The sequence below is a fragment of the Salvia miltiorrhiza genome, chromosome 2, assembly GCF_028751815.1.
Source record: "Salvia miltiorrhiza cultivar Shanhuang (shh) chromosome 2, IMPLAD_Smil_shh, whole genome shotgun sequence".
NCBI lineage: Eukaryota > Viridiplantae > Streptophyta > Magnoliopsida > Lamiales > Lamiaceae > Salvia > Salvia miltiorrhiza.
Window position 1 is genome coordinate 3,634,246 of NC_080388.1, and position 124,739 is coordinate 3,758,984.

The window sequence follows — 124,739 nt, forward strand, 5'->3', positions numbered from 1 at the left end:
CAACATGACACATATACGCACTATCCAAGACTCGATACAGTAAGTTCGAAATCAAAGGAAAAACAAAGCCTCAAGACTCGACTTTTATTCTTCTTCAAACACATTGATGCTTTCAATATAAATATGCACAGGTTATATCATATATGTATATTCGTAATAAAGTTCATTTTCAGAGACTCATTGAATTGGTGTATGCTTGTGATTCCTGTTTGGTGAAGTTTGTAGAGAAGGCGAAATATGTGCTTAAATCATAGTGTAAAATGAAATACTCAAGAGTGTTCAAAGCTGAAACCTTAAATGAAATGGGGTGTTTGTTTATTGGTCTGTCGTCTGCGAAAATGGTGATGAAGAGATTTGTTGAATGTGATGAAGAAAGTGAATGAGGAATGATATTTTATAGGAGAATTGAAGCATGCGTGAAGGATTGAAAAGAGGGAGGTGAGCATTGAAAAATTTACCCAAAATCCCTGAGATTAGGGGATTTTGTATGACTTGTAGGAGTGGCGCATGGGGTGAGCTGCGTAGCTGTTGTTGTTGCTGTTGTACTTGGGTTGGGAGTATTGGCATAAAGAGAAATGGGGTTGGGCTTGGCTATGGATTAAATGCTAAATAAATATATCAACTAACCTTAGCTAAAAGGCCCAAATAAAAAAAAAAATAACTATCAAGCCCAACACAATTAAATAGTTAAAATCCAACATAAACTTAAATTAAATCATGTACACATAAATACTTAATCATGGAGATAAATCACATATGATCACTTTAAATAATATGAAATGCATAAATATTTGAATACATGAATTTTTCAAAAGATTTTGTAAATCATTTTGTTGGCATTAAAAATAAATTCATTTTATTTCCCGGCATAAATTAGTTAATCTAAGCTTAAAATAAATTCTAAACTTAATATAAATGGGCGGGGCGTTACATCCCTCCCTCCTTATAAAAATTTCGTCCTCGAAATTGCATATCTGGGTCATCTAGTTTAGATACTAGACTTTCATTCCACTCAACTCTTATGCGGCACTAAATCATATACGGCCTTAGCTTTCTAATAGTGCGACATTGTTTAGCATACTAGAAAATTTTCCTCAAAATCTGGTACGTCGTTATATCGTGGAAGGTTGTCTCGTCCTTTCCTGAAGATTGAAGAGGGATCATTCTCTTGTTAAAAAGTATCGTGGCGCTGACTTGAGTAAGTCAACCAATTCGAGGATTGCATCAAATTCTATCATAGGAATAACATGTAAGTATGTCTAAATGTTTCAGCGCCTATATCGAGCTCTGAGTTCGCGGTGACGTCCTTAGTAGCAGTCTTTCATCGTCAGTTGTACTAATTTCTAACGTTGTTATGGACGATTGTGGCGTCAATTCTAATATCTTACAAGCAGCATATGAAATGAAAGAATATGATACTCCAGTATTGAATAGAGCTATAATTGACATGTCGACAACATTAATCGTACCTGCCACGTTTCCGTGATCTCCTGCTGCTTGGTGTTGGTTAATGGCATAGGCCCTAGCGTATTGTGGTTGCCCCTGATTTCCTCTAGGACCTTGGTTTTGTCGCTGTTGGTTCCCGGGATTTTGTTGTTGGGGTGCTCCACCTCCCTTCTTTGGGCAATTCGAGACATAATGCCCGGCCTCTCCGCAGTTATAGCAGACGTTCATTCCTTTCAGACATTCTCCCGGATGGAGTTTTTGACATTTTGGGCAAGGAGTTTGAACCATTGCTTGAGGTTGTGGATTCTGATGTTGGTTCCGATTTTGATTCGCCACCCATGGTTTCTTCCCATTTCCAATGTTTCCACCAGTTCCTTCATTCCATTTTCGCTTTCCCTTACTACCATCTTGAGATGGTACAAATCCAGACTGTTCGGGGGATTTTCCTTTTTCCCTTGGCAACAATGACTCAATAGTGAGGGCTCTGCTCAATGTCTGCGCGTATGTGAGACCCCCTTGACTTGCTAGGGAAATCGCTATCTCGTGACGCAGTCCGTTTCTGAACTTCTCTGCGCGTTTCTCATCACTGTCCACCAACGTCGGAGCATATCTTGATAGCTGATTGAAGGCCCTGTCGTACTCAGTCACAGTTCCCGTTTTCTGTCTCAGATTCCAAAACTCATTCTGTTTCTTCTGTCGGTAACATCCTGGTATATATTTCTCATACAATTCAGCCTTGAATTCTTCCCATGTGAAATTCTCCCACTGTTCGTCAGTCATAGTCCGCCTTACTGACTCCCACCAAAAGTCAGCTTCGTCCACCAACTGATAAGTTGCACATGCCACTTTCTCCTCATCATCACAACGGATGTAGTTGAAGATCCGTTCTATTGCCCTAACCCATTTCTCGGCATCCGCAGGTTCGCCCAATCCATCAAACGTTGGAGGTTTTTCCTTGCGAAACTTTTCCTCGGCTGTGCGATTTGGTGCTACTTGTGGAATAGGCTCTTCGGGTACAAATCCCCTACCGCGCCCACGGCCACGTCTGCGCCCTCTACCACGCCCTCTTGGTGCACCTTCCATTCTGATTGACGGACGAGAATCAACAGAAGAAAAGACCCATTCGGCATACATACATACATATATAGATATACATGAGATATATCACTTCTATGGTGTAACCATGTGAAAGACTAGTTCTATGTGGAAACTAATCTAAACTTAAATGGAATAACTTAAGTGAAACCTTAATCTCATGACATTTCTTCTACGTTATAACATATCTATGTTAAACGTTGCTATCTTATCATTTCTTACTTAAATCGATCAAGCGGAGCTTTCACGACTAACATTTCTAAAGTATCCTTGGGTAGTACTCAAACGGTTTGTAAGAGACTCATCATTCATATCGTAACATAAAACTTTTCATTCATTTAATCATTTGTTTCTTTTGGAACTTTTAAACATATGGACAATAAATGCCCCTTTCATAAAATTTTTCTTAAGCCGGAAAGATTAATGGAATCTGACTCGACCATAAATTCATTGATTCGTTAAGGGCTCGGGTAGTCCCAAACACGACATACATACATACATTGGTTATATGAGTTAAAGGCTCAAAATAACAATATGAAAGGGATAAGCAATTCATATAACATCATCCATTGAAAGCGCGCACTTCTTAAAAACTTTGAAAGGATTTAAAATCATTGAAATTTTTAAGTCGTACCTTTTGTTGCGACAGTGTGACGGCGAGCTGAGGGTCAACAAAATTTTCTTAGAAGCCTAGAGGTACTATTCTAGACTCGACATTAGGAGCTTACGGTTATCAGAGACATGAAAGAAAACTTATGCTCTGATACCATTCTGTCACACCCCAATTCTTGAAGGAATAAACTATAATCGGGTTGCGACTAAAATCATAGAAATGAACAAGGGAAGGACCTTGTGAAATTCAAATAATAGGATAAGAAGTCGGGCAACGCCCTTTGAGTGAAGAAAGACATAAATCAACTGATAGTAATCAATTAATAACATTCTAAATCTTAGGATCACAAGTTTGGTTTCATGCTTCTGATAACCAATATTAAATAACATAGTGCTAGAGTTGAGAGTCTACGCTCGATAAGAAACATAATTCATAATTTAACATAAAGGTTTTAAGATAGAGAAACATAAGACAAATAAGAGCTAATGCAACAGCGGAAGACAAAATACGGAGTTGAACCCTAGCCTCAGCTCTGCCCCGTCAGCACCGACCAATCAACCTGAAAACATTTGAAAGTAATTTTGGGCTAAGTACTAATGTACTTAGTGGGCTAGCATTTTTATAAACATTTCATAATCATAAGAGCAGTTTATCCAATTATACATGACATGACTTAGAAGGTTTTTAAATTGAAATAACTTCTAAGCATGCTAAAAACATTTTATTATATTGCGCGCAATTGTCACACTCCCTTTCCGTTACTCGCTGTGATCCCGGACCTTTTAGCCACCGACGGATCCATTACTCCTGCTTTACTTGAACTGAGGGCGTAACCCAGTCAAGTTCCCATTTGGGACCCAATGCTCCGGAACACATCCCGTCGAGCACCCTTATAACGCCTCATACATGATTAGTGCCCGATGGAGATCAACCCACCAGGTCAGCTAATAGGTGTACACAATTCTCAAATAACGTGTTAGGTCAAGAGAGAACCTCGATCGATTCATTGTTGCGAGCCTTAAACAGAGCAGAGTGCACAAAATATTTTATCGGATAAACAGTTTTCATTTCATTGAAACATTTAAGCTCAATAGCTAAACCATACATTTGGAAAATAAGCCCACCTGATTAGGCAATGCCTGTCGTTTAATCTTAACTCTGAATCGGTATAGCAGTGCTAATCCTCACGATCCACAAAGCCTACAAGAAATCTATAATCTTAATAGGTCTCATGAATCAAATCTTAAAGTCTTAGTGGGTGCACTTAACTACTATGATTCATCACGCCGGGTTTTCAAAATTTAATAGATAATAATTGAAAACTAAATTGCTGAGCTAAGGACACCAACAATATCCTTACTCAATTTTCTTGGGTAATTGGATTTAATGAAAATCAATTTAAATCATGAGTACTTTTATTTGCAAAAATGCATATGCAAATTTATTTCAGGCTTAATCATATAATAAGTAATCACACTTAACATATGCACATAATAATAATGTAATATTATTATGCAAATTATTCTTTAAAATAATTAATCAAGCTAATTAAATCTAATTAATTAATATAAGTGTAGTCTATTTAATTAATAGAAGGCAGCCTAAAATTTTAAATAAATAAAGGCCCAACTATTAATTAAAACTGAGTCCATGTTGAATAAATAAAATTAGCCCAATTTCAAATTAAAAATCGGCCCATAACTAATTAAATAAACTGAGCCCAATACTGACTTGGCCCAAGCAAATAAAAGAAATCGGCCCAATAGCAGCACTAGCCCAATTTCAAGCCCACCCAACTCAAACCTAGCCCAAAACTCCCTCCCCCCTTCTTCTCCCCATCAGCCGCGCCCCCATTCCCTCTCACTCTCTTTCTCTCTTCACGCCAAACCCCCTTCTCTCTCTCTCGCGAATTTCCTCCGGCGGAAATCCGCCACCGCGATTCTACCTCCGGCGATAGCAGCCCCAGCCGCCACCGCTCCTCCCTCTCTCTCGTCTCTCACACACCCATCTCTCGACTCCGGCAGTCGACGGCAGCAGCAGCGAAGAGCCGGCCACCACCGCCTCCAACCCTAGATCGAGCTTCAATTTCCGGCATCGACGACGCCACACACGACTCCGCCTCCGCCCCATCTCTCTCTCTGACCTTGCCGCCCCACTCCCTCTGTTTCAGCCGGAAAGCAGCAGCAGTAGCTATCCGCCACCGCCGCGCTGAACTCTCCACTCCCTCTCCGGCGAGAAGCCGCCGCCATCCATCGGCGTCGCGGCCACCACGCCACCGCCGACAGCAGCGGGCAGAGCCGCCTTCCTCCCTCACATGACTCTGTCTCACTCCCTCCTCCACTCACTCCGGCCGCCGAGTCAGACGACATCAACGACCACCGTCTCACCTCTCTTCCATCGCCCTCGACCGAGTAGCAGCGGCAGGGCTGCCACTGCCACGGCCCCTCCACCGACTCGACTCCCACATCTCAACATGACACATATACGCACTATCCAAGACTCGATACAGTAAGTTCGAAATCAAAGGAAAAACAAAGCCTCAAGACTCGACTTTTATTCTTCTTCAAACACATTGATGCTTTCAATATAAATATGCACAGGTTATATCATATATGTATATTCGTAATAAAGTTCATTTTCAGAGACTCATTGAATTGGTGTATGCTTGTGATTCCTGTTTGGTGAAGTTTGCAGAGAAGGCGAAATATGTGCTTAAATCATAGTGTAAAATGAAATACTCAAGAGTGTTCAAAGCTGAAACCTTAAATGAAATGGGGTGTTTGTTTATTGGTCTGTCGTCTGCGAAAATGGTGATGAAGAGATTTGTTGAATGTGATGAAGAAAGTGAATGAGGAATGATATTTTATAGGAGAATTGAAGCATGCGTGAAGGATTGAAAAGAGGGAGGTGAGCATTGAAAAATTTACCCAAAATCCCTGAGATTAGGGGATTTTGTATGACTTGTAGGAGTGGCGCATGGGGTGAGCTGCGTAGCTGTTGTTGTTGCTGTTGTACTTGGGTTGGGAGTATTGGCATAAAGAGAAATGGGGTTGGGCTTGGCTATGGATTAAATGCTAAATAAATATATCAACTAACCTTAGCTAAAAGGCCCAAATAAAAAAAAAATAACTATCAAGCCCAACACAATTAAATAGTTAAAATCCAACATAAACTTAAATTAAATCATGTACACATAAATACTTAATCATGGAGATAAATCACATATGATCACTTTAAATAATATGAAATGCATAAAGATTTGAATACATGAATTTTTCAAAAGATTTTGTAAATCATTTTGTTGGCATTAAAAATAAATTCATTTTATTTCCCGGCATAAATTAGTTAATCTAAGCTTAAAATAAATTCTAAACTTAATATAAATGGGCGGGGCGTTACAATCATAAACTTATATGCATCAAATTCAATAAACAAAAATCTCACTTTAAGAGAAAGGAAAACAATAAAATCTACTAAATGCCACATAAAGCCCATGTACACAGGCCCAAGCCTAATATTGAGAACACTAATAATCCTTACATAGTTATTTTATAAAATAAAATATAAGATTAGTAGATTATGAAAATAGTTTTTATTTTAAGATTACTATGATATAACTTCCAAAAAAATTACTTTCTCCATCATATCCCTCAAATATTTATCTCTTTGAAAATGACATGATCCCAAAATTAAGGAGAAAGAAATTTGTATTAGTTTTAATATGAATTTGTAAATAGTAAAAAAATAGAATTTAAAATATTATGTAAATTTATTTAATTTTTAGTAAAATGAGATTGACTTAAATTATTTATTTTACAATTATTATTATACTATATATTCTCAAAATGAGATTGATTTAAATTATTTATTTTATAATAATTATTATAATATATATTTAATTATTATTATACAATACTCCTTAAATTGATAATATTGTTATATTTAAATTAATATAATTTTTTTTTATTACCAATCAATCTAACTCATAAATGAACATTTTTGCATTGCATGGAAAGATGTACTAATAGTAAATGATATGGTGGCGACTACAATTTTTAAACTTTATAATAGTTTTCCACTTTTCCTCTTGAGTTGAGAAAAAGGAACTTGGGATTTAACTCGATCACTCAAAATACAAAAGTGGAGAATACTACTATAATTACAATAATATACACCTCTTCTAAATTACATTTCTTCTTTTCCTTCTCTCAAATAATTTCCTATTATGTTGTACAAACGGTATCGCACACGAGATTCTCCATCGCCAAACATGTTTCAATCTCGTATTTTATTTCACGCTCAAAATGCACGCGCACGTCAGAATGAAACACGAGACGAAAACACGATAGAAAATAGAGGATTCGAACGTCGACAGCCACCCCACCCCACCCCTTAACTGCTCTGTCCATCACATACTTGGCTCGGATGCCTCTTACTAGAATCCCCACTATTCTTCCTAAACAACTCCTTGATCTCAGTCTCTTTCTTGTCAACGAAATCTATGAGGTTCTTGAAGCTCGTCGTGGGGAGGATGCGCCTGCTCGGACGCGCGGGCTCAGCCACCTCGATGTTCTGCTGCACCACCTGGGTGCTGTATCGGCTAAACTGCCAGCAAACCCTGCAGAAGAAGATGAGCAACGCGAGGAAGCAAGCGATGCCGCAGATGAGGAAGAGGCCCCAGAAGCTCTTGAGCGAGAGGCGGCTGTCGTCGATGGGGTTCGTTTGGACGGAGCATGAGTCCTTCGACAGCCATTTGTCGTGGATCCTTTGCAGCTCCCCGTTCTCGGAGAGCTGCAGGATAGCAGTCGAGAGGTCGATCGCGAGTGGCGAGTCCCGTTGGAACGCCTGTGCAAGCATCGGTGGTGTTAGGTCAGGTAAATTTTAGGGGTGAGCATTCGGATTTCTGTTAAAACCGACCGAACCGAAAAAACCTCAACCGATTTGTTAATTTTGTTTTAAAATAATTAACTTATTTAAATTAAATTAATACTATATATAATTCGAATTCCGGATATTTTGTCACTCTTAATGAGGTTAGAAACCGAACCGAACCAAATCAAATCGAACGAAACGAGAACAACCGCGATAAGAAAGTACTTACAAATCCCCATCCGCTCTTGGTGAACTCCCTCCCGACAATGCTGAATTGGCACTTTGTGCTGGCGAGGAAGAGCTCGACGTAAGGAAGCTCGTCGACAATGGCAGCGACGCCGCCCTGGTTCGGGCCCTTCTGAAGGTAATGAATGTAGTCATCTTGGCTCTTCATCACCCGGATCCTTGATTCGGCTATGTTTAGCTCGTTGACGAGGTAGTTATACGCAAACGACCCGTCTTGGATACCGATAGGGTCGGAGCTCGAGATCAACGAGTCGATTCCTTGAACTCTCGAAGAGAGCTGTTGCACGGTGAGGATGGATGTCAAGCTAGCTGTGTAGCTTGAGTTGATGATCAACACCACAAAGAGCCACAAGATCAAGACGAGACGCCCCAGCGTGCTCACCGTGTTCTCTCCTACATAAAGTCGACTCCGGTCAAATTTAACCATCGTAGAAAAGACACGGTGAAAGCGTAGATTGGCGAGAAACACTTACTATGTGCGAAAAACATCGTTGAGAAGCTAAACCTGAAACAGTAAGATGTGAAATGAGTGACATTGCTCATAAAATCAAGAACATAAAATCAAACGAAAGCAACTACCAAGGTGAGTTTGGGATAATCTTAGGGTTTAGGGTTTAAGGTTTAGGGTCGGATACGTGTAAACTTGCTCCCTCGTCTCAATTCATCGCTTTCCGATAGTCATATTGGATGCATTCATCGAAGTGAAACAGAGTGGGGGGAATACTAACCAGAAAACTGTCATGATTTGTTGCCTTGGAGGGCCGCGGAACTCAGTATTTATCCGATGCTCGAGAATCCAAACGACAGTTCCGACAAAGAGGAAGAAGATGCCGGTGACACCCCACATTTGCCAAGTGAACGGCATGAGGAACGACCACGGCTTGGATTTGACCTGCTTGACAGGGGCGAGCACGACAAGGCCGGATTCCATGAAAGGCTGCGTGAAGTCCACCATCCTCGTCCTGTTTGTCGTGATAGTCACGTCCCCGACTGCTGCATCGTATTTCTGCACATACAAAGTAAATCAGTCACACGGAGAGACAGAGGAGCTCATAAGATCATCTCTATATATATGGAATGCCTCAGTTTCGTATTGGGAATAGAATTGAACGACGAACACTCACATTCTGTGCTACGTCGTTCACAAGATTGCCAAACGAAGGGTTCCGTTTACCATCTCCGTACATGATATATTGGTGAGGGACGGCATAAGGAAGCAAGTCGACAGCAGCTTCAAACACGTCGATGCAGTAGCCTCTGGCCCCCAACGGCCCTTTATCTTTCGTCACAACATCCGGATACGTGATCCTGTAAGGCACAGCAATCTGCAAGGGCTTCCCGTTGTTCGGAAACACCCATCCTCGAGGCTTCACCGTAGTTTCTCCCGGCCATAGGACACTATAGAGACGCTGGTCGCTCTTGTTTGCTCGGTCTGCATACAGTTTCTCCGGAGGAACGACGGACAGACCTGAGTGGTTCGACCAGTAACCAATCCTCCGGATTCCAGTCCCACCGATGTTGAGAATATCGTATGCAGGGCGGACCAAGTTCTTGCCCGAGTCGAACTGAACCTGTCCGCTCACACCGGTGAAGTTAGACGAAGTGAGGAGCTGCAGCAGCTTCGGGCCTTGGTCGAAGATCTGGAGGGACGTCAAATGGAGGGCGCTTCCTTTGGCGTCGCGCAGCTTCGGATCCTCCGAGAAGCTGATATTCTCACCGGCACGAAAGAAAGCATCAAGCGCCCGGGCTACCATCCACACGGAATCGTAAGCATACAGAGCATACGAATTGAACTTCGGGTACTCTTTGTTCTTGATCTTCCCCCATCGAGAGCTGAACCTCGTCTTGAGATCAGAATCCGGCGTGTGGTGGCGAAGCATGAGAACGCCCTGCAGAAGATCCGCGGTTTGAGGATCCATCATTTCCGTGGAATCCAGAACACAAGGAAGCCAATCAGTAGCAATCCAAACATAGCTCTTGCTCATCATCCCGAGCCTGTTTGCAACTGAGAATATATCGAGGCCGGAGTCAGGATTCACGTGCACGACATAAACACGCGACTCCATCAGGTTCACCTCGACCAGCAAGTTGTCAATGTCGCTCCTGGGAGCACCCGGGGTGAAGGCGGCCTTGTAAGAGATCCTGGCACGCTTCTTTGACAGGGCGTCGCCCAGTACAGAAATGCCGTTCCTGCCATTGTCATCGTCCACGAAGATGGCAATCACTTCTCGCCACTCGAAGTACTCCACCAGATCAGCAATCGCGTACATCTGGTAGTGATCATTAGTCACGCCCCGAAGGAAGTAGGGATACTGCAGGGCCGAGAGGGTGGGGTCCGTGGCAAATGAGATGAGCGGGATGTGAAGCTCGTTCGTAACGTGGGAGATCACATGCGCTATCCCTGACGACTGCGGACCGAGCGCTGCAACAACTTGCTTCGACATAATCTGCATGGCTACATGAGTAAGGATACCCTGTCAAAGATTTTCCTCATTTATGTCTGAGCTTAGGCAATGAGGAGAATTTCTCAAGAATTTCTTGATTATATTAGAAAATTAGCTTACTAGATTGAAAATGTTCCTCCATATTAATATATATGTAAGGATTGAAAATGTTCCTAAATATATTTTAAAATGAATTTTTATTTTAATCAATCCATATATATATTCTCTGTGTTTTCCCCCCCTCTAAGCTTTAACATTACAACAAATCCAACATATATTCTCCCAATTAACATCATTTGATATCACAAAACATTAAACTATCACTAACAAAACAAATCCACCATATATTAAATTTAGAAAAAACAAATCCACCATATATTCTCCCAATAAATCCCTCCCTGTTTTTCCCCCTCTGAGCTTTTTTCAATCACTAAATTGACATAAAGCAGGTTAAACACAATTTTCAAGAATTCTCCAAAACATAACCAATCAAAGCACAACAAAAATCAGAAATATTTCCCAAAAACTGACTAAGCATACTAATAATTCTCCATTAAAACCAAAGCTATCCAAGAACAAGAAGAAGGAAAATACCTTCAATTGTGCCAACAAATCCACTGCAATTAGTATCCTGAAAAATAGGATTGATTTTCTTGTCCTTCAAAATGGTGGTGTCAGAATTCACATCTTCAACTGCAGCAGAAATTGCTGGCCCCAAAGACCTCCCAATATAAGAATTGAAAGTGAACAAAGCCCCAACATTCACCACACTAGAATTCCCATTCTGGGCAGCCACTCCCACACCAGCAAACACACACAGAATCAAGAGCAACGAAGCCCGCCTCGCCGCTGCACGGCCCTCCATTTCTCCCAGCAGAATTCAAGAACTCACAAGCTCAAATCTTCAAGTGAAAAACCATTGAGTCAATATATCAAACACCTGCTGCGCACAGTGATGACACAGACGATTCATTTCAAAATTTGGCAGAAATTGACACCACTGAATCCCAAATTGGGGACTGCAGCCACTAAACAAAGGATTTCAGCTCAAGAAGAGGTCAAAAAGTTGTGGGGTTTGAGAATTTGACAGAGGAAACTTCCTCACTAACAGAGCAAAAGGACACAATAATTTCCAAATAAATTAAATTGGGGAAGAAGCCCAACTTGCAATTTTGGGGAATTTTGATTCTCACATGGGAAAAGGGCCCTATTTACACAAAATCATTAAAGAAAAAAAAAAGTACTAGTTAAATCATGTGTATGAATAAGAATCAATCTCAAACTTGAAAGTAAGGCACAGAACCACATAAGCATCTATACATACAAAATGAAAATGATTAATTAATCATCAAAAGCTCCATTTTTTGAGCTGAAGAAGAAATCTGCAATCTTTTTCTTTTGCTGCTGGCTCACATGGATAAACTAAATAAATGAATAGAAAGAGACAAATATAATATATTATAATAATGAAAGGAAACTCTTACAGTTAACGGCTGATATGTGGGTAGTTAGCAAAAATTCACAACTATAATATCTAAGTTCGATTTCTTCTGCTTGATTTTTAACTGTCCATGTCAATAATATATAACAAAAATTCGATTCCTAGATTTTTTGAGGGAGTTAATCGTCTAGTAATACACAAATTTGTACTCATTTTATAATAAATTGATTGTCTATAAATATAGGAAGTAAACTCAAATTTTAATTTCCTAACTTTTGAATTATCACATAATTAATTACTCCCTCTGTCCCATGAAGCATGACACATTTCTTTTTTGCACGAGAATTAATAAAATGATATTTTGTGTGTTAAGTATGGTAGGTGAAAAAGTGAAAATGTGAATAAAGGGTAAATTTTTGTGTTAATGGGCAAAAATGCCCTATCCCTTATGTGTTTTTTGAAAAATGCACTCTCTTATCATATAAAGCATTTTATGCCCTAAATATGTGAAGTGCCTAATTTACCCTTTGATGTTGATGGGTTTGCTTGGTTTTTTGTGAAAGTCTTACACATTTGACCGATTTGACAGCCATCGGTCATAAAAGTCAACGATTTGACAGCTATCGGTCAAGAGTATATGTGTCCGACCGGTGGCTAGATCATGTGTCCGGCCGGCCGGACACATGTTTTCACCGGCCGGACACTTGATTTTATCGGTCGGACACATGTCTGACCGATAAAATAATGTGTCCGACCGGCTAGATCATGTGTCCGGCCGGTGAAAACATGTGTCCGATCGGGCGGACACATGATCTAGCCGGTCGGACACATTATTTTATCGGTCAGACATGTGTCCGATCGATAAAATCAAGTGTCCGGCCGGTGAAAACATGTGTCCGGCCGGCCGGACACATGATCTAGCCACCGGCCGGACACATATACTCTTGACCGATAGCTGTCAAATCGTTGACTTTTATGACCGATGGCTGTCAAATCGGTCAAATGTGTAAGACTTTCACAAAAAATCAAGCAAACCTATCAAATCAAAGGGTACTTAAAGAATAGGGCATAGAATGTTTTGTATAATAAGAGAGAGCATTTTTATAAAAAAAGATAAGGAAGTGGGCACTTTAAATTTTTGCTCTAAATTTTTTGTCATTTTTAGAAACGTGTCATGTTTCGTGGGACAGACAAAAAAGGAAACAGTGTCATGCTTCGTGAGACGAATGGAGTATTAGCTTTTGTATATGAGTAAGTGGGGTCGGAATTCTAACTTGGAGTAAATTACAAAAGTTAAAAAGTAATGTATTCCCTCCGTCCCTAAATAATTTATTATAGTATTTCCTTTTTGAGACGTTCCCAAATAATATTCCATTTCTTTTGGGATATTACTCTATCACTAATAATATTTTATTTTCTTTCTACTTTTCAACCTTTCATCATTCTCAATACTAATTATAACACATTTTCACATATTTCAATATTAATTATAACATTTTTTCTTCACTACACTTAACAATTTTTTTCTTAAAACTCGTGTCGTTCCCTACTAGGAAGCTATTTTGGGAAAAGAATATTTTTTTAATCCAATAAAACAATGGTAGGATATGGATTTAAGTATACTTTGTATATTTATGTATAATAAACTATTTTGGTAATAAGTACATAATTGTTGAAATATTATACTCTGTCCGTTCACGAAAAATGTAATTTTATTAATTTTGTTACTCTCTCCATCCACGAAAAATTATGTCACATTGTTTTTAACAAGAATTTTAATACAATGTGGATGGATCCGTTGATAGTGGAATAAGAGTCCCACTTTTAAGTGTGATGTTGACTCTATTACTAAAAATGAATGTGGTATATTTTTTTTGGACGGAAGGAGTATTATTTTCGTCCATCAACAAAAATTGTAATATTTTCTTTTTTGGAAACTACTACTTATATTTTGAACACTTAATATCCCCCCCCTCCAAAAAAAAAAAAAAAAAAACACGCACACAATCGTATAACATATCAACTTTGATGAGTTCTTTCTTCCACCCAACTTCGTTGAATTGATTTTTCCACTTTATACATATTTTTGAATTATTTATTTAAACTTGGGCCCTCAAAATTACACTACAATTTTATTAATTTCAATTTTTTTTGTAAACAATTACCATAGAATTGATGTGACATGCCTACTCTCTCCTATTATCAGGACAAATTTGGGGTCTTATTTCTGCATCAAATTGAAAAATAATGACATATTTTAAAGATCGTGTAAAATTGTAAAATGGATCAAAATATGTGTATTATATAATCAACCTTTTTCTCATATGATTTCGTTGATGTGTCATTGATTCATTATTACTTTAATCTACACATAGTCACACTTACATAAATATAGTATCTGCAAGAAAATTAATTTCTAGCTTCTGCAAAATGAAACAGGGATACAATGTTGTGTAAAAAGATATGATCGAAAAGTAAATTAATTTAAGGGGACAAAATCAATTTAAAGTATCAAAATTTTCATTGACAAATGAAGAGAAAGAGAAAGCAAAGAGAAGCCTAGTGGCCATCTTCTTGCAAGATAGGAAAAGAATTTGATTCTTGAATTAGTTGAAAGGAATTTGAGGTTTATGCACTAAAAAGTGTGATTTGCTTGTTAAATACTCTCTTTATTTATCACGTGAGGTTCCGTATTCTGGCGTGCTTCAATTCTCTATTTTATTCTACCCAATAATAATAATAATAATAATAATAATAATAATAATAATAATAATAATAATAATAATAATAAAGAAGAAGTAAATTAAATAGAGTCAATATAATAAGTTTTAATAAAATTAATTAAAAAATATGTTTTTGTAGATTATAAAGTAAGGTATAAAGGTTCCAATTAATTAAAAAAAATGAGCTGGTCAAGTTTTGTTAATTTGATGTTTATGTATTTATTTGCTAAAAGTGAGCTCAAACAAGTTTTTAGTGAACGATCACAACTCGAGTATCGAGTTGTTTGAAGAGATTTTCTGTGTGAAATAATTAAAAATAATAATGCCGAACTTTGTTTTTTAATGAAAAATGAGGTGGTGAGAAAGATAATAATTCTTCAATCATTTTTTCACAAATGGGGTGTGTCATGTGTGGATGTGTGATACATGGGAATCACGAGCACCTACTAAAAAATGAAAGAATAATTAGCAATGGTTTTTATAGTAATTAAAAGTGGTTAACTATGTAGTTGAATTAATTGCACATTTGCACATTTATCCCTTTTATCTACATCTCATGTCACATTTGACGTCGCAAGACTAAAAATGAATTTTTCAAATTCATTTTTGTTCAAATTCTTTTCGAAAAAACCTTAATATGATTGAATATAGGATTTTTACTCATTTAATTTAAGTGATTGGATAGGTTGATAAAATATAAAACAACCGGTCTCCCATGCGCTCCATGGCCTCCAACGCTGTATTTTTTAATTTATCGATTTTTATTAAAAAAATTAGGTATTTTTTTTATCATATTCAAAAGTATCATTTACTTACATATATTAAAAGTATTATTTACATGCATTAAAAATGTCATTTATAATATATCATTTATTTTTATACAAAGTATCATTTAATTTTATAAAAAATTATCAATTTTGAAGGATCATTTATAATAATTAAATCTCTCAAAAAAAATTTATAATAATTAAAAATATCATTTTATGTTATTAAAATTGTCATTTGTAATGCATAGTTAAATAGTGTTATTTAAATATTTTAAAAGTATTATTTACATATATAAAAAAGTGGCATCATTTATGAAGTCAAATAATGTCATGATAATATTAGTATTTTTTTTGGTTTGACATAAAAATAGTGTCATTTACATATATTGAAAGTATCATTTACATATATAAAAAGTAGTACTCCTCCATCCCACTCTAATAGGCTCGTTTTCTTTTTTGGGTCGTCCCACTAAAATAGTCTCGTTTTCCATTTTGAGTAGAAAAAATGTATTTAATTGGTATGGACCACACCACTTTCCTCCTAAAAAGTAAATTTCTTAATCTCCGTGCCCAAAAGATTTTAGCTTATTAGAGTGGGACGAATGAAGTATTATTAAGGGCAAATAACGTCAAAATCAATGTAGTTTCGCCCGTTTCGTATTTTTCCCATGACCTAAAAATTTCTCGTTAAAATTCATGATCGTTGCTCCGATTCTTGTTTTTCTCTTAGTGATATTTTTCGGCCATTAATTAGATGACGTGTCACCAACATGGCACATTTATGCTGAGTAGATTAATTAGAAGCTAAACGACGTCGTTTTGCCTCTAACCTAATAGCGTCAAAATTCCAGAAGTTTGGCGCGATTTTGGTTTTTCCCTTGATCTTAAAATCTTGCGTGAAGGAACTACGGAACAACACCAACATATTCTCCAACGCCCGAACGTCCGTTGGGTTGGAAACGAGAACGGATCCGCCGAAAACTCTGCAACAATTTAGAGCAGCGATCAATACTATCTTATATGTCTTCCATACTGTATAAAAACCCTAGTATATGGAGAGAGAGAGAGAGAGAGAGAGAGAGAGAGAGAGAGAGAGAGAGAGAAGGACTAGTGATGGTTCCATTGTCCTCATCACGAATTGAAAACCACAATTCCATGGCCATGGCCACATACTACTCGAGCGTCGGGGTGACAGTTTCCAGGTGTGGATCCAAAATTTGCCGATAGAGGGGCTCACCTTGAAGGTATTAAATGGGGGTTCTGGGGCGGTAGCCCCCGAGCCAAAAATTTTGGACAGTCCGTACAGTTCATTTTTATGTTTAAGTAGAATTTTAATAGACTTAGTATTAAAATTCGATCACCTACTATAATAAATAATTATTCTCTTTCTATTGATTCAATAACATATACAATGACGCATATAAAAAATTATCGCTATATGTTTTTTAAAAAGTTAATCTAACTTCTACAAGAATAAATTTATTTTTATTAGTATATTGAAATGTATTTTTATCTTTTTCTGAAAGCTAGACTAGGCTAAGACTGAACTATATAGATATTAGACTAAATATATTTAATATATATATAAGATAAAATTTTGGGCTTGCACTGGGCTGGAGCCTAGTGCAGCTCCCATGTAGATCTGCCCATGATGATGATGAGGAAGACATGACAATTTTTCGTCTTCAATGGCTGACAATGGTTTGGAGATTTTTTTTGGTGAAAAACCCCTAATATTAATTTGATTTCATTTAATCCCCAAAGAAAATATAAAACGACGATGTTTTATATTATGAATTAAACATTGTCGTCTATTTCATCGGAAAATTAAGCCTACGTGGATTTTCAATTTCCATGTCAGCATTTTATGGGAAAATCAATAATCGGAATTAAGTTCATGGATTTTAACGAGAAATTTTTAGGTCATGGGAAAAATGCGAAACGGACAAAACTACATGGATTTTAACGCTATTTGCCCTATTATTAAATAGTATCATTTACATAAAAAAATAATATCATTTAATTAAATTAAGAAATAAGCAATATTATATTGAATACTACTGACTGTAAATAAAAGTGTCATTTATAATACATAAAAAAAAATATTTATTGTGGTAAAGCATAAATGAACGGTGATCGTTTATTTGGTGAATTATCGGTGAATCGTGGATTTTACCTAGAGATTGATCGAAAAGATGAAAGAAGATTGCTAGATTGCTGAGAGCACGAGGAAATATTGTTGCAGTAGTAAAAGTGTTGAAAGCGTCAAATTACAAGGTGCGTACGAGCGACTATTTATAGATTACATGCTAGGGGTAAAATAGTAGTTTCGCCTTCGAAGCATGCTTCCCGCGTGGTCAAGGGCATAGTGGTAAATTTTCCCCCCAGGCGGGCGGTTCCTCTGCTCTTCAGCGACTTCTCTGGCATACGTGACTTCTCTGGCGTAAGTGACTTCTCTGGCAAGAGCCATTTCTCTGATCAGGAATGATTTCCCTGACATATCCGCTCCTTTGGTGAGGTCCATTCCTCTGATAAGACGTTTCCTTTGTTCTGCATATATTACTCCTCATCATATTGTTAATTAATGTAACAACCCGGCTTCAGACTTGACGGCTGTCCCCATAGACCAACACAAATTAATCTTTTCTAGCGTGTTTTATCCTCACTCGCACGCTCCCCAGGGATCACCCATCCTGAAATTGCTCCAATCCAAGCACGCTTAACCTCGGAGTTTCTTCCATGTGGGCATCAGAAAAAAGATGCATCTTGTTGATATGAGTAGTACCTATCAAATCATTTAAGCTCTCCTCGAATATGCAGTCTCATACCTGTATATTCTCATAATCCCTCTCGTTCGGGTGTGTTTCGGTTCATCCCTGCGCCCTTCCGCTTAGAAGTCTTAATGGGAGCCGCTCCTTGTCCATGCCTCTTTGCACCGGCGATCACTCCGTACTTCGTCCCCGTGCGTCACAATTAAATTAAAAAATAAATCAATATTATGTTGAGTATTATTTACCGTAAATAAAAATATCATTTAATGTGAGTAAAAATATCATTTACATATAAGACTAATATCTTTTTACTAAGAAAATGACATCTAATTAAATGACACTTTTTTAATGTAAAAAATAAAAAATAATAATAAATTATAAAAATCTACCTCAAGATAGCCTGAAAAATAGCTTTTGTGGGAGCCTGAAAAGCAGATGGGATCCTCTGTCCCACAATATTATGTGTACCACGTGTACCACTCTTCATTTCTTTGTTTTATAAATTATTTTTTATAAAAATAAAAATTATTATTATATTATAAACTCTAATTAGTATTTATCATTGAAAAATTAAAATTTAAAAAATTATATACCCTAACTTTGAATTAATGAACCCAAATAATCTATTATTAATTCAAATAAATATAAAAAAATAATTATAAACCCTAAATGGATGAGTGAACCCTTGTTAATTATCTTTATATTATATAAAAGCATAATAAATTAAAATTGAATAAAAATAATTTATAAATATAAAGAAATGAAGAGTGGTACACGTGGTACACACTATATTTTGGGACAGAGGATCCCATTTGCCTGAAAAGAAGGGAGCGCATGATGCGCTCATTTTATGTGGAGGGCACCAAAGTTTTTGCCAATATATAATTGAGTATTTGAAAGGATAAGATGATCAAATAAGTTTAAAATTAATCAATTCATCAAAGTAAATAATAGATTAATTAACTTAGATTATTTAATTTTTATCTATCAGTCCTATCACTCAAAGTACGTACATATTTTATTTTATCAGGGAAAAATAGATAAAAATTTAAGTTTTAGATGATCAGAAAAAATTATAAAATATGCATGAATAAACAAAATAAAAGCTTCACTTTCACGAGAGTGAGTGTTCCAACTCAAATAAATAAATATAGAAAACAAAATTGACATATTGCATAAAGAAAACATGATCTTTTAATTTATGTATTGGAGTGCCTACGAGCATATGAGATCAATCAAGTAAAGATATTTCAACAAATTTACGTAAGAAATTTCTTTCTTCTAATAAACTAGTATTTAATTTACTATTTAGCACGAGTTAGGCCCTCGAGGAAAATAATAAATAAATAAATAAATAAATAAATGGTATAAGATGCTTGTCAAAGGAGGGTTATATCAAGCTTACGCACGTCCTAATAAATAAATAAAATCAAACACTTTGGATGTTAACATCATAATTAAATTCTGATTTGGAATCTACTATATGGGGACTAAATCATTGGATGGTGATGTTAGTGAGACATTATTATTTTCCTACGATTATAAAGAAAAAGGTTAATTACGCCAAAATTCATGAACTATACTCTAATTTTCAAATTTTTTATAAACTTTTTTTTTTAATCAAAAATTCCCTGAATTTAAAGTGGTGAACAATTTTTCCATGATTTTCAAAAATTCCCAAATTGAGTGCTGACATGGCATTTTTAAGTAGCCTAAAATATGGCGTGGCACCGCCGGACGGAAATCAAAACGACGTCGTTTAGTAGGGGGTAAAACGACGTCGTTTTAAGCCCAAACCTCTCTCTCAGGGAGGTGGCGGATCTGAGGAGCCTTCCTCCGACGGCACTGAGACGACAAACGACGATTCCAGCCAAGGAAGACGTCGAACCAGGGCGGCAAATTTTCCAGAGTCAAGAGGACTGGGGGTTCGCCCTTTTTGCTTCGATTAGAGAGAGGGGCGGTAGATCTGGTGATGGTGGCAGATCTGGTGGGGGAAGGCGGTGGGCGGTGGAGAGAGAGGGGGCGGCAGATCTGGTGATGGTGGTGGGGGAAGGCGGTGGACGGTGGAGAGAGAGGCGGGGGTGGAGTTAGAGGCGGCGGCGCTATTCTGATGGGCAGAAAACGCGAGAGGGAGAGAGAGGGGAAGGTGGATCTGCGGGGTGGTGGGGGAAGGCGGTGGGCGGTGGAGCGAGAGGGGGTGGCGGATTCGGTGATGGTGGTGGGGGAAGGCGGTGGACGGTGGAGAGAGAGGCGGCGGTGGAGTTTGCCGGAGGAGGGGGAAGAGAATGGTTTTTATTTTCTTTTTTTGCTTTTTTTTTTCAAGTGTCAATTTTTCTGTCCAAATAAGCGCCATGTTAGCTCGATATTATCATGTAGGCGACAAGTTAGCCCGGAGCTTCACCGAAGAAAAAAGCGTGGAAAAATTGTTCACCAATTTAAGTTCAGAGAATTTTTGATAAAAAAAAAAAGTTCATGGAAAATTTGAAAATTGAGGTATAATTCATGATTTTTGGCGTAATTAACCCTAAAGAAAAATACGTGGGGATTTTCCCACTTGTTTATTCACAATGACATTTGCCTACATTACTTTAACATATATTTCCCTAAATTTAGAAAATATACACTTCGCAGTCGAAGATGACACATATATGTCAATATCGATAATTATACGACGTCGTTTTACATTTAAAATAATTCGATAAATCGACTTTGTGAGAATTTAGTTTAATAAAATATTAATATATTTTAATTTCCAAGTGAACGTCATTCCATTCCAATTTGCATCGGCGTGTTATATTCAATTATACTGTTCGATACTAGAAGTGACTTCCACAATAAAAATAACACAAATAGAATATAAATGATCGTATTAAATTATGAATACATTTAATTTGACCGTAAATAGCTAAATAACATAGTCGATGTATTTAATTATTAGATAATAGGGTTTAACTCAAAATCAAAACCAAACATTACTATTAATTTCTAACATGGTTTGTCTTAAAATTATTAATGAAATAAATGTAAAAAGAAAAAGAGGACATGTTAAGCTAGGAGACAAAAATTGACCAGACATAATGGAGTGATGGCTACGCAAATTCAATGTCTATTTAATTGCAATAATGTATGGGCTTCCATAAATATAAAATAAAGATTCTCATATCTTATTTTTCCTCCAACGAAAATTCAACGGTTGGTGGCCACATTTATCATATTTTGTTTATTCTTTAATGCTAACGTGACACCAGTGTTATGCATTTATTTCTTTTTATATGATCCGAATATTCAAACTAAGATATTTCTGCAGCTTGTTAGCTTAGTAAATTCAGACTATTTTTTTGGATGAGATCATCTATCCAAACTCTAAATCCTATTATTCTTGTCCCACTATTAATTTAATTATTTTTGTAATTATTATTATAAAATAAAAATTTACTATTATATTATGAATTATAATTAACATTTATTACAAAAAATTAGAATTCAAAAAATTAATATATCTTAATTTTTGAATAATCAACTTAAATAATTATAAGCCCTTAAAATCAAACTAAATTACAACATACTGAAATTGATTACAAAAAATAAAAATAATTGAAAAATTATCGTAACATTTGAATCGTTTTTCCAATAATGTTAAACTTTTTAAATTTTTATCAAGAACTCGTCATATTTAACCATACCCACAATCATTTACATTATACTCTCTTCGTCTCATTTAACTTGATATGTATTTCTTTTTTGGTTGTTCCACTTCACTTGGCCTATTTCTTTTTTAGGTAATTATTTTATGCTATAGTATATTAGGCACACATATCTTTACACTACAATCTTAATCTTTGAAATAATCGTATCGAAAAAAACTAAGTTAAGTGAAATGGAATTAAGGGAATATTTTATATTCGTTCCAGAAATACACGTAACATGCATCGATAACAACGAAAAATAATCCTACTCATGGTTTGGTCACACACCAAACAAATCTAGACTTCTTGCACCACAAAAACCAACCACATGTGTCATGACTCCTAAACTCAAATCATCACACAACAAATGTCTCAAATTCAGCCAAATAACTAACTTAACTAACTACTTTTCACAAAAACAAAAACAAAAACAAAATTGAGTTATGTCCTAACATGCTACAAAATGTACAACAACATTCATCTACTACTCACTTCTGTTGGATCAGCTGCATTTTCCTGAGCAAAAAATCTCTTGATCGCCTCTTCTTTCTCATCAACAAACTGCAAGAAGTTGTGGATGGCCCTCGAAAACACGAAATCCGAGGAGCTCGAGATTGCAAGGGAAGAAGGGTCCCTCTGCACTTGCCTCCTCTTGTAGTCTATGTACTGCCTCACAGCTCTAACCAGGAAGACAGAGAAAGCTGCGGCTGCAGCTATTCCGGTGAGAGCGTAGAGCACCAAGAAGCTGTTGAGGTGAAGCTCGTTGGGCTCCGGCTTCTTGCCCTGCTCCCCCGGGCAGCCCGATTTGCAGAACCACTTTTTGTTGATCTTCTCGAGCTGGCCACTCTCCGTGAGCTTCAAGATTGCTGTGGAGACGTCGACTGCAAGGGGAGAGTTCTTCTGGAAAGCCTGAGATATGTGTATATGTGTGAAAGAAGTGTCACATTTGTATGATTCTTGATCAAACTCAATGATGCATTTTCAAGTTTTTGATACTAGTGTTGCATTTTGGTGTACGAACAATCACTCGTTGTGTTGCTCGAGCCTAAGCAATAGACGCGTATCAAAATCTTGTGAAAACAAGAAACAAATTGAATCTGCTGCAGAGAGAGTTTCAGAGGAATTTGATGATACTCCTAAGGTTAAGTAGACCAAATTTTCAAGTTTTTGACAGTGTTGCATTTGATGCATAAATAATCACTTATTGCATTTATCAAGAGCTCGAGCCTAGGATGAAACGCGCACTTTAAAAAGCATAGTCGCGTGCGCAATTTTGACAATAAATGACATTGCATAACACTAATGGAATTTGATGAAAGTGATAGGTTAAGTATGCTGAATTTTTCAAGTTTTTGAGAGTGTTGCATTTGGTGTATAAACAATCACTCATTGCATTCCTCATGAACTAGAATAAACGCGCACTTTGAAGTCATAGTCGCGTGCAAAATCTTGTGAAAAAAATGGCATTGCAAACAAAAAACAAATTGAATCTTCACACACACAGTTTCTGAGGAATTTGATGCTAATTCTAAGATTAAGTAGGCTAAGTTTCAAGTTTTTGATAATGTTGCATTTTTTATGTATAAACAGTCACTCATCGCGTTGCTATAGCATAGGATGGAACGCGCCCTTTGAAAGCATAGACGCGTGCAAAATCTTGTGAAAAAAAAGGCATTGCAAACAAGAAACAATCTCAATCTGCACACACACAGTTTCTGAGGAATTTGATGATATTTCTAAGATTAAGTATCCTAAATTTTTCAAGTTTTTGATTAGTGTTTTCATTTTGTGTATAAACAATCACTTATAGCGTCGTCTAGCCTAGAACGAAACGCGCAGTTTGAAACCATAAACGCGTGCAAAATCTTGTGATGCATAGAGAGTTCCTAAGGAATTTGGTGATACTACAAAGATATAAGTAAGTAGCCTAAATTTTTTCAAGTTTTTGATTAATGTTTCATTTGGGGCTTGTTTGGTATGTGGTACGGCATAAAATGTGATATGTTTGACTGGAATATCGTGTACCATACGTCATATTAATATCATGTTTGATAAAATCTATTAAAATATCTGTAAAATATAATATGTTGTTTGGTACGATGTATTAAAATTATATAAAGTTAATAATAGTTATAACTAAAATTTGTATCAAGTATACCACCTCCGTAGGTGGGATACAACATCCCTCAAATCAGTATAATATTTTTGGACTTTTAATTTATAAAGGGCTGTGTGTTTCGTATTACTTATTATCAAACAAGATATTATGATGTCATAGATATATTATACACCCTGATCACTCGTGCAAACGAGCCCCAAGGCTCATTTGGCCTAGACGCGCAGTTTGAAACCATAAACGCGTGCAAAAAGCATAAAGAGAAGAGAACTTACAAAGCCCCAGCCGCTCTTGGTGAATGGCTGCCCGGCCATCCCATAGTCGGGCTGCTTCGACAGGAAGAGGTCCACGTACGGCGTTTCATCCACAATGGCGGCCACGCCTCCGTTGCCGGGCCCTCGTCTCAACGCAGCCGCGTATTCCTCCGGGGAGCCCAAGGAGACAAGCCTAGATGGATGGATGTTGAGACTGTTGGTCATGTAGCTGTAGGCAAATGATCCCACTTGGTACCCTATTGGCAGCCCGCTCGAGACCAGAGAGTCGAGCCCCGTGATGCACGTCGAGAGCTGCTGCACCGTCAGGATCGACGACAGGCTCGCCGTGTAGCTCGATGTGATCACTAGTAACAAGAAGAGCCACACCACCATCACTAGCTTTGCTGCAGTGCTCACCGTGGTTTCGTCTGCAGTTGAGAGGTGGAGTTGTGAGCATTTTGTCTGTGTTTGGTTCTAAAAGAAGGGTTATTCGCGTGTAAATACACAAACTCTCAACGTTTTCTAGTTTTTCCACGAACTTTATAAATTGTGCTCGTCTATGATGCTGAGGTGTCCGCCAGAGCTGCTAATGTGGAATGAATGGCCGACGGTGTTTATTGTTTTTTGAGTCATTTGCGTGTAAATATACACGAACTTTTAGCATTTTATAGTTTTTTCCCCAAGCTCATGTTTTTCTGACTTTTCACATGAAATTTATTTTTTCACTCAATGATAGAATTTATGGATCCAAAGACCATATTAAAGTTTTTAAATTTCTCGACACAATAAAAAATGTTAATTAATATTTTAACCATAACTAATTAAGCATAAAATCATTGGAAATATGGTATGATAGAATTTTTGAATCCAAATATCATATTAAAGCTTTCCAGTTTCTTGACACAATAAAAAAAAATACGTTTTAGCCATAACTAATATTGCAACACAAATTAATTAAGAAATAAATTTTGGGGGGAAAATGAATTTCGTGGGAAAAATTAGAAGAGTATTAAGTTCGTGGGAAAAAATTAGAAATTGCTGAAAGTTCGTGTATTTACACGTAAATAACTTAAATTAATAATTGCCACATGTACGCCATATGCCACGTGGAAGCCAAGTCAGTTACGATTCAGTCAGAATTGCTCGCCGTTAAATATTAGACGAGCACAAAATTCGTGTACTTAGATTCAAAAAAAAAGTTCATAAGAAAAACCAGAAAATGCTGAAAGTTCGCGAAACTTACAATTTGCTTTGAATAGAGTGGAGAAGCTGAAACTGCAACACAAATTCACAATTTGGAAAATGAGCACTTGAAAATGTGAGAGGTGAGAGGTGAAAATTTGAAGATGTGGTGATGCTTACAGAAACATTGTTCTGAGCTGTCTCTGAGGGGGGCCTCGGAATTCGTCGTTGACACGGTGCTCGAGCATCCAGATGACGACGGCTATGACGACGAACGAGACCGCAGCCGCGCACCACAGCTCGAGGCTGAAGGGCTTGATGAACACCCAACCATTTGATGTTGAGTTGCCTAATGGAGCCACAATGGCAAGCCCTGTGGCAGCAAAAGGCAGTGTGAAATCAACTATCTTTATTCTGTCTGTCACAATTGCTATATCCCCCACTGCTGCATCCAAAACCTATGTAGATCAAATGAGAACAACAACTGAGAAAGTTTGACACAAAAATGGACAAAAAATCCTGCAGAAGAAATGGTGTTCTTACATCATCTGCAACCAGTCTCACGAGCTGATCGTAGCTCGGGTTCCTGAGGCCGTTCCCAAACGAGACGAACCTGTGGGGAACGTCGTAGGGGACGAGCCTCAGCACCTCGAGAAACAGGTCAATGCAGTAGCCCTGTGCAGCAGCACCGTGGCTGCTGCTGTCATTGTGCTCGGAGACGAAGTCACTGAAGCTGATCCGGTTAGGGAACCCGACTCTCAGTGGCCTCTCCGCAGTCGCCACCACAAATCCACGAGGCCGTTGCACCACCCCGCCGGGCCAGATGACCCGGCCGAGGCTCTGCTCAAAGCCCCGAGTCCTGACAGACTCAGGGCTTTGAGCAGATAAACCAGTGTGATTAGCCCAAAAACCAACCTTCACACATCCATCCTCGACGACGTTTAGGACCTCGTACTCGGTCCCAGCAACGCTCCGCGAGTCATCAAACCGGATCCGACCCTGCAACCCGGAGAAGTTGGAGGCGGGCGACAGCAGCAGCTGCAGCAGAGCCTCCCCACCATCAAAAACCTTGAAATTTTCAACAGTTTGCATCTGCGGTATCATCACACTTGATGAGAAGGTGATCCCTCCTCCCTCTCTCAGAAACCTGTCGACTGCAAGAGCAACGAGCCACACCGTGTCGTATGCATACACCCCGTACACAGTTAGCCCCTTCCCCTGCATCTCGCCCGTGGTGGCCACACGAGGGCGTAGTGTGACAACACCTTGGATGAGATCAAAGGCAGCTTGACCACTGGGAAAGGAATCAAGAGTTGAAGTGAGCCAGTCAGTTGCAAGCCACACATACTCTGCAGAGATCATCCCAAGATCCCTTGCAATCTTGAAGAATCTGAGCGATGGATCAGGGCTGATGTGGACGACGTAGACACGAGGGCCTAGTGACTTTGACATGAGCAGAGCATCAGTGACCTCAGTGGAGTTGTGGAGAGGGGAGAGGGGGAGTTTGTGGGCTATTCTTGACATCTTCGTGGCGAGAGCATCGCCTAGTGCAGCCACCGCGTTCCTGCCATAGTCCGTGTCCTCAAACACCGCGATCACCTCCTTCCAGCCGTGCAGGTCCACCAGATCAGCCATGGCAAGCATCTGTGTGGAGTCGGGAGGCGCTGTCCTGACAAAGAAGGGGAACTGGAGGGAGGAGAGGGACGGATCCGTGGCTGCATACGAGACCACGGGGATTTGGAGGCCGGTGGCTATGTGTGAGATGATGCGCGCTATGGCAGACGACTGAGGGCCTATTATGGCCACTACTTCATTCTCTATCACCTTGAAAGCTGGCCAAGAGAAACAATCACAATGTAGCTAGATTCTATTGAGAGAATGGTGTAGTTGGCCTAATCTAGAATGCACAGATAGTGTGAGGATTTGCTTCAATTTAGGGGATGTTGTTGAACACTTTCTTCCTGTTTTGTCATCATTTTTTAAGAAGAGAAAAAAGAGCATGGATTTATATAGGGAAATTGTGAGGAAAATTTAAGATTTTTGATCATTTTAAGAATTTTTGTTTGTGATGAACTTACATGGTATTTACATCATGAAACATAAGTTTTTGCTTCAATTTGGGAACTTTTCTTGAACAATTTCTTCCCATTTTGTCATCATTTTCCAAGAAGAGAAAAAAGAGCATGGATTTATGTAGGGAAATTGTGAAGAAAATATAAGATTTTGATCATTTTAAGAATTTTTGTTTGTGTTGAACTTACATAGTATTTACATCATGAAACATAAGTTTTTCTAGCTGTCACATAACATAGATGACTTGCTTCAATTTGGGGACTTTTTCTTGAACAATTTCTTCCCATTTTGTCATCATTTTCCCAGAAGAGACAAAAGAGCCTGGATTTGTGTAGGAAAATTGTGAGGAAAATATAAGATTTTGATCATTTCAAGATTTTCTTTTTGATGAAACTGTGATGAACTTAACTTACATGGTATTTACATCATGAAACACAAGTTTTTTCTGTATGATTTGCTTCAATTTGGGGACTTTTTCTTCAACACTTTTTCTTCCCATTTTGTCATCATTTTACCAGAGGAGAAAAAGAGCATAAATTTATTTATAGAGGTAAATTGTGATGAAAATATTTTCCAAGAAAAGTTTTCTAGGAGACAGGAAATATAGTCCAAGAAAATGTGATCAAAAGCCATTTTACCTACACCAAAATCACATTTTTTAGCCAAGAACTCAGCTCCAAACTCTCTCTCTCTCTCTCTCTCTCTCTCTCTCTCTCTCACACACACACACACACACACACACAAAGTAGATGGTTAAAAACATTTCAAGAAACACATGATCAGACTACACCTTAAATCACAGATTTTAGCCAAGAACTCAGCAGCAATCTCTCTCTCTCTCTCTCTCTCTCTCTCTCTCTCACACACACACACACACACACACAGTAGACAGTAAAACATGTCAAGAAAACATGATCAGACTCATTTACCTACATCAGAAATCACAGTTTTTAGCCAAGAACTCAGCAGCAGCCTCTCTCTCTCTCTCACACACACACACACAGAGGAAAAAAGGGAAGGAGAGAGAACCTTTGATTGAGCCCATGAAGACACTGCAACCGAGGTCCTCCATAAGCAACTCCATATGAGTCCCATTGAGAATAGTGGGGTCTGAATTCACATCTTCAACTGCCATTTCCATGGCTGTTTTAGCACCTCTACCAATCACAGACTCAAAGGTGAAGACAGCACCAACTTTCACCACAGCAGGCTTCTCACAACTCACACTACTTTGAAGAAACACAAGTTCTAAAACACTCACAGCAACTGCCATAACAGATAAATACTCCATTCTTGTAGGATTTAGAAAAAAAAAATATCAAACAAAAAATTTCAAGAAATTGATATGGCCCATTCTTGAAAGCTAAAAGCTACAATAGTGCATTTTGCTTGAGCAAAATGAACAAATATTGTAGCTGATTATTACTAATTAATTAGTATGGGCTACAATACCTGAGAAATAATTGTGATGGCTGTTTTTCATGTGAACAACATTTTTTCTTTTACATGTCCCACAGCATTTTAGATTTTAGGGACTCTAATTCTCATTGGACAATATTTTTAGTTTTTAAAAAATAGAGAAAGGTGAAATAAAAGCAGAATTTATGGGGGAAACAGAAACCAAGCAGAAAAAGGGATTTGATATAGTAACATGAAAATAATGGCAAGCCTTTTTGAGTTTGACTGCTTGTTTACTCTGGAAAATACCCATTATCTAAAAGCAAAAACAAAATTATGCTTCATTTTCTTAAAGTTAAATTAAAATAAAAAAATATAAAAAATTGAAAGTGGAACAAGGAAGAAAACACTAAAAATGGGAGAATAAGATCCATGTGTTAGTTTAAGCGGATGAGATTTAATATCCCACGGTTTTTTGTGTCACCGTGTTTCACTATTATTTTTATTATTTTAATAAAAATTATTTATAAAAATAAAATTTATTATAATACCATGAATTATATTAATTCTTATTTAAAAAAATTAGAATAAAAAATCATATATCCTAATTTTTTATTTATCAATCCAAATAATGAATTATTAACTAATAAAATTAAATGGTAAAAAATATTATATGACTTAATTGGATGGAATAAATCTTAGTTAATAATCACAAAATTAAATTAGACCATATAAAATTGAAATTTAGAAAATAAGGAGATGGAAGAAAATAAAAAATTTAAAAACAAAAAATGAGGCACCGCATATGACACATTGAATGTCAAGTGCAATTTAGGGGGGTGTATTCGTTGTGGATTTCCACAGACTTTAAAAAGTCCATGGAATTCACATAGATTCCAGACGACTTTTAAAAAATTCGTGGTTGGATTTCACCCCGATTTTCACTGATTTTCGAAGAATTTAGGGGATAATTATGGAATTGAAATCCATGATGCCAACGCCCGCTGAGTCCCAGCACCGCTGGAAACCCAGCGACCGCTGGAAACCAAAAAGGCATCATGGAAACCCAGTGTTGAGCAATGCATTGGGCACCAAAACGGCACAACAGCGGAGAGGTGAGGGGTGCGCCGGGGCGGTCCCGGAGGAGTCGGGGAGAGGAGAGATGGTGCGGCGCTCACACTGCGCTGGGGGACTGTGGGCCTGCGGCGGCGGCAGCGGCAACGGCGTGGCGAGAGACACGGAGCGCGTAGAGAGAGAGAGGCAGAGAATTCAGACTCGCTCGAATCCAGCATATGCTGGAATCCCAGCATATGCTGGAATCCAGCATATGCTGGACTCTCTCAACGGTGGCTGGAACTCAGCGCTCGCTTAAACTTTCATGGATTTCAATTCTCGTGGTTCTTGGCCGGATTTCGTCGTGTGTATTTTTTGGATGAAATCCATGAAAGTCATTCCAGATTTTAAGTCAATGGAATAATGAATACACCTAGATTTGTATGGATTTTAAAAAGTCTGAAACGAATACACCCAGATTTATATGGACTTTTAAAAGTCTTAAACGAATACACCCAGATTTTTGCAGACTTTTAAAAGTCTGGAACGAATACACCCAGACTTTTAAAATCCATAGAAATCTATTAAAATCCACAACGAATACACCCCCCTTAATTTAAGGCTGCGATATTTTAAAATTTTAATCTTTTTTGTTTTTGGACTCCCTAATTTTTCATCAACTTTCATTATTAAGAATGGAATTATGATTTTTAATTGATTAATGCCCTTTTCAGCTCTACATGTATGGCTCCAGATTCTACAATGTTTGTCACGTTATATTTATACTTAATTTGTATTTTATGCCGCCGCCAGAATATATTACATGACGACGTTAGTATTGAACATCTAGTGCATACTGACGAGGCATAATAATATATTAGTAAAACAGAAAAAAAAAAGAAAAAGAAAAAAAAAGGTCAATGATTTCATATGGAATAATAAGGTGGTCCATAATCCATTTATTTCCCTTATGTAGTGATTAGTTCCGACTAAGAGCATCTCCAACGCGGGTGGCGAAGGCCGCGTCAATCCGAGTCGCTGGAGACCCGACATGATTCGAAGCCGTTGCGAAGCTAAGACCCGGGGTGAAGGCTGTGGTTGAGAGATCCGTGCAGAGAGAGGAAGAAAATGGAGGAAGAAAACGGTTTATATATATATATATATATATAGGAATGGGATCATATAGATCCCAATGCTTATAATAGATCCCTAGATCCAAATCTTGACCACACATTTATGACATGTGGCGCATCAAGATGGTGACACGTGGCAAGGATTCCAAGGCAAAATCTGGAGGGGTAAAATTGGAATGTAATTTTCGGATTTAATAATTAAAAAAATATATATTTTTTTTAGATTTTCTCAAAATAGATATATTTTAGATGCATATAGTTTCACACAAAGATGCATAAAGTTTTCACATGAAATGCATAACTTTGAACAGAAAAATGCATTTAATTTTTTCAATTTTGGTATTTTCACCACCCCACCTCATACCACCCCCCAATCCAGCCCACACCACCCCCCAACCCTCCCCATTACCACCCCCCAAAAATAGGCATGTTTCACATGCATATAAAATCAAACAAAAATGCATAAAGTTTTCACATAAAAATGCATTAAATTATAGTACAAAAAATGCATTTCATTTTAATAAATCTGGTAGTTTCGCCACCCCACCCCTGCCCCTGCCCCCCCCCCCCACCCCACCCACCCCCCCCCCAATTTTTTTTTTTTCAAAAACTGATTTTCTGATTGCTGGCCCACCCCCACCCCCCAACCCCCCACCCCACCCCCCAAATTTTTTCTTTTGAAAATCAGTTTTGAAAAAAATAAAAAAATAAATTTTGGGGGGGGGTGGGGGGGGGTCAGTGGTCAGAAAATCAGTTTTTGAGAAAAATAAAAAAAAATTGTGGGGGGGTGGGTGGGTGGGGGTAGGGGTGGGTCAGTGGTCAGAAAATCAGTTTTTAAAAAAATAATTTTTTTTTTTTGGGGTGGGGGGGGGGTAGGGGGTAGGGGGTGGGGTTCTGGGGTGGGGTGGGGTTCAGGGGTGTGGGGGGTGGGGTTGGGGTGGGGTGAAATCTTATGCATTTTTATATGAAACTTTATGCATTTTTATATGAAAGTTCATGCATTCTCGTATGAAACTTTATGCATCTAAAATATACCTATTTTGAGAAAATCTATTTTTTTTTTTTTTTCAAAAATTACATTCCAATTTTACCCCTCTCCAGATTTTGCCTTGAAATGCCTTGCCACGTGTCACCATCTTGATGCGCCACATGTCATAAATATGTGGTCTAGATTTGGATCTACGGATCTATTATAAGCATAGGGATCCACCGGAACCCAACCCTATATATATATATATATATATATATATATAATGAAACAAATATAGCATTTTTAATTTGGGGAAGGCAATGGAGGAAGAAAAGCTTTGGTTGAGAGAGAGGACAAAATTTGGGCTGGAAATCAGTTGCAGAGAGAGGGAAAATTTTGGGGAAGACTATGGGGAAAAAATGGGTAGGTGGGTAGGTGTTTGACTTTAAAAAAAATTGTTTTATTTATTGTTTTTTATTTTTTTGAATTTTAAAATTTAGCATTTTTTTTATTATTTTTCGTAATTTTTAGGATTTTTAAGTTTTAGTAATTTTTTTAGTTTTAATTTTAATGTAATTAAAAATTTAAAAATAAAAATGTAGAAATATTTATTTTGTGGAAATGAGGATATAAGACACCCTCTAAGCACCAATGCATTGGAGATGAGTGTGTCTTAGGTGGGGACCACCATCTAAAACACCCCCTAAGACACCATGCATTGGAGATGCTCTAACTCAATAATAATAATAACTCTAGATACTATTGTAATATCCCCTTGAGCAAGCAATTCCAAAGTAAAGAATGGAAGATTCAGAGAGATAAGTGAAGGAGAGAAGAAGAGAGAAAAACAGATTCTGTATTCTCATAACCGTATCTGCAAGTTCCATCATACATATATATATATATATATATATATATATATATATATATATGAATAAGTAATGTACAATAAATAATATTATTTACAATACTCCCCCTTGTACATTACTTGATTATGTTCATGCCTCTTTCGCTGAAAAACCCTGTGGGAAAAAACAGTCAAAGAAAAGAGTACATGTGATATGTATGACTTTGTGGTGCATTCATAGCAGGAATATGAGATTTTGTCACTCCTTTATGATCAGTAAATGCATCTGGCAAATTACTTGCTAAGTATTGCAAGTTAATTATCCTTTGAACTTCCAGTTCAGATTCATTAGTACGTGGATCTAAATAGTGAAGATTCTTTTCATTCCATGAAATTTCTCGACATTGTGTTGAAGTTGGGCTTTTGTCTCCCCCTAATGTCGGGAAATGATCTTCATCAAAAATACAGTCAGCGTACCGGGCAGTAAATTGATCCCCAGTCATGGGTTCAAGAAATTTAATTATAGATGGAGATTCATAACCCACGTATATACCTAGCTTACGCTGAGGGCCCATTGTGGTACGTTTTGGTGGCGCTATTGGAGTATAAACTCCACAACCAAAAATTCGCAGATGGGAAATGTTTGGTTCTTTACCACGTACTAATTGTATTGGGGAATATTCATGATATGCAGTTGGTCGGATTTGGAGCAAATTTGCAGCATGCAAAATCGCATGACCCCAACAAGTAATAGGTAAGTTTGATTTTTGTAGCAATGGTCTAGCTACTAGTTTTAAACGTTTGATCAAGGATTCAGCTAGACCATTTTGTGTGTGGACATATGGAACAGGATGCTCCACTTTGATACCCAATGACATACAATATTCATCAAAAGATTTTGATGTGAATTCACCAGCGTTATCCATTCGAATGGACTTTATTGGGTAATCAGGGAATTGAGCTCTTAATTCAATTATTTTGGCAATAAGCTTTGCAAATGCTTTATTGCGAGTAGATAATAAGCATACATAAGTCCATCGAGTAGAAGCATCAATCAGGACCATAAAATATTGGAATGGTCCGGACGCCGGGTGGATTGGTCCACATATATCTCCTTGAATTCGTTCAAGAAAAGAAGGAGATTCTAATTTAACTTTGGTACGAGAAGGTCGTACTATAAGCTTACCTTTTGCACATGCTTCACAAACAAATTCATTTGAATATGATAGATCTTTTGTTTGTATATTGTGCCCAATAGCATTATTAATAATCCGACATATCATATTTTGCCCAGGATGACCCAAACGTTCATGCCATAATATAAAAGATTTTGGGTCTTTAAATTTTACGCTTAACGCAACATGATTGTTAGGTTTAATGTGAGTATAATACAACCCAGTGGAGAAAGAAGGGAACTTCTCAAGAATTTGTTTTCTACATCCAACATTCTGAGTGATGATCAGAAATTCATTATTGTTATCAGTTTCAGTTTCAATGTGAAAACCGTTTAGTCGGATGTCTTTAAAACTAAGAAGGGTACGTTTTGATTGTGGATACAAAAGTGCATCATTGATAATTAATTCTGTACCCATAGGGAGTATTAGAGAAGCTCTTCCAGAGCCGACAATAAGGATATTGTCATTTGCAATTGTAGTGACACTCCCCCTTTTTTCAGTAAGAGTTTGAAAATATTTTCTATCAGTAAGTATAGTATGTGTTGTGGCACTATCCACTAGACACAATGTACTTTCATTCTCCATGAGTTGCAAGTTTGAGTTTGACATTCTAAAAGCAAAGAAGTAGAATATAAATCAAGAAAATAGCAAATAAAGATAGCAAATAGGTCACAATAATAATAGAATTTTAAGTATTGCAAACACACAAAAACAAACTAAATTACTAACAGTTTGCAAATAAAACGTGAACCATAAATAAAATCCTAAAATGTCTGAATAGTCCAACAAATGAAATTACTTTTTCATATAGATATTGCTTTTCCTCGGCCTCTCCCTCGACCACCTCTATAAGTGGTAGCATGTGCTTCAGGCACTGCTTGTGAACCAACTGGTCTTGCATTGTGGTTTCTCATCAAAAGTTGATTATGTTTCTCTGCTACAAGTAAAGCATAAATGAGTTCAGAATGCCTAGTATAATTCTTGGCCCTGTACTGCTGCTGGAGTACAAGGTTACTGGCATGAAAAGTAGATAGAGTCTTCTCTATCAAATCAATCTCTGTAACTTCTTGCTTACAGAGTTTCAGCTGTGACACAATACGGTGTAAGGTAGAATTGTACTCAATCACGGACTTAAAATCTTGAAAGCGTAAATTCAGCCAATCATATTGTGCCTGAGGGAGAATAATGGTATTTTGTTGATCAAAGCGATCCTTCAGGGATTGCCATAGGACAACAGGGTCCTTTTCAGTAAGGTACTCATTTTTTAAGTCCTTATTCAGATGATGACGCAAGAAAATCAAAGCTTTCGCCTTCTGGGCGAAGCTACATGAAGAATCTGGAACTATAGCGTCGCTCAGATCACATGAGGCGATGTATATTTCAACATCCAAAGTCCAAGTCAAATAGTTACCACCATCAAGAGCAAGTTCGATGAATTCTCTTTTGTTGATATCAGACATATTCAAACTATAACAAATAATGAAAAGAAAAAAAATTTCAATTACCAAGAGGAAAATAGATATTATATAATACATCTATCCCAACATATTAAATATATATATATATATATATATATATATATATATATATATATATTAACAATTAACAATTAAAAACGAATTCCAACATTCAATTTACTACCAGAAGTCAATCCATTAATTAAGAGACTATCCAATCTGACTATTACTCATGGGATTAACTTCAGAAACTCCATTCACTATGTTTCACTAATTGATTACTACAAAAATAGTGGATATATAGATATGCAAGATATATTCTATTAACAAAATCGAAGCAGCACACAATTTTTATAAGAATAATCCCAAATCAAACTTCTTCAAATTTCCAACAAAGAAAAAATACTTCTGAAAAGTTTGAACAATCAAAAATCCATGAATAATCAATTCAATCTGTTACGGTTATAAAGATTCGAGCGCAGTTATTGTGATGTTTGGGAAAATCAGTCTAGCGAAAGATTTTTTTTCACTTTATTTTATTTTTGGGAGAATAAAAGCGAATGAGATTAGATCTTCAAGTTTGTATTCATTCCGAAAAGTTACCGAAACAATTATATACACACAATCAAATTAAATTACACGCAATTAGAATCAAATAGCCAAATTCTTCAAACTTTCGCAAAGTTGGGCGTTAAAGTCAGAAGCGAAGAAAGAAAGAAAAAAATCACCTTGCAAGAAAAATACGATTTTTTCTTATGGTCTATCTCCGTGTTCACTCAATTGGCTAGAGACTCGTGCTGATAACGTATTGTAATATCCCCTTGAGCAAGCAATTCCAAAGTAAAGAATGGAAGATTCAGAGAGATAAGTGAAGGAGAGAAGAAGAGAGAAAAACAGATTCTGTATTCTCATAACCGTATCTGCAAGTTCCATCATACATATATATATATATATATATATATATATATATATATATATATATATATATATATATATATAAATAAGTAATGTACAATAAAATATTATTTACAATAGATACAACCAGAAAATGATTTTTGGTAATTGATCCTAATTATGGACATCCTTATAAATGGGATAATAGTAGTATATGTTATTCACTACATACATCTCGTGAGAGTTCGTTAGTTGAATTTGATAGGCAAAAATCGAATAATTCTTTATGAGATACAAGATATAGTATATTTTATCATGAAAATAAACATATGTAATAATAAATCAAATCAAATTAGTATAAATTAGATCATACTCAAATCAACAACCAAGTTAGTTTAAATTTTAGACTAAATATTCAAACAAATTAAAATACAATTTACACGACGTCAATGAGATTTAAATCCGCGATTTATTGTAAAAAAGATTTTAGTGTCTCAATTTTATTGCTTGAACTAGACCTCATCTACTTCAAAAATTGAATTGTTAAGTGCGGACAACACTCTCTATTTAAACTCATTCGCTAAGGGTGTGGTTGCTTTGGTTGTAAAATTTGCAATGGAAAATGATGGATAAGAAAATATGAGAAACTATTATATATTTTTTTTACCATATATTTACTAGAGATGAAAAGATGAGAAAATGTTGAAAAATATTTTCACACCCCTACTTTAGGATAATATTATTCAACATTAGAGAGAAAATGAGTTATCCAGAAAATTTTTCACCTTGTTTGAATTTTATTTTTCATCATAGTAAATATGTGAAAATGGTGAAAAATTGATGAAAATATATTTTTTCTATCAAATGAACGCACCCTAAACGTAAAATATTTTCTAAATTAAACAATAGAAAACACAAAATAATGTTCTATTTGAGGCCCAATATCGAAGGTGTGAGCCCAAAGCACGACAAAGTGTTTGGAACTTGGGTTATACATGTAAATTTTGTCATATTAAATAATTTTAATATGTTAATAGTGATTATATATTGAAGCAAATAAGTATTAAAATTTAAAAGGCAGACATTTAATAATATTTCTGTGTATAACACTAAATGATCAAAACGACAAGTTTATGGAATATTAGTACTATATAATTGTCAGTCAAATTTATTAGCGCTGTCGTATTCTTCTCGTTTTAGTACATTTTTATTAAGAGAAATCACGTGATTCTTTTAATTTGTTGGACTTATATATTTTTAATATGAAAATATGACTTCAAGTACAATAGCAAATATACATTTATTTTTCGTTATAAAAAAGATATGAACATAGATAAGTATGAATAGGGCTGGGATCGGGGAGACGGGTACCCTACCCAAAAAAATCGGGTACCCAATCCCAAATATGACGGAAAATCGATACACGACCCCAAACCCGATTAAAAAATCGGGTACCCTAATACCCGACTCGGGTATCCGAATTACCCGATCAAAATGTTAATTTCCAAAGTCAAACTAGAAATCGGGTAAATCGGGTATTAGGGAACCCGAATTACCCGATTTGGCTTAATAGGGTATTCGGGGTACCCTAATACCCGATTAAAAAAAAAATCGAAAATGTGCCCTCTATTTTAAGCCCTTTCCCTATATAATTGTGTACGTTTTCAATCCCATGTATTAACAAATACTATATAACAACAAATCAAAAATCAACAAGCACAAATTTCAGCTCCCAAGTCTAAAATTTTAAATTGAACGAACATCTAAAGTACCCAAGTACGTTGTGACATAAACAAATGTCAAAGTCAAATACTCAAATACATCACAATCACAAAATGACAAAATGATACCCATGGGTCATGACAAAGTACCCGATACCCGATTTTTTCGGATCGGGTAATCGAGTACTCGATACCCGATCCCAAACTTCTCAGCCCTAAGTATGAATAAACTTGTGCCTAACACTAAATGTAACTTTTAAGATTAATCATTATGTATTTAACTCAATTCCTAAACTCTGTTTTGTTTACTAAGTATTACTAGCATTTGCACCCCGTGCAAGGCACGAGAAAATATTTTTAAATTTTAAATTTATATAAAATTAATACTAATTCAATTATCATACTTATAAATATAATAATAAAATTAATTTTAATTGAATATATTTGAGTTAAATATCAAAATAAAAAAATAAAGAAGAATTCACAATTATAAAATATGATACTATGAAAAGTTAAAAAAAATAAAAAAATTATAAAAAAATAAATTTATTCAAAAAAGATGAGAGAGTAGAGATAAATTTTTAAAATTTTACTAATATTTAAACAAGTATAACTTTTTACATTTTAAATCAAATATTTACATAAAATATATCACATTAAAGCTCTTATCGTGATCTTTAATTTGATATGCATATTAAATATTTTTTAATTAATCGAATTTCTTAATTTAGGAAAGAAATAAAACAAAAATAAAAAGTTAAAAAAAGAAAAAGAAAAAATATAGTATCCAAATAAACAATCAATTTTATTATAATTACAAAATTTTCATTCAGTTTTTAAATTAATTTGAATTTAAAAGTTACCTTTTTGATATATTATAAATTATAAATTATAGATTGTAGATATGAATTCTTTTAATAATTTTAGTATCTTTGGGCCTTTTCTGCAATTGGACCACACATTGCAAATTCAAAACCCTAAACCCCCAAATCCAAATAGAATAAAACAAAAACAAAAATAAAATAATAAAACATCATTGACTGAAGAACTTGTGGAAATGGATGATTCTCTTCACCTCCACAAACTCATAAATTCAAATTATCCATTCAAAATCTACTTAGCTCTCACCTCACACCAACAACAACAAAACTCAATGCCACCTCCATTAAACTTAACTCACTCTTCTTACCAATAATCCTCTCCACAATCATTCACAATGATTGCAACCCTCTCTTCATCTCCTCACCCACTGCCCAGATTCAGCACTTCAAGAACACCCATCTCCGATTTCTCCCCCAATTCCAAAACCCATTTATCTTCTTCACCATGTTCGATAATTTGCAGAGGAAGTCCGTTTCTCTCTTCACCATGTTCGATAATTTGCAGAGGAAGTCCGTTTCTCTTCAGGAGCAGAGGATTGAGGCATAATACGAGGAAAAAGTTTCAAACTTGCGCGATTGGCGGGCTCGATCTAGCTGGGTTCGAGAGCGCTCAATCAGTAATTGAAGCAGCCGCGGTTTTGACTGCGATCATCGTAGTTCACGAGAGCGGCCATTTCTTCGCGGCCTATCTTCAGGGGATTCATGTGAGTAAATTCGCTGTTGGATTCGGTCCAATTTTAGCTAGATTCAATTCGAAAAACGTTGAGTATTCGATTAGGGCTTTTCCCCTTGGTGGATTTGTCGCGTTTCCTGATAATGATCCCGATAGCGAAATCCCTAATGATGATGTGAATTTGCTGAAAAATAGGCCGATTTTCGATAGGGTTGTTGTGATTTCTGCTGGTGTGATTGCCAACATTGTGTTTGCTTATGTTATCATCTTTGCACAAGTACTGTTTGTTGGATTGCCTGTTCAAGAATCGTTCCCCGGCGTGCTTGTGCCGGAGGTGAGGCCGTTTTCGGCTGCCTCAAGAGACGGTTTGTTGCCCGGTGATGTCATTTTAGGCGTAGACGACATTGAGCTTTCACGAACTGGCCCTAGTTTGGTTTCTGAGGTCGTTGACGCAATTAGGAATAGCCCAAAAAGGAAGGTGGTGTTCAAAATCGGGAGGGGAGGCGAGAATGTGAAGATCAACATCACTCCGGATGAGAATGTGGATGGTACCGGGAGGATTGGAGTTCAGTTGTCGCCTAATGTGAAGTTGACGAAGGTTAAGCCGAGGGATCTGTTTGAGGTGTTCCGTTTCTCTGGCCGTGAGTTCTGGGGCCTGTCATCGAATGTTCTTGATAGTTTGAAGCAGACATTTATGAATTTCTCTCAGTCTGCGAGTAAGGTTTCTGGCCCCGTTGCTATTATAGCCGTTGGTGCAGAGGTTGCAAAGTCGAACGCTGATGGACTTTTCCAGTTTGCTGCTATTTTGAATCTGAATCTCGCTGTGATAAACCTTCTGCCTCTGCCTGCTTTGGATGGTGGCTCGTTGGCGTTCATCCTCATAGAGGCGGCCAGAGGCGGGAGGAAGCTCCCGTTTGAGTTGGAGCAGCGGATCATGTCGTCTGGGATCATGCTGGTTATCATCCTCGGGGTTTTCCTCCTTGTTCGTGATACGTTAAACCTGGACATCATCAAGGATTTGTTATGATGCTTGCTCAGATTCGATGATTTGCATCATGCTTCGCTTTCTTGATCGCGTTGCAGGCGTTTTGGTGTATGGAGATGCGAGGGGGTGGCAAAGGATGCATACACTGTTGTTTCGTCTAAGACCACACGATAAGTCCCTTTTTCATCTGGATCTCATTGAGCCCTAGCTAGTGTCTATTATTGATTGTCTAGTGCTCAACACATTGGGCTAAATACTTAGATTCTATATAATGTTTATAAATTCGAGAACCAATTTACAGTTACAAGTTGGAGGTGAACGCGTGATATACGTATTTCTGGCCCGATCATTCTGATATGATGAATTCATGATCTTTGTATAGTTTCTCGAGATCATATGTGTATCATTTTTCGTGTTGCTGCCTAATCTATTATCCGTGCTGCTGTAATATTCTCGTTCTTGAAATGCTTATGATGTCGATGTCTTTGTTGCCGGTTGTTAGCTGCTGCATTGTTGTTGTCGTCGTCGTTGTTGTTGTTATTGTTCAGATAAATCAATGAGACCTTTGGTTATGAAATAGCATGTTTTTGGGTGAAGTTCACCTCTCTCTCTCTGTGCTACATTCTCTCTCTTGGGTGAAGTTCTTCAATATCAAGGGGGTGTTTGGTTTTGGGTTTTACATCATATTAGTTAAGTTAATACAGAATAGTAAAGAGTTTGGTATTCTATAACACTTATGCGGATGGTCCTGTGATATGTGAAGGCCCTGAGCTAAAAATCCGGATTACGTAGGATTATTAATACCGCTTCCCCCCTCGGATTACGCAGGACAATTAATACGGCCTTGCAATTGTGTCCATTTTAATCTTATCTAACCTAGAAATATGGATATCAAACGAAAATCATGATTAATTAACCATAATAGCAAACAACCAACCAATATTAGTAACACATATTTATTCACGCTAATAATTTAGTTTACCAACTTTTTTTTGACTAATCCCTTACCAAAAACCAAACACGCCCCAAGAGTGGGAGATTTATCTCTCTCTCTCCATGTTACATCTTATGGCATAAACCTAGTGAGCTCATCTATATGATTGCTTTTACATTGAAGGAAATGAAATTGGTTGGTTACAATATTTCTCTAGATAGGTAGTCAATAATTATCTACACTACTTATTAATGATATAGTAATAATAAGTTGCATATCTAGCTTTAAAATAACAAGTGAGAAGTGCAAGTTAAAAAGAAAAAATAATAACAAGTGAGAAGTGTTGAAGATGATTCAAGAAAAGATAATTTTCAATTCATTAAATTTACTTGCCTTCTGTTTCTTGTTTGTTAAAGAAGGCTATAATTGAAGAGGAACTGTTGAAATACAACTTTCACACACGATATAATTCTATTTTGAAAAGGAGAAACATCAAGAAGCCAAAGTTATGTAGTAAATATTTTAACATGATTATCTTCATCGGCCACCTCCACCGCCGGAGCCGCTGCCTACCCCAACGCCGGTGCCTGAGCCGGAACCACCACCTACTCCCACGCCAATCCCAATGCCGATACCTACACCAACTCCTCCACCGCGCCCTCCGCCAGCTCCACCTCCTAGGCCACCACCAGCTCCGCCTCCTAATCCTCCACCAGCACCACCACCGAACCCACCACCATGCCCCGAACCACCACCTAAACCTCCTCCTCCACCGCCACCACCTCCTCCGCCTCCACCTCCACCACCGCCAACACCTCCGGCACCAACACCTCCACCGGCACCAAATCCACTACCATGGCCAGATCCTCCCCCTAAACCACCTCCTCCACCTCCGCCTCCACCCCCACCACCACCTCCTCCACCTACTCCACCTGCACCGCCTCCAACACCACCTCCCGCTCCAAACCCTCCACCGGAACCGGAACCACCCCCAACCCCGCCTCCACCACCTTGTCCTCCTCCTCCACCCCCTCCAAGACCTCCACCTCCACCCGCTCCGCCTCCAACACCACCTCCCGCTCCAAACCCTCCACCCGAGCCAGAACCACCCCCGATCCCGCCTCCACCACCTTGTCCTCCTCCTCCACCCCCTCCAAGTCCCCCTCCTCCACCGGCACCCCCACCAACCCCACCTCCAGCTCCAAATCCTCCTCCACTCCCGGAACCTCCCCCTACTCCTCCTCCTCCTCCTCCACCAAGTCCACCACCCCCTCCAACTCCACCACCACCACCTAGTCCACCTCCACCTCCACCACCACGTCCACCACCAAGGCCTCCGCCTCCTCCTGCACCACCACCTAGTCCACCTCCACCACCACGTCCACCACCAAAGCCTCCGCCTCCTCCACGTCCCCCACCATAACCTCCGCCCCTCCCACGGCCGTAGCAGCCGCGCCGGCTATACCTGCAATCATCCTCTCTCCAACCCTCCTTGTCAACTCTTTCATCACCAAGAATCTCCCCACTCAAATTCAACACCAAGATCATGAGAAGGGCCAAACCACACACCCATTTTTGAGAAAACCCCATTGCTATGAAACTCAGAAAAGGCTTAGTTATCTCGCTTCAACGCTGCATGCTGCTTATATATAGAGCAACAATGGAGGAACAGCTCAGTCACATCTACCCACCATTAATGCACACAAACTTGCATGGTTACATCGACGCGTTTGAGCAGATGGGGAAGTGGCGGGAGAGTAATTAATGTTCAAAAAGTCAATCCAGATAAGGGGTTGAAACTGGTAATTAACTTTCAAATTCAACTTACCGACACACACACACACACTCTCTCTCTCTTATTTAAGGTTTTTGTAGTGATGGAGATAAAACATGGGTCAACTAATAGTATTAACAAAGTTTGCTAGGATATTTCTTTGCACAACAAGCACACACAAACACTAGCATAGAGTAGAGAGGTCCATTTAAATCCTTGATTTCTAAAATTTAAATTTATTAAAAGTTGTGGTTGGAATAGTGAAATAATTAATGCTTCAATTTCAAAATACTTGCTATATCAAGTAATTTATTTATTTATTTAAAAAAAAAATATGATTTTCGCATCCTGTATTCAAGAGATGGACTTATAACTCATATAAACTCTTTTAGGTTATTTTTTTTTGGTTAATTGGCTATAAATACAAGATTTATACCTAAATTTTGATTTTTAATCCTAACTATTTTTTTGGTCAACAAATACATAAATTTTTAAACATTTTAGAATTTGAAGGTATATATTGCTGGAAATCTCTTGATGATACCCATATTGTTGGGTTTCACCGGAAGTGGTGGGAAAAATAAATATAGAGTTTCATGACATCGATTTTCATGTCATTTTTCGACCACTATCAGTTATCAAAATCTAACAATATGAGTATTATTAGAAATATAACTTAAAGAGCTTTCCAACAGCATCTTCGGATTGCTCATTGAATTTCAGACAATCAAATTATTAGCCAACGAACTTTGAGCTTAGGTCAATTTTTTTTTAAAAAAAACAATAATTTATGTGTATTTTTATTGCAAAATAGATTTGTTTAAAAACCAAAATTTGGATATAGTTCGCATATTTATAGGTAATTAATCTTTTTTTTATAATTTATAGTTCGTATAATTTATTATAGCAAATAGAAAAAGAATTTAAGTGTCCAGTTTTCTCCAAATAAAATAAAATTAAATAAAAACCTTTAATGATTACAGTTAGATGGAGAAATATGTGAATTGTGTATCTGACCTGTTCAAGCACTAGACTCAGTCCACCTTATCATTAATATCTCACATGCATTCATTTATTACAAGTATTATTGCCAGAACTGTATAAAAACAATTATGTATATTATTAATAATAATAGTAATACTAATAATAAAATAATTACTATTATGATAAAGAGGACTTTTATGAATTAACGAATCGCAATAATTAAACTCTTGCTTAAAAAATACTTAACAGCGATACACCAGTCGCATTTATAACCAAGAATAATGTACAAAAAAAATTCGAGTATAAGTGTATAACCAAATTATTGAATTTGAGCTATAAATTTTATTCATTTGATAGACAATGCCGTTATCATATCCAAAATTTGAGACGAAAATTCCTCTTTTTTTTTTTTTTTTTGAGTTACAACTCAGGTACATTTTGAAAAGGAAAATTCTCTTGCTAAGTACTTATAAATTCCACACTTTTAAATGACACAAGTTCTAATAAAATAATTCAGTGTGTTGTGAGTGGAGAAATAGTCTCAATTTATTAATTATAAGTGAAAATTTACTAAAAATAGACTGGGTACAATTATTATGGACGAATAAAGATGACAAACTAAATACATTTAATTATATGGACAGATAAAGTATCTAATTCTACTAGTAGTGTAGTGCAGTAATATTGCATTGAATGACAGCATAATGAGACGCATGGTCATACGAAAGAGTCTCAAAAGTGGCGTAGCCACGAGCTAGCCGGAACTTTCCGGTGCCGCCCACCACCGCCACCTCCCTCACTCGCTCGAATTGGGCACTCGTCCCTTGCAATTCCAAGGTGCTACCCTTATACTCTTCATTGATGAACACAATCGATATTAAGACATGTGTGTTGGACCCATCTAGGGCTGACGTCACATATATACCTTGGGCCCGAGCAATTTGGGCCGAGCTTTCCTCAACCCCTTCGGTTATTGGATCGTCCGTGCAGAAAATGGCCCCAAATTTCGTGAAACTAAGCAGCCCGTTTGACTGGCCCGTTATCTCGATCACGGTCGCGTTAGGCCCGCCCGAATAATCTTGGAAGTAGGTTGTCATTTTGGTCTCTTTGATAAGCCCTAATTCTGCATTTGAAAATGTGAAGAATGCAATAAATATTAGAGAAATAGGTAATTTAATTGCCATAATTGACCTTAAAATTGCAAACTCGAAATGAAAGTGGAAATATATTTTTGATTTGTACTTGTGTTTTTGTATAATTTGTTGCTTTCGGGATGTTTTTATAACGTAGATAGCTGAAAAAGAGCCAAAACTTAGCATATGAATCATCGATTAATTAATGGGATTTGGATTAATTTCATAAAATACCTCTTCTTGTACTTTAGTTCTATGCTAAGTATGATTAATATTTGTTTATATGAAATTGGGCACTAGCAAACGACATATAGAATCCACGTCGAGAGTCTGATTTGATTTCTCTATTTTTCGGGCAAATGAGATGAGATCCAGTGTTCCACAATTTTATATGTGCCACTGTGTCCCATGTTTATATCTATTATTTTAAAAATATTATTTATAAAAATAAAATTTATTATAATAATATGAACTATATTTAATTTTTATTTTAAAAAATTAAAATTTTTAAAAAATATATACCATCACTTTGAATTTATCAACCTATTATTAGATAATAAAAGTGAAATTAAATGACAAAAAATAATTATATACCCTAGATTGATGGAATAAACCATAGTTAATAATCACAATATTAAATTAAAGCATACAAAGTTGAAATTGAAGAAAAAATATATAAGAAAATGAATAAAATTTAAACATGGGACACAATGTGGCACACAAAGTGTAGTACACCGAATCTCATTTCCAAATTTTTGGCTTGTGAAATGATATTTTTGAGCACCATTCGCGAGTTTCGCTCACGTTTAGTCTACATTAGTATAATTATTTATTTTGTTTTCTATTTAATTATATATAATACATAAAAAACTATTATTAACATAATTAATTTTACGAAATAATCCAAATACTAAAGTTACTCATGGTATGTGTGTATCATAAAATTATTCCACGTTGAATGAGATGTTGAATTATGGAGCTTGAATTCGAATTTTTTGGGCATGTTTTATTAGTGTGGGTTGGATCATTATTAGTTGGGCAAATTGCATGAAAATACCCCACTTTATACCAAAATCCGGTTTTTTTTGACAAAAAAAATTTTGTTGCAAAAATTTCAACTACCTTTCAATTTGTTGCAATGTCCGGCCCGTTAAATTTTCCGGCCAAATTAAATCTTAGTTGACAGCCGGAATGCCAACGTGGCATTAAAAATGCCAAATCACACCCACCCTCCCCTCCCACGTCACACTCTCTCTCTCTCTCTCTCTCTCTCTCTCTCTCTCTCTCTCTCTCTCTCTCTCTCTCTCTCTTCCCCCTTCCCCCTTCCCTCTCTCCCTCGACGGCTCTCACCCTCTGTCTCAATTCCTCCATCGCCGCCACCTCCTCCCCGAATTCTGGGACCTCCGCACCAACGGTCGCCGCCCCCAAATTCCAAACAACTCGCCGGACTTCCTCCCTCCACCGCCCCAGATACCCAACAACCCCGCTGCCCCCAAATCAGAAATTGAAGAATTAAGAAAAACTTTCAATTCTAGAAAAAAAAACTTCAAAAAAACGCTCCTAAATCAAGGAAAATCGAGAATTTCAGGGGGGGGGGGTCTCAGAGATGTTATCATCATCGACCTTTTTGTCGGCGAGGATTTCAAGAAAAATCGAGGGGTGGCGGCGCTGCTTGGTTAGGGTTTACAGAGGGGCGCCGCCACCCCAAATACCTTTCAACCCCGTCGCGCCACTTCCTCCTCCGCCCAGATCTGTCCAGATTCTCGGGTCTCCCCACATCACCATCTCCGACTCCCTGTTTTCCACCACCCAAATTCTCGGGTCCACCGGCTTGAGGGCCGACGTTTTCTCAAGCCGAAGAGCGGCGAGCAAGCGAGTTAGGGCTCACCCCCTTTTCTCAGGCGGCGGCTCTGGTTTCCATTTGGGCACCACTACCTGTTTTGTTCTCAGAAGAACGACAACTGGCGATTTGAGAAAGGAGGGAGCAGGAGAGACGATGGGAGAATTTGGAGGGCGGCGGAAACAGCCAAACAGAGTGTGGAGAGAGAGAGAGAGAGACGTGGGAGGGGAGGGTGAGTGTGATTTGCCATTTTTAATTCCACGTTGGCATTCTGGCTGCCAACTAAGATTTAATTTGACCGGAAAATTTAACGGGCCGGACACTGCAACAAATTGAAAGGTAGTTGAAATTTTTGCAACAAAAAAAAAGATTGTCAAAAAACCAGATTTTGGTATAAAGTGAGATATTTTCATGCAATTTGCCCTTATTAGTTATATAAAGCTCGAAGGTACTACACATCAGGACACACCTGTTTTTCATGTCTAGTTGAGAAATGTATGTTATATATTGTATGTGAGCACGGCTCAAGTTTAATCCACGTCAGTGTTGCTTCTTTTTACACTTATTTTAATTTTAATACCTCATAAATTTTTATTGAAATTATTAATTTTATAAATTATATAAAAATTAAAACTTGATTTGTTATTTTTATTAATTATTTGAAGGGGAAAATTAAAAAAAGTTGAGTTTTAGTTTTTATCTAATTTAAATAATTAATAATTTCAATAAAAATTTATTAGGTATTAGAATAAAAATAAATATATAAAACAAAAAAAAAATATAACAATAACGTGGATTAAACTTGAGCAATGCTCACATAAGATATTATAGCATAACATTTCTCATTACGGTAATGTTGTTTGACCGTATGGTAAAAACTTATAAAATTCATGCATTTAATTTTTTATGTTTAAAATAAAAATAGTATTTAGTTAGTTTTATTTTTTCACATATTGTAGCTATTTTTCTTTATTTTTAATAATTTTTTAATTGTTTTAAAAAAAATTAAAAAAATTACATTGTCTACAAAATAATAAAACTAGAAATATATTTTATTTTTATTGTGAATAAAATTTTTGAATACATTGAGTTTAAAGCTATTATGACCAAATAACATTCCTCTTCTCATTAAATAAGACCAGTTTGACTCTTTCATCTGCTAGTTTTCCATACCAAGCATCCATTTACAATTAAATTTTCAAGCACTATGTTGAAACATGGAGTTTGAAGCTACTGAATACCAGACCAACCATGATCGCGATGATCCAACTTTTATCACTACAACATTTTAATCGAATACCGACTAATTATTCTGTCGGTAAATCCTAAATTCCGTCAGTAATAAAGAACACCGACGGACTTATGACGGACTTCATCCGAAGTCAAAATGATAATCGGTAAATTATTTATCGACGAATCACAGTCGCTTTTCCGTCGTTTTGCTATCAACACTGGTGAAAGCAATAACGACTATTAAAGCAATCACAAAAGTCACCATTGACACTATCCCAAATGTAAAGAAGCAGCATCAAATAAACGTTGGTACATAAATCTTGATTCTTGAATAAAAAAACTTTGTTGAAACCCGAATAATAGGATGACAAGTCGGGCTACGCCCCTTTGGATCACAAATGTTGTTTCATGATTGTGATAACCAACATTCATTAGCATAAAATTATGAGTTAAGAGTCTAAGCTCGATCAGAGATGTCATTCGAAATAAAACATGAAAGTCTTGTTAGGAAAAAAAAAACAGATAAGATATTAGCTAGTGCTATAACGAAAGTCTAAATAGGATATTGAACCCTATCCTCAACTCTGTCCCGTCAGCAAGTACTAATGTACTCAATGAGCATGCATTTTTTGAAACATTTCATATTTTCGTAAAGACATTTTATCCAATCATTTAAAAAGATAACTTAGACGGTTTTAAATAAAAGTGATTCTAAGCATGCAAAATCATTTCTTTCATTTGGCGCCATTGTCACACTCAATTCTGATACTTGTTGTGATCCTAGGACAGATCGCTTTCTCCAATTTACTTGAATTGAGGGCACAATAATCCAAACAAGTTTAAATTAACCTCGGGACGTTTCTGAGGCAGGTCTTACATGCCCCAGGACACATCTCGTCGAGCACCCTTATAATGCCTCATACATGATGGAGATCAACCCACCGAGTCAGTTAACAAGTGTACACAATCCTCAAACGACGTGTTATGTTATAAGAGAACCGCAGACAATTCATTGTTGCGAGCCTTAAACAAAACTGAGCACACAAAATATTTTATTGGCTAAACAGCCTGCATTTCATAAAATATTTAGAGCTTAATAACTTAGTTATACATTTGAAAAGTAAGCCAACCTGATTAGGTAAAGCCTGAAGATCATAAATACATAAACTTGTCTTGGAAAAGCAACCCTAATCCTCTTGGTCCACAACGCCCACAAGAAAATCTATTCATAATAGGTCTCGTGAAGCTAACTTAATGTCTTAGTGGATGTGCAAAACATTCTTGATTCATCACGCCGGATTTTCAAAATTTAATGTATAAATATTGAAAAAGTAAAATACTTTGAGTTAAAGACACCAACAATATCCTTACTCGATTTTCTTTGATAATTGAATTTAGAAATAAAGCCAATTTAAATAATAAATACTCTACTTTTATTGCAAAATGCAAATGCAATTTCATTTCATGCTTAACTCATGTATTAAGTAATTATACTTATATGCACATAATAATATTATTATGCAATTTATTCTTTAGTAAATTAATTAATTAAACCTAAATTAAAGTATACCTAAATAATAACTTAACCTTAGATAATAAATAGCTACTCTTAAAATAATTTGCAGCCCAATTCATTATATAATAGGGCCCAATATCTTCTCATAAATTTAAGGCCGAATTTAAAATAAAGCTTGCCCAAGCCGTCCCTAAAAATATCAGCCCACAATTTTTTAAAAAATGGGCCCAAACTATTATTAATGGAAGCCCAATAAAATAAAATAAAAAGGTAAATCCTTTCTTTCTTTCTTCTTCCACAAACAGACACAACACAAACAGCCTTTTGTTCACCTCTACGCCAAACTTATGAGTGTTAGTGTAAAGATTGAACAGTATTATTTTGCCCTTTATGTGTTCGATGAAATGCTTAGGATGGGCGTTCCAGTTGATAATTACACAAGGAATATTGCTGTCAATTGTTGTTGTCTCTTGATAGATATATACTCTGCTTTTGCTGTAATGGTATTCTTTCTCAAGAGAGGTTATGAACCAGATGTCGTGACTTTTGGCACTCTCATAAAAGGGTTATTCTTAGTTAATAAGGAGGCCGAAGCCATGAAATTGTTTGAAAAGATTCTGGATTTCAAACTTTGCAAGCCCAATGATGTTATGATTTTGCACGTGATAGATGGGTTGTGCAAAAGTGGACAGGTCATTGAAGCCCATGATTGGCTCCACAGATTAGAAAGTAGTGGATGGATTCTCGACGTTAAAGCATATAATGCACTAGTTGATGGATTTTGCAAGGGTGGAATGGTGGACAATGCGTTCAAGGTTCTATCGGAAATGGTTGGTAAAGGTATTTTACCTAACGTTGTCACTTATAGTTCCATTATTCATGCATACTGTAAGGAAGAAAAGATGGAAAAGGCTGAGAATATGCTGGAAATTATGATGCAACAACATATTTGTCCCGATGTCTTCACTTATTCTTCGCTTATTGAAGGGCTCTGCCTGAAGGGTGAAATTGGAAGAGCGAAACAGTTACTTGATTCCATGGTAGAGAGGGGCCTTAAACCCAATATTGTTAATTGCAAGAAGGGAAACCTGGATGAAGCTTGGCTTATTTTTCTTGAAATTCCCGATAAAGGTCTCGAGCATGATGTGCACACTTATAATACATTATTAGATGGGTTCTTGAAGAATGGGAAGGTTGATGAAGCTCTACCGCTGCTGTCCGAGATGGTGGAGAAGGGTATCTCGCCTAATGTTGTCACAAGCAACATATTGATAGATGGATATTGCTCGCATGGCGAGATGGTTAGAGCTAGAGAGCTCTTCAATTCTATGGCAAAGATGGGGATCAAGCACGATATATTCACCTACGATATCTTGATTAAGGGATACTGCAAGGTGGGAAACCTTGATGAAGCGTGGCATTTCTTTGATGAGATCTCGCGTGTTGGTCTCAAACACTCGATCGTGTCATACACCACGATGATGCATGGGCTAATACGCCAAAGAAGTTTTTTAGACGGGTGGAAGCTTTTCCAAAATATGGAAACTCATAATCTACATCCGAATCTCTACACCTACACCATCTTGTTGGATGGCTTGTGCAGGATCCGTCGGATTAATGAGTCGTTGGCATTTTTTAGGGTGATGGAGGCGAAAGGCGTGAATCCTAATATCGTAACATATGGTGTTCTGATCAACGGCTTGTGCAAGGGCCGAAGACTTGATGATGTTGGAAATCCTTAACATCATCTAATGATACGCAGCGGAAATAACAGTCAAGGAAAAGATCTAGATTTATAATTGATTCATATGTAGAGATTACAAACACACAACAGTTAGAATAACTTACTTGTTGTGTTGTTGTGTAGCAAACAATCCTGTAGCAATTCTTCTAGCAATCCTGCAGTTGAATCCACTACTATGGTATCCACGCATATTGCAGATTCGATGCAGGAACAATTCCCGATGCACAATTCAATCTTCGAAAGCTAGGAAATCTCCGATTGAATTCTATAGTGCTCTAAGTGTTTTCTCTCTTGTGATTTTACGTGTCTCACGTGTGTTCATCTCTCAGACAAAAGAAATATATTCCTATTCTTATAGGAATAAGACATGCCTGTAAACCCTAGGTTAAACAGGCCGGGCTTTTCTTTTGTCTCCAATTAATTAATCCAATAGTCAAACTATTTACTAATTAATTAAAGCTTATTAGAATATATCAAATATATCCTAATCTAGTCCATATATCTTTCAATCTCCCACTTGGACTAGCATTAGATTAAACACCAAGCACTATCTTTGCACCCTTGAGCGAATCAACAATACACATAAAGTGTGACCCAATAGGCCTCCATTATCGTCGATAATCAAATTAAAGTCTACACAAAACTCCTAGACTGCGTTGTGTAGCGAACTCGATATATGAAGAACGTTTACGTGGATTCTGTAAACAAAACCTTTATGCGAAGATATAGTAACATCCTTTCATTCACGAACCACTCGATAGAGCCTAGAATTTGCCATTGTGTCTTTCTAATAGCTCTATCAATTTATCTCATCTTTATTAAATGACCTCCATCGATCACGTTCAACTTTTAAAGTTCGAACACATCAATTGCACTGGCCAGTGACTTAACGGTCAAGTAATATAGAGAAACTGAGTGTTCTTCTCGAAATGTTAATCGAGGAATGAATCCTATCTTGGCACAACTACCACCTTCCCTTATATCCCGATATACCCAACACAAGCCGTATCTACCCCTTTGGTTGGAGTGCAAGCATTGTACTTGGTCAAAGTATACCATTCAATAAGTAAGATAAGCATTGTCCTCAAGTCAAAGGACTGTCACAATCTCCACACACCAATAATCATAGACACCAAAACAAATGATATATTGGTAGGGTATGCCAATACTCTCTAAAGTATCCATGCATCTATCACGAGTATCTAATATCTCATAGTCGTGAGAACAACTACATTCTCTAAGAATGTGATACAGATCGCATGCCAACTTATAACATATCATCAATATCCCAATCTTGATGATCCTTAGTTGGGGTGCTTTAAGAGTTATACTCTATTGCTAACCTCCCACTAAGTTAGCAACAATATTAACTCATGGGAACATTTAATTGAATGAAAACAAATAATCAAAGTAATCAATCAAATAAATGCATAATGCCATTAGTGACATCAAATGTCATAAATGTGATCAAGTAATAAGTCTCAACACAGATTATTTCTAGACATATTACTTTTACTCCCACTGACTAAAGCTAGTCTCAAAGATATCCAATGCCCAAACACTCAAAGTGCTTGTTATGATTCACAATGCATAACAATTGGTCAAAATGATTAGCTATGTCCTCTTATGTGGGAATATGCTCTAACATAAACTATTATTTCTAATATCTCTTAAAATCTGCCAATGATGCTAAGCACACAAACTACACGTTGTGTAGTGAAAATTATGACATTCATGACCATCCTATTGCCCTAGCGTTAGCATAATCCTTTGTGCATTAAATCTCATTGTCATTAGAAGGATAATCCTTTCTTGACAAATAGATGCCATATTCCATCGGTAGATGTCCTTTCGAACTTCTTCATGGAGTATCGCCTTAGCACCTTGTCTATGTAAGTGGATTTTGATAGCATAACAATCTATTAGCTCAAACTCAATAGATCTTGATCCCAAGGATATAATAGGCTTTACTCAAATCCTTCACCATGAAGGAAATTAACAACTAGTCTTTCATGAATTGTATCATGAGTACAATAATTTTCATTTTCAATATGTCATACATAAATGATGATGAAAATTGTGTTCTCATTCTTGTGTTTCATATAAACACAATACTTTCTTTACTTTTGACCAAAATCAAACGATTTGATTTCTTTGTCAAAACATTTGTTTCATATTCTAGAAGCTTGTTTTAGTTCATAAAAACAAGTAAAATCTCAATGGAGTTGACTTTTGCAATTGGCGAAAAGATTTCATCATAATCAATGCTCTCGCACTGACTATAATCTTTTGCCACTAACCTTGCCTTGCAGGTTTGCACATTATCATTAGCATCAATTAGGTATTACCCCAAATGATATCTTATTTATGGTCTAACTGGTCCATTCAGATTTTATGGCTTCTTGCCACTTCTAAAATCTATGACTATCATAGTTTCGCATAAATTCTAAGATCATTACCAGTTTCAAATTCTTTCTCGTATTGATCTTAGACCAATAGATTAATTCTTTGACTGGTTTACGTTCTCTAGAACTTATACGACGTTGCATTTGTGCAGGCTCTTCGTTATTCTGAACTTGAGGAAGTTGATCCACTATATCATGATGAAGAATCTTCGACATCCAATATCATATCTCCCCCGTATTGAAGAGTCTTGCATTTCTGCAAAATCTTCAATACTGGTCTTATTGGATGTAGATGGCGCTCTAAGTAGTGCATCAATACCAATGAGATCATGAACAGCTCCCACTAAATCCTTGTTTAGACCATCTAACATGTTTTCTTCCTCTATGTTGACTTTGTGGCTCTCAAATCTTATTAAGATCTAAGTCATAATGATCTTGTTCCCTATAGACCAAGTCTTTTCAAGAAACATCGCAATCCTAAAACTGAGAACTTATATTTTCCAAGAAAATAATAGTATTCTCGTGTTTTATTCGGATGTCCCACAAAGTAACACTTCTCACTTTTGATTCCAACTAATCAGTGAGCATTTTCTCTACATATGTTGTGTAACCCAAGGTTCACACATGTGTAAAACTATGCTTCTTTCAATACCACATTCATATGATATTTACTCAACTAATTCAAGTGGAACTTGGTTCAGAATATAAGCAATAATAAACAAGGCATAGTCCCAAAGATACACCAGAAGTTTTGAAAAGCTCATTATGGATCGAACTATATCTAATGAAGTTCGATTTCTCCTTTTGGATGTCAAACTCAAATGAGGTATCCCTAGAGGAGTCCATTGTGGATGGATTCCATATGACTTCAAGCAATCGGCGAATACATGGCTTAAGTATTTATTTCTCGATCTAATCGTAGAGATTAAATACTTTTCAAAGTTGTTTCTTGACTTCTAACTTAAACTCCATAGATTTCTCAAAGTTTCTGATTTGTGTTTCATAAGATACACATTTCCACACCTTAAGAAATTGTCTGTGAAAGTTGTGAAGTACGAATATCCACTTTGTGCTTGATTTAGAAACGATCCACACACCACTATGTGAATCAACTCAAGTACTTCTTTAGCTTGTATTCTTTTCCTAGAAAGTGGCTCGCTGGTCATTTTAACCTTGAGATGTGATTTCACAAGCACTTTAAGACTTTACGTCAAAAGTGTGAGATAGTCTAACTTTCTCGATCTTGTTAATCATTTCTCATTAAGTGACCAAGCCTACATGCCAAAGTTAAGTCGGACTATTCGCATTGCTTGTGATGGTTTATTTTACACACTGGGGATATTTTGTTCGCATTGAGCAAATATAAAGCATTCTCAAGTGAAATATTTTCATCTCCATTACGCAAAGTAGAATAAATTCTATTCGCAAAATGGAATGAAAAACTTCAATGTCTAACACGAGAATGGAAATTATATTCCTCATAATTCCAAGAACAAAATAACAATCTAACATGTCCACACACCCAAAGATAGATCAAATCCATAAAACCTTATGCATTTAGCAACAACTATTGCTCAAAACAAATGCGTAAGTCAAATTTCCTTGGTCTCACTCTCCTGTTTTAGTTAGACAACACACATTTTAACAAATGTGTGAACTATAACTCGTATCTAATACCCAGGAGCATGAGTTGTTAGTAGACATGTTCACCTCAATGATAAACATACCAAATCCTGCTATCAAAACATCCAATGTTTTGAACATCAAACAGTATCCCTTCCAGTGTCCTTTTATTGACAAAAGGTATTTCATCTTTGGGTAACTTCTGCTTCTTTTGGTTTCCACCTTAGGATGCAAAATTTAGTTCTTTGATCCTTCTTCTACCTTTTCTTTCCTTTTTGGTTAGAATTGGCAGAAGCATTAATCATAAGAACTTATTTGTCCTTAGTGGAAGACGATTCAAAATCGTTCTTAACATGTCATGAAACTCAGGCAGTGTCACTGTCCTATTATTCATTTCGAATTCACTATGAAGTTCTCAAATGAGACAGATCATTACTGCAAGATTAAGTTGATTGAGATAAATATCAGATAGTCTCGTTCCAATCGTGGCCAATCTCTCAATTAACTCAATCTTTTCAAGACATCCATAGAGACCTTATCTACTCCATGTAGATTAATCCTGAAGAGATCAATGAGTATCTTATACTTTATGGTCTTAGCTTCTAAAGCATTAACACTCTTCAGGTGTATCAACATCTCAATCGAAAACATATGATCACGTTGTTTATGCAGTTCCAAACTCATAGATACAATCATGACATATTTAGCAGAAGTTACATCATCCAAATGTTTCTTATAACTTTCAATGTCAAACATTTTGAAAATTTCTAAAGTCACATTCAGGATGATGTGGATTGATTTCTCTAAGACATAATCAATCCTATCTAGCCTTAGCACCAAACGCAACTTGCGCGGTCAATCCAGAAAGTTTGACCTAGTCAATTTACCGTATCCAACAAACATAACAAAACAGTTGCAGATAAAACAGAGATAAAAGAAAGCAGTAAAAAGAATCAAATCAAATAAGATCACATTTATTTTACTAATCAAACAAGGCATTTTGTTTTGATTAGCTCCCACTAATTTTAACATATCTTACGCCCCCAACATAAAATACGGATTTATAATCAATATAAATCATAGTGGTCCAAGACCCAAGTCAATATTATGCAGCCTCTGCTTTGCTGATGACTACAATAATATCACTTAGTAGGCCTCTAAGCCAATTGCAACAACAATTTTGCAACTCTTGGTTGATTAATCCAATTAATCTGCGTCCTTAAATTATTCTTGGTCGCTTTGCGTTCCAAAATGATTTAAGTAAGTCAACCCTATCACACGATGCCAACCTATGAATGAGCCTTGGCCTTGTAGATTAGAGCATACAATTTTATGTAAATACTCTTGATCGAAAATGATGGGTTGCTCAGACAATTATGATGGACGACGCGTTTTGTGCTTACACAAAGACTTATATTTAATGGGGATTTAGCATGTGATATTAATTGCTTATATTTAATATCCAATATTAAATAGCAAAACAATTATTGGGTGCCGCCTACCCAGACATACGAAATGCGGACCACACATATTGGGTGCCGCCTACCCATACATAGTAACGCGGACTACATATAGTGGGCGCCGCCTACCCAAGGATAAAAGCGGTCTCTAACTACTATAGTTAAGAAAATAAGCATAAAATCAAATAGCATGCTTATCACAAAACAACATAGAATCTCTACGAATAAAATTCCTTAATCCAATTAAAATTCTATTCTCCAATTAAAATATGGGTTAATCAGTTTGTATTAATTCCAAATTAATACACAATTATTATTTCAAAAATAATAATTTCATATATTAATTCAAAATTAATATAAAATCTCATCAAATATTATTATTTCAAAAATAATAATAATTCATGATTTAAATCCAATTAATGAATTAGTCAATTTATATCAATTCCAAATTAATATAAATATACATTCAATATTATTATTTCAAAATAATAATACTAAATAAAATTCATTAATCTAATTAATTTATATTAATTTCAAATTAATATAAACATACAACAAATATTATTATTTCAAAAATAATAATAATAATCGAGATTTATTAATCTAATTAATAAATAAAATTCTGAAATTGGGATTGATATTATTAATTCTAAATCAATAACATTTTTTTTTATAAACAGTTTCAGCCCAAAAGGGCCATTTATTATAAAAATTTTCGCAGGCCCAGCCTCTAAGAAAAGAAACATAAGCCCAGCAGCCCTAGGCCCAGACCAGGCCCCAAATGACATAGGCCCAGATCAGAACTAGGGCTTGCAGCTGCAACAGCAGCGCCTCCCTTCGATTCCCGTCAGTTCCGCCGCGCTCGGAGCCGCGCCGGAGGAGTGGCTGCGACGTCCGGCTAAGGCACGCCTTCGCCGGTCATCTCCAACTCCAGCCGTCGACGAACAGGCGTCCAAGAGCAGTGGCAAAGGTCTCCTCGCCGCCGCCCCTCTAAGGGTCCGACTGTGCGAGTTCTCCACCGGCAGTCTCACCGCGACGACGTCCAAAACCACGCCGGCGGGACTGTTACCAGAAGCCAGACGGGCGTGGAGCGTCGTTCTCCCCGCAACAGAGCAAGTCCGCCGCGCGAGACCACTGCCGGAGCAACGCCTCTTGCGCCGTCTTGCCACCAACACCGCCACCACGCTGTCGTCTCCCACCGCCGGACTCCAAGCCCGAGGCGGCGGGATCGTTACAGAGAGGCAGCAGCACCTCAGATCTGAAGCGCGACACAGACAGCGGGAAGTGGTCGGGCGTGGCACACCGGCGAGCCCCGACCACTTGCCGCCGCCTCGTCTGTCACCCACCCTCTCTGCATCGGCGGCGGTCGATGACAGCCGCAGTGATCCTGATCCAGCGAAGAAAGTCCGAATATTGCCCAACAATATTCACCCAATTTCAGAAACTCATTTTTCAAAATCAATTCAAAAATCAGATTTCAAAAATATCAATTTCGAAACAGATTTTAAATTTTAATTCCAAATTAAAATTCAATTAACCCATAATTAATTAGAACATAAAACAATTATAAATCGAGCCTCGGGCTCTGATACCACTGTTCTGATACCACTGTTGGAAATCCTTGACATCATCTAATGATACGCAGCGGAAATAACAGTCAAGGAAAAGATCTAGATTTATAATTGATTCATATGTAGAGATTACAAACACACAACAGTTAGAATAACTTACTTGTTGTGTTGTTGTGTAGCAAACAATCCTGTAGCAATTCTTCTAGCAATCCTGCAGTTGAATCCACTACTATGGTATCCACGCATATTGCAGATTCGATGCAGGAACAATTCCCGATGCACAATTCAATCTTCGAAAGCTAGGAAATCTCCGATTGAATTCTATAAAGCTCTAAGTGTTTTCTCTCTTGTGATTTTACGTGTCTCACGTGTGTTCATCTCTCAGACAAAAGAAATATATTCCTATTCTTATAGGAATAAGACATGCCTGTAAACCCTAGGTTAAACAGGTCGGGCTTTTCTTTTGTCTCCAATTAATTAATCCAATAGTCAAACTATTTACTAATTAATTAAAGCTTATTAGAATATATCAAATATATCCTAATCTAGTCCATATATCTTTCAGATGAAGCTATAAGGCTCTTCAACCATCTCCGTTCCAATGGCTTAAATCCCAACGTACAAATCTACAGCATGATGCTCGACTCCCTCTACAATTATGGGCGAGAAGGGGAGGCTAGGAGGTTGATGGAGGAGATGGAGAGAAGCGGCTGCACGCCTAATGGCGTGACGTTCAATATTATTGTGTGGAATCTGGTGAAGAGCAAAAAAGCGCATGAGGCGATTCCTTTCTTGGAGAGAATTCGTGGTTAATTCCGAGATCATTTATGCTTTGCGTGATCATGAACTAAGAATTGGAGAAGGTAAAGATGAGAAATTGCAAGAGATTGTTAAGAAAGTTTGTGCTCAAAATTGAGAGAGGTCTCAATCTACTCTCAGCTTTTCTTTTGTCTCTAACGCTCGGATTATTCAAGGGTTATGCGATGTTGGTATATTACAAGGTAATTTTGCTTTTAGCATTGTAAATGCAAATGCTTTTGTGGATGTTTGCATTTATTGCTAATAATTTTGCTTTTGGCATTGTAATTTTTCTTGGAGATGCTTACAACTTGAATTGATGTTTAAATCTTGAGAAATTGTGCAAATCATGATATCCTCTCCTCTCACACACATTTAAAGTGAATTTCCTTTTGGGTGCGTTCTCTTTGGTTGTAAATTTATCATATGAAAACGAGGGATAAACAAAATTTCACTTTTTAAATCCTTCATTTCTTTTCCCTTATTTCCTATAAAATAGAATTTGACCCTTACTCATTCCTCATTTTCACTACAAATGAGGGATAAAACTTATGCCTTTCAACTCTTCCAGTGAATGAAATCGTTCTATTGCAACCACTTCATCAACATGACTAGACTAACAACAATAAAAAATACCTGACTTATGCTGCGAGCCACAAGGCATAAGCTCGGAGGAGAAGAAAAACCAGGACTCGTCACCGGCTCTGGATAGATGTTAACCATCGATTGAACACCAGATGTATCCTGTCCATGTATCTGCAAGCACTTATAACATGTAAATCCAACTGGACTTCTTACCATAATCCTCTTTTCCATTAAGGATTTAAGTCAGAATGAGCAACAAATGAAAAACAGTGTCCATCTTTTCCAAAATCCTCAGGGAAACTTCTTACCATGAAATTTTTACATTCATATGCATAGCCTTAAGGGCTGAACTAAGGACACTATTACAATGATGCTCTAACTTAGCATGCCACAGGCTTACATCAGGGGAAGAATGAGCTACAAGGCAGTTGACTGGAGATCTGGTAGAGTAAGGAAGATATGAGAGCTTTGTGAAGTCCAAGTGATAGAGATCATTTTTAAGTCTGTCTTCCGGTAGGGTTTGATGTGTAATATTGTCCTTGACAAAACAAAAGTTGGAGTGAAATTCGAGATAGACACTATTATCATATGTTAACTGAGATATGCTTAGAAGGCTTTTATTAATGTGTGGAACAAATAAGATGTTGTTGAGAGAGAGAGTTTTGGAAGAAGTAGTGCAAGGTAATGTTTAACTGATACTTGACTTTAGTATCAGTTCGCTGAATCCACGTGGCTCGCATTAAATAATCAGTCGTAACTTATTCTTGGACTGGTTAGTCATATATCAGTATTTGACTTTGCCTTAATCGTCACATAGTCGGCAACTTCAGTCTTCAGTTCTCCGACTTCAGTCTTCAGAACAACAACTAAACTAGAAAAGAACTCTAACACTTGATTTCGAACAGTTCTAGTTTATTACAAGTGAAACCTATTAATTTTGGTATCATCAAAATTAGGATTAAGATATTTCATTAAGTTCCCAACAATACCTTTCAATTGGATGGATGAGCTCACACCGTCATCTATGCCCTCTACGAACCGTCAAGTATAGTAGTATCGTGTATACCCCTAGTATAGATAATAGTTATTAACCGTCGAGTATACTTACTTTATTTCAACGGTTATATATGTATACTTGACGGTTTGCAACCGTCAAGTGTTATATAATACATGATACTCATAATATTTTTTCTTGACGCTTTCTGATTGTCATGTATAACATAGAACATAACGATTCTTGGTATTATATATATGTAGACTATCATGACGTTTATACAAATATACTTGACACTTTTGAACCATCATATAAGTGGGTATACATTACGTTTTGTAATATTTAACGGAAAATGTGGTGCTGCAGTAGCAATAAGATTGAACGACAAATAGATTCAAGTGAAGAGAAGATATTTTCTTTCTCACTCTCTCTCACCTCTCTGTTTATCACGTGCGTAATAACCAATGAGAAAATGAAAAGGCAGAAAAGGATCCAGGATTAAGGATTTTTTTTTTCTCACTCACGCTCTCACCTCTTCGGCCGCTGGAAAAATCTTGGTAGTAGAATTGTACAAACTGCAAGAATACAAGTAGATATAATTTGATTTGATGGATGCCGTAACCTGTAAAAGAATTTAAATTGAAGATTATTGTGAGTTTTATGCGATTAGGTTATAACTTTTTGAGACTTATTTATAGAGTCAAGGGTTTGACCAACTAATAGTGTATTTTAAATATAAAATAATTAAGAATATGACGTGAGGGTGTTTTTCTCTTCCGGTAACAATCATTTGGAAAAAGATAAAGAAAGATACTTCCCCTCTAATTAATCACTAGGTCGGGGATTTTGTATACCACCTAGAGACGTGGTATACGTAATACAAATCTTAATTATAATTATTATTAACTTTACATAATCTTAATACATCATACCAAACAACATATTATATTTTACAGATTTTTTAATACTTTCTACCAAACATGATATTAGTATGACGTATAGTAAAAGACATCCTAGTCAAATATATCTCACCTTATCCCATACCGCGTACCAAAGAAAATAAAATATTTTAAAATTAATAACCTATTCGTTTTAAATTCATTTTGATATTTTTTATACCATATTAAATATTCTGACGAACTTAAACTTAAAATGCACATTGAATTTTTTTTTATAAATTAAATTTGACAATGTTTAGAAAAGAATTAATATTATAAAAAAAAAGAAAAAAATAGTAAAAAATTGATGGAAGAAGAGAGAGAAAAAAATGGAGGGAGAAAACTCTTCTTTTATACTCCCTCCGTCTCACAAAAATATGAACAAAGAGAAATGGCACAGGTCTTAAGAAATGTTAGTTGAGAGTTAAAGTGAGTGGAAAAGGGGTCCCACTTTAAAAAGTGTTGTGAGAGTAATGAATTAATTAAGAAAAGATAGTGGTGGGCCATAATGTTTTTTTTTGTAAATAAGTGTAAAAATGAGGGATGAAAAATAAGGGGATAATTTCCAAAAATAGTAATGTTCATGTTTTTATGAGACGACCCAAAATGGAAAAACGTTCATGTTTTTGTGAGACGGATGGAGTATATTATATAGATATAGATTGGATTTATAAATAAAGCCAATTTAAATCATAAATGCTTTTATTGCAAAATGCAAATGCAATTTCATTTCATGCGTAACTCATATAATAAGTAATTATACTTAATATATGCACATAATAATATTATTATGTAATTTATTGTTTAGTAAATTAATTAGTCGAACCCAAATTAGAGTCTACTTAAATAATACTCCCCCGTCCCACGAATCTTGACACGTTTTTCTTTTTGGGCCGTCCCACGAATCTTGACACATTTCCAAATAAGATAATAATTAGTACATTTTCTCTCCTACTTTATCACTTTTATTACCTTCCCTCTCCTACTTTATCACTTTTATACTTTATTAACTACACACTTAAAACACTAATCTACAACTCTTTAATTCCCGTGCCGAAACCAAACGTGTCAAGATTCGTGGGACGAAGGGAGTAACTTAAACTTAATTAATAAATTAATAAATAGGTACTCCTAAATAATTCGCAGCCCAATTCATTATATAATAGGGCCCAATATCTTTTAATAAAGCAGGCCCAAGCTGTCCTTAAAATATCAGCCTACAGTTTTAAAAAAAATCGGCCCAAATTAATATTAATGAAAGCCCAAGTTCGGCCGACAAGAGCAGCATCTTAGTAAATCGGTACAAAACAAATCAGCATAAAATTTTCAGTAAATTTTGTACCTTACTTCAGATCTAATCTCTCTTTCTTCACATTAAATCTCACCGCCGATTAAGGATGATGGCCAGAAGAGCTGTCGTTTCTGCAATTGATCTCATTCATCGAAGAGGATTTCTCAATCGACGGTCGCATAAATCGGGTATTCTCTCTCCTATGTTCTCTCTGTACTCTTCCGAGGCTTTTCAACCTAAGCAGCCCAGAATCGATTTCAGCTGTGTTAAAGAATTAAATGATGCTATTGAATTGTTTCATAAAATAAAGAGTATGCGGAGAGAGCCTTCTGTTTACCTCTACAGCAAACTCATGAGTGTTAGTGTAAAGATTGATCAGTATTATTTTGCCCTTTATGTGTTCGATGAAATGCTTAGGATGGGTGTCCCAGTTGATAATTACACAAGGAATATTGCTGTCAACTGTTGTTGTCTCTTGAAAGATATATACTCTGCTTTTGCTGTAATGGGATTCTTTCTGAAGAGAAGTTATGAACCAGATGTCGTGACTTTCAGCACTCTCATAAAAGGGTTATTCTTAGTTAATAAGGAGGCTGAAGCCGTGAAACTGTTCGAAAAGATTTTGGATTTAAAACTTTGCGAACCAGATGACGTTATGATTCTGCATATGATTGATGGGCTGTGCAAAGCTGGACAGGTCATTGAAGCCCATGATTGGCTTCATAGATTAGAAAGTAGTGGGTGGAGTCCCAATGTATACGCTTACAGTGCACTAATTGATGGATTTTGTAAGAGTGGAATGGTGGACAATGCCTTCAAGGTTCTATCCAAAATGGTTGGGAATGGTATTTTGCCTGACGTTGTCACTTATAGTTCCATTATTAATGCATACTGTAAGGAAGAAAAGATGGAAGAGGCTGAGAATATGTTGGAAATTATGATGCAACAACATATTTGTCCTAATGTCTTCACTTATTCTTCGCTTATTGAAGGGCTCTGCCTGAAGGGTGAAATCGGAAGAGCGAAACAGTTACTTGATTCCATCGTAGAGAGGGGCCCTAAACCCAGTATTGTTAACTACAACACCTTGTTAAATGGATATTGCAAGAAGGGACGCGTGGATGAAGCTTGGCTTATTTTTCTTGAAATTCCCGATAAAGGTCTCGAGCATGATGTGCACACTTATAATACCATGATACATGGATTATTCAGAAATGATAGATTTGCTGAGGGCTGGAAGCTTTTCGAGGTTATGAAAGCTCAAGAAATACATCCCAACGTGCATATTTATAATACATTATTGGATGGGTTGTCGAAGCGTGGGAAGGTTGATGAAGCTCTGCAGCTGCTGTCCGAGATGGTGGAGAAGGGCATATCGCCTAATGTTGTCACATGCAGCATATTGATAGATGGATATTGCTCGCATGGCGAGATGGTTAGAGCTAGAGAGCTCTTCTATTCTATGGCAGAGACGGGGATCAATCACAATATATTCACTTATTGTATCTTGATTAAGGGATACTGCAAGGCGGGAAACCTTGATGAAGCGTGGCGTTTCTTCAATGAAATTTCGCGAGTAGGTCTCAAACACTCGACTGTATCATACACCACGATGATGCATGGGCTAATACGCCTAAGTAGTTTTTCAGATGGGTGGAAGCTTTTCCAAGAAATGGAAGCTCATAATATACATCCGGATCCCCACACCTACACCATTTTGTTGGATGGCTTTTGTAGGATCCATCGGATTAGTGAGGCGTGGGCATTTTTGAGGGTGATGGAGGCGAAAGGCGTGAATCCTAATATCGTAACGTATGGTGTTCTGATCAACGGCTTGTGCAAGGGCCAAAGACTTGATGAAGCTATAAGGCTCTTCAACCATCTCCGTTCCAATGGCTTAAATCCGAACGTACAAATCTACAGCATAATGCTCGACTCCCTCTACAATGAAGGGCGAGAAGGGGAGGCTAGGAGGTTGATGGAGGAGATGGAGCGGAGCCGCTGCGCGCCTAATGGTGTGACGTTCAATATTATTGTGTGGAATCTGGTGAAGAGCAAAAAGGTGCATGAGGCGATTCCTTTCTTGGAGGAGATGTGCAGGAGAGAATTCGTGGTTAATTCCGATATCATTTATGCTTTGCATGATGAACTAAGAATTGGAGAAGGTAAAGATGAGAAATTGCAAGAGATTGTTAAGAAAGTTTGTGCTCAAAATTGAGAGAGGTCTCAATCTACTCTCAGCTTTTCTTTTGTCTCTAACGCTCGGATTATTCAAGGGCTGTGCGATGTTGGTATATTACAAGGTAATTTTGCTTTTAGCATTGTAAATACAAATGCTTTTGTGGATGTTTGCATTTATTGCGAATAATTTTGCTTTTGGCGTTGTAATTTTTCTTGGAGATGTTCACAACTTGAATCGATGTTTAAATCTTGAGAAATTGTGCAAATCATGATATCCTCTCCTCTCACACACATTTAAAGTGAATTTCCTTTTGGGTGCGTTCTCTTTGGTTGTAAATTTATCATTGGAAAATGAGGGATAAACAAAATTTCACCTTTTAAATCCTTCATTTCTTTTCCCTTATTTCCTACAAAATAGAATTTGACCCTTACTCATTCCTCATTTTCACTACAAAGGAGGGATAAAACTTATGCCTTTCAACTCTTCGAGTGAATGAAATCCTTCTATTGCAACCACTTCATCTTCATGAGAGATACTCAACTCGAGGTATTCATAGTAACACGGATAAGACATGCCTACTTCAACATGACTAGACTAACAACAATAACAAATACCTGACTTATGCTGCGAGCCACAAGGCATAAGCTCGAAGGAGAAGAAAAACCAGGACTCGTCACCGGCTCTGGATAGATGTTAACCATCGATTGAACACCAGATGTATCCTGTCCATATATCTGCAAGCACTTATAACATGTAAATCCAACTGGACTTCTTACCATAATCCTCTTTTCCATTAAGGATTTAAGTCAGAATGAGCAACAAATGAAAAACAGTGTCTATCTTTTCCATAATCCTCAGGGAAACTTCTTACCATGAAATTTTAACAATTATATGCATAGCCTTAAGGACTGAACTAAGGACACTATTACAAGGATGCCCTAACTTAGCATGCCACAGGCTTACATCAGGGGAAGAATGAGCTACAAAGCAGTTGACTTGAGATCTGGTAGAGTAAGGAAGAGATGAGAGCTTTGTGAAGTCCAAGTGATAGAGATCATTTTTAAGTCTGTCTTCCGGTAGGGTTTGATGTGTAATATTGTCCTTGACAAAACAAAAGTTGGAGTGAAATTCGAGATAGACATTATTATCAGATGTTAACTGAGATATGCTTAGAAGGCTTTTAGTAATGTGTGGAACAAATAAGATGTCGTTGAGAGAGAGAGTTTTGGAAGAAGTAGTGCAAGGTAAGACAGTAGAGCCAATATGTGTATAATAGGAAGTTTGGAGCCATTACTATACCTATTGTGATGGTTTCATTGCCATGATAAGGAGTTTGGTTTTTAAGGTTACTCAGATCAGGAGTAACATGAGCTGAAGCTCCTGAATCCACCTACCAATCTAATTTAGATTGAGGAGTAACAGATGCTATAGTGAAAGCAGATGGAGAATGTTGAGTGGTTTGAGATCTAGCAACCTGAGAAGAAGTATGTTGCAGCATGTAGGTGTTAGGAACAAAATCAATAGAAGCAGTATGAACTTGTGTTTGAGGTGTAGGAGGTGGAATGGACTCGGGTCCAGTGAAGCTTACATCAAACCTTTTGTAGTATTTTAATGCTACATGATTAGATTTGCCACAAAGTTGGCAAACCTGCTTGTTGTTTGAGGAGAACCTACCTCCTCCTCTTCCACGGTTGCTAGAACCTCTGCCAGTTTTGCCACCATGACCACCAAAATTCTATAGTAATAAACAATATTTGCCTACGTACGGTTGAAGTGTCTGATTTACAATAGTAGTGAGTACAGATGCTTGATTCTATAATCGAAGTTCATGAGTTTGCAGTGCAAATTGCACTTCATGAATGATCATTTCATCAGATCTAGAGGAGAGTAACACACTTATACTCTCAAATTCAGCTCCCAATCCTTGAAAAGTATAGGATATGAGATCTGATTCAGAGATCGGCTTGCCTATGTTGAACAGTCAATCAAAGATTTCTCTGAATTTGAGAATGTATTCATCAATAGTGGCATCATGATCTTTCTTCATTAGTTGAAGTTGATTTCGCAGCTGCATTGCTCGAGCCTTGGATTGTGAATGAAACAAGGTCTCGAAAGCACTCCAAATTTGAGCCGATGTTGTACAACGACCAATATACTCCATCATTTGAGGAGTAATAGAAGAGAGTAACCAGCTAAACATAAACTGATCACGACGCAACCAAGCAATATAAACCGGATTTGGATTGGTTTCTGCAGAAGTAGACTCCAGAAACTGAGAAGGAGATTCGGTTTGAAGTAAGATATCTTCAAAACCATAGGCTCCGGCAGTTGCGAGCACTTGAAATTTTCAGAAATTGTAGTTATTGCACTCCAATTTAAGAGTAATTGGATGCATTTGTGGAAGTGTGGAGTTGTTTGGAGATGAGGAAGACATAACTGGAATGAAGGTAACCGTCGAGTTTGAGAGATCGTGATGAAGCGGACGCAGAAAACACAAGGATCGAGAAAAAATTTAGCAGCTCAATACCATGTTTATTGGAGTATCAGTCGCAGCAACTTAGCATAGCTTATTTATGTTAACCTTTTTCTGTTAAATAGTTAGTTAAGAAGGTTAAGAAGTTGGTTACACAGTTAGCTATCTTGTTACGCAAGCTATTGTATAAATACAATATGTAATCTTCTTTCTCTTTGATTTCGATATATGAAAATTACATTCTCCACAAATTCTTTGCAGTTTTCATAGCTATTCTTCTCCTTTAGCATGGTATCAGTTTCCATCAAATAAGATCTGCGATTTTCGTGATCTTATCATCTTCTCTTTTCGATTGATCCTAGCAATCATGTCACAGACTTCCGCAAATAATCTCCCAAATTTACATCCAATGATCCTCAGATTGGATTGATCCAATTACTCCTTCTGGAGAATTCAAATCCTAACCACTGTGCATGCACATGGTTTTGAAGAATTTCTCTCCCCAAATGCCACATCTTATTCTTCATTTCTGCCATCTCAAACCGAAAATCCGATTCCAAATCCTGTTTATCTTCAATGGCTACGGAAAGATTAGTTTTAACAAAGTATCCCTAAGGGCTCGTTTGGTACGGATGGTTAGGGTGTATAATATACTTATGACACCTTAATATTTTGCTTAGTAAGAAGTAATACGAAACACAATGTCCTTTATAAAACTAAAGCCCGAAAATATTATACTGATTTGAGGGATTCTGTATACCACCTACAAAAGTGTTATACGTAATACAAATCTTAATTATAAATATTATTAATTTTACATAATTTTAATACATCACACCAAACAACATATTATATTTTACAGATTTTTTAATACTTTCTACCAAACATGATATTAATATGACGTATAGTAAAAGACATCCTAGTCAAATATATCTCACCTTATCCCATACCGCGTACCAAAGAAAATAAAATATTTTAAAATTAATAACCTATTCGTTTTAAATTCATTTTGATAATTTTTATACCATATTAAATATTCTGACGAACTTAAACTTAAAATGCACATTGATTTTTTTTTTATAAATTAAATTTGACAATGTTTAGAAAAGAATTAATATTATAAAAAGAAAAAAATAAAAAAAAATAGTAAAAATTGATGGAAGAAGAGAGAGAAAAAATGGAGGGAGAAAACTCCTCTTTTATATATTATATAGATATAGATTGAATTTATAAATAAAGCCAATTTAAATCATAAATGCTTTTATTGCAAAATGCAAATGCAATTTCATTTCATGCGTAACTTATATAATAAGTAATTATACTTAATATATATGCACATAATAATATTATTATGTAATTTATTGTTTAGAAAATTAATTAGTCGAACCCAAATTAGAGTCTACTTAAATAATATCTTAAATTTAATTAATAAATTAATAAATAGGTACTCCTAATTAAATAAATTAATAAATAGGTACTCCTAAATAATTGGCAGCCCAATTCATTATATAATGGGGCCCAATATCTTTTAATAAAGCAGGCCCAAGCTGTCCTTAAAATATAAGCCTACAGTTTTAAAAAAAATCGGCCCAAATTAATATTAATGAAAGCCCATGTCGGCCGACAGGAGCCAGCTTCTTAGTAAATCGATACAAAACAAATCAGCATAAAATTTTCAGTAAAATCGCAAACTCCATTCATCCCAACCTGACCGATTAAGGATGATGGCCAGAAGAGCTGTTGTTTCTGCAATTGATCTCATTCATCGAAGAGGATTTCTCAATCGATGGTCGCAGCATAAATCGGGTATTCTCTCTCCTCTGTTCTCTCTCTTCTCTTCCGAGGCTTTTCAACCTAAGCAGCCCAGAATCGATTTCAGCAGTGTTAAAGAATTAAATGATGCTATTGAATTGTTTCATAAAATAAAGAGTATGCGGCCAGAGCCTTCTGTTCACCTCTACAACAAACTCATGAGTGTTAGTGCAAAGATTGAGCAGTATTATTTTGCCCTTGATGTGTTCGATGAAATGCTTGGGATGGGTGTCCCGGTTAATAATTACACAAGGAATATTGCTGTCAACTGTTGTTGTCTCTTGAAAGATATATACTCTGCTTTTTCTATAATGGGATTCTTTCTCAAGAGAGGTCACGAACCAGATGTCGTGACTTTCGGCACTCTCATAAAAGGGTTATTCTTAGTTAATAAGGAGGCTGAAGCCGTGAAACTGTTCGAAAAGATTTTGGATTTAAAACTTTGCGAGCCCAGTGATGTTATGATTCTGCACGTGATTGATGGGCTGTGCAAAGCTGGACAGGTCATTGAAGCCCATGATTGGCTTCATAGATTAGAAAGTAGTGGGTGGAGTCCCAATGTATACGCTTACAGTGCACTAATTGATGGATTTTGTAAGAGTGGAATGGTGGACAATGCCTTCAAGGTTCTATCCAAAATGGTTGGGAATGGTATTTTACCTGACGTTCTCACTTATAGTTCCATTATTCATGCATACTATAAGGAAGAAAAGATGGAAGAGGCTGAGAATATGTTGGAAATTATGACGCAACAACATATTTGTCCTAATGTCTTCACTTATTCTTCGCTTATTGAAGGGCTCTGCCTAAAGGGTGAAATCGGAAGAGCGAAACAGTTACTTGATTCCATCGTAGAGAGGGGCCTTAAACCCAATATTGTTAACTACAACACCTTGTTAAATGGATATTGCAAGAAGGGAAGCATGGATGAAGCTTGGCTTATTTTTCTTGAAATTCCCGATAAAGGTCTCCAGCATGATGTGCACACTTATAATACATTATTGGATGGGTTGTCGAAGAGTGGGAAGGTTGATGAAGCTCTGCAGCTGCTGTCCGAGATGGTGGAGAAGGGCATCTCGCCTAATGTTGTCACCTGCAGCATATTGATAGATGGATATTGCTCGCATGGCGAGATGGTTAGAGCTAGACAGCTCTTCGATTCAATGCCAAAGAGGGGAATCAAGCACAATATATTCACCTATTGTATCTTGATTAAGGGATACTGCAAGGCGGGAAACCTTGATGAAGCGTGGCGTTTCTTCAATGAAATCTCGCGTGTAGGTCTCAAACACTTGACCGTGTCATACACCACGATGATGCATGGGCTAATATGCCTAAGTAGTTTTTCAGATGGGTGGAAGCTTTTCCAAGAAATGGAAGCTCAGAATATACATCCGGATCCCCACACCTACAACATTTTGTTGGATGGCTTTTGTAGGATCCATCGGATTAGTGAGGCGTTGGCATTTTTGAGGGTGCTGGAGGCGAAAGGCGTGAATCCTAATATCGTAACGTATGGTGTTCTGATCAATGGCTTGTGCAAGGGCCAAAGACTTGATGAAGCTATAAGGCTCTTCAACCATCTCCGTTTCAATGGCTTAAATCCGAATGTACAAATCTACAGCATAATGCTCGACTCCCTCTACAATGAAGGGCGAGAAGGGGAGGCTAGGAGGTTGATGGAGGAGATGGAGCGGAGCCGCTGCGCGCCTAATGGTGTGACGTTCAATATTATTGTGTGGAATCTGGTGAAGAGAAAAAAGGTGCATGAGGCGATTCCTTTCTTGGAGGAGATGTGCAGGAGAGAATTCGTGGTTAATTCCGATATCATTTATGCTTTGCATGATGAACTAAGAATTGGAGAAGGTAAAGATGAGAAATTGCAAGAGATTGTTAAGAAAGTTTGTGCTCAAAATTGAGAGAGGTTTCAATCTACTCTCAGCTTTTCTTTTATCTCTAACGCTTGGATTATTCAAGGGCTGTGCGATGTTGGTATATTACAAGGTAATTTTGCTTTTGGCATTGTAAATGCAAATGCTTTCGTACGTTTACAAAAAAATGTTGTGGATGTTTGCATTTGGTGCTAATAATTTTTCTTTTGGCATTGAAATTTTTCTTGGAGATGTTTACAACTTGAATTGATGTTTAAATCTTGAGAAATTGTGCAAATCATGATATCCTCTCCTCTCGCACACATTTAATGTGAATTTCCTTTACAGCCGAGGAGCTCAGTTGGCCGATACCAATGAGTCACGACACGGCTGGTCTGCGGCTGTGTACATTAATTTCTCGTAAGACTGTTTGGCCTTCAAATTGCATTTACACATTTATTGAATCATTATTTCCCCTATTGATATCTCACGCTCATCAATTGATGATCTCATTCAAGCTGACGACGATGTAATCATCATTATAAAATGATGGCTTGATATGATTTGTGGTTACTGTTTGCTAATTGAAGAGTTAAATCTGCACACGCATGAATGTGTTATCTGATAAAATTTAGCTCAAGTGAACTGCTGTCTTGACTGTGTATCCTCCCACGAGGCTCCACCACCGCGACGACGTAGCTGCCGAAGCTTCTGTTGGAGCCATAATACAATGTTTGTGATGTTGATACTGTTGACTGTTGAGTTTGTCTCTTCTATAAAATACTTTGCAGCCTTTACTTTTAACACTTGGACTCATGTCTCCTTTGTGATTAAGCAACTGAAGTATTCTTCTTATAATATGTTCTATTTTCCTTTTCTATAAAGTTAGTTTTTGAAGCATTCTGAATATATTAGTGAGAAGTTTCATGTTCAACTCTTACTACATGCCAAACAAATTTGGTTTCGACATCGAAAAGGCTTAGAATAAGATACAAAGAAAAGATAGTAAAGAGCGGTTGCAGGAAAAAAAAAAAAAAACATTAGTATGAGCTATATTTTCTAAATTTTGAGTTTAAGATTTCGAAATTACAAATCTCTTACCATTTGATTTGATGGTTTGATGATTTTAAAAAAAAAAAAATGTGGGGGTTTAAGTCCTACTTGGTTCCATGTGTCCGCCACTAGATATTATGGTGTTCACTTCAATTAAGAGCAATCATTCTTTCTAGTATTATACTAGTATTTTGCATACCATACGATGTAGGAGAAACGTTTTTATATTTCTATATTTATATAAAATTGATACCAACTCAATTGTTATATTTATAAATTAATAAAAAATATTAATTTTTAAAGCTTCGATTGTATTTCTCAAATAAATTGTATATGTAATATTTTATATTACAATTTATTTATTTGTTATCACGCATAATACTCTTAATAATGTCTAATGCTAATTTTCATTATCAAATGATTTAAAATTATTTAATTATCGTTAAACTTTATATAGATTTGAAAATTTAAGTTTTTGTAATTTTGGATTTTATTGAGTAACTGACGTGGATTATTTTATTTTATTTTTAAAATATATAGTGCACTAGTAACCTATTTTTCCATTTCTTCAGTGACTTGGGCAACATTTTTTTTAAGAAAATAAAGTGCATTGATTAGAGATTTAGAAAAAAAAAAATAGTTGATTTTTCAATGAATTATTCCTTTGATAGAATTGATCTATATTTGAGTTAATTTGTTACTCCATTCGTCCCATTATTTATGACACATACCTTTTTAACACGAAAATTAAGAAAAATTAGACTGTAGTGTAAAAAATGTGTAAATGTATGTGGGCTCATGTGATTTGTAGTGTAAAAGTGTGTAAAGTTATGTGAGCCCATGTGATTTGTAGTGTAAAAACGGTTTTTTTTATGCCATGTCTTCTTCTTTTTCTTTTCATCATTCTATATCTTCCAATCTAATTTTTATATCTTTACGATAACTTTTAGTAAGAAAGAAAAAAGATGAATATGTCTGTAAATAATTATTCACATAAAAAAATGAATCCAAACCTATAATGTGCAACATTGCTAGACAATAGGACTGCAAAACTGTAAAACTTCTATATATATCATCATAATATCATATACGTATGCAGACAATTAACATGTATGTACCATAACTACGCATTATGTAACCTTGTGTTGAGAAGTAGGCCTCCTTCAAAAACACAGTGATCGGCCCGAAGGCTCCCGATCACAGTGACCGGCCAACCCGCTCGATGACTCACGGTCACAACTATGTGCACAAACCCTTAATGACATCTCGCTTCAGCATAGGGCCGATATCGTCTATCTCTCGTAGATGGTAACATACAAGCTCATAAAAGTTTTGGCAAGTCAATCACTTTAATATAACATCATTTATATAATAACATAATTAAATAGTGCGCACTTCAAATTCTGAGTTTAGAAAGTCCACCTGATACGTTTAACGATGTAGAAACTCTTGCTCACTTATCTAGGATTGCTACTGTCACCTTCATAATAGCAAGATTCTAAAATAAGATTGAATAACTAGATAAGAAGAAATAGGAGTAACAGCCTAATTAAACTTCTAATTTCTTGCAAAGCTAGGGTTGCATCAACTAGACTAATCAGTAAACTAACTCTATGAACTTTAAGAAAGTATAAACTAATATTCTATCTTATAGGAATTCCTCTACTTGAGAAAATTTAGAAGTAAACAAATCCATTCCATAGAGATCAGTTCACAACTAACCATACATGTAAAACACAAAATCCCGAAGTAATTAATCATATAAGTATAATTATGTCCATCAACTATCATATCAACAAGCTTTAGTAATCAATAATCCTCAATAGGTAATTAGAACAATAAAACCTCAATTCAAGTTTAGTAGTTTAGGTTCTCAATTAACTACCAATCACAAGTTTAAGAAACACACACATTTGAATCCTAACTTTGAAAAATCACATAAAATCAATCGCTTCAAGGAAAAATACGAGCTTTACCTTTTTAGAAAGCTATTAAAGTTTATATTTATTAGAAATTTACAAAAATACAATATCTCAAGTGTATATGAAATTATCTCACGAAAGGCAGAATCTGCCACAAAACCTTGCTGCTTCGCGCAGTACTTTTAAGAAAATTGTTTGACCTATCTAGAGGTCTCGGATTCAACTGAAATTTTGCAGAGATCTAATACTCATAACGAAGTTATCACTGTAAATATTTCAAGTCATTTGGACCACAGGAACACTCCCGAAAACCCCTCACAAGACACTGGTTCATCCACCTAAACCTGACAGCAACAGATTTTCTGTTGCAACTTAACATACATCTCATATTTTGGCCACATAAGAGAGTGGAGATCCAATTACATCATCTTGCTACATGTTAGAATGCTTTAACTTAAAACTTCACTCACGTTTACCACATCAACATATGACAAGCAAATTATAACACAATCAATCACCACAACTTCTCCAATCAATATTAAAAGTAGTTCTTCCCTTATTCTTAAACTAAAATTGGCCCAACACATAGTAACATGCTCAATATCGCCCAATTTCTATCATATAATCACATTCCACGCTCCCAAGAGTTCAATTATATAAGCATCAACTATTTAGCTATCTTACCTCAAGAATGCCCAAATTCACTTATTCTAAACTATTAGAAAATCATGATTTCTTGTGTCAATTCAAGTGGAAATAGATCTATGCCATCAACTCAGGATATGTTCCCGAATAAAATTAATAACCATCTAAAATTACAAAAATCACATTGATAAAACTCAGATAGAAGAATCCGACTATTTTCGGATTCAAATACTATTTACATAAAGTGAAACTGAAACCCTAATTCCGCCAATAAATCCCTAACAATCTTGACCAACTTATGTTAACTTATTGATGCAACTCTTATAATAAAGAATACTAAAGAAAATGGCGGGGTATTACATTTTTCTTGACGCTTTCTGACTGTCATGTATAACATAGAACATAACAATTCTTGGTATTATATTATTTATTATTAAATGCGATTTTATTAAAAGAAAGAAAGAAAAAACCTAAAGAAAAAACCCTTGAAAGCACAAACGGAGCAGACTAAGGGCCGGGCCTCATTAAAACCTTTTTACGGAAAACCCAGTGGGAAAAACCGTAAAAAGGAAAAAGAGTGCCCGTCTAAAAGAGAGGAGAGAGCGGAAGGGAAAGTTTCCAGAACTCCGGCCTAACCATCGTCCCCAAACAATCCCGGCTCTCTTCCCAAAAAACGTAAAAGAACAAAACAAAGAAGGCTGAAGAGCCTTCAAAAAACCGAAACAGAGAAAGCTAAACGGCCGGTTAGACTCTGTCGCCATTAGCACCAACCAAAAAAACCCAAGCCAACACAGAGAAACAGCACGGCCGGTTATACGCCGTCGCCGTGAGGTTTCTAAAATAAAAAGCTCAAGAAACGCACAAAAAAGAAGAAGACTCGGCCGGTTATACGCCGTCACCGGTTTCACCCCATCAGAAAAGACCCTCAAGCGATTCCAAAAGCAACTCCCGGCTGGTAAGACGCCATCGCCGGAGTCAAGAACAGCCTGTGGAGCGCCGCAGCACCAAGTTGCCGAAAAGATCCAGCAACACCACGAACCTAAGTCATACACGCGAGCACCACAACCCGAACCCCACAGCTCGAAGCCAAACAAAGGGCCCAAATGCCCACCAGGTGCTCGATTAAAAGCAGACCACAACCCACCATATGTTCGACAAAAAACCTGACATTAGACATATCCCAAGCAGCAACTAAAGCCGACAAAAGCATCAAACGAGCACCTCCAATGCCAATTCTCAGCACACCCATCGCCCGATCTGTTTCGCACCTGAGGAGAATGTGAGAACTCCCACAGCATTCGCACCAAAGCAGCCGAGAACCCCACCAGAAGACGCCGAACTGAGCTCCCGATTCAGTTCTGAAAAAGTCCAGAGCAGCCAGGACGTAGTTCTGTCGAGACCAGAGCTATCCCAGCAGACGAACAAACACTCCGACAACACACCAAAGCAGCAAGCCATTACTTTCTCCGGATGTGGCTATGGGACCCCATATCAAGGTTCACAGCTGTCTTAATATCGTCAATGGCATACGGCCACCACCCTTCGTCTCTTGCATAGTTAGCCATAATGTCAGCGGGTTTATTTCCTTCTCTATAAATGTGAGTAACTTGAAGATAGAACTCAGGAAGAATGCTCAGAATTTTGTTCCATGAGGCCGCAAACCGCCAAGGAACCGCCGTAGATCTCTCCGAAAGTAGATGGACAATATACGTGGAGTCCGACTCGACCCATAAGTGATGCCAACCCCGATCATGAGCGATGAAGATAGCTTTGATGACGGCGAGGAGTTTGGCTTCAAAAGCAAAACCCACACCTCCTTTAAAGTGGAAGCAGCCACGGACCTAACTAAAATTGTCACGGAAGACACCACCAGCAGCAATATTTCCAGGAGATCCCATTGCAGAACCATCCGTATTAACTTTGATCCAGGGGGAGACTGGGGGCCACCAAAGAACTGATAAAAAATCCATCGGAGGAGCAGCGCGCGACGCTACCCCAATCGCACGAAGAATAGTGTATTCTTTCCAAGAATTATCCATATGCCCAAGTTTAAAGGTATTCTCGATTTCTTTGAAAGAAACCTTTATAATCCTAATGATCTGTCTGTGATCAAAACTCGCATTGTAAAAAATGCAAGAGTTCCGATGAGACCAAATAGCCCATAAAACACCGATAATCCCCGCTCTCCAGTAACAATCCAACTGAGAACTCAACTTATGATTCCAAGCACGGACTAAAAAGCTGTGAATGTCAGAGATAACCATAGCATCTGGAAATTGAAACCAACTGAGAAATTCCAGCCAGATTGGCTGAACATGAATACACGACCACAAGATATGGTCCATGGTTTCATTAGCAGCAAAACAGAAGGTACAAAAATTGGGAGTAATCATACCATGACGGATCAGGCGATCATAAGTAGGAAGTCGACTATGAAGCACTCTCCAGCAGATAAGCGAGCGACGCACAGGAATGTAGGGCCTCCAAATCCAAGATCCCCAACTAACCCTAGGAAACCTGTGGCAGTTATTTGAGAAAGCAAGAGCTGCAGTCACCGCGCCATGTAGAGAAGGTTTCCAAAACCGGGTATCGTTATCATCGCCAACAGGAAGAAGCAAAATATCAATCACAATCTCCGGATAAAGATTAACAAAATCCTGTGTAAAGTGCCATATGCCATCATAAAAATAATCAGCCACAGATTGACCAAGAATCTCCGTCACAAAATGAGGTATGCGACATTTATCTTTGATTTTGTATCCCAGCCAATCATCACACCAGAAATTCGTGGTGGTCCCATCACCAACGTAGCAGTACGAATTATCAATCAGCTCACTAACCTCCTCTCTAAGGCCCAGCCAAACCGAAGAAGAGACAGAATTACCCCGAACACTGCCATAAAGGTTTAAATAACGATCTTTCAGCATTTGAAAACCAAAGCTTTTACCACAAATGACCTTCCAAGCCATCTTCATCAAGAAACATTTATTCATAAGAGAAAATGAACGAACACCCAAACCCCCTTCTTCTTTGAGAGCACAGACACGGCTCCAACTAACCGAGCAAGAAGGAGACATATTGATATCTCCAGTCCAGATGAAATTACGACACTTCATGTCAAGATCAGAAATCAAGGACCGCGGCCATTTATAAACCATCATAGAGTGAGTCACGGAGCTCTGAATAACCGATTTAACTAAACAGATACGCCCAGCCATAGACAATAGACGTCCTCTCCATCTAGAAAATTTTGCAATAATCCGATCATGTATAGGCCGAAAGTAGGAGGCTCTGCCACGACCATGAAAGATAGGCACCCCAAGATAAGTGAAGGGAGCACGGCCACAAACAAAACCCAAATCTCGCAAAACCGCGCGCTTTGTGACAGCATAAGTCTTTGAAGAGAAATAGATAAACGATTTCTCAATGCTGCAATCCTGTCCAGACATCCAACTATAGTACTCCAGAATTTTTTTAAGCGTCTTGGCATTTCTAACCGAAGCCTTACAGAACACCAGAATGTCATCAGCATAAAAAAGATGAGTGGGAAACTGAAGATTTCGAGTCATCGTCATAGGAGTAAGATGGCCAGAATCCACGCAGTTGCTAAATAAAGAGCTTAGAACGTCTTCAGCAATGCCGAACAAAATAGGGGAGAGAGGATCTCCTTGTCGAACACCTCTCGTACAACCGAAATAACCATGAAGTTGACCATTATAAAGAATCGACAACCTAGCCGAACGAAGAATAATGTCAATCCAAGTAATAAATCTCTCATCAAACCCATAGGTTCTAAGAACCTTCAGTAAAAAATCCCAACGAAGGGTGTCGAAAGCTTTCCTGATGTCGATCTTACAAGCCATATTTTGACCGCGCCCCGTCCGCCGCAAACAATTGTAACCTTCCGAACCCAGCAGAATACAGTCATGAATAGATCTTCCATGAATAAAACCAAACTGATTCTGAGAGACGTAAATTGACGCAACAAAACTAAGCCTCGCCGCCAACACCTTAGAGATAATTTTGAAAAAAAAGTTGGAGAGGATGATAGGACGCAAGTCAGAAACCGAAATGACAACTTTCTTCTTAGGAATAAGAACCATCGTACTTGAATTACAACCCGTAGGAAGATAAGAGCCAAGAAAGAAGGTGCGAACAGCCTTCCAAATGTCATTCTTGACAATATCCCAGCAAGTCTGAAAGAATTTTCCGGAGAAACCATCTGGACCTGGGGAGCTATTGGAATCCATGCCGAAGACAGCCGCTGAGATCTCCTCATCAGTGGGGACCGCCGAAAGAAAGGCATTGTGTTCATCCGAAATCACAGGTTCAATGACCGCCTCAATAGCAGTAATGTCAACCTCAGAATTAGAATCATCCGTAAAAAGCTTCGTGAAATACTCCACAATATGATCCCCAATGCAATCCTGATCAGAAACCATGTTTCCATCAATCTCCAAAGACTGAACTCTGCTAGGCTTTTTCTTGTAGCGCAGCGAAGCATGAAAAAAAGCCGTGTTTCTGTCACCATCGTTCAGCCAGGAAACACGACTTTTCTGCTGCAATAAACAGCTCTTCTGAGAAAGAGCGACATTAATTCGAGCCTGGGCTTGAACCTCCTTATCAAATAGCTCATCAGAGTATCCCTGAGAAGAAATATTTAACTGAATATCAGTTAGCTCCCTCTGGGCGGCAGTCACGAGATCATCAACCATCACAAACGTATTCCTGTTCCAGCTTTGCAAATCTCGCTTCAAACGTTTGAGCTTCGCCATAACCAGATAAATAGGGCACAAGACCTGCATATCCTGAGACCAAGAAGTTTCCACCATGTTCAAAAAATTGGGATGAGACGCCCACATATTCAAAAATCTGAAAAACCGACGGTTCACACGCGGCGGCAAACAGCACTGCAAAACAATCAGAGAATGGTCTGACGTAACCCTAGCCAGGTTTTGCGTATAAATCAAGAACCAAAAATCTGAGAAGGAGTCCGAATAAAGAGCACGATCAAGGAGAGATTCCACGTGACTCGGCATGAAACGGCGACCGGACCAAGTAAACCGCAAGCCAACAATGGAGGATTCGATGAAACCAGTCTCATCAATAAAGGAGCAAAAATCCCGGCAGGAAATCTGGTCAGGCATTCGATTGCTTACTCTCTCATGGGCTCCTTTCACAGCATTAAAGTCTCCCATAATCACCATATTACCCGAAATAAACCGGAGAAGATCAATCTAGAGCAACCGTCTCTCCACATAGGTCGAAGCCCCATGGACCACAGCAACACGAAAATCCAGCAAATTCCAAGAATAATCCGCGATAATCACTTGCTCAGAAGAGAAAACCAAACGGAAAGCCACATCCGGGTGGTGGAGAACCTAAATGTTAGAGCACCTGTCCTGTCGCATATTTTGATGACCAGGGATGAGGTTAATAGAAGACCAGAAACTAGAAGCCTGCTTCTTGATGTCCGCTTTGGGTTCAATAATACCAACAATTGTAGGCGAGTAAGTGTGACAATGCTCCCAAAGTAAGCGTTTGGATTCATCCGTGAAGCCACGGACATTCCAAGTAAACAAATTCATAAGAAAAGAATTATTTGGGAGCGGCACTCGCCGCTTCCACTTCGTCCGCCCAACTTTGCGAGGCTATGTTACTCATAGTTCTAGCACTGCGAGAATCACCATGATCCACTACAAAGTCCCTCGGATGTTCCCCAGCGTCAAAAGCCGCCTTGAGCTTATTATCAATCATACGGACAGAGCTTGGGTTTGGCGGAGCCGGCGGTTTCCGCAAGCGGGTTTTGATGCTATCATCAGTCGGATGTTTCTTCATAAGATTGGACTTAGGTGGCCGCCCGCGAGGCCTTTTAGGTTCCTGAGAAGCAACCTCCTTCGATTGCTGATTCATCTCCAGAGACAGATCCTTTTGTTGACGCAGAAGATCGGGCTCTCCAGCAGCACTAACCGATCCAAGGCACTCTTTTCCCTCAAAAAGCTGTCTATTGTCTAACTCCACTTGAACCTCCTTCATTGCTTCGTACTGCCCCGCAGTAGTGGAATCAATGATAACATCCTGTAGCTTACCATCCACTGCCGTCGAAGATCGCACCATTGCGATATTGTTTGGAGACTTTGGCCGGTTATACGCCGTCGCCAAAGCCTCTCTACCACCAGAGCACATAGGAGTCGTTGGCCGGTTAGATGCCGTCGCCAATGTTCCCTTCGTTGCTGAAGAAGACTGAGCTTTTTGTTGCTTTGCCGCCGTGGTCGTAACTCTTTCGCTGTTGTCCGTAGCACCGAGAGCATCTTCTTGTTGATCACAAGTGGAAAACTCGCAGCCTGCTTGCTGTTCGGAATCCCCAGAGAATGTCTCATCATCATCAGACACATAATCTTCAACCAAACCTTCTTGTTGAGAGGACACCTTTGCTTCTGGTCCATAAGCCTCCTTCTCTTTCGGTGCGCCATCATTTTCTTCAAGGGCTCTAAATCCATTAGAATAAGCAGTGTCGAGGTTATCTCTCGGCCTCCAGTGTGCCACCTTCTTGGCTTGAATAAACCCATCATCCTGAGGCGTTCTCCCCGTCTTTTCAATCGGAACCTCCTCAGTATGAGTAAAATTCGTAGCTTTATTGTGCGCCACCGTAGAAATGCTTTTTTTCTCCACCGACTTAACACGTCGACATTTATCTCTACTATGCCCGGTAATCTTACATTGAGAGCAAAATAAAGGTAATTGTTCGTAGTAGAATTCCACATAATAGGAAGCATCATCCCCTTGCACAACCATGCTCTCCTGCAGAGGTGACGCAAGATCCACTTCGACAAGAATTCTGGCAAAATGCCCAACGTCTCCGTAGGCGGAAGCTCCATCCATTTTAATTGCGGTTCCAACGACATTACCAATAGCAGTAAAAACCTCAGGATGCCAAAGTTCAACAGGCAGATAATAAATACGAACCCATACCTGGCAAAGTGAGGAAATTTCTTTATAAGGGTTGAATCCTTTCGCCCATTCCCGTAATCTAAGCGATCCCTGCGATAATTCCCAAAGTAACTTAACTTGAGCAATCTTCTTGTCCTCCAAGTTTTGAAACTTAAGAGTATAGAAACCCTTGGTCATAGGTATAAGTTTCCAGTCCGTAGTTATCTTCCATAACGTTTGTAATTCATGTTTCAATTCCTGAGTAGAGCGAGGTTTGTCTCCTTTCTTGAGTAGAAGACGTCCGATCATCGCAAATTTATATTCCGCTTGCCGGGTTTTACAGAATTCCGTGGGCAACTTTAGAATAAAGCCATGCTCCGAAGCTTGTGCCCTCAGCGCCGTGAAACGATGAGCAAAAACCTCCGGACGCTTTTTAAAATTGGGAACAGTGGCCTTAGCGTAAGAAGGATGACCTGTCTCACCAAGTTTATCTTGAGTATCTATTGTTCGAGAAACATCGGCAGCCAAAAAACTTCCATGCAAAGTCGTTGCCAAGATCCCTTCCTCAACAGCGGGCGTCGGAGACTTTGGCCGGTTAGAGGCCGTCGCCAAGGTCTCCTCCTTATCTGAAAATCTGGGAGACCTTGGCCGGTTAGTTGCCGTCGCCAAGGTCTCGCTATGAAGGACCGAATCAGAGTTCGCCGAAACCCTAGAAATCGGAGAAGAGGCCTGAAAACCATGGGAAGAGTGCCGAGAAGGGGAGAAGTTGTTGGAGACGGGAGGGAGGTTCAGCCCCGCCTTATCGTGAGCCATCGCCGGCGAAGAACCAGCGGTCGTCGAGAGATGTTGCATGAAGACGGCTAGGGTTTCATCGCTCCGTGATCCGTGTACAAAATTGCCACCTAAATCAATTTGATCTTGGTATTATATATATGTAGGCTATCATGACGTTTATAAAAATATACTTGACACTTTTGAACCGTCATATAAGTGGGTATACATTACGTTTTGTAATATTTGACGGAAAATGTGGAGCTGCAGTAGCAATAAGATTGAACGACAAATAGATTCAAGTGAAGAGAAGATATTTTCTTTCTCACCGACTCTCTCTCACCTCTCTGTTTATCACGTGCGTAATAACCAATGAGAAAATGAAAAAACAGAAAAGGATCCAGGATTAAGGATTTTTTTTTTCTCACTCACACTCTCACCTCTTCGGTCGCTGGAAAAATCTTTGTAGTAGAATTGTACAAACTGCAAGAATACAAGTAGATATAATTTGATTTGATGGATGCCATAACCTGTAAAAGAATTTAAATTGAAGATTATTGTGAATTTTATGTGATTTGGTTATAACTTTTTGAGACTTATTTATAGCGTCCGTATTTTAAATATAAAATAATTAAGAATATGACGTGAGTGTGTTTTTCTCTTCCGGTAACAATCATTTGGAAAAAAGATAAAGAAACACAACTCGGTTAATAAGACACTTCCCCTCTAATTAATCACTAGGTTGGGGGTTTGAGTCACCACGGAAGAAATAAGAAACCATTGTTGATCCTCTTTAGTAAGAAAAAAAAATTCTAAATTCGTGATATTTGATGAGTGTAGAGTTTAATATAGTTACTTTAGTATAGGTTCAGTGAGTTCTCGTAGTTCTCACTATAAGAAATTCTTATTTGAACCACACTATTAAAATTGAGAATGTGAGAATCATTTTTAATAATTCGATCATGAAGATTTATGGTGAATATATTATTTTGATGTAAATAATTCGAATCACCCGAGAGGCAAAATTTTCATTTTTTTCTTGTCACTCCCCAATTTTTAAATGAATAACTACAGATCAAGGTGTGACTAATTCAAAGGAATAAACATGAAAACCAGTTTAACCTAAATAATAGGACAAAGTATCCTTTAGAATGGGCAATGCCCCGTCAATTGAAAAAAATATATCGAATGATGCAAATCAATCATCAACATGCATGTAGTATTATTTTTATGTGCGTGAGATATTGCACATGTAAAGAATAAAACACAAATTAAATTTATTTAATCAATAGTAACAACTAATCTACTTATGACACCTTAATATTTTGCTTAGTAAGAAGTAGTACGAAACACACAGTCCTTTATAAATTAAAAGCCCGAAAATATTATACTGATTTGAGGGATTCTGTATACCACCTACAAAGGTGGTATACGTAATACAAATCTTAATTATAACTATTATTAACTTTACATAATCTTAATACATCACACCAAACAACATTTTATATTTTACATATTTTTTAATACTTTCTACCAAACATGATATTAATATGACGTATAGTAAAAGACATCCTAGTCAAATATATCTCACCTTATCCCATACCGCATACCAAAGAAAATAAAATATTTTAAAATTAATAACCTATTCGTTTAAATTCATTTTGATAATTTTTATACCATATTAAATATTCTGACGAACTTAAACTTAAAATGCACATTGATTTTTTTTATAAATTAAATTTGACAATGTTTAGAAAAGAATTAATATTATAAAAAGAAAAAATAAAAAAATAGTAAAAAAATTGATGGAAGAAGAGAGAGAAAAAATGGAGGGAGAAAACTCCTCTTTTATATATTATATAGATAGATATAGATTGGATTTATAAATAAGCCAATTTAAATCATAAATGCTTTTATTGCAAAATGCAAATGCAATTTCATTTCATGCGTAACTCATATAATAAGTAATTATACTTAATATATATGCACATCATAATATTATTATGTAGTTTATTGTTTAGAAAATTAATTAGTCGAACCCAAATTAGAGTCTACTTAAATAATAACTTAAACTTAATTAATAAATTAATAAATAGGTACTCCTAAATAATTCGCAGCCCAATTCATTATATAATAGGGCCCAATATCTTTTAATAAAGCAGGCCCAATCTGTCCTTAAAATATCAGCCTACAGTTTTAAAAAACAAATCAGCATAAAATTTTAAGTAAAATCGCAAACTCCATTCATCCCAACCTGACCGATTAAGGATGATGGCCAGAAGAGCTTCAGCTTCTGCAATTGATCTCATTCATCAAAGAGGATTTCTCAATCGATGGTCGCAGCATCAATCGGGTATTCTCTCTCCTCTGTTCTCTCTCTTCTCTTCCGAGGCTTTTCAATCTAAGCAGCCCAGAATTGATCTCAGCTCTGCCACCAGAGCAGAGCAGAGCAGAGCTAAAAGACTCGGCCAGAGCAGAGCTAACTGACTCGGCAGAGCAGAGGAATGCTCGCCAGAGGAATGACGAACTCTCTGTCATACCAGAGGAATGACTTCTCGGGTCAGGGCAGAGAAATGAACTCTCTGCCAGAGCAGCGAAATGAAGAATTCTCTGTCAGCAGAGAAATGACGAATTCTCTGTCAGCAAAGAAATGACGAATTCTCTGTCAGCAGAGAAATGACGAATCGGTTCGGAGCAGCGGAATCACAACTCGGCAGAGTAGAACAAGACTCAAGGCAGAACAGTGCAATCAAGAGCAAACTCGAAAATTCATCAACTTTTTCATTCCCAAAGTTCATCAAACACTCTCAAACATCAAAATACTATCAGACTCATATCTCCATCTAGAATAATAACTCGTCTCATCAAAAAGTGTAACTCTAATGCTCAATATCTCTATTTATCATCATAACTCTATCTCATCTTAATTATAATCTCATATCTCAGTACCGTAGTACTCTCTCTAGTGTCTCGACACTACTACTACTCATAAAAATACGGGGTGTTACATCCTACCCCCTTAAAAAAAATTTCGTCCCAATTAATTAATAAATAGGTACTCCTAAATAATTCGCAGCCCAATTCGTTATATAATAGGGCCCAATATCTTTTAATAAAGCAGGCCCAAGCTGTCCTTAAAATATCAGCCTACAGTTTTAAATCGGTACAAAACAAATCAGCATAAAATTTTCAGTAAAATCGCAAACTCCATTCTTCCCAACCTGACCGATTAAGGATGATGGCCAGAAGAGCTTCAGCTTCTGCAATTGATCTCATTCATCGAAGAGGATTTCTCAATCGATGGTCGCAGCATAAATCGGGTATTCTCTCTCCTCTGTTCTCTCTCTTCTCTTCCGAGGCTTTTCAACCTAAGCGGTCTAGAATCGATTTCAGTAGTGTTAAAGAAGTAGACGATGTTATTGAATTGTTTCAAAAAATAAAGAGTATTCGGCAAGAGCCTTCTGTTCGCCTGTATAACAAACTCATGAGCGTTAGTGTAACGATTGAGCAGTATTATATTGCCCTTGATGTGTTCGATGAAATGCTTAGGATGGGTGTCTCGGTTGATATTTACACAATGAGTATTGCTGTCAACTGTTGTTGTCTCTTGAAAGATATATATTCTGCTTTTTCTATAATGGGATTCTTTCTCAAGAGAGGTCACGAACCAAATGTCGTGACTTTCGGCACTCTCATAAAAGGGTTATTCTTAGTTAATAAGGAGGCTGAAGCCGTGAAACTGTTCGAAAAGATTTTGGATTTAAAACTTTGCGAGCCAGATGGTATTATGATTCTGCACGTGATTGATGGGCTGTGCAAAACTGGACAGGTCATTGAAGCCCATGATTGGCTTCATAGATTAGAAAGTAGTGGGTGGAGTCTCGACGTTTACACTTATAGTGCACTAATTGATGGATTTTGCAAGGGCGGAATGGTGGACAATGCCTTCAAGGTTCTATCCAAAATGGTTGGGAATGGTATTTTACCTGACGTTGTCACTTATAGTTCCATTATTAATGCATACTGTAAGGAAGAAAAGATGGAAGAGGCTGAGAATATGCTGGAAATTATGATGCAACAACATATTTGTCCGAATGCCTTCACTTATTCTTCGCTTATTGAAGGGCTCTGCCTAAAGGGTGAAATCGGAAGAGCGAAACAGTTACTTGATTCCATCGTAGAGAGGGGCCTTAAACCCAATATTGTTAACTACAACACCTTGTTAAATGGATATTGCAAGAAGGGAAGCATGGATGAAGCTTGGCTTATTTTTCTTGAAATTCCCGATAAAGGTCTCCAGCATGATGTGCACACTTATAATACATTATTGGATGGGTTGTCGAAGAGTGGGAAGGTTGATGAAGCTCTGCAGCTGCTGTCCGAGATGGTGGAGAAGGGCATCTCGCCTAATGTTGTCACCTGCAGCATATTGATAGATGGATATTGCTCGCATGGCGAGATGGTTAGAGCTAGAGAGCTTTTCTATTCTATGGCAGAGACGGGGATCAATCGCAATATATTCACCTATTGTATCTTGATTAAGGGATACTGCAAGGCGGGAAACCTTGATGAAGCATGGCGTTTCTTCGATGAAATTTCGTGCGTAGGTCTCCAACACTCGACTGTATCATACAACACGATGATGCATGGGCTAATACGCCTAAGTAGTTTTTCAGATGGGTGGAAGCTTTTCCAAGAAATGGAAGCTCATAATATACATCCGGATCCCCACACCTACACCATTTTGTTGGATGGCTTTTGTAGGATCCATCGGATTAGTGAGGCGTTGGCATTTTTGAGGGTGATGGAGGCGAAAGGCGTGAATCCTGATATCGTAACGTACGGTGTTCTGATCAACGGCTTGTGCAAGGGCCAAAGACTTGATGAAGCTATAAGGCTCTTCAACCATCTCTGTTCCAATGGCTTAAATCCGAACGTACAAATCTACAGCATGATGCTCGACTCTCTCTACAATGAAGGGCGAGAAGGGGAGGCTAGGAGGTTGATGGAGGAGATGGAGAGGAGCGGCTGCGCGCCTAATGGTGTGACGTTCAATATTATTGTGTGGAATCTGGTGAAGAGCAAAAAGGTGCATGAGGCGATTCCTTTCTTGGAGGAGATGTGCAGGAGAGAATTCGTGGTTAATTCCGATATCATTTATGCTTTGCATGATGAACTAAGAATTGGAGAAGGTAAAGATGAGAAATTGCAAGAGATTGTTAAGAAAGTTTGTGCTCAAAATTGAGGGAGGTTTCAATCTACTCTCAGCTTTTCTTTTGTCTCTAACGCTTGGATTATTCAAGGGCTGTGCGATGTTGGTATATTACAAGGTAATTTTGCTTTTGGCATTGTAAATGCTAATGCTTTTGTACGTTTACAAAAAAATGTTGTGGATGTTTGCATTTGCTGCTAATAATTTTTCTTTTGGCATTGAAATTTTTCTTGGAGATGTTTACAACTTGAATTGATGTTTAAATCTTGAGAAATTGTGCAAATCATGATATCCTCTCCTCTCGCACACATTGAAAGTGAATTTCCTTTACAGTGTGAATTTTTTACAGGGAAGCTGAGACTGCGAAGAAGCCTTTGTGTAAGCCGGATTCATCTACACATCCAACTAGGGAAATGCTGAGGCAGTTCGTCGCACAAATTTCCACAATGACTGCTGCAGAGAATGGATAGATACAGCTGAGGAGCTCAGTTGGCCGATACCAATGAGTCACGACACGGTTGGTCTGCGGCTGTGTACATTAATTTCTCATAAGATTGTTTGGCCTTCAAATTGCATTTACACATTTATTGAATCATTATTTCCCCTATTGATATCTCACGCTCATCAATTGATGATCTCATTCAAGCTTGACGACGATGTAATCATCATTATAAAATGATGGCTTGATATGATTTGTGGTTACTGTTTGCTAGTTGAAGAGTTAAATCTGCACACGCATGAATGTGTTATCTGATAAAATTTAGCTCAAGTGAACCCCTGTCTTGACTGTGTATCCTCCCACGAGGCTCCACCACCGCGACGACGTAGCTGCCGAAGCTTCTGTTGGAGCCATAAATTAATAGTGTTTGTGATGTTGATACTGTTGACTGTTGAGTTTGTCTCTTCTATAAAATTGATACCAACTCAATTATCATATTTCTAAATTAATAATTTTTTTTAAAGCTTCGACTGTATTTCTCAAATAAATTGTATATGTAATATTTAATTTACAATCTTAGAAACATGATGCATGCTTTCTCACATGATAGTCTAGATTATATTACAATTTATTTATTTATTATCACGCATAATACTCTTAATAATGTGTAATGCTAATTTTCATTATCAAATGATTTAAAATTATTTAATAATTATAATTATCATTAAACTTTATATAGAGTTGAAAATTTAAGTTTTTGTAATTTTGGATTTTATTGAGTAACTGACGTGGATTATTTTATTTTATTTTTAAAATATATTTTATATTTATTTATATTTTGATTCTATTTAATATTTATATTTATTTATTTGAACATGTCGTTTGATTTTTATGATCGTTGTGCATGCATCGCACTAGTTTGATGATTATTAAAGAATTTAAAAGAAAAATGGTGGGAGCGTAAGCCCCCATTGGCCATTGTATAGTTTTGGTTATTAAAGTAAAATTAATTCACCTAATTCGTATTAATAAAAAAAAATGCAAATTTATTAAAACATCCAATCATGTATATACATAATATAAATCAATAGCACTACTCATTATGTAAATATATCTTTATATTAATCAACTAATAAGTGGCCCGTCGAAATTTGACAGGGATTTATTATTACATAATTTTGTGATATTCTCTTTCATTAAAATAGAGTATCAAATAAATTATTTTAAAATAAAAGTATGTAATATTTATTTAAAATTGACCTAAATTAGATGTCTTATTATCGACCCATAAAATATTAAGAGAAAAAACTGCTATATTTATTTGAAATTTACTTAAATTAGATGTTTGTAACTGCAATCGATTACTAAAAAATATTAAAAGAAAATGAATTAAATAACATATCAATAATGACTTCAACTTTCAAAGTCTGAAAAAATTATTAAATTGCAATTACCTTATAATTTATCAAAAATTTCATCATATACATGTTAGTTGTTGTGCCATGCGTATGACCACTCTCATCAGACTACAATCTTTAGACCTATTTGTTTAGTGATGAAATAGATCAATTGTAACTTTTGCATTTTCATCATGGTGTACTCGTCCACTATAAATTGTTGAAGCAATCGTCTAGCAATAAGTAATTGTTGCCCTTCCTTTTTTATGTCTTGTATCCTGAATGCTAAATACTCTCTTAATGTCAACTTATTTCTTTCAAATTATTTAGCTAGATTCTCATATTTTTCTGACCTAAGGTTTGACTAGCTAGTTGTAATGAATTCATTGTAGCCTTTACGTTTTCACCATGGTGTATCTGTCCACTATAAATTGTCGAAGCAATAGTCTAGCTATAAATAATTGTTGCCCTTTTTGTCTTATATTTTGAATGCTAAGAACTCTCTCAATGTCAACTTATTTATTTTGTTCATGCGAGATGCATTTTATGGAATATTTAGATAGTATGTGTTCTCTACATAAATGAATATTAGCAGATAGTGCACTAGTAACCTATTTTTCCATTTCTTCAGTGACTTGGGCAACATTTTTTTTAAGAAAATAAAGTGCATTGATTAGAGATTTAGAAGAAAAAAAAAAGTTGATTTTTCAATGAATTCTTCATTTGATAGGATTTATCTATATTTGAGTTGATCTCTTACTCCATTCGTCCCATTATTTATGACACATACCTTTTTAACACGAAAATTAAGAAAAATAAAATTATAGTGTAAAAATGTGTAAAGGTCTGTGGGCTCATGTAATTTAGAGTGTAAAAGTGTGTAAAGTTATGTGAGCCCATATGATTTGTAGTGTAAAAGTGTTTTTTTTTTTACTTCTTTTTCTTTTCATCATTCTATATCTTCCAATCAAATTTTTATATCTTTACGATAACTTTTAGAAAGAAAAAGAAAGTTGAATATGTCTTTAAATAATTATTCAGATAAAAAAATGAATCCTAACTTATAATGTGCAGCATTGCTAGACAATAGGACTACAAATGCTTTTAGGACATAACCTTTTACACCAATCTTAAACCCCGAAAATACTATTTATATATATATACATTAACCCACGAAACTTTTCAATAGTTAATTTCATATAATTATGTTCTGTATCATGTACTTTTTTATATTAATAGTGCTATTCTAATCATGTTGTATTCGTTAAATTTTGTAATATGACATGTGATTTATTTATTATATATTGTATTACTAATACGACCATCCGTGCGATGCACGGTGAAATCTAAATTAAATTACATTTTAAATAAATAAATAAATAAATATAAATATTAGATAAAATTAAAATATAAATGAATGCAAAACATGATTTAAAAATAAAATATCAGTTACTCAATGTTGTGAATACCTCATGGATACATCTCTCTAGTTGCAATGTTATATTCGTCCATCTCGGTAGCAATTGAAGAACATATTATGTTATGTAATGGGAGTAATTGAGGTTTAGGTGCCATTTATAAATGTTCATTATTTTTTATTTAATATTTTTTTATTAAATCGTGCTATCTAACTGATGTAATTTTGGATGACAGTTAATGATTTAATTTATTGATTTTTTAATAAACCGTTTAATTTAACTGATGTAGTTTATTTCATTTAATTTTTTATTGGTATTACTTTTATAAGTGTAGTGGCTTAGTGTGTAATGCCCCGATTTTTCCTAACTAAATTTAGAATATTTCTGAACTTAGAATTTAAGATGATTCACGTCGAAAAAAAAAATAATAAATTTATTTTAATTCCAACAAAACGATTTACAAAAGATTTTGAAAAACTTAGTCATTTAAATTCTTATGCATCACATATTTATTTAAATGGAGCATTTACACGCATGCTTTATTTAACGAAACCGAAAGAAATATTTTAGATACAATTCTTTTATCAGAAAATTTTAATTATCATATCATTCAAAGCATAGTGTTTTAAAATATCTACCATCAACCATGACTCTCTTTTTCTCAAAGCCATACCACGTCCCATAGCTCAAGTACACCTACTCCTACACAGCCATACCTCCATCCACACCTCTCTGCCATATCTCAATTATATCAAACCAAGGAGACCTTTACTCATTCTACACAAAAGACATGTTGCATTCAAGAAACTCTCATCTGCATTCAAGAAGACAAGAATGCACAAAAGAAGCCACCAAACACCAACCACCATTAACCCTCAAGGTTTTCATCTATGAACTCCCTTGACTAATTCATTTTTTATGCATGATTAAGGCATCCTATTTTCGGTCTAGCAAATCAATCACAAATTTCAAAAATCATGTTATGTGGTAGCCAACTCATTCATTAATGTGCATTATATGTTGGTATATACAAATGAACAAATGATTTCAAGAGCTCAGTACAAAATCTGTGAATCAAACTTTGCGAGCCAGATGACGTTATGATTCTGCATATGATTGATGGGTTGTGCAAAGCTGGACAGGTCATTGAAGCCCATGATTGGCTTCATAGATTAGAAAGTAGTGGGTGGAGTCCCACTGTTAAAGCTTATAGTGCACTAATTGATGGATTTTGCAAGGGTGGAATGGTGGACAATACCTTCAAGGTTCTATCCAAAATGGTTGGGAAGGGTATTTTACCTAACGTTGTCACTTATAGTTCCATTATTAATGCAGACTGTAAGGAAGAAAAGATGGAAGAGGCTGAGAATATGTTGGAAATTATGATGCAACAAAATATTTATCGCAATGTCTTCACTTATTCTTCGCTTATTGAAGGGCTCTGCCTGAAGGGTGAAATTGAAAGAGCGAAACAATTATTTGATTCCATGGTAGAGACGGGCCTTAAACCCGATATTGTTAACTATAACACCTTGTTGAATGGATATTGCAAGAAGGGAAGCGTGGATGAAGCTTGGCTTATTTTTCTTGAAATTCCCGATAAAGGTCTCGAGCATGATGTGCACACTTATAATACCATGATACATGGATTATTCAGAAATGATAGATTTGCTGAAGGCTGGAAGCTTTTCGAGGTTATGAAATGTGAATGGGGGTGCCTACACAAATATGCAAAGTCGAAGGTCTCACATGCAATTGATTAAATGCATGCATGCAGCTGTTGTGTACGTTCAGTTGGATCTGTTATGATTCAGTTGGGAGCAGCATATGTGCAGCGTAGCAGATTTTTCCCTTTTGTCATATTTGATATGTATTTCTTTCCTTTTCACATATTCCAGTAGATAGTTTTTTGAGAGCACGCTGTGTGCATGACTTGAGAGGAAAGAAAAGGAGAGTTACAAAAGAAGAGAGTTAGGGCTTGAAGCTTGGTTGTTGCTTCTTTGATTGATTCTCGTTTTTGTACTTGTATTCTTGATCTCGAGTTGAATAATATACATCGCCGTTAACCCTCCGTGGATGTAAGCCGAGAGGCTGAACCACGTAAATCGCCGCGTCTACGTTTCTTGGTTTCATTCTTGTGTGTTGATCATGTTTGTCTTTGAGGTTCGAGAAGCTGCGATTGCATCTTGTTCCTAACAAAGTGGCGCCGTCTGTGGGAAGCGATTTTGCGATCGGTGCGAAGAATTGAAAGATGGCGACAGCGAAGTTCGAGGCGGAGAAGTTTACCGGAAAAAATGACTTTGGGCTTTGGCGATTAAAAATGAAGGCCATGCTGATCCAGCAAGGCCTCTTTGAAGCACTCAGTGGAGATGAAGGATTACCTGATGATATGAAGAAAGCAGATCGCATGAATTTGATGCAGAGAGCACACAGTGCTCTGATTCTTTGCTTGGGCGATAAGGTGTTGAGGGAGGTGTCCAAGGAGACAGCCGCTGCCGGCGTTTGGAAGAAACTTCAGGATACATATATGCAGAAATCTCTCACCAATCGCCTATATATCAAGCAGAAGTTGTATTCATTCAAGGTCTCAGACACAAAGAGCCTTGAAGATCAAATGGAGGTTTTCAACAAGATTCTGGATGATCTTGAAAACATTGATGTTAAATTGGATGATGAGGATAAGGCAATCATCCTTTTGAATTCTTTGCCCAAGTCTTTTGAGAATTTCAAAGATGCCATGTTGTTTGGCAGGGAGAAATCAATTTCTCTGGAGGAGGTTGAATCGGCTCTAAGAACTAAGGAGCTACAGAGATGCAACTCATCAAAAGCTGAAGGTTCCACTGCAGAGAGTCTATCAGTGAAATCGAAATACTCAAAGGAAAAGGGCAAGAAATCTGAAGGAGATTCCAAGAAATTATCACAGGAAAAGGGCAAGGATGGAACTGAAAAGGAGACAAGGACTTGCCACTACTGCAAGAAACCTGGTCATCTGAAGAAGAATTGTTTCTCTTGGAAGAAGAAACAATCAACTCAGAGACAGAAAACAGATGAAGCAGCTGTTGTAGAGCAGGAGCAACCAGCAGAGGTGCTAAATGTCATGAGCTGTGGAGTTTCAAATGATTGGATTTTGGATTCAGGCTGTAGTTTCCACATGACCCCACACAAGAGCAGGTTCATACATATGCAAGAAGGTGACCATGGGCAAGTTCTGTTGGGGAATGATCACTCATGCTCAGTGAAAGGGATTGGAGATATCAAAGTAAAGCTCAATGATGGATCACTCAAAATTCTCTCCCAAGTAAGGTACATCCTAGAGCTTAAGAGAAATTTAATATCTCTTGGAATCTTGGAGTCTAAAGGCTGTCACTTCATATCTAAAGATGGAGTTATACTTGTTAAAAGGGAAGAAAAAATTATCCTGAAAGGATTCAGGAAGCACAGCCTATATTACCTTGATGGATACACTGTTATAGGGAATTGTGAGGCTAATAGTGAAGATAACTCGAGGCTGTGGCACATGAGATTGGGTCATGTAGGGGAGAAGGGAATGAATGAGATGCTTAAACAAGGAATAATTGATAATCCCTCCAGTTTCAAAGTGAAAGAGTGTGAAGAATGCATCATGAGTAAAAGCAAGAAGCAGCCATTTGGGAAGGGCAAGCATATCTCAAAGGCTCCTCTGGATTATGTGTATTCTGACTTATGGGGTCCTGCAAGAACAACCAGCAAAGGAGATGGAAAGTTTTTCATGAGTATAATGGATGATTATACAAGAAAACTATGGATCTACATACTCAAAAGCAAGGATGAGGCATTTCAAAAGTTTAGAGATTGGTGGAGTGAAGTAGTAAATGAGAAAGGAACTGGGGTCAAGTATTTGAGAACAGATGACAAACATGGTTTTCGTACCTCAATTCCACATGTTTTGTTGTCATTTTCCTTCATGTTTTGCTTGTGAATGCTTGTTTGTGCCCGAATATTTAGTTTTATGAAGATTTGATATCTTGGTGTAGTTTTGGAGTAATTTCAAGAACCATCAATGATTAATTGGAGGATTTTGAAGATATGAGATTGAAGTACGTCTCGAGAGGAATCCGTGAGCGCAAACGGCGACCAAATCCGAGTCCGGACGAGGGAGAACGGAGCAAAACGAGCGGACTGTGCAAAACGCCCAGTACCCCGCGGTCACCACCCGCGGCCGCGGGGTAAGACCGCGGGTCAGCTGTTCCCGACTCAGGAGACACCCGCGGTCACCACCCGCGGCCACGGGGCGGGACCGCGGGTCCCCTGAGCATCCCCCACGTTTGAAGGCCGCGGACTCGGGCCGTGACCGCGGGAAAAGAGCGGAGCATCCCTAAGTGGGCCCCAGTCGCGTTTTTCAGCCCTTAAACCCCATTTTTCCCCTTTTCCTCACATTATTCATCTTCCCCAACCTCACACACACCCACTTCATCTTCCCCAACTCTCCAATCCCAAACCCTAGCCTCCATTCTCTACCATTTTTTCTCTCTTCCACACACAAAAACAACACCAAAATCAAATAAAGAAGGGGAAGACTTGGAAAGGAGCTCATCAAGACTACATGATTGAAGATCAAGATTATAGGATTTGTCTATGAATCTCTATCTCTCTATATCTTTATTTATGTTTTCTTATGACTTGAGATTTGCTTTTATTATGAATATGCTTGGCTAAAATCTCTTATCTTAGGGATTAGATTAGATGGATTTGTAATGGATTGATTTCTTTGTTCAATATATATCTTGATTGTGCTTATTGTTATCTTTTCAAGTCCTAGATTTATCTCTTGTATGATTGGTTGGCCACCTTTTGTGCATTTCTAATTTGTGATTTGAATCGGGAGAGGATAATTACAATAGATTAGGAGTTTGATACATATCATCTCAATAAACCGGGAGGTTGAGAGGTGGGTGAGGGCTTGTTGATCTTTTGTGCTCTTGGGAGTTATAGGTTAGAAATTGACCGGGGACGGCAATTATGACCCGTAATCTACTGTTTTAGTCGTCCGGGAGGGGGCTAGAACTAGTGGGGAGATCGCCCTAGATAAGTAGGCCATATCAAGATTAATATTGCTTTAGATTGAAGTTCATTACGATCCATCGAAATCTAGTCCCTAGGATAACTTTCCTTCGAGTCATTCCCCAATTTATTAACTAAGTTTATCTTGTTGTTATTTTATTTATTTGCTTATTTAGCTTTGTTTTAGTTCTCAATATCTCTTCATCTTTGGTTGTCTAAATAGATTGAAAACAACTTATTAATAGTATTTAGAAGTTTAAATTCACCAATCCTTGTGGAATACGACCTTGCTTCCCTTATATTGCAACTACACCGTATACTTGCGGCGTGGTGAAAATAATAGCGAACAAGTTTTTGGCGCCGTTGCCGGGGATTGGTTGAGTTTTTACTTTTGATATTGTGAAAAGTTGTTTTTATCTAATTTAGATATTGTTTTTATGTTTGTTTATTTATATGTTTATTTATTTTTGTTAGAGAAAATTGCTCCACAACCGTAAAAGCGGCACCAAAAATGGATGATGGAAGGAATGAGTTGGTTGAGCAACTCCAACTACAATTGGCGTTGATGCAACTTAAGTTGCGTGTTTTGGAAGCCAAAAGAAATTGTAGGCAACCAATGATCCAAAAAGCCTTCCAACCAACACCTTCCTATGGTGAGTATTATGACATGGGGTGCAATGCCATGGAGTGGCAATCACCATTGGAGTATGAGGACCATTTCAATAGTTGGAATTATGAAAATTCTTATTCCACTCAAGAAGGCTTCCAAGGGGGAAATCGATACTATCAAGTGGAGAAATCGAATTCGAAAGACGATCTCCTACAATGCTTCTTAACTACACAAGCTTGGATAGAAAAAAGTCTAGCAAAATCGGAGGTTATGCTAGATGAGCAAAGGAGGTCTTTGGCTACCACTATGGAAAATCAAAAGCGAATTGATGATTTGTGCGTGGCCATTAGCCTACGGAATGGAACCTTGTATGAGGAACCAATGCCGATGCTAAGTGAAGAGCCTCAAGAAGTTGAAGAAGAGTATAAAGAAGATGGGGATCAATTCTCCAAACCCCTTGAAGTTGAGAGCCCAACTTTTCCAACGCAACCTCTACAATTCCAAAAAGATGAAGATTTCACAAGCTTTAAAGAATGCAAAGTCAAAAATTTTGTCGATCCTTACCTCGACATGGGCGATTCTATGAATGCTTGCTTCTTTCACTTTTATTTATCTTCATCTTTTGATTTTCACTTTGATTTGTCTAATAAGGAATTGTTTGAGTGTGGTGGTACTCTAGATGGTGAACGAGATTACCATGACGCCCAAGATGTCTCAAGAATTGCAAAGCCACCATATTTTTGGGTGGCAACAGATGGAGCATTCAAATTTGATGAGAAGTGGCCACCGCCTAAGCCTCCACCTCGCTTGTGAGTACGAGACAAGTAACCATTTTATCCTTCATCCAAACTTATTTCTCCTTTGTGTGAAATAAGTTTGGGGGGAGGGTGAAGATGGGTTACTTATCTCGTTTATCCGTTGTTTATTTATTTAGTTAGTTTAGTTTTCGAATAATGAGATTTTGTCTCTTTTCTTGAGCTTTTCCATGTCTCTTGAGTTTGAGCTTGATTGTTGAAAAACATGAGTTGGATGAAATGTGTGTTGGGCTTATGATATGAATGTTGTTTTTGAAAAGAATTTGTTGTGTTTCACTTGTTGATTTTGCATGTAGAGTTTGAACTTGTGACAAATGAGCTAAATGTTGTACCTCCAAGAACTTGAAAACGAAATGAGCTTGTGAGAATTGAGCCTTTGATTGTCATACATTTACAATCTCATTTTGTTCTTGAGTGTAAATCATTTGAGCATGTGTGTTGATCTCTAGAACTTGCCATGAGTCCTCTCTTGAAAATAAAAGTAGATGTGTTGTTAATATTGAAGTGATTTAAGGCCATCCTTGTTAGCCACTTGACTTAAATTGTGTCCAAATTCTCATATGATCCTAGTTTACCCTCTTTGTGCCTTGTAGCATTTCTTTGAATTAACCAATGATGGGTAGAACTTAGATTGTTAGTGGTTACTTTGATGAAAATGTTTGGGAAATGATTGAAATTGCTTATCAAGCTTTGATTGAGTGAAAATCACTAGTCCCCTATGAGCTTAAAAAGAAAAAGAAAAACAAAATGAAAAAAAAATGAAAATGAATGTGAATAAAAGAGCATAAAGGGGAGTGATTTGCCTTTTGAATCATATCATGATAAGTATCACTAAGGGTGAAAAGAAGAAATGTGGGGATATTGGTTTTTGATTGATTAAAAAAGAGAAATGGTGAATTTGACTTGTTCATTGTGATTATTAGATTGTGGAATATGAGTCATTTGCCTAAAAACACCTCACCTCACCAAAGAGCCCTCATTACAATCTTAAGAAAAGCCCTTGTTGATCATTATTTATAACACATTGAAGTATAGAGAGTTAGGATAAATGGCAAGCTTATGGTAGATTGCATACATTGTTTCAATTTGAGTGCAAACACGCCCAATCTAAACACTTGAGAGTTGAGTGCATCATTGAAACATCCACATTTGTGAGGATTCAAGCTTGGAGGCCATAATATTGAACTCATTATCACTTGTGACTTCTTGGAATGCATTTCTACTTGTGATGCACTTTTGAAAGATTTTTTGTAAAATTTGAAGCCCTTGAAATGACACCAATTCATGCTCACATGTTTGTTTACTTTTATTTCTCTTCTCTTCGTCGTTTGGGGACAAACAACACTTTAAGTTTGGGGGGTTGACAAACATGGTTTTCGTACCTCAATTCCACATGTTTTGTTGTCATTTTCCTTCATGTTTTGCTTGTGAATGCTTGTTTGTGCCCGAATATTTAGTTTTATGAAGATTTGATATCTTGGTGTAGTTTTGGAGTAATTTCAGGAACCATCAATGATTAATTGGAGGATTTTGAAGATATGAGATTGAAGTACGTCTCGAGAGGAATTCGTGAGCGCAAACGGCGACCAAATCCGAGTCCGGACGAGGGAGAACGGAGCAAAACGAGCGGACTGTGCAAAACGCCCAGTACCCCGCGGTCACCACCCGCGGCCGCGGGGTAAGACCGCGGGTCAGCTGTTCCCGACTCAGGAGACACCCGCGGTCACCACCCGCGGCCACGGGGCGGGACCGCGGGTCCCCTGAGCATCCCCCACGTTTGAAGGCCGCGGACTCGGGCCGTGACCGCGGGAAAAGAGCGGAGCATCCCCAAGTGGGCCCCAGTCGCGTTTTTCAGCCCTTAAACCCCATTTTTCCCCTTTTCCTCACATTATTCATCTTCCCCAACCTCACACACACCCACTTCATCTTCCCCAACTCTCCAATCCCAAACCCTAGCCTCCATTCTCTACCATTTTTTCTCTCTTCCACACACAAAAACAACACCAAAATCAAATAAAGAAGGGGAAGACTTGGAAAGGAGCTCATCAAGACTACATGATTGAAGATCAAGATTATAGGATTTGTCTATGAATCTCTATCTCTCTATATCTTTATTTATGTTTTCTTATGACTTGAGATTTGCTTTTATTATGAATATGCTTGGCTAAAATCTCTTATCTTAGGGATTAGATTAGATGGATTTGTAATGGATTGATTTCTTTGTTCAATATATATCTTGATTGTGCTTATTGTTATCTTTTCAAGTCCTAGATTTATCTCTTGTATGATTGGTTGGCCACATTTTGTGCATTTCTAATTTGTGATTTGAATCGGGAGAGGATAATTACAATAGATTAGGAGTTTGATACATATCATCTCAATAAACCGGGAGGTTGAGAGGTGGGTGAGGGCTTGTTGATCTTTTGTGCTCTTGGGAGTTATAGGTTAGAAATTGACCGGGGACGGCAATTATGACCCGTAATCTACTGTTTTAGTCGTCCGGGAGGGGGCTAGAACTAGTGGGGAGATCGCCCTAGATAAGTAGGCCATATCAAGATTAATATTGCTTTAGATTGAAGTTCATTACGATCCATCGAAATCTAGTCCCTAGGATAACTTTCCTTCGAGTCATTCCCCAATTTATTAACTAAGTTTATCTTGTTGTTATTTTATTTATTTGCTTATTTAGCTTTGTTTTAGTTCTCAATATCTCTTCATCTTTGGTTGTCTAAATAGATTGAAAACAACTTATTAATAGTATTTAGAAGTTTAAATTCACCAATCCTTGTGGAATACGACCTTGCTTCCCTTATATTGCAACTACACCGTATACTTGCGGCGTGGTGAAAATAATAGCGAACAACAGACAATGGTCTAGAGTTCTTGTCAAAAGAATTTCAAGATTTTTGTGCTGAAAAGGGTATCAAGAGGCACAGAACCGTTCCAGGAAATCCACAGCAAAACGGTGTAGTGGAAAGGATGAATAGGACAGTTTTGGAGAGAGTGAGATGTATGCTTTTGAGTTCTGGAATGCCAAAGCATTTTTGGGCAGAGGCTATGGATACTGCATGCTACCTCATCAATAAATGTCCATCATCAGCTCTAAACTTCAAATCCCCAGATGAACTTTGGAATGGACATCCACCAAACTGCTCATTCTTGAAGCCTTTTGGGTGCAGAGCCTACTGTCATGTTAAGCAAGATAAACTTGAACCCAGGGCTCTGAGATGTGTATTCCTTGGGTATCCTAAAGGAGTGAAGGGCTTCATATTATGGTGTACAGAGCCAGGGATGAACAAGCTGATAATTAGCAGAGATGTTACATTCAAAGAGCAGGTTATGCCTTATCTTGAAGCAAAAGGTGCTGATCAGAATTCAGAAAAGAATATTTCAGATAATGCTATATTTGAGGTGGAGTTGCTGCATGAGAAGAAAGACTCAGACAACCAACCACCAGAAAGTACTGATGATCAGCATGATGATGGAGGACCAGATCTGTCTGATTACATGTTGGCAAGAGATAGGCAAAGAAGAGTCATCCATCCTCCTACAAGATATGGAGATGCTGATCTTCTAGCATATGCCCTAAATGTAGCAGAAGAGGTGGAGTATCAAGAGCCTAGCAGTTATTTAGAAGCTATGAGAAGCAAAGAAAAAGATAAGTGGCTGGCAGCTATGCAGGAAGAGATTAACTCACTCCTCAAAAATAATACTTGGGTTCTGGTGAAAAGGCCTAAGTCTCAGAAACTGGTGAGCTGTAAGTGGATTTTCAAGAGGAAAATCGAGATTGTATCTAATAAAGAATATGTTAGATACAAGGCAAGGCTGGTTGCTAGAGGTTTTACACAAAGGGAAGGAGTGGATTTCAATGAAGTGTTCAGTCCAGTGGTAAAGCACTGCTCAATTAGAATCTTGCTAGCATTAGTAAATCACTACAACCTTGAGCTCCATCAGTTAGATGTCAAAACCGCTTTCCTTCATGGAGATTTGGAGGAAACCATTTATATGACCCAACCAGAGGGGTTCATGCTGCCTGAAAATGCTGATAAGGTTTGTTTGCTGAAAAGGTCCCTTTATGGATTAAAACAGGCTTCAAGGCAGTGTATCTTAAGTTTGACAGTTATATGATGGAATTGGGATTTACAAGATCACAGTATGATTCTTGTGTATACATCAGAAAAGCAGAAAATGGCAGCTACACATATTTACTCTTATATGTGGATGATATGTTAGTAGCTGGGAAGGATCTTGCAGAGATAGAAAAGCTAAAACTGGAGTTAAATGATAAGTTTGAAATGAAGGATCTTGGATGTGCAAGGAGGATACTTGGTATGGATATCAAGAGAGACAGAAAAAGGGGGTATCTGTTAAAACATGGTATAGACATATTTGTATAACTAGAAGACATGATTAGGAGCTTGAATTGTTTTTTGTGTTGTATTGCTTGCTTTGCTTGTAAATTACAATCACCCTTTTATAGGGTTAGGAAAAGCTTACATAAGGAAAGAGATCATGGAAAAAAATAATCAAGGATCTTTAGAATGTTTGATTGATCCTTAATTGTATCTAATGCAATCTTTCCTTTCTAACTTTCAACACTCCCCCTCAAGTTGAGTAACGGGATTTCCGATACTCAACTTGCCTAGGACCTCAGAAAAACTTTTGGAGTTCACAGCCTTGGTTAAGATATCAGCCAGCTGCTCTTCAGATCTCACAAATGGCAATGCCACAATTCCTCCTTCAATCTTCTCTTTGATGAAGTGTCTATCTACCTCGACGTGTTTAGTTCTGTCATGCTGGACCGGGTTCTCAGATATGCTGATGGCCGCTTTGTTGTCACAGAACATTTGGCACGTCTTGGTTGGTTGAAGACCTAACTCAGTCAACAGTCTTCTTAACCACAGGACTTCGGTCAGTCCACTCTTGATTCCCCTGAACTCAGCTTCTGCACTTGAGAGAGCTACCACCTTCTGTTTCTTACTCCTCCATGAGACAAGGTTGCCTCCAATAAAAGTGAAGTATCCTGCAGTTGATTTCCTGTCAATTGGGTTTCCAGCCCAGTCAGCATCAGTGTAGGCTTGTATCTCGAGATGCCCAGTCTTCCTGAACAGTACTCCATAGTCAAAGGTTCCTTTCAAGTATTTCACAATTCTGAGTGCAGCTTCCATGTGGTCAGCTTGTGGTTGGTGCATAAACTGACTCACAACTCCAACAGCATACGCAATATCAGGCCGAGTATGGGAAAGATAGATAAGTTTCCCTACCAAACGTTGATATTTTCCTCGATCCGCCAATTCAGCTCCCTTCACAATCTGTAGCCCATGATTGACAGCCATAGGCGTCTCAGCTGCCTTGCAATCTAGCATTCCTGCTTCTGTAAGAAGGTCGAGAGTGTACTTCTTCTGATTGATAAAAATCCCTTTCTTCGATCTGAGTACTTCGATCCCGAGGAAGTACTTTAGTCTCCCAAGGTCCTTCATTTCGAACTCCTTGAAAAGATTTGCTTTTAACTTCTGAATTTCTTCTAAGTCATCCCCTGTTATGATCATGTCATCAACGTAAATGACTAAGCAAGAAATAAGATCACCTCGTTTCTTCAAGAATAAGGTGTGGTCTGAATTGCTTTGCTGGTACCCGAACTTCTTCATAGCTGTGGTGAATCTTCCAAACCAAGCTCTAGGAGACTGTTTGAGCCCATATAAAGTCTTTTTCAATCTGCATACCTCCCCTTCCTCGAACTCATCTGAAAAGCCTTGGGGTACTTCCATGTATACCTCCCGTTCTTCTTCAAGCTCACCATGAAGAAAGGCATTTGTAACATCAAACTGATGAAGATCCCAATCCTTGTTTGCAGCGATGGAGAGGAGCACCCTGACAGTGTTCATTTTTGCCACAGGCGAGAAAGTTTCTGCATAGTCGATCCCATATGTTTGTGTGTAGCCTTTTGCAACCAGCCGAGCTTTGTATCGCTCAATAGATCCATCGGGTTTTCGTTTGATTGTGAAAACCCATCTGCATCCCACAGTTTTCTTCCCTTTCGGCAACCGACACTTTTCCCATGTGTGATTCCGGTTCAGGGCCCCTATCTCTTTCTTCATAGCATTTCTCCAATGCTCGATCTTCGGTGCTTGCTCTGCTGTTTGTGGAATCTCCTCATCATATAAGGCTGCTTCATAGGCTGTGGCATTTTTGGACAGGTTTCCCTTGGCGATATTCCCAACTGAGTATCGAGAATTCCTCACAATTTTCTCTGGGGTATACCGTTTAGGAGGTACACCCCGATTACTCCTGGGTGGTAGCACATATCTCCCAGTATCTCCATCTACTGTATTATCCTCCTGTTCTTCTTCAATGACTTGAGAAATATGATCAGCAGAATCAGAAGCCACAATAGTAGGTTCAGAAGCTCTTACCTCAGATATCAGTGGCGGAGAAGATATAGGCTCATGTAGTGGACTAGATTGTTCTGGAGTGGATGAAACATGCTCGGTGGCAAGGCTAACTTTTTCTGTTGGGTCTGCTTCCGGGCATGGCATTGGTAACCAACTTAACAGGTCGATCTCACTCTCTTTCTCACTCTCCCCCTGACTGTTAAGGTGGGTACTGTAAAAATACTCAGTTTCAAGAAAGTCGCAGTTCATGGTGGTTATGATTTGACGGGTTTTAGGATTGTAACATCTATACCCTTTTTGGTTAACCCCATACCCGACAAACACACACTTAATGGCACAAGGAGAGAGTTTAGTCCGTTCATGCTTGGGAATATGAACGAATACGGAACTACCAAAAACTCGAGGTTGAAGAGTAAGAGCGAGAGGTATATCAGCAAGAGTGGATAATTTTTGTAATGGAGTTTGAAGCTGGAGGGTTCTGGTGGGAAGGCGATTTATAAGGTAAACAGAGGTGGCGACAGCCTCAGGCCAGAAGTGGGTGGGTACTTTAGACTCAAGCATCATAGCACGGGTCATTTCAAGGAGAATTCTATTTTTCCGTTCAGCAACACCGTTTTGTTCGGGTTGTTCGGGAGTATGGGAACAAGTGGTTTGATGAATTATTCCTCTTTGTTGACAGAAGTCTTGCATAGATCGATTGACAAACTCCCCCCATTATCGGTTCTAAGGGTCTGGATATGTTTTTGAAATTGAGTTTGAATCATTTTAAAGAAATGAGTGAACTTTTCAAAAACTTGAGATTTATTTTTGAGAAAATACACCCATGTCATCCTAGTGCAATCATCAATAAAGAGCAGAAAATATCTAAAACCTTGACCCCCCACAGCAGGTGAAGGACCCCAAACATCAGAATGAACAAGAGAAAAAATGGAGTTCACTTGTGTGTCATTAGGCTTAAAAGATTTTCGGTGGCTTTTAGCTAAAACACAAGTCTCACAAGATAAAGTCTCATTTTTCACTAATTTAGGAAATAAAAGCTTAAGATACCCCGTGGATGGATGCCCTAACCGACGGTGCCAAAGCCAGGCTTCCCGGTCAGCAGTTCCGTGAGCCAGCATCACCTTGCCTTGTTGAGCTATCTCATCCACATAGTACAATCCATCTCGCTCAGTGCCACGCCCAATAATCTCCCCCGTCCTGATATCCTGAAGAAAACAAAAGTGGGGATGCATTATCATGGTACAATTGAGCTCGTTTGTAACATGGCTAATAGATAACAGTTTATGAGAAAGAGATGGAACATATAGACAATTTGAGAGACGTAGTGTAGGAGAAATTTCTATAGTTCCGGCTCCTTCAACACGAGTCAAATTACCACTTGCAGTTTGAACATGTGTTCGGTGGGATATTGATGACTTAATAATATCATTTTTATCAAAGGTCATCGTATCAGTAGCTCCACAATCAAAAATCCACCCTTCCTCTCTATCCCTATTATCACAAGAGGTTTGATATGCAGCGGAAAAATTTAGGGACTCTCTACATAATTGGGGAGTGATTTTAGTATTATGTAGAAGATTGGGGTTTTTCTGGAATTTTCGAGAACTTAGGGGGGTAGTTTGCATAAGATGGGGTAAGTTCTGCAATTTAACAAAACCTCGGGGTAGCCTTTGTATTTTATTGAAACTTGGGGGGGGCAGATTTGAAGGAATGGGGTAATTTCTGCAAATAAAGGAAAGAATGAGGGTTTAGTGTGAAAACACTAAACCCTATACCTAATTTTAATTCCTCATTCCCTTCTCTAGCCGCCTCCCTCTCACACCTGCTCCCTCCGTTCTGCCCAGCCGGGGACGCCTGATCCGCGCCCACCGCCGCTGCTTCCGCAGCCACCGAATCTGTTCCGGTAGGCCTTTCACGTCTGCTCCCTCCGTTCTGCCCAACAGGGGACGTTCGATTCATGGCCACCACCGCTGCTGTTCTCGCAGCCACCGCCTCTGCTCTGGTAGGCAGCGAAGATTGGGCGGCGGCGGCGACCGAGACGCCTGGGTTCTTTCCTCCGCCTTCTTCGCTCATTGTTGTCGAATTTAGACGAAAGTGATTTTGGGATCGCGGTGCTAGGGTTCCAGCGGTGGTTTGCTGCAATCGGGCTTCCGGCCGTGGTGTATGGCGGACTGTGGTGGTAAGCCCGGTCCCGGTCTCTTCCGATGATGAAATGTTGGTGTCGAAGCGGTTGGTTGCCGGCTGCAAGATCTGTAGTCGGGCGGCCTCCCTTCTGTGGTTAAATCAAGAGGATTACATTCTGAAAATCTTGAGGAGATATCATCTACATGAATCCAGAGCAGTCTCAGTTCCTTTGGGTTCACATTTCAAATTGGAGAAGAAGCAAAGGCCATCAAACAAATCAGAGAAAGAAGAGATGAGCAGAATTCCATATGCTAATATGGTGGGGAGTGTAATGTATACTATGGTGTGCACTCGGCCTGATATTGCTCACTCAATCAGTGTAGTTAGCAGGTATATGGCTGATCCTGGTAAAGAACATTGGTTGGCTCTGAAATGGTTGTTCAAATACCTAAAAGGAAATGCAGCATTGGGGATTATGTTTAAAAAATCTACTTTTGAAAAGGATGATATTTTGGTTGGCTTTGTTGACTCTGATTATGCAGGGAATATGGACTCCAGAAAATCACAATATGGATATGTTTTCAATTTGTTTGGCACTGCTGTGAGTTGGAAGTCAAGTTTGCAGTCAGTTGTGGCCTTGTCCACAACCGAGGCAGAGTATATGGGGCTGACAGAAGCAGTGAAGGAAGCCATTTGGCTTAAAGGGATCGTGTCTGAATTTGGAATAGAGTTGGGAAAGGTCAGTGTGCTCTGTGATAATCAGAGTGCTCTGCATTTAGCAAAGCACCAAGTTTTCCATGAACGATCAAAGCACATAGATGTGCGTTTGCATTTTATCAGAGACATCATAAGCAAGAAGGTTGTTGAGGTGTTGAAGGTGTCAACAGATGAAAACGCAGCAGACATGCTAACTAAAGCTTTATCTGGTGAAAAATTCAGGTATTGCTGCAAGTTAGTGAACTTACTCTCTTGTTAAGTTTTCTTTAAGGGGGAGCTCTGTAATGGGGCTCAAAGATTGAGGGGAATCTGGTTTTGGTGTATATTGTTTGTTGCATATTATTGTATGCAAGGTGGAGATTTGTGAATGGGGGTGCCTACACAAATATGCAAAGTCGAAGGTCTCACATGCAATTGATTAAATGCATGCATGCAGCTGTTGTGTACGTTCAGTTGGATCTGTTATGATTCAGTTGGGAGCAGCATATGTGCAGCGTAGCAGATTTTTCCCTTTTGTCATATTTGATATGTATTTCTTTCCTTTTCACATATTCCAGTAGATAGTTTTTTGAGAGCACGCTGTGTGCATGACTTGAGAGGAAAGAAAAGGAGAGTTACAAAAGAAGAGAGTTAGGGCTTGAAGCTTGGTTGTTGCTTCTTTGATTGATTCTCGTTTTTGTACTTGTATTCTTGATCTCGAGTTGAATAGTATACATCGCCGTTAACCCTCCGTGGATGTAAGCCGAGAGGCTGAACCACGTAAATCGCCGCGTCTACGTTTCTTGGTTTCATTCTTGTGTGTTGATCATGTTTGTCTTTGAGGTTCGAGAAGCTGCGATTGCATCTTGTTCCTAACATGAAAGCTCAACAAATACATCCCAACGTGCATATTTATAATACATTATTGGATGGGTTGTCGAAGCGTGGGAAGGTTGATGAAGCTCTGCAGCTGCTGTCCGAGATGGTGGAGAAGGGATCTCGCCTAATGTTGTCACATGCAGCATATTAATAGATGGATATTGCTAGCATGGCGAGATGGTTAGAGCTAGAGAGCTCTTCTATTCTATGGCAGAGACGGGGATCAATCACAGTATATTCACCTATTGTATCTTGATTAAGGGATATTGCAAGGTGGGAAACCTTGATGAAGCGTGGCGTTTCTTCGATGAAATTTCGCGCGTAGGTCTCAAACACTCGATTGTGTCATACAACACGATGGCGCACGGGTTAATGCGCCAAAGTAGTTTTTCAGACGGGTGGAGGCTTTTGCAATATATGGAAGCTCAGAATCTACATCTAAATTGGTACACCTACACCATCTTGTTGGATGGCTTGTGTAGGATCCATCGGATTAATGAGGCGTTGGTGTTTTTGAGGGTAATATTGTAAGGTATAATGTTATGATCAACGGCTTGTGCAAGAGCGGAAGACTTGATGATGCTACGAGGCACTTCAACCATCTCCCTTCCAAGGGCTTAAATCCTAGCTCACATACCTACGACGTGATGCTCGACTGCCTATACCATGAAGGGCGCGAATGGGAGGCAAGGAGGTTGATGGTGGAGATGGAAAGGAGCGGTTGCGTACCTGATGGCGTGACTTTCAACATTATTGTGTGGCATCTGGTGAAGAGCAAAAAGGTGCACGAGGCAATACCTTTCTTGGAGGAGATGTGCCGGAGATGACTTGAGGTTAATTCAGAGATCATTTCTGCATTGCTTCAGGAACTTAGAATAGGAGAAGGTAAAGATGAGAAATTGCAAGAGATTCTGAAGAAAGTTTGTGCTCAAAATCGACAACTGAATGTTTTATTTTGAGGTATGATTACTTGAGTGAAGTTACATTTGATTCTATTCGTCTTCTTGTTATAACCTTTGTTGTTGCCGTTGGAGTTGGATGCAGTCATATCTTTATGCTCTCTCTCTCTCTCTCTCTCTAACCATTGTTGTGGTTGTTGTCAGTTTGTGTTGTCGTAAGGTTGTTTAAAATTCAATGAGATTTTACGCTAAAAAGAAGAAGATGATTTTAGTGTGAAAGATCACCATTTTCTCAACTCGATCATCTAGGGTTCCTGTTTACTCCGGTTCAGTTGTTAAGAAGTGATTCACAGAATGCTAAGAGTGATATATACTCGAAGGGAGTTCCATCGTCGGGTGGTCTTGCTGCGCTGTGTCTTGTGCTAGTATGGATCCATCTGCTTTGAGTTTCTCGTCTTGTTATTTTGCAAGCATTTGCGTGTGATGAATTAACTCCGTGTTGTCTGATTTCGCTGTTTTCCATCACCCATTTCCGCTATTTGGAAGAGTTTAGTCCTCGACTACACCAGAAGATCATACATTCAACTCTCAGATCATCTCTAGATTCATCTTCAGTTGGGCCGACTCTCACACTTGCTGCTGGTTCAACAGCCTCTTCAGGCCCATTTGCAATGAACTCTCGTTCTGTATCATTTAACTTGTTGCTTTTGTTTTTTGGTTTGAGGAATCTTGAAGGAATTGCATCTCAACTAGTGTTAGACAGTAGCTTCTCTAAGTCTCCACTAGTTAGAAGCTCGGAGAAAGACGTGTGGACTTAGATGAAGCATCGTTGTACACTCTACAACTCTAAATCTTGATGATGTTTGGCGACGCATGGAGTGTACTCAAGGAGGAAAATGGCACCAAAAACAACAATTTTACATTTTGGGCTATTGCAACTTGCAAGAGTGTATTGGAAAAGTGTGGTGACGGCTGCATTGAACAGTTTCTGTTGTGGCCACTCCGTCATTTCTTTATGCTTTTGTCAACTATTCCAATCTTGAGAGGAAAGATCTCAAAAAGGGTGTTGTCTTGCTGGGATTATTGATTGTTTTGTAGGCATGAGAGTGTTAGATAAATATGTAGTGTACATCTACAATGAAAGCTTTATTTTGCGCTATTGCTTCTAGCGGTGTAGAATCATTTTCAGCTTTATCAATATTGGAATCTTCAATAACATGAGCCATAATTTCTTTTAAACTTTGAACCTCTAAAAATTCATCGTTTTCAGCTTGATAATCCAACAAGTTTTATTGACATCTATTTCATTGGGATATCCCATATCATCAAGGAACAGAAAATGTAATGCCAACTATTAATAAACTAATAAAATTGATGTTTTTTTTTTCCGCTACAAATGGATAAATAAATAAATAAATCTATCCTATTTCTAGGCAATTGAGATGAACCTCCCGTTGAATCATTTTGTCAAACGGATACAGTGCACCATGATCCGGCGGAGATTCAATAAATTAATTTGCAAGTTGTACTATTTTTAAGCGCGTGAGATTCAGATATTGCACATGTAAACAATGAAACACAAGTTAATTATTTGATTATTAACACAGTAAAATGTGGCGAGACTTGTAAATAACTTAAGTTCTATCTTGAAAATTTGCATTTAACTTGTTATTTATTTTGGGTAAAAAACAAAAAACTTATTATCTATTTTTAATTAATTTTAAGTATTTTTATCATCTTGTATATTGACAATAAATAGGTAAGATTTCGGTTTTTTCATCTACCCGTTTCCTATAATTAAATAATCCAAGTACTAATTACTAGTACTATTATTTTTAATTTTTATTATGAGGACTCAAACCTCATACCTTCGGTCTCATGCATTCACCACAAATAGTTAATTAATCCAAATACTTAATTTTAAAATTGCTAATACAAATAGAAAAAAAAAAATTGCAATAAACAATACGACTTGAATTTTGGACTGTTGCTTGTGTAAGTATTTAGATTAAACATATGGATTATTGAAATTGAAAAGCCATCACATCCATCACTATCATCTAATTGCAAAATATTTCACGTCCAATCAAATTGAAAATTGTTAGATAATTTATTTATTGACCTATATTAAAATACAAATTCTTACACACCACTCATATACTATAATATAACACTTACAAATGTTGTATTAGATAATGTGAATGGTCTGCAGCGTGTTGACATCCGCATCAGAGACCTCCTCTAACAGAAAACGAGTTTAGTAATGTAATACAGTCATATTAGATCGAGCAAGTAAATACCCGCGTAAAGAATCCGTGTGAAGAACCTCGAAAGTCGCGTAACCGCGGGCTAGCCGGAATTTTCCCGTGCCACCCACCACCGCCACCTCCGTCGCCCGCTCACGCAGCGCGTAAGAGCCTTGTATCTCCAATGTGCTGCCTTTATACTTGCCATTGATAAACACAACCGATACTAGCATGTGAGCGTGGGACCCATCTAAGGCCGATATGACATATATGCCCCGGCCCCTTGCAATTGGGACCGAGCCTTCCTCGATTTTTTCGGTTATCGGATCGTCCGTGCACATCATGAGCCCGAACTTGGTGGTGTTTAGGGGCCCGGTTGACGGGCTCGGTATCTCGATCAACGTTGCATTCCGGCTGCCGGAATATTCGTGGTAGTAGACAGTCATTTCGGTCTCTTTTTGGTGCCCTAGCTTTGCCGTAGAACACGTGAAAATGGAGAGGAAGAGAAGTAAAGGTAATATGAATATGTTGGACGCCATAACCTTAAAAATTGAGAACTCAAATAGAAGATAAGAATTGTCACTTATTTATTGTTTCACTCCCACTGCTAGTGAACCTGAGTTAAGATAATCAACTAGGGTTCATAGTTAATTTTTATATTTAATTATTTGAATTAATAATTTATTATTAGAGTTAATTAATTCAAATTTAGGGTATACTTCCTCCATCCCATGAATCTCGACACGTTTGGTTTCCGCACGGGGAATTAAGGAGTTGTAGATTAGTGTTTTAAGTGTGTAATTAATAAAGTATAAAAATGATAAAATAGGAGAGAGAAGGTAATAAAAGTGATAAAGTGGAAAAGAGAAAGTAATAAAGGTGATAAAGTAGGAGAAATAATTATTACCTTATTTGGAAATATGTCAAGATTCGTGGGACGGTCCGAAAAGAAAAACGTGTCAAGATTCGTGGGACGGAGGGAGTATAACATTTTAAAATTTTAACTTTTAGTAATAAATATTATAAATTGGAGTTTGCTATATAATAATATTTTTTATTTTTAGATTAAATTGTTATAAAATTACGAATGAGATGTGGAGGAACATAATAAATTGTAGAGCATATGATCTCATTTGACAAAAATGAGCGAGTGAAATGGACGTGCCAACTAATTGTATATAGTTGACATTTACAATTAGCTGTCATTAGCTAAGCAAAACAATACTAATATTTTGTTTTTTGGTATAAAATATGCTGATTCGTTTAAATTAATTTGATGTTGGTGTTTGGCATTGTATTATTTTATGTGCTCGACATATTGCATATTGTAGGAAAGGGACTGAAGGCAAATTATTAATGAAAATTTTGTGAGTCATATCAATTTAGTTGTGCTTCGTTTCTAACTCTTTAGGTTTGTTAATAATTTATTCCCTTTGTCCTCTAAAATTATACTACATTTATTTGCTTTTAGCATGTCTCTAAAATATATGCTTTTTTTTTGGACATTAACTCATATACAATTGGACAATTTTATCCCTTATAACTTATATTTATTTGCAATTAATACACTCAACAATATCCTTAACGTGGAATTAATATTTCTCCACTATTAATACACTAACAACTTTATATTAAAATGATGACGTTAGATGGAGGGCCTTAATTGCACACAAAGTAGAACATGGGGGTTTGATTGATTGAGTACAATTGTATAAGAAAAGTACAAGAATTGGTGGAGTCAGGGGATTTTTTAGGACAATAACTTATGTTGATTTGAAAATTAGGACAAAAACTTTTGGATTTGTAAAAATAGGACACTAATTAATAAGCATCGTAAAAATAGGACATTTCTCGGCCGATAATTGGCCGAAAAATATCCTGCGGATGCAACACTTATTAATTAGTGTCCTATTTTACTCTTAAGAAAAATTAGTGTCCTATTTTTACAAGTCCGAAAGTTATTGTCCTAATTTCCAAATCAATCTAAGTTACTGTCCTAAAAAACCCTCGAACTCAGAATTGGTGCCATATTGTGTAATAACCGAGAAAAGTGTTGAATGGTAGGTAGAGTTTATTTTTATTATTGGTTGATGTTGGCCATGTATTTTCTTTTAATTTGAGGCTTTTTTATTTTAACTTAATTATTAAACTATAGAGTAAAATCTCGAATTAACCCATTTTTTATGAAAAAAATAAACAAAATACACGGTTCGACTGAAAATTAAATCATCTACAAACTGACATAGGTTGTTGTCTGCGATTAGAGTTTGCCGATCGGCATGTCGAGTCCTAAAATTGGGACAATAATTTTAGAGTAAATGGGCTCACTTAGCCCTTCCAACTTAATAAAAGGAAAAAATGTCCACTCAAATTAAAACATGGAAATAGTAGCCTTTAAGACTTTTTTACCCTTATTTGAATTTTTAATAATTTATAAAAACTGAAAAATTAAATCCTATTTTGTTCAATTAAAAATATAATTAAATCAAATAAAATTACATCACAAAATTACCATATCAAATTTACCACACCCAAAATTCACACTCAAACCCTAACATCTCCCCATCGCCTTTGAGTTCTCACGCCGCCGCCGTGAAGTCGACGTCGACGTCCGACGCCGGCCACCCGCTCCGCCGCCGTTCCGTCATTCCAGCAGCTGTAAAACCCCACGGCTGCCGCCTCTCATCTCCTCTCCCGCTGGGACGTCCGAACCGGCACCGTCTCTCAACGGCTGCCGCTTCTCATCTCCTCTCCCACTGCGTTTCCTTTCCTCTCCTGCTGCAACGTCCGAACCGGCCTTGTGTTCATGGTTACACGGAAATATACTTGTTTACACACAAAAAACGATAGTTACACACATTATCAGCCGAAATTGTGTGTAAACGTGAAGTTTGAACCATTACACACATTTGTGGTCGATAATGTGTGTAATGAAGCATTTTGAACGGTTACACACAATTTGGGAAGATAATGTGTGTAACGGTGCAAAATTTGCACCGTTACACACATTATCTTCCGAAATTGTGTGTAACACTCGAATAAAGTGTGCAACTATTGATAATGTGTGTAACTATCGTTTTTTGTGTGTAAACAAGTATATTTTCGTGTAACCATGAACACAATGCAAAAATCACAAATCAAGAACCAACAACAACAAGAATATTCACTAATACTAAACCAAATCTCGTTGTTTGAACATCATTACAAAGGCGATTAACACATCCCTCTATTATCAAGATTTACCCAACAAAATTTCAAAACACCATTTTTTCAAAAACCTCTCGACAAATTCCGTGTTATGAGAAACTAGGAGGATGTGACTTACCGGAAACGAGAGGAATAGAAGCAACACGGCCTTGGAGACCGCCTCACGAGACCGCCGGAAAGAGGTCGCCGGAAAAAAAGCCGCCGGAGACGGTGGTAACTTGGGGAAGAAGACGGTAACTTTTTTTTTTACCCAAATATGAAATATGATTTAACCCAAAATCTTGGTTTTGTTTTTTGTTTAGTTTTTTTTTTATTTTACTATTTTGTGAAATTTTTGAAAATTAGTAAAAAAACTAATTAATCAATATATATATTATTAAGGGTAACTTTGTCAATTCAACACTAAAAATGCTACATTTTCCATATATTTATCTTCATGGACATATTTTCCTACAACTAAAAGGTTTTGGCTAGAGTAGGGGTTTCACTCATAATTTTATAGTACACCATTCTGCAACTTTCTTATCTTTAATATTCACGTGAATGTTAGTCACATTTACTACAGTAATTTTAGTACAATAATGCATGGCATGCAAATTTGATAAATAGGCACAAAATTAATAGAATGACATTCCACTACAACAAAATGTTTGATTAGTGACATAATTTTTAAAGAATTGTGACACTTATAATTGTTACTAAATAAAATTGTGACATCTCATAGATGAGTAGCTATTATGCGTGTCACAAAAATAAAAATGTCACTAAATTTTGTGACATTTGAAGGTGTAACTAGTTTTTGTGACATATATAAGTGTAGTTATTTTTGTGACATGTAAGAGTGTAGTTATTTTTTTGTGACATGTAAGCAAGTAGCTATTTTTGTGACATTTATAAGTGTAACTAGTTTTTGTGACATTTAAGAGTGTAGTTATTTTTTTGTGACATGTAAGCAAGTAGCTATTTTTGTGACATTTATAAGTGTAACTAGTTTTTGTGACATGTAAAATGTGTAATTATTTTTTTAGATATCTCACCTAATTTGCTAATATAAAAATGACCTTACAAAATGAAATAGAAGGTATTCAACTAATATATATTCGAGGCAATTGCAAATAGAAGAAATAGATGTTGCTATTATCCATGCCAAATAAGCTCTTGAATATTTATGCAATTAACTCAAATAACAAGGTCAACCACCAATATATATGGGGCATGGTGAAATATATGCAATTACATGTGTCAAACATGATTAAGAAAATGCTTTCATTTGGGAAAGATCATCCTCAGCAGCCACTCTTTTTAGCATACTATTCTTGACCTTTATTTGGTGACCCCTTATGAAGGTTCAATATATCAAGCAATTTATGCCCTTTCACTGAAATTGTTATAGGTGCAAGGAGCCGTCATGTTGGAAGCCACGAACTTCAGCCTAAATCAAAACATCACTTGTTAGAAGAGTGTTTAAAGAAGAAAATGAGAGGGCATAGAGAAGCAGGGGAAGTTCTTGACTCACACAAGTCTAATCTTGGTGTACATCTAAAGAAGTTAAGATCAAACCAACGACATCTTAAACTAAATTCAAATGTTCAGACTGAAATAGAACTTTACTTCAGGTGAAATCCTATACTAGCCAATGATGTGAAGAACAGTACTTCTAAGTTTTCAACTTTTCTTTAGAGAGTCAACATTTCCAGCCCTACAAGTTCCTAGTGAAGTTAAGATGAACTTTAAGAATTTTTATAGTTCAATAAGCAGCAGGAACTGGAGCTACTCCCGTTGAAATGAAAGCTAAAAAAGGTTATTGTTGATGGATACCTGGATGCCATTAGGTAAGCTTATTGATGAAATGACAAACATGGTTTTCGTACCTCAATTCCACATGATTTGTTGTCATTTCCCTTCATATTTTGCTTGTCAATGCGTGTTTGTACCATAATGTTGAGTTTTATGAAGATTTGATGTCTTGGTGTAGTTTTGGAGTAATTTCAGGAAAAATCAAGGATTAATTGGAGGATTTTGAAGATATTATATTGAAGTACGTCTCGAGAGGAATCCGTGAGCGCAAACGGCGATCAAATCCGAGTCCGGACGAGGGAGAACGGAGCAAAACGAGCGGACTGCGCATAACGCCCAGTAGCCCGCGGTCACCACCCGCGGCCGCGGGGTGGGACCGCGGGTCAGCTGCCCCCGACTCAGGAGACACCCGCGGTCACCACCCGCGGCCGCGGGGCGGGACCGCGGGTCCCCTGAGCATCCCCCACGTTTGAAGGCCGCGGACGCGGGCCGTGACCGCGGGAAAAGGGCGGGGCTCCCCCAAATGGACCCCAAACGCGATTTTAGCCTCAAAACTCCATTTTTCTCTTCCTTTCCCCATTCATTCACCACAGACACCTACTTCATCTTCCCCAACTCTCCAATCCCAAACCCTAGCCTCCATTCTCTACCATTTTTTCTCTCTTCCACACACAAAAACAACACCAAAATCAAATAAAGAAGGGGAAGACTTGGAAAGGAGCTCATCAAGACTACATGATTGAAGATCAAGATTATAGGATTTGTCTATGAATCTCTATCTCTCTATATCTTTATTTATGTTTTCTTATGACTTGAGATTTGCTTTTATTATGAATATGCTTGGCTAAAATCTCTTATCTTAGGGATTAGATTAGATGGATTTGTAATGGATTGATTTCTTTGTTCAATATATATCTTGATTGTGCTTATTGTTATCTTTTCAAGTCCTAGATTTATCTCTTGTATGATTGGTTGGCCACCTTTTGTGCATTTCTAATTTGTGATTTGAATCGGGAGAGGATAATTACAATAGATTAGGAGTTTGATACATATCATCTCAATAAACCGGGAGGTTGAGAGTTGGGTGAGGGCTTGTTGATCCTTTGTGCTCTTGGGAGTTATAGGTTAGAAATTGACCGGGGACGGCAATTATGACCCGTAATCTACTGTTTTAGTCGTCCGGGAGGGGGCTAAAACTAGTGGGGAGATCGCCCTAGATAAGTAGGCCATATCAAGATTTAAATTGATTTAGATTGAAGTTCATTACGATCTATCGAAATCTAGTCCCTAGGATAACTTTCATTCAAGTCATTCCCCAATTTATTCACTAAGTTTATGTTATTGTTATTTACTTTTCTTGCTTTATTTAGTTTTGTTTTAGTTATCAATACCTCTTGAACTTTGGTTGTCTAAATAGATTGAAAACAACTTATTAATAATATTTAGAAGTTTAAATTCACCAATCCTTGTGGAATACGACCTTGCTTCCCTTATATTGCAACTACACCGTACACTTGCGGCGTGGTGAAAATAATAGCGAACAAGTTTTTGGCGCCGTTGCCGGGGATTGGTTGAGTTTTTACTTTTGATATTGTGAAAAGTTGTTTTTATCTAATTTAGATATTGTTTTTATGTTTGTTTATTTATATGTTTATTTACTTTTGCTAGAGAAAATTGCCGCACAACCGAAGAAGTGGCACCAAAAAGAAATTAAATGGATGATGGAAGGAATGAGTTGGTTGAGCAACTCCAACTACAATTGGCGTTGATGCAACTTAAGTTGCGAGTTTTAGAAGCCAAAAGAAATTGTAGGCAACCATTGATCCAAAAAGCCTTCCAACCAACACCTTCTTATGGTGGGTATTATGACATGGGGTGCAATGCCATGGAGTGGCAATCACCATTGGAGTATGAGGACCATTTCAATAGTTGGAATTATGAAATTTCTTATTCCACTCAAGAAGGCTTCCAAGGGGGAAATCAATACTATCAAGAGGAGAAATCAAATTCAAAAGACGATCTCCTTCAATGCTTCATAGCTACACAAGCTTGGATAGAAAAAAGTCTAGCAAAATCGGAGGTTATGCTAGAAGAGCAAAGAAGGTCTTTGGCTACCACTATGGAAAATCAAAAGCGAATTGATGATTTGTGCATGGCCATTAGCCTTCAAAATGGAACCTTGTATGAGGAACCAATGCCAATGCTAAGTGAAGAGCCTCAAGAAGTTGAAGAAGAGTATGAAGAAGATGAGGATCAATTCTCCAAACCCCTTGAAGTCGAGAGCCCAACTTTTCCGACACAACCTCTACAATTTCAAAAAGATGAAGATTTCACAAGCTTTAAAGAAAGCAAAGTCAAAAATTTTGTCGATCCTTACCTCGCCACAGGCGATTCTATGAAGGCTTGCTTCTTTCACTTTTATTTATCTTCATCTTTTGATTTTCACTTTGATTTGTCTAATAAGGAATTGTTTGAGTGTGGTGGTACTCTAGATGGTGAACGAGATTACCATGACGCCCGGGATGTCTCAAGAATTGCAAAGCCACCATATTTTTGGGTCGCGGTGGATGGAGCATGCAAATTTGATGAGAAATGGCCACCACCTAAGCCTCCACCTCGTTTGTGAGTACGAGACAAGTAACCATTTTCTCCTTCATCCAAACTTATTTCTCCTTTGTGTGAAATAAGTTTGGGGGGAGGGTGAAGATGGGTTACTTATCTCGTTTATCCGTTGTTTATTTATTTAGTTAGTTTAGTTTTCGAATAATGAGATTTTGTCTCTGTTTTTGAGCTTTTCCTTGTCTTTTGTTTTTGAGCTTGATTGTTGAAAAACATGAGTTGGATGAAATGTGTGTTGGGCTTATGATATGAATGTTGCTTTTGAAAAGAAATTGTGTGTATCACTTGTGGATTATGCATGAAAAGTTTGAACTTGTGACAAGTGAGTTAAATGTTTTGCCTCCAAGAACTTGATAATGAGCTTGTAAGATTTGAGCCATTGATTGTCATATTATCACAATCTCATTTTGTTCTTGAGTGTAAATCGATTGAGCATGTATGTTGGTCTCTAGAACTTGCCATGAGTCCTCTCTTGAAAATAAAAGTAGATGTGTTGTTAATATTGAAGTGATTTAAGGCCATCTTTGTTAGCCACTTGACCCCAATTGTGCCAAATTCTCATATGATCCTAGTTTACCCCTTTTGTGCCTTGTAGCCTTTCTTTGAATGAACCAATGATAAAGGGGTAGAACTTAGAGTGTTAGTGGTTGCTTTGATGAAGAAAAAAGTTTGGGAAATGATTGAAATTGCTTATCAAGCTTTGATTGTGTGAAAATCACTAATCCCCTATGAGCTCAAAAAGAAAAAGAAATGAAAATGAATGTGAATAAAAGAGCATAAAGGGGAGTGATTTGCCTTTTGAATCATAGCCATGATAGATATCACTAAGGATGAAAAGATGAAATGTAGGGATTTTGGTTTTTGATTGATAAGAGAAATAGTAAAGTCGATTTGTTCATTATGATTATTTGATCGTGGGATGAGTCACTTTGCCTAAAAACACCTCACCTCACCAAAGAGCCCTCATTACAACCCAATGAAAGCCCTTGTTGATCATTATTTATAACACATTGAAGTATAGAGAGTTAGGATAAATGGCAAGCTTATGGTAGATTGTATACATTGTTTCAATTTGAGTGCAAACACGTCCAATCTAAACACTTGAGAGTTGAGTGCATCATTGAAACATCCACATTTGTGAGGATTCAAGCTTGGAGGCCATAATATTGAACTCTTCATCACTTGTGATTTTTTGGAATGCATTTCTACTTGTGATACACTTTTGAAAGATTTTTGAAATTGTTGAAGCCCTTGAAATGACACCAATTCATTCTCACATGTTTGTTATCTTTTATTTCTCTTCTCTTTGTTGTTTGGGGACAAACAACGCTTTAAGTTTGGGGGGGTTGACAAACATGGTTTTCGTACCTCAATTCCACATGATTTGTTGTCATTTCCCTTCATATTTTGCTTGCCAATGCGTGTTTGTACCATAATGTTGAGTTTTATGAAGATTTGATGTCTTGGTGTAGTTTTGGAGTAATTTCAGGAAAAATCAAGGATTAATTGGAGGATTTTGAAGATATTATATTGAAGTACGTCTCGAGAGGAATCCGTGAGCGCAAACGGCGATCAAATCCGAGTCCGGACGAGGGAGAACAGAGCAAAACGAGCGGACTGCGCATAACGCCCAGTAGCCCGCGGTCACCACCCGCGGCCGCGGGGTGGGACCGCGGGTCAGCTGCCCCCGACTCAGGAGACACCCGCGGTCACCACCCGCGGCCGCGGGGCGGGACCGCGGGTCCCCTGAGCATCCCCCACGTTTGAAGGCCGCGGACGCGGGCCGTGACCGCGGGAAAAGGGCGGGGCTCCCCCAAATGGACCCCAAACGCGATTTTAGCCTCAAAACTCCATTTTTCTCTTCCTTTCCCCATTCATTCACCACAGACACCTACTTCATCTTCCCCAACTCTCCAATCCCAAACCCTAGCCTCCATTCTCTACCATTTTTTCTCTCTTCCACACACAAAAACAACACCAAAATCAAATAAAGAAGGGGAAGACTTGGAAAGGAGCTCATCAAGACTACATGATTGAAGATCAAGATTATAGGATTTGTCTATGAATCTCTATCTCTCTATATCTTTATTTATGTTTTCTTATGACTTGAGATTTGCTTTTATTATGAATATGCTTGGCTAAAATCTCTTATCTTAGGGATTAGATTAGATGGATTTGTAATGGATTGATTTCTTTGTTCAATATATATCTTGATTGTGCTTATTGTTATCTTTTCAAGTCCTAGATTTATCTCTTGTATGATTGGTTGGCCACCTTTTGTGCATTTCTAATTTGTGATTTGAATCGGGAGAGGATAATTACAATAGATTAGGAGTTTGATACATATCATCTCAATAAACCGGGAGGTTGAGAGTTGGGTGAGGGCTTGTTGATCCTTTGTGCTCTTGGGAGTTATAGGTTAGAAATTGACCGGGGACGGCAATTATGACCCGTAATCTACTGTTTTAGTCGTCCGGGAGGGGGCTAAAACTAGTGGGGAGATCGCCCTAGATAAGTAGGCCATATCAAGATTTAAATTGATTTAGATTGAAGTTCATTACGATCTATCGAAATCTAGTCCCTAGGATAACTTTCATTCAAGTCATTCCCCAATTTATTCACTAAGTTTATGTTATTGTTATTTACTTTTCTTGCTTTATTTAGTTTTGTTTTAGTTATCAATACCTCTTGAACTTTGGTTGTCTAAATAGATTGAAAACAACTTATTAATAATATTTAGAAGTTTAAATTCACCAATCCTTGTGGAATACGACCTTGCTTCCCTTATATTGCAACTACACCGTACACTTGCGGCGTGGTGAAAATAATAGCGAACAAGTTTTTGGCGCCGTTGCCGGGGATTGGTTGAGTTTTTACTTTTGATATTGTGAAAAGTTGTTTTTATCTAATTTAGATATTGTTTTTATGTTTGTTTATTTATATGTTTATTTACTTTTGCTAGAGAAAATTGCCGCACAACCGAAGAAGTGGCACCAAAAAGAAATTAAATGGATGATGGAAGGAATGAGTTGGTTGAGCAACTCCAACTACAATTGGCGTTGATGCAACTTAAGTTGCGAGTTTTAGAAGCCAAAAGAAATTGTAGGCAACCATTGATCCAAAAAGCCTTCCAACCAACACCTTCTTATGGTGGGTATTATGACATGGGGTGCAATGCCATGGAGTGGCAATCACCATTGGAGTATGAGGACCATTTCAATAGTTGGAATTATGAAATTTCTTATTCCACTCAAGAAGGCTTCCAAGGGGGAAATCAATACTATCAAGAGGAGAAATCAAATTCAAAAGACGATCTCCTTCAATGCTTCATAGCTACACAAGCTTGGATAGAAAAAAGTCTAGCAAAATCGGAGGTTATGCTAGAAGAGCAAAGAAGGTCTTTGGCTACCACTATGGAAAATCAAAAGCGAATTGATGATTTGTGCATGGCCATTAGCCTTCAAAATGGAACCTTGTATGAGGAACCAATGCCAATGCTAAGTGAAGAGCCTCAAGAAGTTGAAGAAGAGTATGAAGAAGATGAGGATCAATTCTCCAAACCCCTTGAAGTCGAGAGCCCAACTTTTCCGACACAACCTCTACAATTTCAAAAAGATGAAGATTTCACAAGCTTTAAAGAAAGCAAAGTCAAAAATTTTGTCGATCCTTACCTCGCCACAGGCGATTCTATGAAGGCTTGCTTCTTTCACTTTTATTTATCTTCATCTTTTGATTTTCACTTTGATTTGTCTAATAAGGAATTGTTTGAGTGTGGTGGTACTCTAGATGGTGAACGAGATTACCATGACGCCCGGGATGTCTCAAGAATTGCAAAGCCACCATATTTTTGGGTCGCGGTGGATGGAGCATGCAAATTTGATGAGAAATGGCCACCACCTAAGCCTCCACCTCGTTTGTGAGTACGAGACAAGTAACCATTTTCTCCTTCATCCAAACTTATTTCTCCTTTGTGTGAAATAAGTTTGGGGGGAGGGTGAAGATGGGTTACTTATCTCGTTTATCCGTTGTTTATTTATTTAGTTAGTTTAGTTTTCGAATAATGAGATTTTGTCTCTGTTTTTGAGCTTTTCCTTGTCTTTTGTTTTTGAGCTTGATTGTTGAAAAACATGAGTTGGATGAAATGTGTGTTGGGCTTATGATATGAATGTTGCTTTTGAAAAGAAATTGTGTGTATCACTTGTGGATTATGCATGAAAAGTTTGAACTTGTGACAAGTGAGTTAAATGTTTTGCCTCCAAGAACTTGATAATGAGCTTGTAAGATTTGAGCCATTGATTGTCATATTATCACAATCTCATTTTGTTCTTGAGTGTAAATCGATTGAGCATGTATGTTGGTCTCTAGAACTTGCCATGAGTCCTCTCTTGAAAATAAAAGTAGATGTGTTGTTAATATTGAAGTGATTTAAGGCCATCTTTGTTAGCCACTTGACCCCAATTGTGCCAAATTCTCATATGATCCTAGTTTACCCCTTTTGTGCCTTGTAGCCTTTCTTTGAATGAACCAATGATAAAGGGGTAGAACTTAGAGTGTTAGTGGTTGCTTTGATGAAGAAAAAAGTTTGGGAAATGATTGAAATTGCTTATCAAGCTTTGATTGTGTGAAAATCACTAATCCCCTATGAGCTCAAAAAGAAAAAGAAATGAAAATGAATGTGAATAAAAGAGCATAAAGGGGAGTGATTTGCCTTTTGAATCATAGCCATGATAGATATCACTAAGGATGAAAAGATGAAATGTAGGGATTTTGGTTTTTGATTGATAAGAGAAATAGTAAAGTCGATTTGTTCATTATGATTATTTGATCGTGGGATGAGTCACTTTGCCTAAAAACACCTCACCTCACCAAAGAGCCCTCATTACAACCCAATGAAAGCCCTTGTTGATCATTATTTATAACACATTGAAGTATAGAGAGTTAGGATAAATGGCAAGCTTATGGTAGATTGTATACATTGTTTCAATTTGAGTGCAAACACGTCCAATCTAAACACTTGAGAGTTGAGTGCATCATTGAAACATCCACATTTGTGAGGATTCAAGCTTGGAGGCCATAATATTGAACTCTTCATCACTTGTGATTTTTTGGAATGCATTTCTACTTGTGATACACTTTTGAAAGATTTTTGAAATTGTTGAAGCCCTTGAAATGACACCAATTCATTCTCACATGTTTGTTATCTTTTATTTCTCTTCTCTTTGTTGTTTGGGGACAAACAACGCTTTAAGTTTGGGGGGGTTGACAAACATGGTTTTCGTACCTCAATTCCACATGATTTGTTGTCATTTCCCTTCATATTTTGCTTGCCAATGCGTGTTTGTACCATAATGTTGAGTTTTATGAAGATTTGATGTCTTGGTGTAGTTTTGGAGTAATTTCAGGAAAAATCAAGGATTAATTGGAGGATTTTGAAGATATTATATTGAAGTACGTCTCGAGAGGAATCCGTGAGCGCAAACGGCGATCAAATCCGAGTCCGGACGAGGGAGAACAGAGCAAAACGAGCGGACTGCGCATAACGCCCAGTAGC

At 37.5% G+C, this 124,739-nt stretch overlaps 12 protein-coding genes, 1 long non-coding RNA gene and 2 pseudogenes across 15 annotated transcripts; 6 read left to right on the plus strand and 9 right to left on the minus strand.

The window, feature by feature from the left end:
• Positions 1-1,080: 1,080 nt before the first annotated feature.
• LOC131007852 (uncharacterized) lies at positions 1,081-2,529 on the minus strand. The gene is made up of 2 exons (XM_057934766.1): positions 1,470-2,529; positions 1,081-1,142 (listed from the first exon to the last, which is right to left on the minus strand). The coding sequence occupies exons 1-2, from the start codon at positions 2,527-2,529 to the stop codon at positions 1,081-1,083; spliced, it is 1,122 nt and encodes a 373-aa protein (XP_057790749.1).
• Positions 2,530-7,246: 4,717 nt separating this feature from the next.
• On the minus strand, positions 7,247-12,328 carry LOC131012683 (glutamate receptor 3.4-like). 3 transcript variants are annotated; one of them, XM_057940676.1, is made up of 7 exons: positions 12,201-12,328; positions 11,311-11,618; positions 9,397-10,727; positions 9,001-9,278; positions 8,746-8,777; positions 8,256-8,665; positions 7,247-7,999 (listed from the first exon to the last, which is right to left on the minus strand). In XM_057940676.1, the coding sequence occupies exons 2-7, from the start codon at positions 11,579-11,581 to the stop codon at positions 7,547-7,549; spliced, it is 2,775 nt and encodes a 924-aa protein (XP_057796659.1). In that variant the 5' UTR covers positions 11,582-11,618; positions 12,201-12,328; the 3' UTR covers positions 7,247-7,546. The 3 variants fall into 3 exon arrangements, with proteins under 3 accessions (XP_057796659.1, XP_057796658.1, XP_057796660.1); XM_057940675.1 differs by lacking the exon at positions 12,201-12,328 and adding an exon at positions 12,041-12,188; XM_057940677.1 differs by lacking the exon at positions 12,201-12,328 and having other exon boundaries at positions 9,397-10,719; positions 11,311-11,451.
• Positions 12,329-22,291: 9,963 nt separating this feature from the next.
• On the minus strand, positions 22,292-29,261 carry LOC131012684 (glutamate receptor 3.7). The gene is made up of 6 exons (XM_057940678.1): positions 28,759-29,261; positions 26,200-27,488; positions 25,837-26,114; positions 25,718-25,749; positions 24,496-24,902; positions 22,292-23,013 (listed from the first exon to the last, which is right to left on the minus strand). Exons 1-6 carry the CDS (start codon positions 29,018-29,020, stop codon positions 22,582-22,584), a joined length of 2,700 nt encoding a protein of 899 aa, XP_057796661.1. The 5' UTR covers positions 29,021-29,261; the 3' UTR covers positions 22,292-22,581.
• A 5,797-nt stretch (positions 29,262-35,058) lies between these two features.
• On the minus strand, positions 35,059-36,667 carry LOC131012685 (uncharacterized). Its single transcript, XM_057940679.1, has 2 exons — positions 36,491-36,667; positions 35,059-35,772 (listed from the first exon to the last, which is right to left on the minus strand). The coding sequence occupies exon 2, from the start codon at positions 35,763-35,765 to the stop codon at positions 35,109-35,111; it is 657 nt and encodes a 218-aa protein (XP_057796662.1). The 5' UTR covers positions 35,766-35,772; positions 36,491-36,667; the 3' UTR covers positions 35,059-35,108.
• Positions 36,668-39,433: 2,766 nt separating this feature from the next.
• Positions 39,434-41,517, plus strand: LOC131012686 (probable membrane metalloprotease ARASP2, chloroplastic). Its single transcript, XM_057940680.1, has one exon. The coding sequence runs from the start codon at positions 39,594-39,596 to the stop codon at positions 40,956-40,958; it is 1,365 nt and encodes a 454-aa protein (XP_057796663.1). The 5' UTR covers positions 39,434-39,593; the 3' UTR covers positions 40,959-41,517.
• An 870-nt stretch (positions 41,518-42,387) lies between these two features.
• On the minus strand, positions 42,388-43,440 carry LOC131007853 (glycine-rich cell wall structural protein 1-like). Its single transcript, XM_057934767.1, has one exon. The coding sequence runs from the start codon at positions 43,438-43,440 to the stop codon at positions 42,388-42,390; it is 1,053 nt and encodes a 350-aa protein (XP_057790750.1).
• A 1,711-nt stretch (positions 43,441-45,151) lies between these two features.
• Positions 45,152-45,792, minus strand: LOC131007854 (dirigent protein 22-like). Its single transcript, XM_057934768.1, has one exon. The coding sequence runs from the start codon at positions 45,790-45,792 to the stop codon at positions 45,271-45,273; it is 522 nt and encodes a 173-aa protein (XP_057790751.1). The 3' UTR covers positions 45,152-45,270.
• Positions 45,793-50,815: 5,023 nt separating this feature from the next.
• LOC131012687 (pentatricopeptide repeat-containing protein At1g63330-like) lies at positions 50,816-60,125 on the plus strand (annotated as a pseudogene).
• Positions 60,126-63,771: 3,646 nt separating this feature from the next.
• LOC131012688 (pentatricopeptide repeat-containing protein At5g41170, mitochondrial-like) lies at positions 63,772-89,369 on the plus strand. Its single transcript, XM_057940681.1, has 2 exons — positions 63,772-66,042; positions 88,960-89,369. Exon 1 carries the CDS (start codon positions 63,846-63,848, stop codon positions 65,955-65,957), a length of 2,112 nt encoding a protein of 703 aa, XP_057796664.1. The 5' UTR covers positions 63,772-63,845; the 3' UTR covers positions 65,958-66,042; positions 88,960-89,369.
• On the plus strand, positions 70,054-72,881 carry LOC131012689 (pentatricopeptide repeat-containing protein At1g62680, mitochondrial-like). The gene is made up of 2 exons (XM_057940682.1): positions 70,054-72,210; positions 72,426-72,881. Exon 1 carries the CDS (start codon positions 70,116-70,118, stop codon positions 72,123-72,125), a length of 2,010 nt encoding a protein of 669 aa, XP_057796665.1. The 5' UTR covers positions 70,054-70,115; the 3' UTR covers positions 72,126-72,210; positions 72,426-72,881.
• On the minus strand, positions 76,623-80,904 carry LOC131007855 (uncharacterized). Its single transcript, XM_057934769.1, has 4 exons — positions 77,565-80,904; positions 77,200-77,489; positions 76,842-77,087; positions 76,623-76,736 (listed from the first exon to the last, which is right to left on the minus strand). Exons 1-4 carry the CDS (start codon positions 80,902-80,904, stop codon positions 76,623-76,625), a joined length of 3,990 nt encoding a protein of 1,329 aa, XP_057790752.1.
• Positions 86,571-89,369, plus strand: LOC131012690 (pentatricopeptide repeat-containing protein At1g62720-like). Its single transcript, XM_057940683.1, has 2 exons — positions 86,571-88,728; positions 88,944-89,369. Exon 1 carries the CDS (start codon positions 86,634-86,636, stop codon positions 88,641-88,643), a length of 2,010 nt encoding a protein of 669 aa, XP_057796666.1. The 5' UTR covers positions 86,571-86,633; the 3' UTR covers positions 88,644-88,728; positions 88,944-89,369.
• A 3,607-nt stretch (positions 89,370-92,976) lies between these two features.
• Positions 92,977-109,381, plus strand: LOC131012691 (pentatricopeptide repeat-containing protein At1g12300, mitochondrial-like; annotated as a pseudogene).
• A 2,027-nt stretch (positions 109,382-111,408) lies between these two features.
• Positions 111,409-112,119, minus strand: LOC131012692 (dirigent protein 22-like). Its single transcript, XM_057940684.1, has one exon. The coding sequence runs from the start codon at positions 112,102-112,104 to the stop codon at positions 111,577-111,579; it is 528 nt and encodes a 175-aa protein (XP_057796667.1). The 5' UTR covers positions 112,105-112,119; the 3' UTR covers positions 111,409-111,576.
• A 3,769-nt stretch (positions 112,120-115,888) lies between these two features.
• LOC131012693 (uncharacterized) lies at positions 115,889-116,623 on the minus strand. Its single transcript, XR_009097417.1, has 2 exons — positions 116,591-116,623; positions 115,889-116,204 (listed from the first exon to the last, which is right to left on the minus strand). It is a non-coding gene; the product is annotated as an uncharacterized LOC131012693 (long non-coding RNA).
• Positions 116,624-124,739: the final 8,116 nt, after the last annotated feature.

Excerpts from the sequence above, each read along its gene's own strand:
- LOC131007852 (XM_057934766.1), bottom strand. The coding sequence starts at position 2,529 with ATGGAAGGTGCACCAAGAGGGCGTGGTAGAGGGCGCAGACGTGGCCGT. Across the intron at positions 1,143-1,469 it reads AGATCACGGAAACGTGGCAG|GAAAGGACGAGACAACCTTC; the intron begins GTACGATTAATG and ends TTCAATCTTCAG.
- LOC131012683 (XM_057940676.1), bottom strand. The coding sequence starts at position 11,581 with ATGGAGGGCCGTGCAGCGGCGAGGCGGGCTTCGTTGCTCTTGATTCTG. Across the intron at positions 9,279-9,396 it reads TGAACGACGTAGCACAGAAT|AAATACGATGCAGCAGTCGG; the intron begins GTGAGTGTTCGT and ends TTGTATGTGCAG. Across the intron at positions 8,000-8,255 it reads CCAAGAGCGGATGGGGATTT|GCGTTCCAACGGGACTCGCC; the intron begins GTAAGTACTTTC and ends ATGCTTGCACAG.
- LOC131012684 (XM_057940678.1), bottom strand. The coding sequence starts at position 29,020 with ATGGAGTATTTATCTGTTATGGCAGTTGCTGTGAGTGTTTTAGAACTT. Across the intron at positions 24,903-25,717 it reads CACTCTATTCAAAGCAAATT|ACGAAACCACGGTGAGCACT; the intron begins GTAAGTTTCGCG and ends TCTCAACTGCAG. Across the intron at positions 23,014-24,495 it reads CCAAGAGCGGCTGGGGCTTT|GCTTTCCAGAAGAACTCTCC; the intron begins GTAAGTTCTCTT and ends CACATATCTCAG.
- LOC131012685 (XM_057940679.1), bottom strand. The coding sequence starts at position 35,765 with ATGTCTGATATCAACAAAAGAGAATTCATCGAACTTGCTCTTGATGGT.
- LOC131012686 (XM_057940680.1), top strand. The coding sequence starts at position 39,594 with ATGATTGCAACCCTCTCTTCATCTCCTCACCCACTGCCCAGATTCAGC.
- LOC131007853 (XM_057934767.1), bottom strand. The coding sequence starts at position 43,440 with ATGGGGTTTTCTCAAAAATGGGTGTGTGGTTTGGCCCTTCTCATGATC.
- LOC131007854 (XM_057934768.1), bottom strand. The coding sequence starts at position 45,792 with ATGGCAATTAAATTACCTATTTCTCTAATATTTATTGCATTCTTCACA.
- LOC131012688 (XM_057940681.1), top strand. The coding sequence starts at position 63,846 with ATGATGGCCAGAAGAGCTGTCGTTTCTGCAATTGATCTCATTCATCGA.
- LOC131012689 (XM_057940682.1), top strand. The coding sequence starts at position 70,116 with ATGATGGCCAGAAGAGCTGTTGTTTCTGCAATTGATCTCATTCATCGA.
- LOC131007855 (XM_057934769.1), bottom strand. The coding sequence starts at position 80,904 with ATGGTGATTATGGGAGACTTTAATGCTGTGAAAGGAGCCCATGAGAGA. Across the intron at positions 77,088-77,199 it reads TTGACGATATTAAGACAGCT|AACTACGTCCTGGCTGCTCT; the intron begins GTGAACCTTGAT and ends TGGTCTCGACAG. Across the intron at positions 76,737-76,841 it reads GGTTTTTTGTCGAACATATG|GTTCGTGGTGTTGCTGGATC; the intron begins GTGGGTTGTGGT and ends TGTATGACTTAG.
- LOC131012690 (XM_057940683.1), top strand. The coding sequence starts at position 86,634 with ATGATGGCCAGAAGAGCTTCAGCTTCTGCAATTGATCTCATTCATCGA.
- LOC131012692 (XM_057940684.1), bottom strand. The coding sequence starts at position 112,104 with ATGGCGTCCAACATATTCATATTACCTTTACTTCTCTTCCTCTCCATT.